At 46.9% G+C, this 140,046-nt stretch overlaps 6 protein-coding genes across 14 annotated transcripts; 2 read left to right on the forward strand and 4 right to left on the reverse strand.

Moving 5' to 3' along the window:
- Positions 1-10,384: 10,384 nt before the first annotated feature.
- Positions 10,385-15,457, forward strand: Ctsf (cathepsin F). Its single transcript, XM_045156292.1, has 14 exons — positions 10,385-10,684; positions 10,899-10,997; positions 11,321-11,405; positions 11,497-11,558; positions 11,666-11,741; positions 12,485-12,598; positions 12,711-12,856; positions 12,945-13,041; positions 13,122-13,202; positions 13,935-14,054; positions 14,136-14,200; positions 14,300-14,390; positions 14,770-14,828; positions 14,918-15,457. Exons 1-14 carry the CDS (start codon positions 10,472-10,474, stop codon positions 14,990-14,992), a joined length of 1,383 nt encoding a protein of 460 aa, XP_045012227.1. The 5' UTR covers positions 10,385-10,471; the 3' UTR covers positions 14,993-15,457.
- Positions 15,458-15,604: 147 nt separating this feature from the next.
- On the reverse strand, positions 15,605-34,621 carry Actn3 (actinin alpha 3). The gene is made up of 21 exons (XM_004656725.3): positions 33,643-34,621; positions 26,026-26,140; positions 25,687-25,806; positions 25,296-25,382; positions 25,122-25,209; positions 24,644-24,722; positions 24,473-24,554; positions 23,447-23,532; positions 22,808-22,900; positions 21,963-22,193; positions 21,691-21,838; positions 19,869-20,019; positions 19,060-19,168; positions 18,833-18,973; positions 18,451-18,633; positions 17,861-17,995; positions 17,587-17,766; positions 17,052-17,198; positions 16,893-16,958; positions 15,945-16,103; positions 15,605-15,861 (listed from the first exon to the last, which is right to left on the reverse strand). The coding sequence occupies exons 1-21, from the start codon at positions 33,784-33,786 to the stop codon at positions 15,703-15,705; spliced, it is 2,703 nt and encodes a 900-aa protein (XP_004656782.1). The 5' UTR covers positions 33,787-34,621; the 3' UTR covers positions 15,605-15,702.
- Positions 34,622-34,694: 73 nt separating this feature from the next.
- On the forward strand, positions 34,695-45,245 carry Zdhhc24 (zinc finger DHHC-type containing 24). The gene is made up of 3 exons (XM_004656474.3): positions 34,695-35,003; positions 37,432-37,709; positions 42,321-45,245. The coding sequence occupies exons 1-3, from the start codon at positions 34,723-34,725 to the stop codon at positions 42,614-42,616; spliced, it is 855 nt and encodes a 284-aa protein (XP_004656531.1). The 5' UTR covers positions 34,695-34,722; the 3' UTR covers positions 42,617-45,245.
- Positions 45,246-45,969: 724 nt separating this feature from the next.
- On the reverse strand, positions 45,970-74,735 carry Bbs1 (Bardet-Biedl syndrome 1). Of its 5 annotated transcripts, none has more exons than XM_045141852.1 (17): positions 74,663-74,735; positions 74,264-74,337; positions 74,117-74,151; positions 72,069-72,341; positions 71,542-71,588; positions 71,403-71,441; positions 71,230-71,302; positions 57,788-57,919; positions 55,400-55,506; positions 53,758-53,878; positions 53,445-53,603; positions 51,883-51,952; positions 51,174-51,332; positions 49,238-49,371; positions 48,105-48,239; positions 47,364-47,450; positions 45,970-47,137 (listed from the first exon to the last, which is right to left on the reverse strand). In XM_045141852.1, the coding sequence occupies exons 1-17, from the start codon at positions 74,707-74,709 to the stop codon at positions 47,051-47,053; spliced, it is 1,779 nt and encodes a 592-aa protein (XP_044997787.1). In that variant the 5' UTR covers positions 74,710-74,735; the 3' UTR covers positions 45,970-47,050. The 5 variants fall into 5 exon arrangements, with proteins under 5 accessions (XP_044997787.1, XP_044997788.1, XP_044997789.1 ...); XM_045141853.1 differs by having other exon boundaries at positions 74,264-74,340; positions 74,624-74,725; XM_045141854.1 differs by having other exon boundaries at positions 74,624-74,724.
- Positions 74,736-76,912: 2,177 nt separating this feature from the next.
- Positions 76,913-103,494, reverse strand: Dpp3 (dipeptidyl peptidase 3). Of its 4 annotated transcripts, none has more exons than XM_004656721.2 (18): positions 103,428-103,494; positions 101,861-102,135; positions 98,916-99,005; positions 97,972-98,109; positions 97,114-97,188; positions 96,447-96,540; positions 90,451-90,581; positions 90,230-90,360; positions 90,067-90,125; positions 88,951-89,145; positions 88,610-88,722; positions 88,173-88,265; positions 86,241-86,303; positions 86,037-86,161; positions 85,808-85,928; positions 84,067-84,246; positions 81,000-81,162; positions 76,913-77,489 (listed from the first exon to the last, which is right to left on the reverse strand). In XM_004656721.2, exons 2-18 carry the CDS (start codon positions 102,128-102,130, stop codon positions 77,317-77,319), a joined length of 2,214 nt encoding a protein of 737 aa, XP_004656778.1. In that variant the 5' UTR covers positions 102,131-102,135; positions 103,428-103,494; the 3' UTR covers positions 76,913-77,316. The 4 variants fall into 4 exon arrangements, with proteins under 4 accessions (XP_004656778.1, XP_044997460.1, XP_044997459.1 ...); XM_045141525.1 differs by lacking the exon at positions 103,428-103,494 and adding an exon at positions 103,112-103,199; XM_045141524.1 differs by lacking the exon at positions 103,428-103,494 and adding an exon at positions 102,995-103,124.
- A 2,622-nt stretch (positions 103,495-106,116) lies between these two features.
- Positions 106,117-117,172, reverse strand: Peli3 (pellino E3 ubiquitin protein ligase family member 3). 2 transcript variants are annotated; one of them, XM_045144598.1, is made up of 8 exons: positions 117,084-117,172; positions 115,761-115,910; positions 115,150-115,221; positions 112,612-112,741; positions 111,933-112,034; positions 110,991-111,185; positions 110,507-110,695; positions 106,117-109,036 (listed from the first exon to the last, which is right to left on the reverse strand). In XM_045144598.1, the coding sequence occupies exons 2-8, from the start codon at positions 115,907-115,909 to the stop codon at positions 108,467-108,469; spliced, it is 1,407 nt and encodes a 468-aa protein (XP_045000533.1). In that variant the 5' UTR covers position 115,910; positions 117,084-117,172; the 3' UTR covers positions 106,117-108,466. The 2 variants fall into 2 exon arrangements, with proteins under 2 accessions (XP_045000533.1, XP_004656776.1); XM_004656719.3 differs by lacking the exon at positions 115,150-115,221.
- Positions 117,173-140,046: the final 22,874 nt, after the last annotated feature.

Consider the following 140,046-nt stretch of genomic DNA (forward strand, 5'->3'; position numbering starts at 1 on the left):
CCAGATGCACAAGGTGGCACATGCATCTGTAGTTCATTTGCAGTGGCTAGAGGCCCTGGCTGACATGGTGGCTTGGGAACTGAACTCAGGCTGGAGGCTTTGCAAACAAGAGCTTTTAACCACTGATTCTTCTTCCCAGCCCCTACATGCATCTTTTGCCCTACTAGAATGGCCAGCAACATACAGAAAGTTTACTCAGTATTGTGGAACTCTGTCTTCTGAACATGACATGAGAGTTGCCATCTTGAAATTGGATGGAACTTATTAGACAATTCACATCACTCCAGAACCAGAATTTTCTTATGTCAGCTTTGAAACAAACTGAAGTCAGACCTCCTATGATGACGTGATCTGGAAAGTTGTGGATGTCTTCAAGCCAGGAAAGTTTGTGACCACCTTGTTTGTTAATCAGAGTTCTAAATGTGCACAGTGCTTTCTTCACCCCAAAAGATTGAAGGTTTTAAATGTCTTGATTGCCAGAGTGCCATGTTCAACGGTTACAGTTTTGTTTTACTAGTTTTGCTAACAAGCAGCAACAGCAGAGCTGATTAAAAGATGAAGAAAAAGCGCAAAAAGAGAAGACACATAGAAGGTGGTGGCTGCTTCCTAGATGTTGATACTGGGGGCCATGCTGTCCATGACCACCACCTTGTAGTTGCAGAAAGCCCTAGGTGTAATGGTAGTGTGATCATTTTGAAGTGTATGCATTATTGTATCAAGGAGTTAGATATCTTGCATGAATGCTGTCTTCTGTGTTGAGGTATTCTATGCCACTTTTGCTGTGAAATTGAAGTACATGTAAAAACAAACTTTTACTATATGAAACTTTACAACTCATGTGGAAACAATTTTTCAATTTGGTTTATGCACAGTATAATATTTTTGCAAGTATTGTCCAAAATTCCCCACAGACAAGGCTTTTGTCCTCATTAGATGTTGGCCTCAGCTGACCACCTGGGACTGTTCTGTTAAATTGCTGCCAGAATTTCACATCCATTTACCTCCACTTTCTAGAAGATACTCTCTACTAATGTTATTTAAAAACCAGTTTCTACTTCATACAGGTGTTTTTTGCAATGGCAATTAAAGTTTTTCTTCCACAGGTTGAGTCCTTAAGAAAATGATTCCAGTTCATTTGTGTATAACTATTTGAATGATTGTTCCTACATTTGAAGTCCTTTGCTTTCTCCCCTCACCATGGTGTCTTGCCTCCCACTCCACCCCTCGATTAAAGGAATACACTGTGCCACTGTGGGTTTGTATATTAATCTTACACCCCAGTTGGGGGAGTGGGGGAAATGGGAAATAGGAAAGTGGCTTAATTTTCCTTTAAGGCCATGGGAACGTGGCCTTTTGAGCTCTTCTGAAAGAAGACAATAATGTCTCAGAAATGAAATTAAATGTCTCCTGGATGATTAGTGGGAGGAACCATAGACGGTAGATCAAGATCTAGCCTATCCCTGTGGAAACCATGTGCTATGGGATACCTTTTCATAGTTAGCTTCTAATGCAGTAGTGTGCTGCCTTTACAAATTTGTTAAGAAGTGATCTGAGGGAATTTTTACCAAGAAGTCTTAAGCGGGGAGATTTAGTGAAGTGGTGTCCTGGACTTAGATCATTCACCTTTGCTTACTTACAACAGCCATTGTCACCAGTTTCCACTAACGGTGTCCTATAAACTTGGGTTTAAAGCTGAATCTATGGCTTTTCCATCGTGACTTCAAGTTGTGTGATTTGTGACGCATGAGGACTGTCTGGCTTTACCTGTTCCTTTAGGTCTTCATTCACATGATCAAATGAATGACTGCCCAAAATGAGAACTGTTGCCTTGAGAGCCATACAGCAGAGTGCATGCATGAATAACAGTCTTCTGAAAATACTCAAGGGGAGCAGACTAGAAATGCCAGCTTTCTAGGGTTACCATCTTTTAGCTAATTTGTAAATACTGTGGGATTTAAGCAACTGAGATAAGAGCAAAGTTGTCTAAATTTTATAGCTATTTTCCTCACGATTTTTTTTTTCCTGGCAATCTATGGATTGATGCAGTGATGTTTTGTTCCTCCTGTATTTATAAATGAAACACCCTTTTTTAGTGTTTCTACACATAGAATCTACTAGGTTTGAAATCAAGTGGTTGGAAGAGTCCTGACTTTAGTGTTACGCATGCTGTTGATGGACTGTTTCACCGAGGAGCTCTCTGTCAGCTTTATCAGTTTGCCTCTGTGGTGAGCCCAGCGCTTAACCTTTTCACTTGCCCTGTTGCAAGGAACAATGCTTAAGATGGATTTTGTTCTTGAACAGTGTCCCAGTGGATTTGAGACATTTGTTGGCCTGAGGTTTGATTTCTTTTTCTCCCCCTCAATAGAATTAAGATTTATTTTTTGGTTTTTCAAGGTAGGGTCTCACTCTAGCTCAGGCTGACCTGGAATTCACCGTGCATTCTCAGGGTGGCCTTGAACTCATGGCGATCCTCCTACCTCTGCCTCCCTAGTGCTGGGATTAAAAGCGTGCACTACCACGCCCGGCTAAAATTTAGAATTTTAATATAGAAAACTTGCACAAGTTTATGTGGAACAAAGCCTAAAAATATGAAAACTGTAGGTCAAATAGTAATCTAAGTGTGATAAAGGAGGGAAAATTTTGGTACCATAATTTCTCTCTTAAATGGTGTTGGACTTTAATCTGTTGAAATGTATTTCTGTACCACAATGTAAGCTTCAATAAAAATTTGCTTAATTAATAAAAAAAATAAATTTAATTAAAACATTTTAAAAAATTGTTTATTTGCATGTGGTATATATGTTTATTAGTATGCCAGTGTCTCTTGCCACTATAAACACCAGATGTGTGTGCCACTTTTTTTTTGTTGTTTGTCTTTTTGTTTTTCAAGGTAGGGTCTCACTCTAGCCTCCGCTGACCTGAAATTCACCATGTAGTCTCTGGGTGGCCTTGAACTCACAGTGATCCTTCTACCTCTGCCACCTGAGTGCTGGGTATTAAAGGCATATGCCACCATGCCTGGCTTGTGTGTGCCACTTTTTGCAACTGGTTTACTTGGGCAGCTTGGAAATTGAATCCAGGCCAGGAGGCTGTTTTTTTTGTTTTGTTTTTTTAAGGTAGGGCCTAGCCAAGACTGACCTGGAAGTCTCAGGGTGACCTGGAACTCATGGCACTCCTCCAACCTCTGCCTCCCGAGTGCTGGGATTAAAAGCGTGCACTATCACACCTGGTCTCAAAGAGGCTTTTTTTTTTTTTTTTAATTGCTTTAGAGAGAGAGAGAATGGCGCACCAGGACCTAATCCACTGCAGTCAAATTCCAGACGCTTATGTCACCTAGTGGGCATGTGCAACCTTGTGCTTGCCTCACCTTTGTGCATCTGACTTACGTGGGACCTGGAGAGTCAAACATGGGTCCTTAGACTTTGCAGGCAAGTGCCTTAACCACTAAGCCATCTCTCCAGCCCACCAGGAGGAAGCACTTTCAACTGCTGAGCCACCTTCCCTCCCTGTGTGTTTGTGTTTTGTTTTTTTGAGGTAGGGTCTCACTGTAGCCCAGGCTGACCTGGAATTCACTCTGTAGTCTCAGTTTGGCCTTGAACTCACAGCAATCATCCTACCTCTGCCTCCCAAGTGCTGGGATTAAAGGCGTGCACCACCACACCTGGTTTCCTAGCTATTTTCATTGCTAGACAGCATTTGCCTCTCCATAAAGGGCAACCTTCTCAGTTCTCTTACCCCGGGATCTGGGAACAAGCAAAAAGCAACTATCATTTCATGTATTGCAAATTTTAGAAACTACATAAGAAGTATTGCAAATTTTACAAACTACACAAGATATCTTTGTTGTGTTTTATATGGGTGCATCAAACAAATGCCAGGCATATGCACCACTTAAAAATTATTATTTATTTATGGGCTGGAGAGATAGCTTAGTGGTTAAGGCACTTGTCTGAAATGCCAAAGGACCTAGGTTAAATTCCCCAGGACCCACATAAGCCAGATGCACAAGGTGTCACATGCATCTGGAGTTCATTTGCAATGGCTGGAGGCCCTGGTATGCCCATTCTCTCTCTCTCTCTCACTCTTTCTCTCTATCTCTGTATCTCTCTCTCTGAAATAAATAAAAATAAAACATAAAAAATTTAAGAAATTATTTATTTATGAAAAAAAAAGGAAAAAGAAAAGAAAAGGTTAATGGCCACCCTGAGACTACATGGTGAACTCCAGGTCAGCCTGGGCTATAGTGAGACCCTACCTCAAAAAAAAAATAATTTATTTAATTGTGAGAGAGAGAGAGAGAGAGAGAGAGAATGGGTGCACAGGGCCTCTAGCCACTGCAAATGAACTCCAGATGCATGCACCCGTTTGTGCATCTGGCTTATGTGGGTATTGAGGAATCCAACCTGGGTCCTTAGGATTTGCAGGAAAATGCTTTAATTGCTAAATCATCTCTCCAGCTCTGCACCACATTTTTTTTTATGTTTGTTTTGTTTTTCAAGGTAAGGGTTTCACTCTAGCCCAGGCTGATCTGTAATTCACTATGTAGTCTCAGGTTGGCCTTGAACTCACAATGATCCTCCTACTTTTGCCTCCTGAGTGCTGGGATTAAAGTGGTGAACCACCATGCCCAGCTTTTGTTTTGTTTTGAAACAAGGTTGATCTCAAAGTTGCTTATGTAGCTGAGGCTGGCCTTGAACTTCCTGATCTTGTAGCCTCCACCTTGAAAGCAAAATTACAGGTGTGTGTTACTATAACCAGCTTACTCTAAATATTTTTTAAGAACTTCTGTTGTTGTTTTGAGGTAGGGCCTCACTCTACCCAGGCTGACCTAGAACTCTCTCTGTAGTAGCAGGCTGGCCTTTAACTCATAGCAATCTTCCTACCTCTGCCTTCCAAGGGCTGAGATTAAAGGCTTGGAGATAGGTTCTAATGGAAAATAAATGAAAAATAAACTTCACCCCCATGTGACGGTTTCATGTCCTCCCAACAGACCTAGCAGGGCATTTGGTCCCTATGTGAACATGGATGTACACACTTTCCAACATGAGTGTTCATAGTGTTCACCAGCATATTCCAAGGTCCACACTTCAGCCAGAAGTTGCACTTGTGCATTATCAGCTGTGCCATCACTCCAACCCCTGGTGAACCTAGTAGTTCATTTACTGTGCTTGAAGAAAGAAGCTTGTTTATCCTCCCACTTTCAGTGGGGATTCTGATCTAGGAAGTCATGTTGGGCTGGAGAGATGGCTTAGCGGTTAAGGGGCTTGCTTTCGAAGCCTAAGGACCTAGGGTCAATTCCCCAGGACTCACATAAACCAGATGAACAAGGTGGCACATGTATCTGGAATTTATTTGCAGTAGCTAGAGGCTCTGATGAACCCATTCTCTATCTGCCTTCCCCCCCCACAAAGTAGGGTCACTAGCTCAGGCTGACCTGGAATTCACTATGTAATCTCAGGGTGGCTCGAACTCTCTGTGGTCTTCATACCTCTTTCTCCTGAGTGCTGGGATTAAAGGCATGTGCCGCCACGCCTGGCTTTATCTGCCTTTTAATATTTTTAATTTTTTAATTTACTTGAGAGAGAGAAAAAGAGGCAAGTAGAGAGAGAAAGAATGGGTGTGCCAGGGCCTCCAGCTGCTGCAAATGAACTCCAGTTGCATATACCACTTTGTACATCTGGCTTATGTGGGTCCTGGGGAATTGAACCTGGGTCCTTTGGCTTTGCAAGCAAGTGCCTTAACCTATAAGCTATCTCTCCAGCCCATATCTACCTCTTTTTTACTTTAAATTTTTTGTTTATTTTTATTTATATATTTGACAGTGACAGACACAGAGAGAAAGAGGCAGAGAGAGAGTGGGCACAACAAGGCCTCCAGCCACTGCAAATGAACTCCAGATGCATGAGCCACCTTGTACATCTGGCTTACGTGGGTCCTGGGGAATGGAGGCTAGAACTGGGGTCCTTAGGCTTCACAGGCAAGCACCTAACTGCTAAGCCATCACTCCAGCCCTCTTTTTTTTTTTTTTTTTTTTAAATAAAAGTCATGTTTCCCTGGAGCCTGATAAACATTTTTTTTTTAACTCATTCCACATCAGACTGTGGAGATGAAGTGTGTGCTAATTTGGATAAGTGGCCTTCTACAACTGTGGCCTGGGTCCTGGTCAAAGAGGATCTTCTAGGGCACTCTTGTCAAGACAGCGAGTATTATACGCACAGCCTTTATATATTGAAGAGCAGTTGGAGATATATATATATCTATCTATCTATCTATATATATATATATATATATATATATACAAAAATATGTGTACTTTAAAGGAAGTCTGTCGTTTGTGATAGATAATATGGATGGAATTGGAAAACATTAAATGAAATCAGCCAGATACAGAAAGACAATACTTGATGATCTGACTCCCATGTAGGATCTAAACTATTGAACTCATAGAAGCAGAAGAGTGCATGGGAGATGAAGATAAAAGGTCACAAAGCCTCAGTTAAGCTTTGAGATTTTTAAAAACATTTTATTTTTCTTTATTTATTTGAGAGAGTGAGTGCCGGGATCCCTCCCGATGGGTAGGTAGTGCTGAGGAGGGACCAGGCCCGCTGGTTCCTCCCAAGGGGTTGAGGAGAAGGATGAGCATCAGACGACTCAGAACTTCTCCTAGCCACGGGAGAAAAACCACACTGAGTAGGGAGTGTTGTGAAGCAGGAACTGCTATATTGTTACAAGTAGCTGCCTATATAATGTTGAGAATGAAGGCGGGGATTTTAGGAGGGGGAGAAGTAAGGACCAATAGTAAACTGCGACCTTTGAGATGATTGGTCCCAAGCAGGGTGGGAATTCCAACTCCTAGGCGGAAGTAGCAGGCCAGAAGCCATTAGGTGTAGGTGGCCTGAGGCAGATCACCAAAGTTTAGCTGGGCTCAGGAAGTTCCACTAGGCCTCACACCTGGGCCTCTTGAGGCCCAACAAGTGAGAAATAGGCAGGGGGAGGGAGAGAGAGAGAATGAGTGTGCCAGGGCCTCTAGCCACTGCTAATGAACTTCAGATATATGTGCTCCCTTGTGCATCTGGCTTATGTGGGTACTGGGGAGTCGGACCTGGGTCCTTTGGCTTTGTAGGCAAGTGCCTTAACCACTAAGCCACTTCTCCAGTCCCAACTTTGAGATTTTTGTCAATTACACAGCATGGTGGATATACTTAATAATCAAGTATTGTATATTTTCACAACAGAAGCATAAATCTCAAATGTTCTCATTACAATGTCAAATATGTGTGGTAATAGGTAAGTGAATAGATTGACAATCATTCTATATCATGTCCAAAAATCATGACTTTGGGTCCAGGTGTGATGGCCCACGGCTTTAATCCCAGCACTCTGGAAGCAGAGATAGGAAGATTGCTGTGAGTTCAAGGTCACCCTCAGACTACATAGTGAATTCTAGGTCAGCTGGGGCTAGAGTGAAACCCTACCTCAAAAATTACAAAAAATCATGGCTTTGTACAAGATGATCTTGACTTTCTGACCCTCCTGTGTTTACCTACCAAATTTTAGGGTTATGGACCCCTGTTTCCCCTGCTAGGTATTTTCAATATATAATTTTCAATATATAATTCTGTTTATTTATGTATTTGTTGGCTTTTTGAGAAAGGGTCTCACTCTAGTCCAGGCTGACCTGAAACTCTGTAGCTCTAGGCTGGCCTTGAACTCATGGTGATCCTCCTACCTCTGCCTCCTAGGTGGTGGGATTAAAGGTGTGCACCACCATGCCTGGTTTATCATTCTGTTTTGAAGTGGGATCTCATTATGTTGCCCAGGATGGCTTCTAATTCCTAGGCAAAATCAACCCCCTTGCCTCAGTCTCTCCAACAGCTAGGACTACAGGCACTTGGTTGCACTGGGCTTTGTCAATATATAATTTTTAGAAAGTTAACTGCATCAGTCGGGCTGAGGGAAAGTGAGAGTGAAGGTCTCAAGGTGTGCAAGAGCTTGAGTTTCAAAGGAGGGACAAATAGATTGAGGCCAGAGTGGGAGCAAGCATTGATTTCACCCAGCTACCTCAAGGGCCTAGCTCCTTTAAGAGATAAGGGGAACCCCAAAGAGTTTATCCTAGGGGAGAACTCAATCAAGGCCAGGATGGGCATCTGCTCAGATTCCTCAGACCCTTCCTTCCCACACCTGAGTTCAGAGCTAGGAGCCCGGAGCTGGCTCGGGCTAGCTCTAGCTCTTATACCCCATCAGCAAGAATGTCAATCTGCCTCTCTAAGTCTTTGCTGCTGTTAGAAATCAGAATTGGGTCAGATAATCTTCAACACCAGTTCTCTGTACCTTCCAAGCCCAGACTAATTCCTCACTCCTGTGTATGACTTCAATTCTCTTTTCCCTATGTCCCCTCTTCCAGCTGGAAACATCTATCGGGAAGGACTAAATGATCTTTTCTCATGTCTCTCCACTAGACTGTGAGCTCTGAGAATGCAGCACCAGCCTAATGCAACTGCATAGCCTCCTGTGAAAACTGCAGAGACCAAAGATGACATCATTCTGTCAGACACAGGCAAAAATCAGAGCTGGGAAAGCATAGAGGATGTGTATGTAGGGGTGAGGAGGGAAGAGCTCCTGCTTTGCCTGTCTATAAGAATTGTCTCAAGGACTTAAGAAAATCCTGAGCAGGAAGTCCTTCACACACGCTTTGCATGATTCCCACGTACACACAGATGTCCATAACAAAGTTTATTTTTAACATCTTGAACTGCAAGGTTTCAGAGAAGATGTTCCCACCAATGACCTGAGGCCAACTCCTGCCTTCCAGCTCCAAGACCACTGGATTTTGTATCCAAACAAGTTTATGGGAATTTCTCTTTTAATAATAAAAGCTTCCTTTTCCCTTCTTTCTTACCTTGCATTAGATTTTTTTTTTTTTTTTTTTTTTTTTTGCTGATTCCTGAATGAATTCTTTACTTGTGCAGATTTTTTTTTATTGTTTTTTTGTTTTTCAAGGTAGCCCAGGCTGACCTGGAATTCACTATGTAGTTTCTGGGTGGCCTGGAACTCACTGGGATCCTCCTACACATGCCTCCCAAGTACTGGTTTAAAGGCATGCACCACCATGCCTAGTTTACCCTTGGAGATTTGTTGTTTTGTTTTGTTTTTCAAGGTAGGGTCTTACTCTATCACAGGCTGACCAGGAATTCACTAGATAGTCTCAGGGTGGCCTTGAACTCACAGCAATGGGATTTAAGGTGTGCACCACCACAGCCTGCTAGCCCGAGATATTTTTTTTTTAATTTTTATTTTTTTATTTATTTGAGAGAGAGTGAAAAAGGCAGATAAATAGAGAGAATGGTTACACCAGGGCCTCCAGGCGCTGCAAATGAACTCTAGACACATGTTCCACCTTGTGTATCTGGCTTAAGTGAGTCCTGAGAAATTGAACCTGGGTCCTTTGGCTTTGCAGGCAAGCACCTTAATTGCTAAGCCATCTCTCCAGACCACTGCCAAGATTGTTTTAAATATTTTATTTATACATGAAAGAGAAAGAGACAGAGAGAAAGAGAGAATGGGCACGCCAGGGCCTCTAGCCACTGCATAGGAACTCCAGACACATGTGCCCCCTTGTGCATCTGGCTTATATGGGTCCTGGGGAACCGAACCCAGGTCCTTAGTCTTTGCAGGCAAATGTCATAACCTCTAAGCCATTTCCTCAGTCCCCTAAATTTAAATTTATTACATATATAGAGAGGAGGGGGGGGAGCGAGCGAGCCCTAGGGCTTCTAGCCACTGCAAACGAACTCCAGATGCATGCGCCACCTTATGCAGCTGGCTTTTCGTGGGTACTGGGGACTCGAACCTGGGTCATCTGGTTTTTACAGGCAAGTGTCTTAACCTCTAAGCCATCTCTCTTGCCCCCAGGATATATATTGTTTAAATCTTGTCTTTTTCAGCTATGGTGTCCCCTTGGTAACCTTGGCACATAGCGCTTGAATGACTGTAGAAATTGTCCCACCGTGTACACACTGCTTTAGTGATTACCAAATGCTCATATGATTGCATCACAACAGCTAGACACACCGCCTGATCAAACCCAGAAACCAGACTCTGGATCCAAAGGGTTCAAGTTCCGCCATCGGTTAAGTATTTTTGCTCATCCGTAGAACGGGAATGTGAGCATTCGCTTCATAGGACTGCCATTATTAAAGGGAGCTGGCATGCAGTGCTCTAAGTATATATAATAAACATGCAATAGACGGTAGGTATTAGTTCTATTCTCAGGCCAGCATCCTTTCCCTGCGCACACCCGGGCGCCCCACGTGCCTCGCGTAAATAAGCGAGCGCGCAGGCGCCGAGGGTTGGTACCCATTGGTCAACCCGCGGGGCTGTGGGGAGGGAGTCAGCCCGCCTGGCCTCGGGATCCGCTCCGGGTCGGTTGGTCGGTGTGTCTGGGCATCCGTGCGTCCCAGCTGCCCTTGCCATGGCGTCCTGGCTGCTGCTCCTGTGGCTGCTGGCTCTGTTCCCGGGCGCGGCTCCGGTCCCCTTCAAACCCCGGGCCGCCGGCGCACGGGCCTGGGAACCATCGTCCCCGGAGCTGCTGGCACCCGCTCGCTTCGCCCTGGACGAGTACAACCGCGGCCGCGCTGCGGGGTCGCGGGCAGTGCTGGGGACCGTCCGCGGGCGCGTCCGCCGGGTGAGGACGCGTGGGAAGCGGGCGCCCGGCCTGGTCCCAGGGCCGGGGGGGGGGGGGGGGGGCGGGAACTTTAGCTTAGACTTGGGGTGAGGGAGGAGGGCCTGTGCGGTGGCCGCGGGACTCAGACCCGGTAGGGTGGTGCAGGTGGGAGGTTGATTCAAAAGATGGGCCAAGAGGGGATGGCTGTGCAGGCCCCCCTTGCTCTTCCATCCAGACGGCCCAGGGCTCGCTGTACTCACTGGAAGCCACTCTAGAGGAGCCACCTTGCAAGGATCCCTTAGTGTGCCTCCTCCCTGTGTCCAAGAAAACCATGGTGAGTAATAGGGCACCTGATGTACCCTGGTCTAGGCTGTCAGGCAGCAATTGGGGTTGCTGGGTCAGGTCAAGCTACCTCTCTCTGAGTCACTCCCCAGAGACCCAGATTCTCTGAAATGGTAGACATATGGGTACTAGCTGCCCCTCTCTCTCCCTCCCTCCCTCTCTCCCTCTCTCTCTCTCTCTCTCTCTTTCTCTCTTCCCCTCTGATGGTGGTGGTGGAGGTGGAGGGGAGTCATCCTAATCTGAGGAGCCTTTAGTTCCTCTTGCCTGCACCTTGTTCCATCCCAGATCCCAGACTGTTTCTTCCTTTCCTTTCAGCTCTGCACCTTCGAAATCCTGAATGAACTAGGAAAACACATTCTGCTGAGGCGGGACTGTGGCCCAGTGGATACCAAGGTTACAGGTGCTGGGATAGCCCAAGGAGTCTGGGTAGCCTAGACCAGATTTCACTTAGAATTAAGCGTTGGTTTCTTCTCTGTTCCAACCCTATCCAGACAACAGAAATGAGAGTGTCAGCTCATTTCTTCCACAGTTGAACAGTGATCCCCTGCAGCAGGTGAGGAACCCACGTCTGCCCCCTTCCTCCTCTTCTCCCATTCACCCTGAATTAATGAGCCCTGAGGTCAGACTGAACTTCTTGTAAAAACCCTTCTGCCTTCTCAGGACTTTTCTATGAAGATAACTTCAGTCTTCAAGGATTTTGTTGCTACCTATAACCGGACTTATGAGTCAGAGGAAGGTGAGGACCCAGTCTTGGCTGCATCTGTCCCACTCAGACCAGGGTCTACCCCCATTATTGCACCTTGATATTGGGGAGAGGAAGGTCATCAGAGGTAATATATTCCTCAAGAACCCCTCAACCCCTGAGTTCTTGTCCAGCCAGGCCTGGATAGCCACCCCAAATACCTATCTCCTTTTTCCATCTTATCTTCCTGGCAAGAAACCATGAGCCTTCATCAGTAAGGGTATGGTAGGGCTTAGGGCTGTTTTCTTTGGTTGGAGTCCCCTGTCACCATAACCTTCCTCACATCCTCTCCTGGGTGATGTCCCAGGGTCTCATCTTGGTTACTGCTTTTACACCTGGAAAGGCACTGCTTGAGTTTGACCCCCCAAAATTGATCACAGATCCTACTTCATCATGCTGAGGTCTGTCCCACCCCAAGTCCTACCTGTCCTACTGTTCTGTTCATAAAAAGAGTTTTAGGTTGGGCGTGGTGGCTCACACCTTGAATCCCAGCACTCAGGAGGCTGAGGTAGGAGTTAGCCATGAGTTCGAGGCCATCCTGAGACTACTTAGTGAATTCCAGGTCAACGTGGGCTAGAATGAGACCCTACCTCGAAAAAGCAAAAAATAAAAAGATTTTTAAAAAGAAGAGTTTCAGGCTCTACCCCCAGAGAAGCCCCTGTCTTTTAGCCCCACTTGCCTCTCCTTTTATGTTCTGTCTGAAGTCTCAGCCCCACCTCTCCTGTTCTTTTCCTTAGAAGCCCAGTGGCGTCTGTCTGTCTTTGCCAGAAACATGGTGCGAGCACAGAAGATTCAGGCCTTGGACCGTGGCACAGCTCAGTATGGGGTCACCAAGTTCAGTGACCTCACAGGTAGGCGTAGTGACCAGAGCCTTCATGGAGCCTAGAAGAGATAAGGCCTTTCTTCCAGAGGTCCTCATGAAGGCTGGCTTAAAATATGCATCCTTCCATGCCCTACCTACAGAGGAGGAATTCCATACTATCTACCTGAATCCCCTCCTACGAGAGGAGCCTAGCAAGAAGATGCGCCTAGCCAAGTCTCTGACTGATCCTGCTCCACCTGAATGGGACTGGAGGAAGAAGGGGGCTGTCACTGAAGTCAAGGATCAGGTTTGGAGCCCTAGAAGTGAGAATGGGGATGCACACTGCACAGAGCCTGGCGAAGGCATCAAGTCCTGACCCAGTCCGTCTATTGCAGGGCATGTGTGGCTCCTGCTGGGCCTTCTCTGTCACAGGCAACGTGGAGGGTCAATGGTTCCTGAATCGGGGGACCCTGCTCTCCCTTTCAGAGCAGGGTGAGCATCTTCACTCCACACCCTTGTTCCCAGTTCGGCCCCTCTGGAGGGCTTCTTGGGATCAGCCTTCTGTCTCCTAGAACTCTTGGATTGTGACAAAGTGGACAAGGCCTGCCTGGGCGGCTTGCCCTCCAACGCGTACACAGCCATAGAGAAACTGGGTATGCATTAATTGAGTCAAGAAGGACATCAAGTGCCACCTGTCTCTGCAGGGAGTAGTGACACGGGTGGGGGAGTCTGACAGCAGGACTGGGTTCTAGTCTTCATGTTGTCCCTTATTGGCTTGAGACCTTGTGCACATCAGCTCTGCCAGAGCTTCAGTTATGTCAACTGTGAAATGGGTCTCACAGCCTCCACATTGGAGGACTGCCATAGATGTAAGGTTCTGATGCATGACAGAGACCCAGTGAACCAGGGGATCTTGTCACTGCCTGGAGGTCTGCACTTATATAATGCTAAACTGTGTAACAGCACACATATTCCCTTAGGGGAATGTTGACTTTGATTGTCAACTCAGTGGTCTATGCTGACAGAAGAATGAAGGGCTGAGGGACTGAGGTGGCTGGAAGGAAACCAGTGCAGGACCTAGCAGGGCTTTGAGCTACAGTGGGCTGTCAGAGCAGGACCAACAAGCCAAGGGCAGGAGTCGCAGGCAGGCTGAGGTGAGCCCTCAGTGAGGAGGCAGAACTGGAAGTCGAGTTATCCATTGGTCACTGCTCCTCCCCAGCCCCAGCTGCTGTGTCTACACTGAGAAAATTTCTCCAGGTGGGGGTGGTGCCCAGACCCTGGAATGGATGAGAGACATGAGGCTTCATGTACATGCGGCTCAGCACTCTTGTGCAAATGAGTGATAAACAGGAGTCTGCTCTTTCTTCACTCTTACGGCTCCCTAGGAGGGCTGGAGACAGAGGATGATTACAGCTACCAGGGCCACGTGCAGGCCTGCAGCTTCTCAGCTCAGATGGCCAAGGTCTACATCAATGACTCAGTGGAGCTGAGCCAGAATGAGCAGAGTGAGTGTGGGGGACGGGGGCTGGGGATGGGCAGGCTCAGGCTGCAGGGCCAAAGTTTCACTAACATTGCCCTCCTTTCAGAGCTGGCAGCCTGGCTGGCCCAGAAAGGCCCAATCTCCGTGGCCATCAATGCCTTTGGCATGCAGGTGAGGCTCTGGCCCCTCCACCCCTGCTCTATCTCCTGCCTGCCTTGCCCAGCAATCTTTGTAACTGGCCCCCTACTCCCTCCTTGTTCTGTTCCCCAGTTCTACCGCCATGGTATTGCCCACCCACTGCGGCCCCTCTGCAGCCCTTGGCTTATCGATCATGCTGTACTGCTGGTGGGCTACGGCAACCGTGAGTTCCACTGGTCAACTGTCTTCCCTCCTTCCACCCAGGCTACAGGCAGGGATAGGACAGCAACTTCTCAGGCCCTCTGCGGAAGATCTTGGGGGCATGCCTAGGAACTCTATCCTTACCCCTAGTCTCAGGGAAATACTCATGACTGCTGCAAAGAGGGGGGTAAGCTAAGGTTGTGGGAGATTGGAGTAAGGTTAAAGCTAGGTGCTCCCTGTGCCTTAGTGCTGCATGACATCTCCATGAGATTGATAAATGGGCTTCCCTTGCCTTCTACTCTTTTCCTAGTATCTATCAAATAGTAGGCCCACTGCAATGTTTGAGTCTCGAGTGGAGAATTGGGGGACCTTGACCCCTTGAACTCCACACTACTTTCCAGGCTCCAACATTCCCTTCTGGGCCATCAAGAACAGCTGGGGCAGTGACTGGGGTGAAGAGGTAAGTCTGGCCTGCTTGTTCCCTGCCCCTTCAGGCCCATTCCATCAAACCACCTTTACCAAGCCTCCTCCCGCTCCCCCCCCCCCCAGGGTTACTACTATTTGCACCGTGGTTCTGGGGCCTGTGGTGTGAACACCATGGCCAGCTCAGCAGTGGTGAACTGAGGAACTCGTTGGTATGGGACCTGGTGCTGACCACAGCGACCCCTTCCTCAGCCAGACTCACATGCCCAGGCCCCTCTACAGGAGGCACGGCTGGTGGAGGGACAGGCACTAGGTACCTCAGGGTGAGGAGGGTCTTTCCCTCTTTCCTTATTTCCTGCTCTCATCTTGAAGTTCCCCAGCTGCAACTTTGTTGAACTGTGGTAGCTAGGAAGATCCTGGGGTTAAGTAGGCTTTCATGGCAGCCAAAGCTGGGCCAGGAACCCTGGGCTCGGGTAAGGAACAGGAAGAAAATAATCTGATTTTAAACCCAGCTCTGTCCTCAGCAGGCTGTAGCTTCTTGCCTTGTCTTTCCTCTGTCTGATGCTGTAAATTTTTCTCCTGGGTTTGGGAACAGTGTTCCTTCCACATCCAGAAAACTTGTAACTACCTTTCTCTAACAGCAATAAAGAGGTGTCCTGGTCTTCAGTGTGGTGTGAGTGCTCAGTCCCTGAGAGCAAAGATGGGCATTGGGGAACCGGGGTGGGTCAAGGTGAGTTAACTGATCCTGCCCAGAAGCCTGAGGACCCAGCTTTCACTTCAGGAACCAAAATGAGATGAGAGGCCCACAGCTGGATCTTTATTTCAGAAACACATGGCCAATCTCTGAGGGCCTCTCTCCAAGGGATGGATGGAATCAGCCACAGGGAGTACCCTCTTTCCTTCCATTGAGGTCAGAGGTCACTCTCCCCATAGAGAGCACTGGAGAATGCCACGTAGTCCAGGGCTCCAGGAGGAGCCCCAGATCCTTTGTAGGGCGCCATCCTGCGGATGCAGTACTCGGCCTGCTCAGCTGGGAGTTCCCGCCGCAGCTCCTCGGGCGTGATGTAGTTCTGGAAGAGAGGAGGCATTGAAGGCCCCATAGGTCTTGGATCCTGCCCCATACTGCTAGCCCCTCCACTGCCTTGAGGTTCACCTTATCTCCTGCTAGGATCTTGAAGGAGGCCACAACTTGTTCAGCTGTGTCTGTCTCAGCTGTCTCTCGGGTCATGAAGTCGATGAAGGCTTGGAAGGTTACAACCCCTGCTGCGTTGGGGTCTACCATGGTCATGATTCGAGCAAATTCCACTTCTCCCTACAGATAGAGAGGTCAAGAACTGTGCCCATGAGTGCTAAAGCCAAGAGGGTTCCAAGTGTCCCTTCATGGACGCTGTCCAGACATGGCTTGTACAACCCCAGTGACAAACTATTCCTCTTTCCTCCCAATACTTTAATCAGCTTGGCTTTTGTGAGTCCATGCTATGCTGATACTTATTCCTGCCTATGGTTATGCCACCTTTTGTTTCTTGGTTCTGATATTTTGTTTGACTTAAGCACTATTTCTGGTTGGAAAAAAAAAATGGTGCAGAGCCGGGCATGGTGATGCATGCCTTTAATCCTTGTACATGGTAGGCAGAGGTAGGAAGATAGCCATGAGTTCAAGGCCAGCCTGAAACCACATAGTGACTGCCAGGTCAGCCTGGGCTAGAGTGAGACCCTACCTCATAATACTCCTACCCCCCCCCCAAAAGGTACAGGTGCCAGGTGTGGTAGCATATGCTTTTAATCCTACTACTTGGGAGGCAGAGGCATGAGGATTGCTGTGATTTTGGGGCCAGCCTTGGAGTAGAGAGTGAGTTCCAGGTCAGTCTAGACTAGAGTGAGACTGTCTTGAAAACAAAACAAGCAAAAAAAAAAAAAAAAAATGGTGCAAGTTCAGGCTTTGAGGCTACACAGAACCAGGTCCAAGTTAATTTATTTCTCTAAGCCTTTGAAAGTCCCTGTGTGGGTATGATGCGGCACAGAGGGGATGGTGCATGCGAAGGGAGTGCCAGGCAGTAGAGAGGTACTGATGACACTCTTGGAGGTGGGCGGGGGCACTCACCAGGTCATACCCCATGGAGATGAGGCAAGCTCGGAAGTCATCAGGCTCCATCATTCCATTCCGCTTCTGTAGATGGTGAGTGGATGTCAGATTTGGCCCATACCTCATCCACTCCCAAGTCCTTTACTTGCCCCCACCCCAGACTGGACCCTTGCTGACCCGGTCAAAGTGATTGAAGGAAGCCCGGAACTCGTTGAGCTGCTCCTGGCTTAGTCCCTTGGCATCGCGGGTCAGTATCTGATTCTCCACCTCATTGATGGTGCGGGCAATGGAGGTGAGCAGTTGCTCCCAGCCCACACGAATGTGCTAGAGAGCAGGACAGGCCAATCAGTGAGCGGCCAGCACGTGACCCTCATTCTAGCTCCACTCCTAACCCACTGTGTGACCCTGGGCAAGTCCTCCCACATTGGAACTCTGTCCCCATTATACGGTTCTCCCATTTGACACCCTGAAGCCCTTTCTACTTTAAAGTGATTTGGTATTTAGCATTAATCAGCCAGCCATGACCAATCCAGACTGGCTTTAGAATGTTGTGTGACTCTGGATCACTTTACATCACCGGGCCTCAGTATTCGCATGGGGTCATTGAGAGACCTTGCTAAGATGAACTGGGAGACCTCATGGGACAGAAATGTTCTGTCAGTTGTGATCATTTCAGACTTCATGTCCCTCTCTCCAGAGGGTGGGACCTCACCTCCATGCTGTAGACAGTGTGCTTGTTGTCGAAGACCAGGCTCTCCTGTAAGAGCTGGTGGTCACCCTCCAGCCGGTCGATGTTGCTCTTGTAGTTGATAATGTTTTGCTCCTGCTGCCTCAGCCCTGCCATCTGCTCCTCCAGAGAGCCAGCCATCCCTGCTGCCAGCCGCCCCACCTCCTGCAGGGGTGCCAGGCAAGATGAGGACTCCCCATTTCCCGTGTCCAGCCCTGGTCCCAGACCCCAAGTTTGGCCCTGCTCCCCAAGCCCTTACCTCCACTTTTCCCTGGATCCAGGGTCCTATGGCATTGGCCTGGGCAGCAAACTGTCGCCGGAGCCTCTCATTCACCTGCTGTCGTGCCAGCTCCTCCTGCAACATCTGGTCACGGTTGGGCACCAGCTTTCGGACCTAGGAAGGAGGATAGTTGTACTAGGGCCAGTTCTGAGGGCCAGGATGTGGCATGTAGGGGAGAAGGACTCCCGCAACCTGTTTCTGTTGACTAAATTAGGCCATGTGGGTAAATGCTGGGGGCAAATAGCTTAACCTTTTAAGGCTCTAGGTAGTTCATCTGTAAAATGGGGCCAATGCCATAACTGGTATAGGTGGCTTTGTGAAATATGTCCTCATGATGTTCTGCACATTAGTTCTGACAGGAAACTATTGTTACAGCTATTATATAGGTAAGGCTACGACAAGCAGTGGCTTATCCAGCACCATGTGGAATCTTTAGCAGATCCCAGATCTGGGGGTGGATCTGCATTGGTGGTATACTGACTGGTGAGCATAATTGCCTTCCAGATCTGGGGATGACAGAGGTTTCTATGGTCTGAATATGCCAGGGTGAGTGAGTGTGTGTCACTGACCATGTCCCACTTGTTGTTGATGTCCTGTGGGCTGAGGGTGATGTAGGGATTGGTGGATTTTGGCCGCAGTCCATACGTTTGGCAGATCTTCTGGATCTCACCCTGGATACCCAGGATGGCACCTCGCTCTCGGTCAGCCTCAGGCAATGTTGCTTTGAACTGTTCATGTGCAGTTATCAAGCTCTGGGGGAGACAGGAAGGATCAGCCATCAATGCCCCACTGGCCACAGGCAGTGGGATGGGCAGCCTCTCCACCCCCTACCCCCCCCTGCACCATCTCTATTCCTTAGGATTCCAAAGGAATGGCTTCTGAGATTTGGTGCCAACTTTCCTGTCATACCACCCAGTGCCTCCAGAACCACCCCAGAATGCCCACACCCACCTGGGTTTCCTCCACAGAGTGCACCAGCCACACATCCTGCAGGTCCTCCACAGCTCCATCCAGCCAGTTGTTGAAGGGTGCTGCCCTTCGAGCAAACTCCAACTGCAGCTGGTCAATGGTTTCCAAGAGCTTCTCCATCCTCTAGGGGCCAAATAGAAAGTGGATCAGTGCCTTCCCAGCTTGCTGGCCTGACCACCTTTACCCCAGCTCCCTGGCCCCATCCCCACCTCTAGTGCATCCCGCCTCTTCTGAGTCAGTGTGCCCAAGCTGTCCCATTGGTCGCAGATGGCTTGGCAGCGGCTATTCACTGAAGCTGCCTCATGGTAGTCCAGCTCACTTGGTGAGAGGTGGGAGGAGGGAGAGAAGTGAGTGTAGAGACAGACTTGGACCTAAATTCATCCCAGGTTTCCCTCCCCAGACTGGAACACAAACGGAGGTGGGCTGAAAAGTATAAAGGCATCAGACAGCCTAGAGCAGGTGAGGGTTAAAGTGGATCTTTCTTCAAGGGGTTCCAGGGTATTCCTGTAGGGAGGTGGGTATCCATGATCCTCAGCTCCAGTCCGTGGAGCTTTTATTTTTTCAAGGTAGGGTCTTACTCAAGCTCAGGCTGACCTATAATTCACTATGTAGTCTTAGGGTGGCCTTTAACTCACAGGGATCCTCCTACCTCTGCCTCCCGAGTGCTGGGATTAAAGGCGTGAGCTACCACGCCCTGCCGGGTTTTGAGAGAAGTCTTATATAACAGGGGGCTACTCTGGTGGTTGGGGAGGTCAAGGCTCATGGAGAGTTTGGGGATGGATAATCAGGCTGTGTCCCTGAAGGGAGCAGCCAGGTTGGGGGTACAGGTCTCCTTGTGGGGGTAGGACAGATGGAGCACCAGTGGGGAAGGGTGTGGGCAGCAGAGTGGAAAAGGAGATGGGGATGATGCCAAGGCGGGGTTACCTAACCCAGGACCAAGGGTTTTGCAGGGAGCAGCCAGCGAAGCAGGGCGGAGTTGGACGCCGGGGGGCGGGGTCAGGCCTCGAGCCGCGCCTACTTGAGCTCCTGGGCCAGCGCGGCGATGTGCTCCACGCGGTCCTGGTGCGCGGCCAGGTCGCTCTCAAAGGCCTCGTGGCGCCGCAGCAGGGCGCGCACCTCTTGTAGCGAAGCCGACTCATAGTCGCGCTGGTTCAGCATCTCCTCCTTCCCTGCTCCGAGAGGGACCCAGCTCGGTCACCCAGCAGTGCTGGGCTTCCGGCCGCTGGCGAAGACACCCGATGACAGTCGCCCAGCCTACCCTAGGGGTTTGCCCTGAGGTGCCAGTAAAGTGTAGTCAAGTTCCTGATCTGGGACCCAGCACCATCCAGGCTGACCTTCGCTACGCTTCTGAAATTACTACTCAGTGCCTCTGCGAGCCTCTGACCTGGCTTCCAATTTTCCTCTTGCCTGGTACTTGGTAGGTGGATGAATAAATAATAGAAATAATAACAGAAAAGTGCACTGTGTGTGCTGGAGAGATGGCTTAGCGGCTTGCCTGTGAACGCTAAGGACCTAGGTTCGATTCCCCAGTACCCATGTAAGCCAGATGCACATGGTGACATACGTGTCTGGAAGTTGGTTTGCAGTGGCCAGAAGCACTGGCGTGCGCATAGTCTCTCTCTCTCCCTCCCTCTCTTTCCCTCACAAATAAGTATTTTTAAAAGCATATTGTGAATGATAATTGCCATAGTTTTGCAAACAACAACCAACATAATCACTGTAATAGCAGTAGGGATCTTTATTTGAGGGCCTCTGCATTTGGCAGAAGAGGTGTAGAGGTTCAGAAGCTTCCTCAGGGTCACACAAAGTTGTAATTTCAGTGGGGGAGGGAGCAGGCATTGGTCTGAGCTCTTCATGATTCTCCTGACAGCCTCCCATTGCTATAATGCCTTGGGATTACAGATGTTGCATTACCTGTGTCTTGATTTTTGTGGGATCTAGGGGTTGGAGCTAGCTGGTCATCAGGCTTACACAGCAAGTGCTTTAGCAACTGAGCAATCTCCCTAACCCCTAATTTCAGGATTTTTGGTACTAACCTTTTTGTTATTCATTATGACATAATCCATAATCAGTGGGTTTAAAACCTAACAATACTTAATGAGTGATGTATTCACCTCATGCAATATTTGAATCAACAGGGTGTCGTGGCACACACCTTTAATTCCAGCCCTCGGGAGGCAGAGGTAAGAGGATTGCCATGTGTTCGAGGCCACCCTGAGTGTACATAGTGAATTCTAGGTCAGCCTTGACTAGAGTGAGTCCCTACCTCAAAAAAAATTTTTTTTAATCAATATACTTTTTTTTTTTTTTGAGGCAAGCCTGACAGACTGGCTTTTTTTTTTTTTTCTTAAGAGAGAGAAAGAGGGAGAGAGAAAATTGGCATGCCAAGGCTTCTAGTCCCTGTAATCAGATTGCAGATGTATGTGCCACCTTATGCATCTGGCTTATGTGATATGTGGCAAGTAGAACATGGGTCCTTAGGCTTCGCAGGTAAGTGCCCTAACTGCTAAGCCATCTCTCCAGCTCTGAACCAATATTCTTTGAGTTTGACATAGGTGCGTTAGGGATAGACTCACTTTTGGTTACCTGCTACATATATAAAAAGCCAAATGACAAATCCATCAAAGAAGACTACAAGAGGGCAAGAGCCTGTAGACAGGAGGAGAGGCCCAGGTTTATGGGGAAACTGTGGCCCAAAGAAAGGCCCAGGCTGCACCACAGCAAGTCAGGCTGAGGTTATAAATGTGGTCTCCAGCTTCCCTGCATAGCACCTACCTGTCCTGTACATTTTGCCAGGACTCTACCCCAGGAGAGAGTCCAGCCTCGTGGAGTACACCTACCCCTGGTCCAGGCTTCATGCAGGGAGGCCTTCTGCTGGAACTTCTCAGCGAGGTGCTGGAGGCGCTGCAGGCGCCGGATCTCTGAGAGCAGCCAGTCCTCGTAGCCCTTTTCCACCTGCTCCAGGCCCCTCCATGCATTGGCGATGTCCTGTGGGGAAGGCGGAGGTGGCTTCTATCACAACCACTGCGTTGTGCAGATGGGGACATAGAGCCCAAGGCTACCCAGGGCATATGGGCAGAGCTGGAGCGCTCCCGTGCCCAGCCCAGCTCACCGAGACCAGCTTGCCCTCGGAGGGCATGAAAGCAGGTCGGTGACTCAGGCGCAGCTTGGTCTGCAGTGTGTTGAAGTTGATCTCCAGCTGGCACTTCTCCTGCACGCGGGGTGGCTTGTGCAGGCGCCTATAGTCCCGGAAGTCCTCCAGCTTGCGCTGCATGGCACTCATGCTGGGTTCGCCCACGCGGTTCTCCAGCCATGGGACAGTGCGGCGGATCCATTCCAGCAGCTGTCAGGGTAAGGGCAAAACAGAGTTCTAAGCTAACCTGCCCACCTCTCCCATCCTACTCCACCCACACCCAGACTGTGGTTAGAGACCAAGCTTTAAATACATGGAGATAACTTTCACAGCTATGGTGGGCAGACCTCACTGGTCAGGTAACCAGAAGGATGTTGAAATTGTACATTTGTGCGTGCACAGTGTGTGTGTGTGTGTGTGTGTGTGTGTGCATGCGTGTATGCGTGTATGCGTGTTTGCTGGGGATTGAATCCATACCCCAACAAGCTAGACAAGCGCTCAATCACTGAGTCACACCATCAGCCCCAAGGTTAGTTTCTGAGTCCTGGGGCCACAATCGGTTGGCATAGAAAGAGAAAAAGGCCATTGTAGCTGCCTTAATATCAGGGAAGGAATCAGTGAATACAGGAATGAATGATAGGTCCGAGATCAGTGAATGACCTAGAACTTGGGTAGGCAGAAGGGCAGGTGATGGTGGGGAGGAAGAACAGAGAAGGCTCAGGTAGGCTCTGTAAGCCTGTGCGGGAGGTTGGGGGACTTGGGAGGGCCAGCAGGGCCTAGGATGAGGAGCATAGTGGGAGGGGACTCTCTAGCCCCAGACTTACCTCACTGGCCAGCTTCTCATACTCTTCCATTAGCTTTTCGTTTTCCTGGTTCACAGCCAGTACCTTGCAGATCCTGTTGGCGGCTGTCTCTGCCTGTGGTTGTGGCAGCAGGAGGGCTGGAGTTTAGACAAGCTTCTCCAGACAACCCAATCTAGTCTCCCTGTATAAAGCTCTTAAAAACCTGGCCCGGGGCTCGAGAGATGGCTTAGAGGTTAAGGCTTTTTTCCTGAGAAGCTAATGACACTGGTTCAATTCCCTAAGACCCATGTAAGGCAGATGCACTAGGGGCTGCATGTGTCTGGAGTTCGTTCGCAGTGGCTGGAGGCCATGGCACGCTCATTCTCTCTTTCTTTGCCTTCTCTCTCTCTCTCAAATAACAAACAAATAAATAAAATAATTTTATAAGCCTGGCCTGTGTACAAATGAGGAAGGATGGGGAAATACGTCTCTAAGGTAGGAAGGAACTTCTAGGACAAAGGCCTCTCTGCTCCTGAGCTCCTCGAGGACTCAGTGTGTAACTGGGACAGTGGTCCTCCCACCCACATGGCCTGGAACCTACCAATGTTGGACGAGTACCACAGTTGGGCTTTTGGACTCTATCCAAACAGCAGTGCCCTAGTGAGGCAGTCCCCCACTTACCTGCTCAGCCCCAGCAAATGCATGGTAGAAGCAAGAAACGTAGGTCATGATGGCTTTCTCATCGGGTTTTGGAGTGTTCACAATATCTGGAGGATGGAGGCAAGGTATGTGCTTTATTTATTTATTTTAGGGTCTCACTCCATCCCAGGCTGACCTGGAACTCATTCTGTAGCTCTAGGCTGGCCTTAAATTCACAGTACTCCCCCTACCCCTGCCTCCCAAGTACTGGGAGTCAAGGCATGTGCCACCACGCCGGGCTTATGGTATGTGTCTTTTTGTGGCACTGCTTGCTCATGCTAATCAAGTGCTCTACCACATCTTCAACCCTTACAAGGTGTATGTTGAACAAAGCCAAGAGTGGAGAATGAACTCAAGACCCACTTTGATAGGCATTCTGAGAATGAGAGGGGTGGAGGCATCTAGACACCAGCTTCTGTCTACCTCAAGCCTAGTATTTTCTCTGAAGTCCTCTCCAAGCACCCCAGGACCCAGCAACCTCCTTTCTGTGAGGTAGGTAAAAATGTGAGGCTACGTCTTAGTTTAAAGATGCCAAGGCCCTCATGAGGGACCAGGCCACATTGCTTGGGGCCCCTAACCATCCTCTGTGTCTCTGTCTTTTCCCAAGTCCAGTAGCTCCTTAGGAGCCAGAGCCAGTTCTTCTCCTTGGTGCCTACACAGCCAAGGCACCATACAGCATGTTCTCAGAAAATGCTTGCTGTTTTCATTGACTGAACACTGCTTAGGCCCAAGGTAGGACATGCCCTGGAGAAGTTGCCAGTCTTGAGAACCAACATTATCCTAGGAGACTAGAATATGAAGCAGAGTGGAGCCATTCCACAGCTGAAAGTCAGGAGATGGAGGGCTTCTGGAGGAGGATGGTAGCAGAATGGATTATGAAAAGGGAGCAGGGTGAGGGTAGGGTAGAGTCACAGGAGGATTGATGAGCAGGGTACAGCATGGAAGTTGGACCAGGCCCAGTGAGTGCTGAGTGAATGGTGTCCTTGCCTGGGCAAGGCTCACTCTCACCTTCTGCATCCAACATCTTGGGGATGTCCAGATACTTCTCTGCCACCTCAAAGGCAGTGTTCAAGTTGCCAATGGGGTCATCCTAGACGGGCATGAGGAGGAGAGGTGAAAGGTCATATGAGAGCAGAGGTCAAGGAGTTGCATGCGGGGTTGGGGGTAGCAGAGGCCTACCTTGCGGAGCTTGGCATAGTCAATGAGATCCGGCCGGTGGCGGTGGATGAGAGCACAGAGGGCCAGGCCATCCTTCCAGCTGGACAGAGAAGAGGGAATGTCAGGCCTGGCATCAAGCTGAAGCTGGGTCCCGCCCTCACTAGGAGCATCCCAGCAGGACCGACTCCTCTGTGAAATAGAGTCAATTGCAAACTCCTTTTCTGGCACATGAGCCACCTCATTTCCAGACTCAAAGCATTGGATTGTCTCCTTCCACTTTCCTTCCCATGCTGTGGACTTAGGCCAGAACAATTTCCACAGGTTTTGGGCCTCCAGGGATGCCACAAATGCTTCCTGCACCAGTTGTTTATAACCTCAACATGTCCTCCTAGTTTCAGACAACTCCTCCCTCCTCAGGGGCTTGGAATGGGACGAGTCTATGCCTGTCCTCACAGATTAGGAACTGCTCACTGAGCCCTACTTTGTTCAGCCAACAGACCTGGTGTGGAAGTTCTGTACGTTGACGTTACGGTACGGTGCTGTCTTCCGTTGGCACCACAGGAGCAAGCCTTCCTTGGCCGAGGTTTCTGGGTGGCAAGGGGATGGAAATGTCAGTTAGGAAGAGGTCTGGACAGGCAGCTCTCCATCTGCCTCCTCCTCCTCCACTGCTCACCCTCTACAGAGATGTCCTGGATGGCGAAGCGGAGGATGATGGTCCAGATCATACCCAGGGTCATCTTCAGGTTCCCATCAACAATCTCTGCCAGGGACAGGGGTGAGGGTTGGACTCCAAGCCTGTGTGTCCAGGCTTCAGCTCACCATCCTTTTACTCAACCTTCTAACCACTGTCTCCCACCTTAGAGATGGCACCTAGTAGGGAAGCTCCTAACAGTCATTCAACAACCATCTGTGCCATTTTAGAACACCTATTTGGTACATTCTAGATAAAATGTTTGATATATTTGCTCCTGCAAGGCAGGAATGATTATCCCGATTGATGTTCTCAGAGGTAGCCTGTTGATGTCTTTGACTCACCATCCAGGTTCCTCACGTCCCCTCCTCACCTTCAGCACCGATGGACACTAGCTTAACCCCTTTGCTGGCGATGAAATCCAGGGCCTTGTTGACATTGGCGATTTTGTGGAAGCGCATTTTGCCTTTGTCTGGCCTGGGAAGCCTCTCTCCTGAGTATAAGCGAGGAGGGCACAGGTTAGAGGTCACAAGGGGTCTGGGGATGTAACTCAGCAGTAGAGTGTCTAGCAAGCCCTGTGCTTGATCCCTAGTGTCTTGGGCAGGGCACTGTCTCCAAGTTCCACTTCCCCCACCCAAATCCCTTCCAGAGCTCTGCTGCCATCATTCCCCCAGCTCTCCAGGTTCCCCCGTCCACAGACGTGCACCCTCACCTGAAATGACCTCCAAGAGCAGCATGAGTTTTAGACCGTTGCGGAAGTCCTCCTCGATGTTCTCGATCTGAGTGCCTGCCTTGCGCAGATGAGAGTTGCACCATGCCGTGAAGGTCTGAGGGCAGAGGGCAGTGCTCAGACCCTAGGGTCTGGGGATAAGGGATGCTGTTCTAGCTCCTCAATCAGGATAGGTCGCAGAGCCTGAGGTCCTGGAGGCAAATTTTGGCTCAGGCCCTGGCATACTATGCATCCCGGGTAGTCTTTGCCCTCTCTGGGCTTCAGTTCTTCTGAGAGAGGAGAAATGGGTATGGGAGCAGGCAGGACCCAGTTTGGATTTGGGGTCCCTTTGTGCCTATCACTGTAGCTCTACTCTGGTCTTAAACACTGGAAGAGGGAGTAGGATACATTAAAACATTCCAAAGTGTGGGACTCCCTGAGGAGCATCTAAACCGAGAAATCTAGAACAAAAGCACATTTGGCCTGAGGGTGGGGATCTGCTGCCAGGGAGACCTTGGATGTGAAATGATTACACAGAATGTAGAGGATCCACCAGGGCTCAGGTCCAGTGTGACTTTGTTTCCAGCACCCAAGGCAACTCCACCCCTACAGTCAGCCTCAGCCTCAGGATTAGGACATGGCTGTGTTGGGGATCAATGACTGTGCATCCACCTGTCAACTTACCAGGTCTTCAGACCCTGAAAACTGCTGCTAACTAAGGGATCTTGGTAGAGTGCCCAGTTAGATTCCAGATCCAGCTGAGCTACTCCTCAATGATCTAGAGTCAGCCTTTGCCCTCTCTGAGGTTTGTTTGTTTTGTTCTGAGGTTTGTTTGTTTTGTTCTGTGTTTAAATTTTTTTTTTTTTTAATTTTAGGGCTGGAGAGATTGCTTAGTGGTTAAGGCACTTGCCTGCAAAACCTAAGGACCCATGTTCGACTCTCCAGATCCTATAAGGCAGACAGGCAAAGGTGAAGTAAGTGCAAGGTTGCACATGCCCACTAGGTGGCAAAAACGTCTGGTGTTCAACTGCAGTGGCTGAGGCACTGGCATGTCAATTCTCTCTCTCAAATTAAAAAAAAAAATTTTAGGGGCTGGGGGGATGGCTTAGCAGTTAAAGCATTTGCCTGCAAAGCCAAAGGACCCAGGTTCGATTCCCCAGGACCCACGGTAGCCAGATGCACAAGGTGGTACATGCATCTAGAGTTCGTTTGCAGTAGCTGGAGGCCCTGGCATGCCCATTCTCTCTCTCTCTTTCTCTCTCCCTCTTTCTCTCTGTCAAATAAATAAATAATAAAATATTTTTAAAATAAAACAATATTTTAGCCAGGTGTGGTGGCACATGCTTCTAATCAGAAGGCAGAGGTAGGAGGATTGCCATGAGTTTGAGGCCACCCTGATACTACACAGTGAATTCCAGGTCAGCCTGGGCTGGTGTGAGACCCTACCTTAAAATTTTTTCATTTAATTATTCCTAGAAAATGTAAGAAATGTAAGCCTGAACTAAACCTTTCTTCCCATAAGCTGCTTCTGGGTGAGTGTTTTGTCACAGCAATAAGAAGGTTAACTCCAAGCCGGGCATGGTGGCGCACACCTTTATTCCCAGCACTCAGGAGGCAGAGGTAGGAGGATCGCCAAGAGTTCAAGGCCACCCTGAGACTACAGAGTGAATTCCAGGGTAGCCTGAACTAGAGTGAGACCCTGCCTCGAAAAAACCAAAAATAAAAAACAAAAAACAGAAGAAGGTTAACTGCTAGACTGGATTCTAAAATAACCAAGGAGCTAGGGTACAGTTCAATGTTACAGCATTGAAGATGGTTTCCCTCTACCATCACCAGCACTGCAAAACCAAGGAAATAAATAATTAACTATTTACTTGAAAAAAAATTATTTATTTACTTGAGAGAAAGAGGGAGAGAGAGAGAGAGAGAGAGAGAGAGGGAGAGAGAGAGAGAGAGAGGGAAAATGAGAGACACAGAGAGACTGAACATGCCAGGGCCTCACTGCAAACAAACTCCAGATGCATGTGCCACCTTGTAAATCTGGTTTACGTGTCAAACCTGGGTACTTAGGCTTTGCAGGCAAGTGCCTTAACCCATTAAGCTATCTTTCCAGGTCTTTTTTTTTCTTTTTTTTTTGTGCTTGTGTGTTTGCTTTTGGGTGTACATGTGTGTGCAGGTACATGTGGAGTCCATAAGTTTATGTCGATGTCTTCCTGGATTGCTACCTATCTTTTTTTTGTTTGCTTGTTTGTTTGTTTTGAGATAGGTCTCATGCTAGCTCAGACTGACCTGGAATTCTCTATGTAGTCTCAGGGTGACCTCGAACTCATAGGGATCCTCCAACCTTTGCCTCCCGGGTGCTGGAATTAAAGGCGTGTGCCACCATGCCTGGCTGCTATCTGTTATTTGTTGAGACAAGGTCTCTCGTTGAACCCAGAAATCTCTAATGCAGCATCTAGCTATCCAGCTTGCCCTAGGAGTCCCCTGCCTCTGCCTCTCAAGTGCTGGGTTTCCATACCTGCTAGGCATTTATATGGGTGCCAAAGATGTGAACCCAAGTCCTCACACTTGCCCAACAAGTACTTTACCCATTGATCCATCTCCCCAGGCCAAGGTTTGGTTTCTGCATTTGAACAAGTAAGGGGACTGATTTCATGATGTCTCAGCTATTTCTTCCTCTGACCAGGCAGGATCCTGGGACTTAAAGCTTTCCCCCACCACAAAACAAAAACTCCTGGGAGGTGGTACTGGAAGCCATTTGGAAATCTTCCTTCAGCCAGCTTTCCACTGGGCTGGAAGATACTGCCTTGAAATGTACTGAATTCAAGTATTGAATATATGAGAGTTGCCATTGCTAAGATAAGGGAGTGAGCTTCCTGTCACTGGAGGTGTCTAACTGGGTCCATAGCACTAGTCCATGGGGACCTAAGTAAGCATCAGAGAATTTATTTGTATTCTCTATAGCTGCTTCTAGGACTTGAGTCTGGATACTCTGGACATGGACAAGGCAGGAGAACAGGCAGAAGATGTGGCCCCAGTCCCACACACAGGTTGGTTTGAGAAGATATGTAGAGGAATGAGCGGGGAGGCTGTTCAAAACAGGGGGCATCTCTTGGTGAATGTCTACATTTGTTTGGAGCTGTGAGGGTAGAGCAGGAACTGTGCAGGCCAGGAAGGGCAGGCAAGGGCATTCCAGACAGGGGCAGCTACAAGGGGAAACAAGTGGTGAGAAACATTTGGTCCATTTGTAGGACTACAGCACTGTAGGGTATGCTGGGGTGTAGCTGGGGGTGTTGCATAATCAGTGGTGAGAAGGCCGGAGGGGTGTCCGGGGCCAGGTCATGCATGATGCTGGGTGCTAAGCCAGGGTCTTTGAATTTGATCCTGAGAGCCATGGGAGTGAGCAAAGCTTCAGGCAAGGGGTGGGGATGTCAGAAATGTATTTTAAAAAACTCATTCTGAAGCTGGGTGTGGTGGCGCACGCCTTTAATCCCAGCACTCGGGAGGCAGAGGTAGGAGGATTGCCATGAGTTCAAGGCCACCCTGAGACTACAGAGTTAATTCCAGGTCAGCCTGGACCAGAGTGAGACCCTACCTCGAAAAACCAAAAAAAAAACCAAAAAAAAAAAAACTCATTCTGGCTGGGCGTGGTGGAGCACGCCTTTAATCCCAGCACTCCGGAGGCAGAGGTAGGAGAATCACCATAAATTCAAGGCCAGCCTGAGATTACATAGTGAATTCCAGGTCAGCTTGGGCTACAGTGAAAAATCTACCTCAAAAAACAACAACAAAAAGCTCACTCTGCTTTTGCAGAATGGAGACAGTGACTCAGCAGAATAGTAGAGAGAAGTGAGGTGGGGATGAGAACAAGGAAAAGAGAGGAGGAAGGAGGGATAGAGGAAAAAACAGACAGACAGGAACAAGAGGATAAAATAGAGACACAGGCTGTATTTTTGTTTCAGGCTGAGTCCAGACATCAGCATGTAGTAAGTCTTCCTTAAGAAATAAATATTTAAATCGGGCGTGGTGGCACCCGCCTTTAATCCCAGCACTCAGGAGGTAGAGGTAGGAGGATTGCCATGAGTTCGAGGCCACCCTGAGACTCCATAGTGAATTTCAGCTCAGCCTGAGCTAGAGTGAGAGCCTACCTCAAAAAAACAAAAACAAACAAATAAATAAATAAATATTTAAGGGGGCTGCAGGATGGTTTAGTAGTTAAGGTACTTGCCTGGAAGCCTAAGGACCCATGTGTGACTCTCCAGATCCCACTTAAACCAGACACACAAAGTCAGGCAAACACACAATGTAGCACATGCGCACAAGGTGGTGCATGTGTCTGGTGTCTCTCTCCCTTTTTCTCTCTCTCATTAAAAATAAGGGGGTGGGGATGGAGAGATGGCTTAGCAGTTAGGGCAGTTGCACTTGGAGACTCAGGACTCATGTTTGATTCTCCATATTCCAGATGCATAAAGGTGAGGCAAGCACAAAGTCACACATGCCTTCTAGGTGGTACAAGCATCTGGAGTTTGATTGCAATGGCTGAGGCCCTGCCTGCCAATTCTCTCTCTCTCTTTCTAAAATAAAAAAAAATTAAAATATTTTTTAAAAGAAATATTTAAGGACTGGAGAGATGATGGTTTAGCTGTTAAGACACTTGCCTGTGAAGCCTAAGGATCCAGGTTTGATTTCCCAGAATGCATGTAAGCCAGATGCACAAGGTGGCGCATGTGTCTGGAATTCATTTGTAGTGGAGGTCATGACATACCCACTCTCTGCTTCTTCCTCTCTCTGTTTCCCTCCTCTCACTCTCAAATAAATAATACACTTTTTTTTCTTAACTTGTTTTTTGTTTGTTTGGTTTTTCGAGGTAGGGTCTCACTCTAGCTCAGGCTGACCTAGAATTCACTATGTAGTCTCGGGGTGGCCTTGAACTCATGGTGATCCTCCCACCACCTTCTGACTCCCAAGTGCTGGGATTAAAGGTGTGGACTACAATGCCCAGGGGGAAAAAAAAATACACACACACACACACATATACATATATGATTCTTTAGAGGTAGGGTCTCACTCTAGCCCTGGCTGAACTGGAATTCACTATGTAATCTCAGGGTGGCCTCAAACTCATGGCTATTTTACTACCTCTGGCTCCTCAGTGCTAGGATTAAAGGCATGTGCCACCACGCCCAGCTTTAAATAAAATGTTTTAAAAAGAAATATATAAACTGGACATGTAGCTCAGTTGCTAGCAAGTATGAAGTCTTGGGTTCAGTCCCCAGCACCAGTCCCCCAGGCATGATGGCACATGTCTGTAAATCCCCAGCACTGGCTGAGACAGGAGGCTGAGGAGTATCAGAAGTTCATAGTCACCCTTGGCTACATAGCAAATTTAAGACCAGCCTAGGCTACATAAGACTCTGTCTTAAAAGAAAGCCAAGAGCTGGGGCATGGTGGCGCACACCCTTAATCCCAGCACTCAGGAGGCAGAGGTAGGAGGATTGCCATGAGTTCAAGGCCACCCTGAGACTACATAGTGAATTTCAGGTCAGCTAGGGCTAAAGTAAGACCCTACCTCGACAAACAAACAAACAAAAAAGAAAGCCAAGAAATATTTGTGGAACAAGTGTTTTGGAATGTGGTTGAATGATGAGGACTCAGGCATCAGGGAGAAGAAGCAGAAGTGCTCCAAGCCTGGAAACCCTAGGTGGAGGAGTCCCAGGTGAGAAAAGGGGAAAAGGGAACACACGGGAGCAGGGATGACCACAAAGAACAATGTTGAAGCTGGGTGTGGTGGCATCTTTAATCCCAGCACTTTGAGAAGGTAAGATAGAATCACCATGAGTTCAAGGCCAGCCTGGAGCTTACAGAGTCAGTTCTGGGTCAGTTTGGGCTAGAGTGAGACCCTGCCTTGAAACAAACAACCAACAATGAATGAGAAATAAGTTACCCAAATATCCACCCACAGGGAATTCTGACTGAGTTGCAGGGTATCTACCCTGTACAGCTGTTGGATGAATGGGTGACACGAGTGACTACAAGTTGGGAATGAAAGTATGCTTTTAATATTTTATTTATTTATTTATTTTGGCTTTTCAAGGTAGGGTCTTGCTCTAGCCCAGGCTGACCTGGAATTCACTATGTAGTCTCTGGGTGGCCTCAAGCTCACGGTGATCCTTCTATCTCTGCCTCCTAAGTGCTGGAATTAAAGGCATGTGCCACCACGCCTGCCTGGCCACTTTTGATATTTTAAATGGCAAAGCCCAGAAAAGACAGACTGTCAGATGTCATAGGAGGGGCTCATGGACCTGGATACGGGAGAAGGCTGGGCTCTGCTGTTGGTAGGGATGAGAGCTATTGCAAGAGCAAGTGGCAGCTGGAGCTGAAGGCAGGGATGACATCACCCGGGGGGTTGCCAAAACCAGGGACCAGAGACATGCCTGGAGACAGGTGCAGGGGAACAAGGAGGGGGAATGAATCACCCCCAAGAACCCTAGCCAAGTCAGCTCAGCCTCCTGAGCCCTGCAGTCAACTCCTGTCAGTTAACCCAGCGGAAGTGCTCTGGTTCTAAATTCTGCGATTCTTGGATCCTTTAAATTCCACCAGGCACGACAGTGCCCTGTCCTTTCCTGGAATCAGACATTGTTGGCAAACAGTAGGTCTAATGGCCTCATGGTGCCCTCCCTTACCCCTGGCCTGCTGCTCTTCAAACTTTTTCTGTCTGGCTGGGATCATTTTTCTCTTTAGGGAACCCAGGTGTCCTATCTGTTCCACTGGGGAGCCTGGGAGTGAAAATAGTTCAGGGAAGGGGGGCAGCGCCCTACAAGGCTGGGCCTGGGCAATAGCTGCCCACGTGTCCCCCTTGAGCTCCTCAAAGGTGCTGCTTCAGCACAAGTGCCCATCTGGCCCGAGGGTCAGGTTACTGGTAAGGGGACCCAGGGCTCCCCTCCTCCCCGACCTTCTGGCCTTTTCAGCAGACTCAGGGCTCCTGAAGCAGAGATGGGTATCTTGGGAAAGAATAGTATGGGGCAAGGAATAAAGACCTTCAGATTGGGCTAGGGGAGAGCCCACTTTTTGACAGCATACAACATGGGGCCCATCTCTGCTCCTTTCTAGGCCCCAGTTTCCTCAACTGTCAAGCCAGATAGAGGGACTATTAGGCTCCACCCTGGACAGAATACAGGAGAGGGTGGGGGTAGGGTCTGACATGGATCCCCTCTAGAGGTCCCCAAATGCACCCATTGTGTGCTTAGCACTCCCCTCCTGCCAGGGTAGAGTCTTACTTAGAGTAAGGTGGCAGGTGAAGGAAGATTACACTTCTGGACTCCCTCAACTTGGCTCTCCTACGGTTTGTCCAAAACCTACTGTTTGAAATGGGACAGTGGGTTCAACGGAGTGGGGGAGGGGGTTTGGAGACCCCAGCCACTCTCCTTGACATTCTAAGCCCCTTACGTGGGCTCCCACTGTTCTCTTCCAGCCCTTGTGGACAGCAGATGGCTGGTGGGCAGAGGGTGGCGGTCCAGATTAAAAGCAGGCTCTACCCCTGATTTGAAAGAGAAGCCCTGGAAGAACCGTTGAGTCTCTCAGGTCTCAGTTTCTGCATTTGGGAAATGGGTGAGCACTCACTTTCCGCTGCTGCTTCTCCCAGGCGGGGTCTAGCAGCAGGTCGCGGTCCCAGTCCTCCTCCTGTTCCATGTACTCGCCGCCCCCGCCGCCGGCGAAGGGCCCCTCCCTGGTGCCCAGACCCTCGGGCTGCATAACCATCATCATCTTGCTCAGGCTTCGGGCTCCCCACTCGCCTCGGCGCGCTCCTGGACACTAGGGCCGCCTTAAGTAGAGCTCAAGCCCAGCCCCAGATCGGATTCGCACTAAATATGGGGAGGTGGGTGGGGCTGGACAGCGAAGAGGGATCTTCTCTCTGGACCAGACCAGGAGTTGCCCTGGAGCCAAGGATTTTGGAATTGGGAGACACTAGGGGTATAGATCTACTGGCGGAGACTCCCGGGTTCGCGGCTCGGCTTGGGGTTTTGGGCGCTGTGTGATCTCTGATCTCGGTTTCCACTTATGTCAAGTGGAGATGAGGACATTAACAGGGGCTGCAGGGCGTCCTACAGGCTGACTTCTGGGCTTGTCCTTGGTGCTCTTGCAGCGCCGCGCGGGTAGGAAAAGGAGCCCTGTTCCCATTTCACAGTCAGAAACACCGAGGCCGTCGAGCTGTTTTGAATGCTTTCTGGAGTGATGGATCAACCGAGGATGCGAAAGGGGCTCGGAGCCAGCTGGATGGACCCAGCCAGCTCTATTAATATCGGGGCGGCTGTAGGGGAGTGCAGAGGGAGAATGTGCTGAGCAGGGAAACCCCGACGCCACGGAGGCTGCAACTCAATCCTCGTGGCCCCCCGCGGCCAGCTACACCGGCGGGCGGGGTTTCCGTGGGGGAGGCGGGGCCTCGGCAATGGGCGGGGAGCTGACTTAGCTGTGTCACTTGGACATCGGAACCAAGAGGTTTGCAGGCGTCTCCTTGGTGCTCCCGGTCAATCAATCACCTCTCCGGGCCTCTGGCCACGCCCTTCGAGCCTGCGGCTCACCGCGATTCCATTGGTCGTGGCGGGTATCCGTCGGCGCTGTGCCCGCCCCGATACGGAAGCAGCGGGTTGCCCCCACCCCCACCCCGCGCGAGATCCGACCGCGGGTGGGCAGGCCGGGGCCATGGGGCATCCTTGGGCTACCCAGAGCACCGACGCGGGGCCCGCGCGGCTGCCGCTCGTGTTCACCGCGTTGTGGGCCGCCGCCGTGGGCCTGGAGCTGGCCTACGTGCTGGTGCTGGGCCCCGGGCCGCCCCCGCTAGGACCTCTGGCCCGGGCCTTGCAGCTGGCGCTGGCTGTCTACCAACTGCTGAACCTGCTGGGCAACGTGGGGCTGTTCCTGCGCTCGGATCCCAGCATCCGGGGCGTGATGCTGGCCGGCCGCGGTGTGGGCCAGGGCTGGGCGTGAGTGGGGGCGTGGGGAGAACTGTGGGGAGGTGGGGCTTTGGACGTGGGAGGTACCCCAGGACCTGAGATGCCAGAACCACGCTAGGTAGAGCCAGAGACTTCTTTTAACACCCGAAATCGGTTATTCATTCAAATACCGTTAAGGAGGCACTGCTCAGGGAGAGGCAGGGGACGTGTATAAAAGATTCCCGCCTTAATGGAGTTGTTGTCAGTGGTGCAACGGGTTGATGATAAATTGAAGGCCTTTGAGGCTGGAGAGATGGCTCAGCGGTTAAGGAGCTTGAGGGTAAAGCCTAACGATCTGAGCTCGATTCCCCTGTACCTAAGTAAAGCCAGATGCACAGTAACGTTTGTGTCTGGAGTATTTTTGCAGCTGCTAGAGGCCCTGGTGCTCCCATTCTCTGAGTTTGAGGCCAGCCTGAGGCTAATGGTGAATTCCAGGTCAGCCTGAGCTGGAGTGAGACCTTACCTCGAAAACAATAACAACAAAAATTAAAGGCCCAGCTGGGTGAGTTGGCACATGCCTTTAATTTCAGCACTAGGGAGGCAGAGATAGGAGGATCGCTGTGAGTTTGAGGCCACCCTGAGACGACATAGTGAAATCCAGGTCAGCCTGGGATAGAGTGAGACCCTACCTCGAAAAAAAAAAAAAAAAAAAACCCAACTAAAAGCCCAGCCATAAACATCTGGTTTATATGAGTACTAGGTCCTTAGGCTTCATGGGCAAGCATGTTAACCACTATGCCATCTCTCCAGCACTTTTTTGTTTTCTTTTGAGGTAGAGTCTTGCTCTACTAGAATTCACTGTGTAGTCTCAGGCTGGCCTTGAACTCACAGCAAACCTGCCTCAGCCACCCAAGTGCTGGTATTAAAGGCATGCACCATCTTGCCCACAAATTTCAGTTTTAAATTGATGGTCACCTTTCATTCCAAGAACTTTAGTTGATAGATTTGTAAATTAGTTTGGTTTAATTATTCCACCTTGTATCTAGAAGTCACAGCATCCTTTTGTACCCTGTAAATATATACTACTATAATTGCCCAAATTAATAAAAACAGCCAATTGTGGTACTCCCAGTACTCGGGAGGCAGAGGTAGGATCACTGTGAGTTTGAGGCCACCCTGAGACTACATTGTGAATTCCAGGTCAGCCTGAGCTAGAGTGAGACCCTACCTTGAAAAAACCAGAAAAATAAAAATGAAAACAAAGGCTGAGTGTGGTGGTGCACTCAGGAAGCTGAGGGAGAAGGATCGCTGTGAGTTTGAGGCCAACCTAGGCTACAGAGTGAGTTCCAGGTCAGGCTGAGCTAGAGTGAGACCTTGTTTCAAAAAGAGAAAAAGAGGGGGCTGGAGAAATGGCTTAGTGGTTAAGGCATTTGCCTGCAAAGCCAAAGAACCTTGGCTTGATTCCCCAGGACCCACATAAGCCAGATGCACAAGGGGCACATGCATCTGGAGCTTGTTTGCAGTGGCTGGAGGCCCTGGCACACCCATTCTCTCTCTCTTTCTGTCTGCCTCTTTCGCTCTCTCAAATAAGTAAATAAAAATATTTAAAAAGAAAAAGAGCTGGAGAGATGGCTTAGCGATTAAGGTGCTTGCCTACAAAGCCTAAAGACCCATGCTCTGTATCTCTCCAGATCCCACATAAATCAGATACACAAAGGTGAGGCAAGTGCAAGGTCACAATGCCCACTATGTGGCGCAAGGGTCTGGTGTTAGATTTCAGTCACTGAGGCCCTGGCTGATGAATTCTCTCTCCCTTTCTCTCTCCTCCACTCTCTCTCTCAAAAAAAAAAAAAAAAAAAAAAAAGGCTGGGCATGCTGGCACATGCCTTTAATTCCAGCACTCAGGAGGCAGAGGTAGGAGGACCACTGTGAGTTCAAGGCCAACCTGGAGATTACATAGTAAATTCCAGAACAGCTTGAGCTACAGCAAGATCCTACCTCAAAAAAAAAAAAATTTTTTTTTCAAAAAATAAGGTGTTCCAGGTGGACCTCATTGAGGCATTTGCACATAGACTTGGAAGAGTTGATGGAATTAGCCATGAGGGAATTTTTGTTGTTTGTCAAGGTAGGGTCTCCTATCTCTGCCTCCTTAGTGCTGGGATTAAAGACATGTGCTGCCATGCCCAGCTCATGTGGGAATTTTTGAACAGTGTTCTGTCTGGAGGCAACTGTATGCCTGGCATGTCCCCTGAACCAACAAAATCAGAGTGGCTGGAGTGGAGTGAGAGATGTTAGTGATGGTAGGACTTCCAGGACACTGAAAGTTTTTGAATCTCACTGGAGCTGTCACAAGTGGAGGCTAGTGCTGGAGGTGCCTGGTGACGCTTGTGAGGTCTGGCAGGTACGGCAGCTGTTCCTGCTTCCCCAAGATGGGCTCTAGGGCACTCAGAGCACTAACTTACGGTTCCTTTTGCCGCAGATACTGCTACCAGTGCCAAAGTCAGGTGCCACCGCGTAGTGGGCACTGCTCCACCTGTCGTGTTTGTATCCTGCGCCGGGACCATCACTGCCGCCTGCTGGGCCGCTGTGTGGGTTACCGCAACTACCGGCCCTTCCTGTGCCTGCTGCTACATGCAGCTGGAGTCCTGCTGCACATCTCGGTGCTGCTGGGCCCTGCCCTGTCAGCCCTGCTGCGGGCCCACTCCTCTCTGCACACCGTGGCGCTCCTGCTGCTGCCCTGGCTCATGCTGCTCACAGGTGGGGAGCTTGCAGGGTTTTATAGGAGCCAGAGCAGAGTCCCTTCCTGTGGGAAGTAGGGTTTCTAGCAGTTTCTCTCGGCTCTGCTGTAGGGACTATAAGAGACTGAAAAGGACTGGTTCGGTACAGTGAAACACATGGATTTATTTCTTTGGGGAAAAAGGTTTATTAGAGGAGCTAGCCACGGAAGAGCATGGCAGGGCCGTGGAAGCCAGAGAGGGGCTTCAGCTTCCTAAGGACAAAGGAAGCTTCATTTTCATGTGTGTGTATGTGGGGAGGAGTGTGGGGGTTACTCCACGTGACTCAGACCCTGAGCCACCAAGTCACTAGATAGGACCCAAGGCCATAACCCAGGTAGACCAGGGTTTCCCTGGCAACAGGGGTTTTGTTCTGTTGAAGCAGAGATGGGAGTTGGGGTGAGGAAGGAAGGCACAGATAAGTGAGTGAGTTATGATTCAAGGTTGCCCCGGGTCAGCTTGGGCAGCAAGTGGCATAAACTCACAGCGATCTTCGTGCCTCTGCCTCCTGAGTGCTGAGCTAGCATGCTCCTCCACGCCTAACATCTTTCTTATTTATCTTTTGACAGGTTCTCTCTATGTAGCCTAGGCTAGCCTCAAACTCATAATCCTTTTCCTCAGCCTCCCATGTGCTGGGATTACAGTGCTACCAACTGGCTGTCGCTGTTTTACTAATCCTACTCCCACATCTACACCCTACTTTTTAGGATCCAGAATGTATCACCTTCATTGATTGTCCCTTTCATGCTTTTTTGTTTGTTTGTTTGTTTTCGAGGTAGGGTCTCACTCTGGTCCAGGCTGACCTGGAATTAACTGTCATCTCAGGGTGGCCATGAACTCAAGGCAATCCTCCTACCTCTGTCTCCCAAGTGCTGGGATTAAAGGCGTGTGCCACCACGCTCGGCTTCGTGCCTTTTTCTCTCTCTCTCATTCTCCCACTCTGTGGCACCTGCTCCAAGAGCTGCTGGGCACTGCAGGCTCCTGGTTATCGCTTTTCTGTTGTTCATCTGCCGAAGTCCCATCTTTATTGCTCCATGTCTAACCTGAGCCATCTACCCGTTTCCACCCTTCTCTCCTGCCAACTTCTTAGGCATCCTTGAACATCTTTCATCCCGTTTGCTGAGAGCTGCCAGAGATCTGCATGGCCATTGGCCTTTAACTCAGCTAACCTTCTTTCTCATAGCTTGCTCCTCCGATGGCTGCAGCTCAAACTTTCCCACTTTGCCATCAGCCTTCCCCCAGAGTCTTTCACAGAGAGAAAAGGACATCGGATAGAATATCCAAAATTATCCTGTGGGTGGGTGGCAGATGCCGGTAGTCCCAGCTGAGGCAGGCTTGAGAGTTTGAGGTCAACCTGGGATAAAAATGGAGTTCAAGGTGAATGTGTTGTCCCCAAAAGAACAAAAACTCAGGGCCTGGAGGAATGGCTTAGCATTTAAGGCACTTTACTGCAAAGCCTAAGGACCTAGGTTCGATTCCCCAGTACCTACATAAGTCAGGTGCACAAGGTGGCACATGCATCTGTAGTTCATTTGCAGTGTCTGGAGACCCTGGCACACCTATTCTCTATCTGCCTCTTTTTCTCTCTGTCAAATCAATGAATAATGACAATGAGACAGAGAGAGAGAGAAAGAGGCAGATAGAGAGAGAATATATAAATACAGTCTGGTGTGGTGACACATGCCTTTGATCCCAGCACTTGAGAGGCAGAGGTAGGAGGATCACTGTGAGTTCAAGGCCAGCCTTAGGCTACATAGTGAATTCCAGGTCAACTTGGGCTAGAATGAGACCCTACCTCGAAAAACCAAAACAAAAAACAAGCAGAAAAAGGTCCTGTGCTCAATTCTCCCAGCCTGGATGACTGTCCCCCCACCTCCTAACCCAGCTCTGGAATCTGGCTTTTTACTCCCTATTTTTATCTGTTCCTCCCTGTGTGCTCCAGGTCCCTCAGCTGGCTTTCTCAGGGTCCTCCTACTTTGTACAGACTTAGCACCACCTTTCATCTTTTCTTCTTCCAAAGGACTTGCCCAGCTTTACGGCCACGTTCCCTCCTGCTCAGTCCTCCACCTGCTCCCACTTGGCCTCTGCCCTGCTGCTCCTCCTAGAGTGCCATGGGCCAGTCTGTGTCTCCAGAAGAGCCATAGGACCTCTAGCTGTCCCAGACTTAAAAGCTGTCAACACTGTGGCCTTGACATGTTTTGACCTTGGCCTCACCAACACTCAGGCTTTGATCACTGCCTCCCTATCTTCTTTTCTGCTTTCCCTTTCATTTGATGCCCAGCGTTTTCTGCATTCAAACTCTGTCATATCCAGCCACCCCTAGATTCCTGGAGCCCCACTCCAGGTCCCCACTACTTGCAGATCTGCTGTGCAGTTTGGCTTCTTCCTGAGCTTCAAGACCATAGACACCATCACACAGGGGCCTCTCCTGGAAGTAGAATGTTCTTGCCTCACTTTTGCATAGTATACCTTCTGCAACAGACTTTCATTTATTTATTTATTTTTAATATTTTATTTATTTATTTGAGAGAGGAAGAGGCAGATGGATAGAGAGAAAGAGAGAATGGGCATGCCAGGGCCCAGCCACTACAAACAAGCTTCAGACACATGCACCACCATGTGCATCTGGCTTACATGGGTCCTGGGGAATCAAGCCTGGGTCCTTAGGCTTTGCAGGCAAGCGCCTTAACCACTAAGCCATTTTCTCATTTACTTACTTATTTTTGTTTTTTGAGGTAGGGTCTCACTCTAGCCCAGGCTGAGCTGGAATTCACTATGTAGTCTGAGGGTGGCCTCGAACTCACAGGTATCCTCCTACCTCTGTCTCCCAAGTGCTGGGATTAAAGGCCTGTGCCATCACGCTCAACTCTCTCTCTCTTTTTTTAATTTTTATTTATTTATTTATTTATTTTGGTTTTTTGAGGTAGGGTCTCACTCTGGTTCAGGCTGACCTGGAATTCACTATGTCGTTTCAGGGTGGCCTTGAACTCTTGGCGATCCTCCCACCTCTGCCTCCCAAGTGCTGGGATTAAAGGCATGCGCCACCACACCCAGCTCTAATTTTGTTTTTTCTTTTGAGGTAGGGTCTCACTCTAGCCCTGGCTGACCTGGAATTTACTCTGTATTCTCAGGGTGGCCTCAAACTCGTGGCAATCCTCCTGCCTCTGCCTCCCAAGTACTGGGAGTAAAGGTGTGTGCCACCACACTCAGTTGGCTCTCTTTTCTAATTAAGATTTAATGAGGGTTGGGGAGATGGCTTAGTGGTTAAGGTGCTTGACTGCAAAGCCAAAGTACCTACGTTCAGTCCCCCAGGACTCATGAAAGCCAGATGCACAAGGTAGCACATGTATCTAGAGTTCATTTTCAGGGACTGGAGGCCCTGGCACACCCATTCTCTATCTGCCTCTCTCTCTCTTTCTGGTTTATCTCCCTCTCAACTTAAAAAATATTTTTAAAAATTTATTTGAGGGAGAGAAAGAGGCAGATAGAGTGTGCCAGGGCCTTCAGCCACTGCAAACAAACTCCAGATGCATGCACAACCTTGTGCATCTGGCTTACATGGGTCCTGAGAAATCAACCCTGGATCCTTTGACTTCGCAGGCAAACACCTTAACTGCTAAGCCATTCCTTCAGCCCTTAAAAATATTAATATTAAAAAAAAAAGATTCAAAAAGAGATTCAATGAAGCTAGGCTTTGTGGTGCACATCTTTAATCCTGGCACTCAAGAGGCAGAGGTAGGAGGATCTCTGAGTTCAAGGCCAGCCTGGGACTACAGAGTAGGTTCCAGGTCAGCCTGGGCTAGAGTGAGACCTTACCTTGGAAAAATAAAAACAACCAAGGTATTATTTTAGCCATTTTGAAATGTATAGTTCAGTAGCTTCTTGTATATTGACAATATAGTGCAACCATTACTGCTGTCCAATTCCAGAACATTTTCTATTTTTTTTTTCAAGGTAGGGTCTCACACTAGCCCAGGCTATAATTCACTATGTAGTCTCAGGGTGGCCTTGCACTCACTTCGATCCTCCTACCTCTGCCTCCCAAGTGCTGGGCGCCTGGCTTCAATTCTAGAACATTTTCATACCAAAGAGAAGTACTATGGCCAATAAGCAGCCCCTACCTCCCACTTTTCCCTAACTCCTCTCAGCCTTGTCAACCACTAATCCACTTTCTTTTAAACTTTTTAATTTTTATTTATTATGGACCACAAATCTGCTTTCTATCCAGGCATTTCCATATTGAGGATATTTTATAGAAAGAGCATCAACTAGGTGCAAAAATAGGTCAGTTGGGAGAGTGATAAGACTGAAAACAGAGCATCACACAACCCAACATTTTGTGTCTGGCTTCTCCCACTTAGCAGTGTTTCATGGCATCTAGTAGGTGATAATTCTGCAGGTACTAGTTGCCTGCTGTGGCCAACATGATATAAGATGCAATTCTTGTCCATTATGACACAGATACCAGGTGTAATTCAGTGAGTTTACAGAATAGAGGGTTGAGTCCTGCTTCTTGGTGGAAGGGTAGAGGAGCTGAGTTGGGTTTGGAAAAACTGGATCCACTAACCCCTGACCCTCTTTGCTCTCCCCACAGGCAGAGTATCTCTAGCCCAGTTTGCCTTGGCTTTTGTGATGGACACGTGTGTGGCAGGTGCGCTGCTGTGCGGGGCTGGGCTGCTTTTCCATGGGATGCTGTTGCTGCGGGGCCAGACCACGTGGGAGTGGGCTCGGGGCCAGCACTTCTATGACCTGGGCCCCCACCGCAACCTACAGGCAGTGCTGGGACCTCGCTGGGCCCTGGTCTGGTTTTGGCCTTTTCTAGCCTCTCCTTTGCCTGGGGATGGAATCACCTTTCACACCACAGCTGATGTAGCACTTGTGGCTTCCTGACTCCAGGGTGGAGTTAGAACTGCACAGGGCAGAGGGTGGGGAAGGAGGAGCTGAGAACTTGTTTTCAGTCTGTCGCAGGAGTGAGACCAGGTTGGCCTTTCATACCTGCAGTGGGCAGCTCTAGGTTCTTCCTTGGCCTTGCCCATGCCCAGTTTGGGTTCCTTTATGTCCAGGGTTCAGGCATCGCAACTCTGTCCTTTTAGTAGAGGAGGGTCTGGCAACATGGCTGGTTAGCCAGCCTGGCTGCCCCTCTGCTAGGCTAATAAAGTGCCTAGGAAAGGGAGGTTTGGGGCTTCCCTTCACCATTGCTGGGATTTACTCCTCACTTTGTTGTCCTGGATGCTGTTTCCATTTTTTTTTTTTTTTAATTACAGATGAAAGAGAGGTGGGGAAAGAATGACAATATAGGCATGCCAGGGCTTCTAGCAAACCAACTCCAGATGCATGCACCATCATGTGCATCTGGCTTATGGGGGTTCTAGGAAGTAGAACCTGGGTCCCTAGGCTTCATAGGCAAGCACCTAACCCTCAAGCCATCTCTCTAGTCTTGTTTCCAATTATTGTGATTGTCAGGCCTGGAATCACAGAATGTGGGGTGGGGGGCTAAAGGGCCAGGATTCTCCCTCCTCTGGCCCTGGTGGGTATGATCTAGAGTGGGGTATGATCTAGGCAGTGAGATTCCAAGCAGGCTTGACAGGGTAGGGTCAGCACTTGATTAAAACATTTCCTTTTTTGTTGTTTTTTTTGAAGTAGGGTCTCACTCTAGCCAAGACCTAGAATTCACTATGTAGTTTCAGGCTGGCCTTGAACTCAGATCCTCCTATTTCTGCCTCCCAAGTGATGGGACTAAAGGTGTGCACCACCAGGCCTGGTGATAGAAACATTTCTGCAGCAGGAGTTTCATAGATCCTCTTGGGTCAACCTGGCATATGGGGGCAGCAGTTAGGCTCCATAGTTTATGGATGAAAAAACAAAAAGCTCTACCCAACTGATGTGACAAGATCGTGGAACAGTAAATTCAAAGAAGCCGGATTGAACCCAGGTCTTTGAGCTCCTGCCTTCAGCTTGCATAGCTGAAGGAAGTGAGGAGAAAAATAAGGGCAAAGCAATGATTTAGCCTGTGAAGAATACTTCTGGGCAGATAGCTGTACCTCTGTGGCTCTTTGGAAGCTGCTTGTTCATTGTTTTATTGCTGTTTTTGTTTGAATTTTTTGTTGTTGTTTTGAGAAAGGGTCTCAGTAGCCCAGGCTAGTCTGGAATCTACTATGAGTTCAGGCTATCCTGGAACTCACAACAGTCCTCCTGCTGTGCTGGGATTACAGATGGAGTGAGCCCACATACCCAGCTTTTAACATTTTATGTAAATATAAATAGCCAATAATGACAGGCTTCATTCAGCACACCAGTTTAACTTTAGTTTCTCTTAGACTCACTAAAATGAAAGTAAAAAAAGTAAAAAAAGATGATATAATGTGTTAGAGGAAAGAAGCAAAGGAGGCTAAGTGACAGCAGTAATATCAACAGCCTGACAATGTTTTGAAAGATGGAAAGACAGGGGAAGCTTTCTCACTCCCTTAGTAGAGAATTAGAAATCAAAATTACCTGTTTCCAAAGGGAGGCACTGACAGGAAAGGAGAATTGCCCTCAGACTGGGGAGATTCAGGGACTCTCCCAGTGATGTAAAGGATGAGGTGGGGCTTTAGTCCAATCTTGGGGGCAGATGTAAATTCTTAGGAGGCACTAGGCCCCCTCCCTGGGCTCCAGCCAAAGCAGCTGCCCATGTCTGATTAAAGGACAAACTGGACCAGCAAAAACTCTGGGCCTCAAGGGGACCAGGAGAGTTGGGGATGAGGGGCTGGACCAAAAGTGGGGCTAAGTAGGATTCCACAGAAAATGTTGGGGGCCCTCTACAGGTGACAGGCTCCTCCATAGTCACTGGGAGCCCAACCTTCTGACAGGCTCTGCTCATGCCCCAGAAGCCATTGTTTTTTTTTGTTGTTTTTTTTTTTTTTCATTCAGCATGCTCTATTGCTTGACTGTGGCGTTGGCAAATACCCTGCCTCCTCTTGTACATTGCTGTTTCCCCTGCAGAATATCTAACTTTCCTGTGTTTTCACATAGTGAGGAGATGTATAAGAGTATTTATAGTCCTCACTACCACCTGTTTGACAAAATCACTATTTCTTTAAGTTCATACTGTGCCCTCCCTGGTGGGGGGGCACACTGTCTTAATTGTTCTCTTGCTTTGTTTTATAGTTGCTACATATGTTTGTACTGAATCAATATGTTTTTGAATTTATATGAATGGAATCATACCAAATTTATTCTTCTGTGGTTTGCCTTTTCGCTTAATGTTCTATTTCTGAGATGTGTCCAGAATTATTGCATGTAGCAGCGGAACATTCCTTTTCCCTGCTGTGTAGTGATCTATTGATCATACAACTAACTTTTTCTATCTTGTTTCACTGGTCATTTTATCTACCCCCATGTTCTTTGGGAATCATGCCCCAATAACACTAATCAAGTTTGTAGAACAGTGGCATCTTTATGAAACTGAACTTTCCAGTTCATGAACGTGGTATATTCATTGAATGTTTTCAATAAAGTCATACTTTTTTTCTGATAAAAATCATGCTTTAAAAATATTTTTATTTTATTTATTTGCAAGCAGACAGAGTAGAGAGAGAATGGGTGTGCCAGGGCCTCTAGCCGCTGCAAACCAACTCCAGATGCATGTGCCACTTTAAAAAAAAAAAAAGGGAAAGAGGCAGATAAAGAGGGGGGGGAATGGGCATGCCATTATCTGCAAATGAACTCCAGATGCATGCACCAGCTTGTACATCTGGTTTTATGTGGGTACTGGGGAATCCAGCCCAGGTCATTAGGCTTTGCAGGCAAGTGCCTTAACTGCTGAGCCATTTCTCCAGCCAGCCTCCCCCCGCCTTCTCTCCCCCCCCCCCCAGGTAGGATTTCACTCTAGCTCAGGCTGACCTAGCAGGCACTATGTAGTCTCAGGGTGGCCTCTAACTCAGTGATCTTCCTACCTCTGCCTCCCAAGTACTGGAATTAAAGGCATGTATCACCACACCTGACCTAATCAGGTTTGTAAAATAAGGAACCCCTGGATCTATTTTATCAAACAGAAGTGAACTAAAGAAGAAGACAGAACCCAGGAATCAGGATCTAGCCCATTCTCTTGTAGAGTACAATCTACCCAGAAGCAAGGGATGCAGGGAGATGTCCAGGGAAAACTCAGACTGGGGTGGACAGAGATTTAGCAACCTGTATATTAGAAAACTAAAAAAATAAAAAAAATTTAAAAAACTAAGGCAATTATCAACTCCATGAAAAAGTAAAAGTTCACAAAGGATAATTTATTTATAGCCTATATCTTCACTTTACTGTGAATAACTGGCATGTAACAATACAAATAGTACTTCAAACATGATTTACCTAAAAACAGGAGAGGAAGTGCTATCTCAAGAGAGCTAAAACCTCATCTACTACAGTAGGGAGTCAATAAATAATGTTTAGGAATGATAAGCAAGAGTAGTAAAAACACATTTTAAAAATAAATAGCTGAGAAAGCTGGAGGAAATAAATGGTGGTATAGGGGAGTGGTCATAGGGAATGAAGAGAGGTTGCTTTCTTGTTTTATATAATTCTAGATTACAATATAGATGTATATTTCAAAATAAATATGAATTTTATTGATCTTTGGGAGTTTTGATGGGTGCTAGGGCCTCTAGCTCCCCACATGAGCTCCTTCTGTTTTGTGCAACATGTCCTCCTTTGGTAACCTTCGTGATCTTTGGAGGCCTGAGGTAGTAGCTGAGCCCAAGTCTTGGGAAAAGTGCCCTGTGACATCCCTGGACCACGAGGTGGAAAGCCGAGTCTCTAGTACAGCTCAGAAGAGAGATCAGCACACATGCTTTTGCCTATAAGTTGAGCTGGCAGTAGCTAGATCTCTGGAACCCAGAGGCAACAGTGGGTTCAGTCTTACTGGAGAAAAGCCTATGATTTCCAGGCTAGCCCCTTGCCTAATTCTAGTCTTGATTTGAAGCAGATGAATTAAAGTAGAGGAGACAGGCCAGGCCTCTACTTATTTCCTCTTGGCTACTTCAAAGCTCTTCTTAGAGTCTGGTGAGGTTTCTGGAAAGAGCTGGGGAAGCTATGGAAAGCAGGAGTTGAAGGATAAGGCCTGGGTGGGTCCTGGGGAAGAGCTGAGCTTGGGTACTTACTGTCGTGCTGCTTGGGCCCAGAAGCAGGAGCAGCTAGAAGGGGATGCTTCAGAAAAGAGCAGAAAGCTGGCACCCAAGCAGATGGCTCTGTGGGAGAGTGTCCTGGGCCTGCTGGACTTGCCCAGCTCAGTGGCAAAGACTAGATCTGCTTGGCTAACTCCGTTCTGCAGGGACTTGAGTGTCAGCCTGGGGCTCAGGCAGCTGCCAGCCCCTCACTCACAGGCATGTTGATGTGGGCGCTCAGCAGAGGTATGCTCTGGCCTTCCCGGAGCACCAGCACCTAGGAAGGAGGGGTCACACACTTTGATCCATCTGCTGTGATCCTTGCTAAGGCCTGTCTATGCTGGCTGTAATGACAGGCCACCAGCACTGTCCAAGGGATGGGGAGGCTGGAAGGCCTTGACTGTGCAGACAACCCACTTCCATCCCAGAAGGCCTTGTCCAAGCTCACCCTACTGTTTTTAGGGTCCTGCTCACCTTCTGTGGAATATCGACAGGTGACCTACCTTGATCATGTCTGAGATGCCCTTGGTACTGAGACTTTCCACAAAAGTCTCCAGAGGGTAACTGAGTCCTGGTACTAGTAAAGGGACCTAGGTTTAAGGATAAAGAAGTAAAATCAGCCCTAAGACCTCTTATGCCCAAATAGTGTTCTGAGATTCCAAAGTATGCTTGTGTATGTCAAGTCAGGACCCCACAGATTGGGCAAGGATCCAGAGGGATAGGTGCAGTGTGTGAAAGTGAATGCTCCAGATATGTGTCTGTAGTTAGCCCTAGACCCCTTACTACTACTCCTACTACATTTCAGTCTTGGTTATTGCCTCTCCCAACTTAGGGACAAATCTGGGCCTTAGGGGGAACTAGACCCTTTGTTCAGTGGTGATTTAGGGGAGACAGAGTGATTCATTTCATGTAGTCAGAGTAGCTGAGAAGTAGCATGGGTTCTGAAGCTCCTGTCCCCCAGCAGCACTGGAGGGGTGAAGGTAGGATCCAAGTTCTGCTGTTTTCTAGTTCCTGTGTGCCTCTCTAAGTTCTCTCAGGCTGGAAAAAAGGCAGTAGATGAGGGCCTGATGCTCCCTCCAGATGCCCTGATGGGCCTGGGCCTGGTCTCTGGCTGGAGTCAGCCCATTGCCACTTGCTAACCACTGCTCACTTCCTGATCTCAATCTGGCAGGGGCTCAGAGCTTCTCATCAGGGGTTGGCCCTGACCTCTACACCATGTCTCTCTCAGTGAGGGAATATAGTACCTTGAAGAAAGCCCGAGGCAGGGCATAGAGCGCCTCGTTGTACAGGAAGCAGACCTGCAGCCCCAGCACAGGTCGGGCTGTTGAGGTGTTCTGCAGGTGAAGGGTAAGCTTAAAGGTGGGCCCCAGGCCCTGAACCTGTGGAGGGGTAGATAGAGAGGCCCTTAGAACCCAGTGCTTCTCCATCAATACCCTCAAGCCACCCCCTTCCAACTTTGCCCACCATTCCCAAAATGCACAGAAGTCCAGAGCCCATACAGGGATGGCAAAAGCCAAGAGGCAGCAAGGACCCCAATGAAGGCCACTCAGCCAGTTGAAGCTGGCCTGGGGCTGCATCCCTGCTTAGTACTTCCCACAGAATTAACTGTCTCCCTCATACCCTTTTCCTCTCTCTGTATCTATCCATTCTTTTTAGTAAAAAACAAACAATTGTGGGGCTGGAGAGATGGCTCAGAGGTTAAAGGCACTTGCTTGCAAAGCCTGACATCTAGGTCTGATTCTCTAGGACCCCTGTAAAGCCAGAGGCACAAAGTGGTGCATACATCTTGAATTTTATTACAGCAGCAGGTCCTGGTGGGCCCATGCCCTCTGCTCCTGACAACACACTTGGACCTGGCTGGAGCCCTATGGACCTTGAGGTCATTCCTGTGTGGGTGTGGGGGAGCCTTCCTCCTCTGTCATGCCTGTGCACATCTCAGAACACCTGCAGTCAGGTCAAGGTGGCCCTTCTCTGTAACAGGCAATCCTAATGTCTTTGGCTGCCTATGACTAAGGAAGTGAAGAACTTCTTGCTTATACTGTAGCTAGGAGGATCCTTCCAGGCTCCTAGGAAGAAATGTCCCGAGGTGATTACTCTGTATAGTATGTTTGCAGCCCCCCCCCCCAAAGTAGGGCCTTATCTAAAGTGTAATATGGGACAAGAGAGCTGGACAGTGTATCCCCTGAGCCAGCCATAGAAAAGAATAACACAAATACAGAGGTGCTCCCCCAGGAACACACAGAACTCAGTCTGTGGGTCTGTGGGGAGGTGAGAAGGGACACAGGGCTTAGGTGGCCCTGGCTCAGGACGCTTACCTATGTGGCAGGAGGGTTCCCACCCACCCTGTCCCCTGGCATCCCCACACCTGGGTACTTACCACAGCATGTAGCTTGAGTGGCTCACGAGCTGTGGTTGACATGGGGCTCAGGCTAGATTCAAGGGCTTGTACATAGGCTCGGGCAGCCCGCAGGCGCAGTAGGTAGAGATCTGTCTGGAAGGTCCGGTGCATGGCTGAGGAGGGAAACACAAAGGCTGAAGCTGGGGGACGGGTAGGAACTCCTGTTCAGGCTGTTGTGGTAAGAATGGAGACAAAGGTAAGGTAGGCAGGGATCTGCCCTGGGAATGTAGACATAGGGAGAACCATCCTGGTCCTGTGGACCATGCCCCACTTTCTCCTTTCTGGTTGTCCCACCACCTCACCACCCAATCTGTCTCCTTCCTTGGCACCTTCTGTTTGGCCCTCAAGGCTGGTGCTTTTCAGAGTCTTGGCCTTGGGCCCCTTCTCTTCCTCCATCTTGTTTCCTGAAGAATCCAGGGAGCAGACCCACCCTAAATGTGAGTAGGCTAGGGTCCCCAAATGAATCAAAAGGAGTTAAGTGTTCTGAATACCAGAAATCATCTCTGATTCCTGGCTGCAGATGTAATGTGACCAGCCACCTCATACTCCTGCCTCCATGCCTTCCTTACCATGATGGACTGGACACTCAAACAGTGAGCCAATCTAAACCCTTCCTCCTTTAAGTTGTTTGTCACAGCAATGAGAAAGTAACTGCTTTGGCCAGCCTCACTGTCCTCCCTCAATTACTGCATTCCTTGATCAAGTTACCCTCAGTCATCTATCATCTCTAATTATTGCCCATTAAATGACCTTTCTTCAAATCTACCTCCAGAGTCCAACTTGTCTCCATTTCATTCCTATCCTTACTCCTTTGCAGAATCAACACTTTGGTCTATTCTCTCTCTCATCTCATTATGCAGTCAAGGCTGACCTTGAACTCAACATCCTCCTGTCTCCATTTCCCAAGTACTAGGATTACAATAATGTTCTATCATACCTACCATGAAGATAGTTTTTATTTCCCTTACCAGGCTCTGTACATTTTCTTGTTATATTTATTTCCAAGTATTTCTTTACCATGATGAGTGGAACATTTTTCCATCATATTTGCCAACTGGATGACATTTTACATCTGGTCACCTTACAGAACTTTACTCTGCTTATTTTTCTGATACTTTACCCATTGTTTCACTTATAGTTTTTAGGCTTTTAAAGCCTTTAAACATTTTCTCTACCCTTTAAATTGTCTTTCAATCTAAGACCAATATCCCCTTTTAAAATAGCTGGCTCAGTTACTGTATTTTTCTGTGTAATATTCTGTTAGCTCCCCACCCTCTATGAAATACATATGAACTAAGCCTTGCATCCCCAGCCCTTGGGGAGCTGGCTCCAACCCACCTTTCCTCCTCATCCCAACTCAGGGTCACTCAGCCTTCCAGCATGGTAGATGCTTACCTGAATCCAGGTTAAGGCTCTATGCCTCTACCCCAGTCTCTGCCTAAATGCCCTTCCTTCTCTGTACTGTCTGGTGGACTTATTATCATCTCTTGACAGGAAGTCAATGTGGCCTTTTTCTGAAGCCTTTTTTATTTCTCAGGCAACATTCTTTGCTCCCTTTGTGTTACAGTCCTTGGCAGAAACCCCCTCTACATACAATAGTAAGTTGGTTCTGAAGGTAGGGACTGGCCATCAAGGCATAAGGTATGGCCTCATCATAGGGAACAAATGAACTAATAATGAATGCATACGCAAGAAAACTTGACCAGCATCTCAAGGTGAGTACTGCCTCTCTAAATTCTTTGAGTTCTCTGCAATATCCTTAGTCTTGAGGATCATTAATTATTTGCAGATGTAACTCTGAGTCTGTCCATGAACTTCAAGAAGCAGGAGACTGGCCTACATGGCCAAGATGTCTCCAAGGGCTCAAGATAACAAGTGACATTCACCATGTTCTTGCTACGGGGGTCAATCTTACCTGTGCCAGCTTCCCGCTCACGAAGGGTCTGATCCACATAGAGTCGGGTCTTTCGGGGTACATTGAGTTTCATGGCCTGAGCCTGTGGGGGGCCCATCTCACCTGTCCCCTCCACAAACACTGCTGTGCGCTTCAGAATCTTGATGATCAGCCCACCTCCTGGGAAGTAGACAAATGGTAACAGATCTATTGTCCCTGCTCTATCCCACATCACATTCCCATTCTTCAAAAAAGAAAAAAAAAACCAAAAACTATCAATCAGCCTTCTATAGAGCTGTTTTCTTTTTATGCTTTTCAAGGTAGGGCCTTGGTCAGGTTGACCTCAAACTCATGGCAATCCTCCTACCTCTGCCTCCCGAGTGCTGGGATTAAAGGTATGCGCTACCATACCCAGCTAGAGCTGTTTTTCTACATGTCTGTCTTTGTGACAAGATTCAGTTTCTAAAAGAATGAAGCTTGTCTCAACAGTCTCTTTCTTTTGGTTTTTCTGAGACAGGGAGGGTCTCATGTAGCTCAGGCTGGCCTTGAACTGGCCTCTGGGCAGAGAAATCATACCACTGATGGGCTGTGTCCATGGCAGCTCAACCCTAGAAAAGACATGTCTGGAGGCCTCCATTTCCACACCCAGGTCTACTCATGCTCCTCTTCCTCCTTTCCCCAGAACCTCATCCCCTTCAACTCCAACACCCTTCCAGACCTGGGTCCTTACCTCGAGTCGTCATGATGAGGGTGTTGTCCTCCCGCCCGTAGCGGCCAAAGCAAAGGCTGGTCACTGCATCCTGTGTGGAGACACTAGAGTTTAGTTGGAGAAGCATCTTGGGGAAGAAGGAAAACCCCAGAAGTATAATGGGTGAGGTATGAGGAGAGGTAAGAGGTAATGCTGCCTTAGAAATATTTCTTTTGGGATGGAGAGATGGCTTGGCAATTAAGGTGCTTGCCTCCAAAGCCAAAGGACCCAGGTTTCATTCCCCAGGGCCCATGAAAACCAGCTGCACAAGGTGGGACATGTGTCTGGAGTTTGTTGGCAGCAGCTGGAGACCCTGGCATGCCCATTCTCTCTCTGGCTTGCTCTCTCTCTCTCTCAAATAAATATTTCTTGTATTTTCCATCTCTCCTCCAAAGTCACTGCCCATGTCAGAGTTCCAGATTAAAACATTCCTGAACTTCTGGGATAGACTCCTAAGCAATCTCTTGCCCTATCTACTCTCTCCCTTTTGAATATTTTATTTATTTGTTTTGTTTTGTTTTCAAGGTAGGGATGCAGACAAATGCCTTAACCACTGAACCATCTCTTCTGTCCTCTATCTCCATTTTGAAAGGCTGCCTTTCAAAAACAAACTTCCAGTGAATAGTCTTTCCTGCATCAGGGCATTTAGAATTGCTTTTATTATTATTTTTTTAATCTGCTTGCTGGGATCAAACTCAGACCCTCATGCTTGCACAGCAAGCACTCTTATCCACTGGGTTATATCCCCAACCTACCTCACCAGAGCACTTAAGGCCTTCCACACCAGACTCATCTGCCTTCTCTTTACTTCTCCCAAGTCACCTGCCTCCCAGGACTTTACAACTCAAACCTGCTGCTTTCAGATTTTACAGTGACTCATCAAACCATCAGATTTTCCACCAAGAACCTTCATACCTCTCAGCTTTAGTTCATGCTGCTCTATGTTTAGAATATTCTTCTGCTCTTGGGCTGGAGAGATGGCTTAGTGGTTAAGCACTTGCCTGTGAAGCCTAAGGACCCCGGTTCGAGGCTCTATTCTCCAGGACCCACGTTAGCCAGATGCACAAGGGGGCGCACGTGTCTGGAGTTCGTTTGCAATGGCTGGAAGCCCTAGCGTGCCCATCTCTCTCTCTCTCTTTATCTGCCTCTTTCTCTCTCTCTGTCACTCTCAAATAAATAAATAAAAATGAACAACAACAACAACAAAAGAATATTCTTCTGCTCTTAACCCACTTGGCAAATGGATTTTCCAGGTGAATGTTTACCTGTTCTGTGAAACATCCCCTGACTTCCATCCCTATTTTCCTCTCCCACTCCTTGCAGGCACTCGCCCCCTCTGCTTTTCCAGTGTTTGCTCTGCTTCCATCTGCCTTGTTGGCCTCTGTGTCTCTGGCTGGCTGTTACCTTAGATTGTAAGCTCCCTGCAAATAACGGCTTAGCTCAATAGTTGACTCTGAGATGCAACCATGTGAGGTGAAGAGGCTGTGAACAAGTAGGATGGGGGCAGGGAGGAGCCGATGGCAGATGCCAAAGGCAGGGCTCACCGGGGCACGGATTATGTTGAGCAGGGCCTTGTCACGGTAAATACGGACTTCTCCGTTGGCAAGCCCAGCCATGACAGCCTGCAAACCCCGGGAGCGCTGCTCCAAGAGATTCATGGTCAGGATGGCTGCAGGCATCTGCACCGTCCACAGCTTCTTGCCCTGGCAAAGAACAGTAAGTGTCTACAGGTGATGCAGAGCTTTGAGTGGAAAGAGGGAAACTGGAGTTGTAGGGAAGGAAAATCTGGAAGGGCTGTTCTGCCAGAGGGATGGGGCAGAGTGTGTGGTGGGGTAGAGGGCTTGTCCAAGACCATACCTTGTGGGTGAAGCCGTGCAAGCTCTCTTGGGTGCTGCCCACCACCAGGATCTTGTGTACCCGGACAAGCCCCACAGGCTGGGCACTTAGCTCGATGCAGTACTTGGGGTGCTTAGAGTCTCTGGAATAAAGACGTAACCACTCTATCCAGAGAAACCTTGTCTCCACTGCTATAGCTGATCTTTCTCTTTCTAAGCTCTGCAGACTAACCTAGGAGGACCCTTGACTGTGAGAAGGTGACACAAGAATTGTTTCTACAGCCACCACTTAGTAGATGTGTAATCTTAAGAAGTTCAAGTGTGTTTTCCTTCTTACTCTAGCCCAGGTTGACCTAGAATTCACTATGTAGTCTCAGGGTGGCCTCAAACTCATGACAATCCTTCTACCTCTGCCTCCCAGGTGCTGGGATTAAAGGTGTGTGTCACCAAGCCCAGACTAAAGCACACTTTTCTTGAGGCCAACGTCATGGCAGACTAATGATAGACTTCCACTGGCTCTGGATTTCCTTTCATAATCTCAACCCAGCAGTCACTTTATTTGAGAAGGGGTTTTACTTTGATGCCCAGGTTAGTATCAAACTCCTAAGCTCAAGTGATCCTCTCAGCCTCCCAAAAGCTGAGACTACAGGTGTATGCCACAGTATATGGCACTGTTGATTTGCTGTGTCTTTGGCTGTCACCTTAGATTGTAAACTCCCTACAGACAATGGCTTAGTCACCCCTCCACTTGGCAACAGTACACACGAGGTGCTCAACCAGTGATTCTGAGATGAAAATTTGAAGGGGTTCCTTTTTTTTTTTAGGTAGTATTTCACTCTAGCCCAGGCTGACTTGGAATTTACTATGTAGTCTCAGGGTGGCCTCAAACTCACAGCAATCCTCCTACCTCTGCCTCCCAGAGTGCTGGGATTAAAGGTGTGTGCCACCACACCCAACCTAAACTGGTTCCTTTATGATCTTCAGACAGGTGCTCCTGATCATCCCTACAATGTTACTTTCCCCACAAAACTTATTTAAGTTGCAATAGCTTTAATACTTGTCTTTTGCATATGGACAAAGCCCATATTTGCAGAATTTGTTCGTCAATGTGCCCCCACTACCTTACACAGTGCTAATGGGGTAAATGCATACTAGGTACTCAATACATTTCTTAAAAAATTTTTCTTTGGTTCTTCGAAGTAGGGTCTTGCTCTAGCCCAAGCTGACCTGGAATTAGTCTCAGGTTGGCCTCAAACTGACGGCAATCCTCTTACCTCTCCATCCCGAGTGCTGGGATTAAAGGCATGCACTACCACACCAGGCTAAATTTCTTAAATTTAAGAAGTGTTTTATCAAACCAATGTACATGTCACATATACTAGAAGGTGATATAACAGAGACAGGAGATTGTTTCTATTTGTTCCATCCTCCAACTGCACTGCTCATGGATTATAGCCATACTATAAGACTCACTTTGCCAGCCTCTTCACAAGCATCCAGGCATCATCCCCTCTATGCTCATTGCCTCAGCCTCTTTTATAAAATTTTCATCTCTTTTTAATTCCCAAATCCCAGACCCAATGGCCCCTGCTTATCTTGAAAGCCTCTGAAATCACCAAGTCTCCTAAGTATTCTATTGAGCCAAAGGTCCTAGCAGTGACTACCTTCTCAGGATATAGATGTTCCCATTGCGACAGGCAGCTGTAAGCCGAAACTCAACATCAAACTGGCCAGAAACCTCCAGAAAGGCAGGGACACTGGGAAGGCTCATCTGCAAAGAAGAGTCAAACACAACGATTTCTCATTGAGAGCCATGGTTTCTCCCTATTGGAAGTCATTCCTGTGAGTTAGTCTCTTGTCTAAAGTCTCAGGCTCCTCATTCACTCCTTATTAGTTACAGCTTCAATTTCTACTGTAGTTAGTCTGTGTCATTTGGCTGAATTCTAGCACTGCACCAGGAAGTACTTAAATAGGCATGCCAAGATGTTTGGACAAGGAAGACTACTGAAGTGGTATCAATAATAGTGATAAACATGATTTAAGTGGGCAATAGGTAAATACATCTATATATGGCACATCTATATAACGGATATGGGAGGGGGGACTTTGAAAAAGCTCATGCAAGGGGCTGGGGAAAAGGCTCAGTAGTTAAAGGTACTTGCTTGCAAAGCTTGCTAGCCTGGTTTCAATTCCCCAGTATCCATGTAAAACCACATACACAAAGTGAGGCATGCTTCTGCAGTTCAATTGCAGAAGCAAGAGGCCCTGGCACCTGGCTTCTCTCTCTAATAAATTAAAAAAAAAAAAACTTTAGAGGAAAGGGCTGGGGAGATAGCTCAGTGCTTAAAGGTACTTGTTTGCAAAGCTTGCCAGCATGGGTTTGATTCCTCAGTACCTCATGTATAGCCAGCCACATGCAAAATGTGGTACATAATTCAGGAGTTTGTCTGTAGTGGCAAGAGGCTCTGGTGTACTCATTCTCTCTCTCTCTCAAATTATATATATGGGGCTGGTGGGATGGCTTAGCAGTTAAAGTGTTTGCCTGCAAAGCCAAAGGACCCCGGTTCAACTCTCCAGGACCCACATAAGCCAGATGCACAAGGGGGCATGTGCATATGGAGTTCATTTGCAGTAGCTGGAGGCCCTGACACACCCATTCTCCAATAAATAAATTGTGTGTGTGTATAATTTTTTTTTTCAAGGTAGGCCCTCACTCTAGCCCAGGCTGACTTGGAATTCATATGTAATTTCAGGCTGGCCTGAGATTGAACTCATGGTGATCCTCCTACCTCAGCCTCCCAAGTTCTGGGATTAAAGGCGTGTGCCACCATGCCCAGCTATCTCTCTCTCTCTCTCTCTCTCTCTCTCTCTCTCTCTCTCTCTCTCTCTCTCTCTATATATATATATATATATATATATATATATATATATATACACATATATATAAACAAAGGCTGATGTGAGCCAGGCCTGGTGGTGCATGCCATAATCCCTGCACTCAGGAGGTGGGAGCAGGGTGATAAATTCAAGGCCAGCACGGGCTACACAGCAATGAAGTGTCTAAAAAAAAAAAAAAGATGGGGCTGGAGAGATAGATAGTTCAGCAGTTAAGGCACTTACCTGTAAAGCCTAACAACCTGGGTTCAATTCCTCAGTACCTATGTAAGCTGTTTCTCTCTATCTATATCTTTCTGCTTGCAAATAAATAAATAACACAAAAACGTTGATGTGGTTTTATAGGCTAGTAAAACATTAATGATATGCTGTGATATGAAAAGTTATATGACTGTCCCACAATCCTCTTTTTCTTTCCACATGATCATGTGTACAGTGTGATGTGGAGTGTGTGTGCAGATGCAGTACCCAGTGCACACATGGAGGCCAGAGGAGAAACATCGGGTGGCCCCCACCAATGCTCATCCACTTGTTTCCTTGAGATGGAGCTTCTTCACTGATTCTTGAGCTTTCTGGCTGTTTCATGAGCCCATTTCTGCTCCCCTCAGGATTGGCCTTGCAGATATGCATGGCCATGCCCAACTATTTACATGAGTTCTGGGGAATTGAGCTCAGCAGTCTCAGGCTCCCTCCAGCTCTAATCACTGCACAGAAAGTGCTCTTAACTACTAGACCATCTTTCTAGTCAATCTTGTGTTAATAAGGGTATATATAAAGTTATAATAATTGAATAAAGTTATAACACTATGTCCACATATGAAAAATGTCTAGAAGGATGTATGCAAAAACTTTAATACTAATGGTGAGATTTTGGGATATATCTTTATCTATGATTTCTGATTTTTTGTTTTGCTTTTCAAGGTAGGGTCTCATTCTAGTCCTGGCTGACCTGGAATTCACTATGAGTTTCAGGCTGGTCTCAAGCCCACAGTGCTCCCCTACCTTGGCCTCTCAAGTGCTGGGATTAAAGGAGTGCACCACCATGCTTGGCAATTTCTGATTTTTCTACTATGAATATATACTACCCAGAATAGAGAGAACAGAAAAGTACTACAACTTGGACCCTGGATATGCCCAGGGCCAGACATGATACTGACCTTGGCCAAAATGGTGAAGGCCTCAGGGTCAAGCACTAGGAGCTCCTTGTTCTCAGTGCCTAACACCAGGCAGGACACAGCATCCTCATCAGCCAAGTTCTTCTTCAAGGTACTCATGGTGGTGATGACAGTCTGCAGAAGGGAGTCCACAAGTCACCCAAGGATCTCCCCAAACATTCCCATTAGTGAGAGGAAAGGAAGAGGCCAAAGGAGGAGGATCAAACATCAGAAATGTATAAAATGTTTATGTACAAAGATGTTTACTGCAACAAGCATAATTTAAATTTTTAAAAAATATTTTATTTATTTGAGAGAGAAAGAGGCAGAGAGAGAGAAAGAATGGGTGCTCCAGGGCTTCCAGCCACTGCAAACGAACTCCAGATACATGCATCACCTTGTGCATCTGGCTTACATGGGTCCTGGGGAACTGAACTTCAGTCCTTTGGCTCTGCAGTCAAGCACCTTAACCACTAAGTGATCTCTCCAGCCCGCAAACTTAATTAAAAAAATATTTTATTTTTATTTATTTATTTGACAGAAAGAGGCACAGAAGAGAGAGAGAATGGGCATACCAGGGCCTCTGGCCATTGTAAATGAACTCCAGCTGCCTGAGCTACCTTGCGCATCTGGCTTACGTAAATACTGGGGAATCAAACCTGGGTCCTTTGGCTTTGTAGGCAAGTGCCTTAATTGCTGAGCCAACCCTCCAGCCCCTAACTTTATTCTTTCTTTATTTGTAAGCAGAGAGGACAGAGAGAAAGAGATAGAGTATGGGCACACCAGGGCCTCTTGCCACTGCAAACAAACTCCAGATACATACACCACTCTGTGCATCTAGCTTTATGTGGGTAGTAGGGAATTGAACACACATCATCAGGCTTTGCAAACAAGTACATTTAACCACTGAGCAACATCTCCAGCTCCAAATCTAACTTCATGACAAATAAGTATTGTCCAAATTGCTTATGAACTATCCATATGATCAAAATCAATATGGCAGGCTGTAGAGGTGGCTCAGTGGTTAAGAGCACTTCCTGTGCAAGCATGAGGGCCTGAGGAGGCCTAAGAGACCATTACAATTTGATCCCCATATAAGCACGTGGGTGTGGTCGATTCCCCAGGACCCACATTAGCCAGATGCACAAGGAGGCACACGCATCTGGAGTTTGTTTGCAGTGACTGGAAGCCCTGGCGTGTCCATTCTCTCTCTTGCTCTCTGCCTCTTTCTCTCTCTCTCTCTGTGTTGCTCTCAAATAAATAAATGAAAATAAACAACAACAACAACAAAAAAATAAAGGTGTGTGCCACCAGGCCTGGCCAATTAAAAAAAAACATGCATATAATACACACACACTCAAGAACAACAACAATGACCTTTTAAAACAAAATTAGGGGCTGGAGAGATGGCTTAGTGGTTAAGGTACTTGCCTGCAAATCCTAAGGACTCAGGTTTGAGTCCCCAGTACCCACATAGACCAGATGCACAAGGTGGTACATGCATTTGGAGTTCATTTGCAGTGGCCTGGAGGCACTGGCATGCCCACTTTATCTCTCTCTCTCTCTTTCTCAAATAAATACATAAATTCAGGAGGGTACTTAATAGGTTGATATTGTATATATTGGGGAGGTAATATGATGGAGAATGGAATTTCAAAGGGGAAAGTGTGCGGGGGAGGGAGGGAATTACCATGGGATATTTTTTTATAATCATGGAAAATGCTAATAAAAATTTAAACAAAAAAAAAATAGAAGAAACCCCCCCCAAAAAATTTTTAAAAATTTATTGGGCATGGTGGCACATGCCTTTAATCCCAGCACTTGGGAGTCATAGATAGGAGGATAGCTGTGAGGTTGAGACCATACTGGAACTACAGGGTGAATTCCAGGTCAGCCTGGGCTACAGTGAGATTCTACCTTGTAAAAACAAAAAACAGGACTTCCAGTTAAGATGGAGGCATAGGAACCACACACCAAAGCAGCCTAGGGGAGAAAAAGCCAAAACAAAAAGCAACCCAGCAAAATACACTCTTCTACAAAAAAGTGAGGTGTTTAAGAAATTATCAATTCTAGCAGAGAAGTAGGAGAGATTCAGAGTGCCTAGAGCCCACAGAAGCAGGCAGAAGCGGCTCCAACAGTGGTGGAACCAGGTCGGCATACCCACAGCTGCAAGGCTTGGCCTGAGCCACAGAAAAAGCCAGGTGAGGGGATTCTCCACTCACACTGACCTCCTTGCAAACTCAAGAAACCTGAAGGGAGGATGGCAGGGACCAACGGAGGAGCTCCTTGTGAGGTAGAGGATCACACGGACCAGCAGGAGAATTGGAACCACGATCCACAGCCTCCCCTCCCTCACTGCCAGCCAGGGTGCAAGCACCAGAGACCTGGGGAAGGAAGCGCACCTACGCAGCACCCAGCACCCGCAACCAGAGCAGCGACCCCACCAGCCTACCTGAGCCCACAGTGCAGTAAAGAGGGACCCAAGCAGGAACTCAGCATAACTGAGACCAGAAAAATCCCAAAAGGTAGCTGGGATTACACCAGGTCAGTATCTGCCAAATAAGCCTGGTATATAGGCTTGAATCAGAAATGCTAAATGTACCTTCCATATCAGGATAAATTAAATGTCAAATCTGATGGATGGTCAAATCTGCCATTCTTTTTTTTTAATTTTTTTTGTTATTTTATTTTTATTTACTTATTTGAGAGATACAGGCAGAAAGAGAAAGAGTCAGAGAGAGAGAAAGAGAGAGAATGGGCGTGCCAGGGCTTCCAGTCACTGCAAACAAACTCCAGATGCATGAGCCCCTTGTGCATCTGGCTAACGTGGGTCCTGGGGAATCGAGCCTCGAACCGGGGTCCTTAGGCTTCACAGGCAAGCGCTTAACTGCTAAGCCATCTCTCCAGCCCAGATCTGCCATTCTTAAATAAGCTATATTTTGGGCTTGTTATTTGTTGCTTCCTGATTTACAGTGCCTTTGTTTCCTCTTCTGTTCTTCATTAGGGAAGGGTCTCACTTGGTCACAAGTTGACTTGGAACCCTAATAGACCAGAAATCTTAGCCTCCTATTTGACAGGATTAAGGGTGTGGGACAAACACACATCCTAAGGGACTATGACTTTGCTAAAGAATTAGGTTGTCAAAATACCTACTCTTGCATAAATACTCTGTGCTGCTTTTCATTGAATGTGTATATTGTTTAGTTAGATTTTAGAATCTGCCTGTAGTTTGCCCCACTCAGCCTACTTGAATAGTCTCATAGTAGGCAAACCCAAAAACTAGGGTCACTTTTGCAGATACTCTGAGAGTCTTAAGAGCCACACCTAGCACCTTAAGCTACTACCCTGAAGATATATAACATCTGACTGATTGATACATCTAATAATACTGCAGCTAATTAGAAAATCCAAGCATTAAATTAATCTAAGATGCAAAAATATGTACATTATAACACAAGAAACACAAAAAAATCAAGATAATATAAATCCACCAAAAAGCATTAAGGTATCAGAAATGTCCTCCAGTAAAACTGATTTAGAGGAAATGCCTGAGAAAGATTTCAAAAGAATGATTACAAATATGTTTGAAGAAATCAAAGAGGAAATCAAAGAAATGAAAGAAGACACAAGAAACCAATTTAATGAAATAAGGAGGTCAAAATACAAGGCATAAATAAGGAAATAGAAATAATGAAGAAAACCCAATCAGAATTACTAGCAATGAAGAACACAGTTAATGAAATAAAAAACTGCAGAAAATCTCATCAATAGAATGGATGAAGGAGAGGACAGAATATCTAAACTAGAAGACCAGGTGGCAGATCTAATACAGTCCAATAAAGAGAAAGACAAGCTAATAGGAAAGTATGAATGGGAATTTCAAGATATCTGGGACACTATGAAAAGATCAAACATAAGAATTCAGGGTATAGTAGAAGGAGAAGAAGTTCACTCCAAAGGCATAGTAGGCATTTTCAATAAAAATCATAGAAGAAAACTTCCCCCAGACTGGGAAAGAGGTGCCAGTGCAGATACAGGGAGCCTTGAGAACACCAACCAGACAAAACCTGGAAAGAACCTCTCCTCCCCATATTATAACTAAACTACCAAACATACAAACCAAAGAAAATATACTGAAAGCAGTTAGAGAGAAAAATCAAGTTAAATACAAAGGTAAGCCCATCAGGATCACAGCAGATTACTCAACACAAACTTTAAAAGCCAAAAGGGCTTGGAGTGATGTATTCCAAGTTCTGAAAGATAACAACTGTCAACCAAGGTTACTTTATCCTGCAAAGCTATCTGTTCAAATAGACAGAGAAATAAGACATTCCACAACAAAAACAGGCTAAAGGAATATTTGAAGACAAAACCAGCTCTACAGAAAATACTTGAAAGACTCCTCCATGCTGAAGAAAAAGAAAAGCACACAGATAAGAAACCAGGAAAAAACAAACAATACTCAAATACCAGTTAACACAAGAGAGCAAAGGTGGGCTGGAGAGATGGCTTAGTGGTTAAGCGCTTGCCTGTGAAGCCTAAGGACCCCGGTTCGAGGCTCAGTTCCCCAGGTCCCACATTAGCCAGATGCACAAGGGGGCGCACACATGTCTGGAGTTCTTTTGCAGATTCTGGAAGCCCTGGTGCGCCCATTCTCTCTCTCTCCCTCTATCTGTCTTTCTCTCTGTGTCTGTCGCTCTCAAATAAATAAATAAAGAATTTTTTTAAAAAAGAGAGCAAAGGTAAAACCGGAAGAACTATAAAAAAAATGGCAAAAATGAATACACACCTTTCAATCTTATCTCTTAATATCAACAGCCCAACCAAAAGACATAGGTTTTCAGACTGGGTTAAAAGCAGGATCCTTCAATTTGTTGCCTCCAAGAAACTCATCTTTCTACAAAGGATGGACACTATCTTAGGGTAAAAGGTTGGAAAATGGTGTTTCAAGCAAATGGGCCTACAAAACAAGCAGGGGTTGCTATTCTAATATCTGACAAGGTAGACTTCAGTCCAATATTAATTAAGAAAGATAAAGAAGGTCATTTTAGGGCTGGAGAGATGGCTTAGCGGTTAAGCGCTTGCCTGTGAAGCCTAAGGACCCTGGTTCGAGGCTCGGTTCCCCAGGTCCCACGTTAGCCAGATGCATAAGGGGGCGCACGTGTCTGGAGTTCGTTTGCAGAGGCTGGAAGCCCTGGCGTGCCCATTCTCTCTCTCTCCCTCTATCTGTCTTTCTCTCTGTGTCTGTTGCTCTCAAATAAATAAATTTTAAAAAATTTAAAAAAAAGAAGGTCATTTTATATTGATTAAAGGCACACTCAAACAAGAGGACATTAAATCCTTAAACATACATGCACCTAACATGGGGGCTCCCAAATTCATCAAAGAAACACTATTAGAACTAAGGTCACAGATAACAAACACAGTAGTAGTGGGGGACTTCAACACTCCACTCTCATCAATTGACAGGTCATCCTGGGGAAAAAAATAAACAAAGAGGCATCTGAATTAAATGAGGTCATAGAACAAATAGACCTAACACATACATACAGGACATTTCATCCAAATGCTGCAGAATACACATTCTTTTCAGCAGCACATGGAACATTTCTCTAAAATAAACCATATATTAGGACACAAAGCAAATCTTAACAAATACAGGAAAATTGAAATAATTCCTAGCATTCTATCTGATCACAATGGGATCAAACTACAAATCAATAGTAAGAAAGGCTATAGAGCATACACAAAATCATGGAAACTAAACAATACACTATTAAATGATGAATGGGTCAATGAAGAAATCAAGAAGGAAATAAAAAAATTCATAGAGTCAAATAATAATGAGAACACAACATACCAAAACCTCTGGGACACAATGAAGGCAGTCCTAAGAGGTAAATTTATAGCTTTAAGTGCCTATATTAAGAAATTAGAAAGGTCTCAAGTAAATAAATGCTTCACCTTAAAGCCTTGGAAAAAGAAGAACAAAGCAAACTGAAAATCAGTAGATGGGAAGAAATAATAGAGATTAGAGCAGAAATTAATGAAATAGAAACAAACAAAAAAAAAATCCAAAGAATTAAGACACCAAGAGTTGGTTCTTTGAAAGGATAAACAAGATTGATATACCCTTAGCAAATCTGACCAAATGAAAGAGAGAAGATACACAAACTAATAAAATTAGAGATGAAAAAGTCACCATCACAACAGATTCCAGAGAAATTAAAAAAATCATAGGGACATACTACAAGAACATATATTCCACTAAGTTTGAAAATCTGAAAGAAATAGATGATTTCCTTGATTTATATGACCTATCTAAATTAAATCAAGATGAGATTAACCACTTAGATAGACCTATAACAAGTATGGAAATCCAAGTGGTTATCAAAAATCTCCCAACTAAAAAAAGTCTAGGCCCAGATGGATTCACTGGTTAATTTTACCAGACCTTCAGGAAAGAATACCAATGTTCCTTAAACTTTTCCAAAATATAGAAAAAGAAGAAATCCTACCAAACTTCTTCTATGAAGCTAGCATCACCCTAATATTGAAACCAGGCAAAGATAGACAAGAAAAGAAAAATTACAGACCAATCTTCCTCATGAACATAGATGCAAAAATTCTCAAAATATTGGCAAACAGAATGCAAGAATCTATCAGAAAGATCATTCACCCCTACCAAGTAGACTTCATCCCAGAGATACAGGGATGGTTCAATATACACAAATTGATAAATATAATACATTATATAAATGGACTGAATGACAAAAATCTCATGATCATCTCATTAGATCCAGAAAAAGCATTTAACAAAATCCAACATCCCTTCATGATAAAAGTCCTACAGATGCCAGGCGTGGTGGCACATGCCTTTAATCCCAGCACTCACGAGGCAGAGGCAGAAGGATTTCTGTGAGTTTGAGGCCATCCTGAGGCTCCACAGTGAACTCCAGGTCAGCCTGGGATAGAATGAGACCCTACCTCAAAACCCCCTTCCAAAAACAAAAGTCCTACAGAGACTAGGAATAGAAGGATCATATCTCTCAATATAATAAAGGCTATCTATGACAAGCCTACAGCCAACATATTACTAAATGGAGAAAAAGTTGAAGCTTTTCCACTAAAACCAGGAGCAAGACAAGGGTGTCCATTGTCGTCACTTTTATTTAATATATTGGAAGTTTTAGCCATAGCAATAAGGCAAGAAACACACATAAAAGGGATACAAATTGGAAAGGAAGAGATCAAGTTATCATTATTTGAAGAAGACATGATTCTGTGCAAAAAGGACCATAAAGACTCTACCAGCAAACAGTCAGAGATGATAAATACCTATAGCCATGTAGAAGAATACAAAATAAACACAGAAATCAGTAGCCTTCCTATATGCTAACAACAAACACACAGAGAATGAAATCAGAGAATCACTTCCATTCACAATTGCATCAAAAAAAAAATTATAAAGGGGCTAGAAAGGAAAGATGGCTTAGCAGTGAAGCACTTGTCTGTGACCCTGGTTCAAGGCTTGATTCCCCAGGACCCACGTTAGCCAGATGCACAAGGGGGCGCACGCGTTTGGAGTTCGTTTGCAGTGGCTAGAGGCCCTGGTGTGCCCATATTTTCTCTCTCTCTCTCTTCCTCTCTCTCTCTCTCTCTCACTGCCTTTCTCTCTGTGACTGTCACTCTCAAATAAATAAAATAAACAAAAAAATTTGAAAAAGTAATAAAGTACCTGGAGTAAACCTAAGTAAGGAAGTGAAGGATCTCTAGGAAATGGAAAGACATCCCTTGTTCTTGGATGGGAAGAATCAATATTGTGAAAATGGCAATCTTATCAAAAGCAATCTACACATTTAATGCAATCCCCATCAAAATTCCAATGGCATTCTTCATGGAAATAGAAAAAAATACAATCCAAAAATTCATTTGGAAGCACAAAAAATCTCAAGTATCTAAAACAATTTTGAGCAACAAAAAAAAAGCTGGTGGTATCACCATAACTGATTTTAACCTACACTACAGAGTCATAGTAACAAAAACAGCATGGTACTGGCACAAAAGCAGACATGTAGATCAATGGAACAGAACAGAGGACCCAGATATAAGCCCAGGTAGCTACAGCTATCTGATATTTGACAAAAATGCCAAAAGTACTCATTGGAGAAAAGACAGCCTCTTGAGCAAATGGTGCTGGGAAAACGGGATATGTATCTGTAGAAGGATGAAAATAGATCCTTATCTTCCTCCATGCACAAGAATTAAGTCCAAATAGATCAAAGACTTTAATATCAGACCTGAAACTTGTAGTAGAAAAAGTAGGAGAAACCCTTCAACATATTGGTCTTGGCAAAGACTTTCTGAATATAACACCAATTGCTCAGGAAAAAAAAAAAAAAAATCACACATTAACTGCTGGGACCTCATGAAATTATATAGCTTTTGTACAGCAAAGGACACTGTGACTAGAGCAAAGAGGCAACCTACAGAACGGGAGAAAATAAGAAATCAAACAACCCAATTAAAAAATGGGCTATGGAACGAAATAAAGAGATCACAAAAGAAATACAGATGGCATATAAATATCTAAAAAAATGTTTCACATCCCTAGTCATCAAGGAAATGCAGACTAAAACTACATTGAGATTCCATCTCACTCATGTCAGATTGGCCAACATCATGAGAACAAATGATCATAAATACTGGCGGGGATGTAGAAAAAGAGGAACCCTTCTACATAGTTGGTTGTTGGGAGCTATGAATCAAACCTTGGCCATGTTAACAGAAACCACCATATAGCAAGTTAAGTTTCTACTTCCTCACCTAATATTCAACTACCAGGGGATTGTACGCTTGGCTGAATACTCTCCCATGCTGTTGGTAGCTGATGAAGAAACAAAGGCATTGCAGCCCACCGCTGAATAGCGGGCCTCCCCCTCTTTTGTATATAAAAGGGAGATGTCGGGAGCCATAGAGCAAGCCTGAGCCTGCTCATAAGCTGACTCATTACTCAGAAAGTTGGTCCATCCAGCTTTCTGTTAGGTACTTCTGAAACGTCAGTCAGCAGGCTGCTTACAGAATCTTATCTTTTGCAAAAGGCCAGTTTATGGTCAGGATGTGAAGCCTGGTGCAGTCAGGATGTTAAGTCAGTGAGGCAAGATTAGATGAACACCTAATTACATCCCCTCTAGGTTTCCTGACAACTTGCCCTGGCCACGTCCCCTTCCCCCTACAACTCCTTGCCCTGGCCACGTCCCCTTCCCCCTACAACTCCTTGCCCTGGCCACGTCCCCTTCCCCCTACAACTCCTTGCCCGACCACGTCCCCTTCCCCCTACAGCCCTATATAAACCTACATGTAAGAATAAACTCTCGAGGCCGTGACAAACATCTAGCATGGTCTCCTTCTTATGTCTGTTTGCCTTTTTTCATTCAGGTTAATTTTCCCCTCGTTTCCTTGTTCAACTCCCCGCTGGCAGGGGCAGTTGGTAGGAATGCAATCTGGTCCAGCCATTGTGGAAATCAGTGTGGAGGTTCCTAAAACAGCTAAAGATTGATCTACCATATGACCCAGCTATAGCACTCCTAGGCATATATCCTAAGGACTCGACTCACTACCTCAGAGATACTTGCTCAACCATGTTTATTGTTGCTGTATTCACAATAGCTGGGAAATGGAACCAGCCTAGATGTCCCTCAACTGATGAGTGGATAATGAAGATATGGCACACTTACACAATGGAGTTCTACTCAGCAGTAAATAAAAATGAAGTTATGAAATTTCCAGTAAAGTGGATGGATCTGGAAAGGATTACACTAAGTGAGGTAACCTAGCCCCAGAAAGCCAAATGTCGTATGTTCTCTCTCATATGTGGATCCTAGCTACATATGATTGGACTTCTGTGTGAGTAGGAAGAAAACTCAGTAGCAGAAGCCAGCAAGCTAGAAAGAAGATATAAAGGGAATAGAAAGGAAAGGAGGGGAAACTTAATAAGGATGATACTGTATATATGTAAGGGGAAGAACAGATTAATAGGGATGAAAAGGCCTATGTGAGGTCAGGGGAAGAGATTGAGTAAAGGAAAGATGGAGGGTGAGCTAATTATAATCTAAGAGCATATAAATAAATCAGAGAGAAACCTACTTTTTTGGACAATGGAACACTCAGGAGTCATAGTTACTAGAAAATTTTCAGTGCCAGGGATTGGATACCTTCCAGTGAGTTTTTGGCCAGAGAGGTCCCTGACGCCCCCAAAACATTACAGGCCATTGCTGAGGCCCTTGGTTTCCCACCAGGAATAGATGGTAAGACCCTATTGCTAAAGACTCCATATACTTGAGCTGCAAGATCACTGAGAAATCCTGCTGGAACTGAGCTGAAAACCTCTCTATGTAGACCAGCTGACAGAAAGCTGGAAGAAGGCATTCTGCATGCAGCACAATGGGAAAGAGAGAAATCACCAGTGAAGATAGTCAGCAGTGGACACTGCAAGCCTTATAATTGGCCAGCCAGACCAAATGAGCCAACAGGTGCAATAGTGGCATGTCTGTTATGGGGGAAACCAACTGCTCTCTAATTTGACTGGAGGCCCGCTCCATGGGAAGGAATACATCCCTGATACTGCAATCCTACAACGGGTAGTCATGAGCCCTAGGGGTGTAACTTCTGCTGCTGTCTGGCTAAATGTATATACTATGCTCATCAAACTGCCCAGTAAACCCTTTTCTTAATGTTCATACCCATATATTAATGCTATTCTCACTTTTTCATTAGAGAACTTTCGCAATGACCTTGGGATGACTCAGAAGACATCATGGTGCTGAGAAAAAGTGACAGAGGAGTGCTCATCACTGCCATATCTCTATCACACCTTCCAAGGCTCTGGGTCCATTGCAGAAGAGTTGGCGGAAAGAACGTAAGAGCCAAAGGAAGGGTAGGACTCCTTGCAATGTACTCCTCCATACACAAAATGGATATCCATGGATATCCATGACCAAAACAAAAAAAGCAATGAAAATGAAAATAAAATAGAAACAAAATTATATACTTATATATATATAAATACACATACATACATACATATATATATTTGTTGTTTTTTGAGGTAGGGTCTTTCTCTAGCTCAGGCTGAACTGGAATTAGTCTCAGAGTAGCTGTGAATTCATGGCAATCCTCCTACCTCTGTCTCCTGAGTGCTGGCATTAAAGGCATGTGCCACCATACACAGCTCCAAAATTATATATACGTGTGTGTGTGTGTGTGTGTGTGTGTGTGTGTGTGTGTGTGTGTATTGTTGTTTTTGTTTGTTTTTTCAAGGTAGGGTTTCACATTAGCCCAGGCTGGCCTGGAGCTCACTATGTAGTCTCAGAATGGTCTAGAACTCACAGAGATCCTCCTACCTCAGCCTCCCAAGTGCTGGGATTAAAGGTGTGTACTACCACGCCCAGCCATCAAAATTATATTTTTAAGGCTAAAGGTTATAATCCACTGGGCACGGTGGCACATGCCTTTAATCCTAGCACTCTGGAGGCAGAGGTAGGAGAGGAGAATCACTGTGAGTTCCAGATCACCCTGATACTAGTGAATGGTCAGCCTGAGCTAAAGTGAGACTCTACCTCACCACCACCCCCATAAAAAAGAGAGCTGGAGAGATGATTTAGTGGTTAAGGCATTTGCCTAAAAGCCAATGTTCGATTCTTCATGACCCATGTAAGCCAGATGCACAAGGTAGTATGTGTGTCTGGAGTTCATTTGCTGTGATTGGAGGCCCTGGCATGCCCATTCTCTCTATCTGCCTCTTTCTGTCTCTCTCAAAGAAATAAAAATTAAATTAAATTTTTTAAAAAGGCTGTATAAGGCAAGCCATTCTCAGAGTATAGCAGAAGGAGAAACGTCTCAGAAGTGTGGACAGATAGATGTCAATGGTCCCAGGCATGCAACCATGACACAAGCCTAGAAGATTGTTCCTTTCTCCTCAGCTGAGTAATTAATTCACTTCCCTGTTTGAAAAGTCCTCAGTCAGCAGGAGAAAACAGTGCTTCTTGTAAAATCAATGTAGTGCATGACAGCAGCTGAGGCACCAGGAGGGCAGTGTGTTCCGCTAGGATGGTCCCTACAGTGTGGAAGGCTCCCATGACATTTTAAAAATTTCAACGCAGCTGTGGAAGCTGAAGCTGGACTAAGGGTCAGTGTCACATGGCCAGGAATCACTAGAGTATGCATTGGTTTACCAGTAAAGCAAAGAAATTATAACTGAAAAGAACACAGAGAGATTAAAAGGGAGATACTTCTTGTCCAATGACCTGGGCATGAATGATTCTATACAAAATATAAATGAAATCATGAAGTAACTACTGGGTAGGGTGGTACATGCCTAATCTCAGAACTTGAGAGGTAATAGCAGGAGGATCAGGAGTTCAAAGCAAGCTTTGGTTATGGAAGACCAAACACAACAACAACAACAACAAATCATGAATAACCAATGGGCCACTAAAAATGGATTTTTTTTTTCTTTTGGTTTATTGAGGTAGAGTCTCCCTTTAGCCCAGGCTGACCTGGAATTCACTATGTAGTATCAGGCTAGTCTCAAACTCACAGCAATCCTCCTACCTCAGCTTCCCATGCTGGGATTGAAGGCATGTGCCACAATGCCTAGCTAAAAATGGAATTCTTAAGACTCTTTAAGGCTTAAAATACAATGTTCTCCTCAGGTGTGGTAATACACCTTTAATTCTAGTACTCCGGAAGCAGAGATAAAAGGATCACTGTGAGCTTGAAGCCAGCCTGAGACTACAGTGAAACACTACCTCAGAAAAAAAAAAAAAAAGTTTTATAACATCATTTTCAAAGCTGTTCCTGTTAACTGGAAACGTAGTAGAATACTACTTTGCCACTGTATACATGTGATGTGGCTGGAAGGGAAACTTCCAAGTGCTACTGGTCAGGTTTGGTGGTAAAATTTACTGCTGATGTTATATGGCCTTGAAAAAAATGTATGCATTCTTTTGTTTGTTTTAAACATTATTTAGTTTTAATTATTATTTATTTGATAGAGAAAGAAAATTTTTTTTCGAGGTAGGGTCTCATTTTAGCTCAGGCTGACCTGGAATTCTCTATGTAGTCTTAGGGTGGCCTTGAACTAACAGCGATCCTCCTACTTCTTCCTCCCAAGTGGTGGGATTAAAGGTGTGCGCCACCACGCCTGGCTCCAGAGAATTTTTTTTTTTTTTTTTTGGCTTGTTTTTTGAAGTAGGGTCTCACTCTGGTCCAGGCTGATCTGGAATTCACTATGTAATTTCAGGGTGGCCTTGAACTCACAGGGATCCTTCTACATCTGCCTCCCAAGTGCTGGGATTAAGGCACGCACCACCACACCCACACCACCACACCCGGCTAAAAATGTATGCATTTTTATAGGCCAATAAAAAAAGAAAGGACATTACCTGCCGCTTGATGGCCTTGGACTTGTGCTGGTTTACAAATGCCTCCATTTCACTCAGCTCCAACTGTAGAAACCTGCATACAAAGAGAACTGGTATTTGCATGCCACAGCCTGGCTATTTTTATGGCCAATTTTCAGCCATTCTCTTTCTCCCATCCTCCAGGGAACTCTTACCTGAGTGACTGAACAGACAAAGGCACCTCTGCCTTCTCTCTGCAAGGAATGACCAGAATAGCGTGTTTAGTGATGGGATCAGACAAGGCTTTGGAATGGAGGAGGAGTGGAGGGAAGAGGGGAAGGTGTGGGCTCTCACCGAATGCCCTCCAGCATTTCCTTCAGGGTTAAGTGGTCTATTCGGTCCTGTGAAGGCAAGGGGAGAAGGGAAAACCTATGAGCTCCAATAGCCATGTTCTCTGACAGCACCATACTTGGGGAGAGGGTTTCCTCTTCCTACCTCTGCGCTGTACCCCAAGTCTAAGGCCCTGATTTGAACCCAGTCTCAGGGTCATGCCATGCCCATCATACCCTTATCAGTGGCCCTCTCTACTCTGGCAAGACTACCTTCTTTGGTTTCCTCTCCCTCACAGATAGGCAGGAATGTGACTAGTGTAGAGGGACTCTGGTTTTTTTTTTTTTTTTTTTTTTTTGTGTTTGTTTGTTTTGTTTTGTTTTGTTTCTCCAAAGGCCATGACTCAGCTGCTGCTTAGGGATGAGCATAATCCCTCACTCAGAGCCGGGCTACCTTATATCACTGGCCTCCTTGGGAGTCTATTCTTCTTGATGGTTCTCATCCAACAGCTGCTATCTTTACCTTCTGTTTCTATATCCTGTGTCACTTACCTCCTTGGCTTGGTTCCAAAGATCTTGTTCCAGAGGATTTGGAGGCAACTGGGGCAGGCTAAACTTGAAGTAGGGTCTAAGATTCTTATACACATAGACACATGGGCCTGAGGCAAGTGCTATAGCTGGAGTCCTGGGCTCATGTTGCTCCATGAGGAAGCAGGCAGCAGCAGCTGGCAGGGCAGGCAGTGGGTTTTCTCTCAACACTGTTGGTCCTTTGAGCACCTTCAGAAGGGGCTGCTGTCCACCTGGCCCAAGGTCTCCCACCACCAGCTATAGGGATAATTCAGTTCAGGATAACAGTCTATAAATATTTTTATTATTTGTTTGCAAAGAGAGAGAGAGACTATGGGCGTACCAGGGCCTCCTGCCATTGCAACCAAACTCCACACTCATGGGCCACCCTGTGATTCTGGCTTTACTGGGGCATTGAATCCAGGCTATCAGGCTTTATAAGTAAGCACCTTTAACCACCAAGCCATCTCCTTAGCCTGCATTCCATATATGTATATATTAAATCTTTTCATCTTATTTATATGAGAGAGAGAGAGAGAGAGAAAATATGGCACACCAGGGCCTCTAACCACTGAAAATGAACTTCAGACACGTGCACCACCTTGTGCATCTGGCTTATGTGGGTACTGGGGAATCAAACCTGGGTTAGACTTTGCATGCAAACACCTTAACTACTAAATCATCTCTCCAGCCCAGCATTCCATATTTTAAAACCCTGCCAGCCGGCATTCAATTCCACAGTTCCCATGTAAAGCTGGACACAAAGTGGAACATGCACCTGGCATTATTTGCAGCAGTTACTCTGGTGGGATCATCCACACACAAGCATGTGCAAATAAATAAATACACACATCATACATACTTTTTTTTTTTTTGAGGTAGGGTCTCGCTTTAGCCCAGGCTGACCTGGAATTCACTACATAGTCTCAGGGTGGCCTTGAACACATGGCAATCCTACCTCTACCTCCCAAGTGCTGGGATTAAAGGCATGTGCCACCAAGCCCAGCTTAAATATTTTTATTTATTTATTTATTTTTGTTTTTTTGAGGTAGGGTCTCACTCTAGCTCAGGCTGACCTGGAATTCACTATGTAGTCTCAGGGTGGCCTTTAACTCATGGTGATCCTCCTATCTCTGCCTCCCAAATGCTGGGACTAAAGGAAAACACCACCATGCTTGGCTCAAGTGTTTTTTTTTTTTAAATTTTTTATTTATTAATTTGAGAGCGATAGACACAGAGAGAAAGACAGGTAGAGGGAGAGAGAGAGAATGGGTGCGCCAGGGCTTCCAGCCTCTGCAAACGAACTCCAGACGCGTGCGCCCCCTTGTGCATCTGGCTAACGTGGGACCTGGGGAACCAAGCCTCGAACCGGGGTCCTTAGGCTTCACAGACAAGCGCTTAACCGCTAAGCCATCTCTCCAGCCCGGCTCAAGTGTTTTTTAAAAGGCAATGAAGCCAGGTGCAGTGGTGCATGAGAGGTTGGAGGATCGCTGTGAGTTAGTTTGAGACTTGAAAAGCAAAAAAAAAAAAAAAAAAAGGTAGTAAAAAAATAAACATTTTTTAACCAGGTGTGGTGGTGCATCCCTTTAATTCTAGCACTCAGGATGCTAAGGTAGGAGTTCCATGAGTTCACAGTAGGAGGATCCCCGTGGTTTACACACCAGTCTGGTCTGGAGTGAACCCTACTTGGAAACAAACAAAAATAATAAAATAGCCTGCCCATGGTGGCATGCGCCTCTAATTCCAGCACTTGGGAGGCAGGGGTAGGATCACTATGAGTTCAAGGCCAGCCTGAGACTACATAGTGACTTCTAAGTCAGCCTGGGCTACAGCAAGACCCTACCTCGAACTCCCCCCCCCCAAAAAAAAACCCCAATAATAAAATAAAATTACAACTAAATGTGTTTTTTCAGTACTTGGATTAAAGGCGTGCACCACCATGCCTGGCTTTTCGGGGGGGGGGCATCATGAGGAAATATCACTTTTGGATTAGTCTGCCTAAGCCCCAACTCTCCCCTGGGGTGACTGCTTACCTTATACTCCCCGTCCCCATGCAAATCTGCCAGTGCTAGAAAACACAAGAGGGTTCAGTCTCAGAATTTTAAAGGCTTCACCATGGAGCTATTTTAACCTGACTCTCCCAAACTCCTAAAACCAGGTTCTTGACGCCAGAGACTCACCCAGGCAGGAGGAGAAGGTGTGGATGTTGGCCATAGGGTCATAGTGCGCGTCCAGCCATTTCGAATTGGCCTCACTGCTGGGAGAGGGAGGAGAGAAAGTTGGAGACTGAGTCCTACGGGAAGGGCAGAAAACTTGGTAGGAACCGCTGTGTGAGACTGCGGAGGGCAGAGAGCTCTGGACTAGGAACACGTAGTGTCAGAGTCCGGGTCCCGGCTCCCCAGCGGGCGCCCGAATCCGACACACACACTCCGTAAGACACCGGGTCCCTCGTCTGATCTCCGACGAGCCCTTCAAGGACTTCCAGCGCTGCCGGAGAACCGCTACAGCCCGAGACCCCGGCACCAAGGCATCAGCTGTACATCTTTGCGAAAGGAAGCCTTGAGGACCTGGGACTTCACCTCTCAGCTCGGCCGCCGTCGGAATCCGATGAAGATGCAGCAGCCATCTTCCCAGGCGTCGCCTTGGCAACCCGTCCAGCCGCCGCTCAACACCCAATTGTGTCCGGGCTTGCACCGGGAGCAGGCATACGAACGTTCCGGAGCGAAACTTTCCTGCCTAGGGACGATTTTGATTTATGGCTTCTGGACCCAATAATATGCATCAGTGACAGGGCCAACTGACTGCAAGACCTGGGGGAGAGCCCTTGCTTGGTGTTATGCCACCAAAGTGAATAACCTCCATCTTCCCTGTCAACCCAGTTGAAAAGGGCCATGATCTTGCTGGCTGCCTGCAAGCCATGAAACCAAACAGCAGGGTTAAGGGGCAGGATTACTAAAATTGACAGTTTCTAGTTTTTATAGTCCTTGAATATTTTAAGTTTATTTTTAATTTTTTAAAAAAATTTTATTAACAACTTCCATGATTATAAAACAATACCCCATGGTAATACCCCCCCACCTTTCCCCTTTGAAACTCCATTCACCCCATCTCAGTCAGTCTTTTATTTTGATGTCATGATCTTTTCCTCCTATTATGATGGTCTTGTGTACATAGTGTCAGGCAATGTGAGGTCATGGATATGCAAGCCATTTTGCGTTTGAGGGGAGCACGTTGTAAGGAGTCCTACCCTTCCTTTGGCTCTTACATTCTTTCCACTACCTCTTCCACAATAGACCCTGAGCCTTGGAAGATAAGATAGATATTGCAGTACTGGACACTCTATCACTTCTTTCCAGCACCAAGATGCTTTCTGAGTCATCCCAAGTTCACTGCCATCTGAAAAGAGAAGATTCTCTGCCAACTTTGGATATTTTAAGATACAAGAAATGGGGCTGAAGAGAGTTAAGCGGTTAAAGGCACCTGCTTCAAAGCCTAACCATCAGGGTTCAATTGCCCAGTACCCATGTAAAGCCAGCTGCACAAAGTAGCACATGCGACTGGAGTTTGTAGTGGAAGGAGACCCTGGCATGCCCATTCTCTCTCAACTAACTAAATAAATAATCCTGTTGAAACTGGACATGGTGGCTGTTGCAGTCAGGTTTGTATTGCTGGCAGAAATCACAAAACAAGAGCAGCTTGTGAGACAAAAGGGTTTATTTTGGCTTACAGACTCGAGGGGAAGCTCCATCATTGCAGGGGGAAATGATGGCATTAGCAGAGGGTGGACATCACTTCCTGGACATCAAGGGGACAATAGCAACAGCCGAGTGTGCCAAACACTGGCAAGGGGAAACTGGCTCTAAAACCCATAAGCCCGCCCCCAACAATACACTGCCTCCAAGAGGTGTTAATTCCCAAATCTCTATCAGCTGGGAACCTAGCATTCAGAACAGCTAAGTTTATGGGGGACACCTGAATCAAACCACCACATTGGTGCACGCCTTTAATCCCAGCACTAGGGAGGCTAAGGTAGAGGAGGATTGCTGTGAGTTCAAGGTCAGCCTGAGACTACACAGTGAATTCAAAGTCAGCCTGGGCTAGAGTGAGACCCTACCTTAAAAAAAATTTAAAAAAAAAAAAAAAAACAACAGAAAAAAGCTGGGTGTGGTGGTGCACACCTTTAATTCCAGCACTCCAGATGCAGAGGTAGGTGGATTGCCATGAGCTCAAGGCCACCCTAAGACTACATAGTGAATTCCAGGTCAGTGTGGGCTAGAGCAAGACCTTACCTTGAAAAACAAAAATAACAACAGGGCTGGAGAGATGGCATAGTAGTTATGGTGCTTGCCTTCAAAGCCAAAGGACCTGGGTTAGATTCCCCAGTACCCACATAAGCCAGATGCACTGGGTGGCGCATGCATCTGGAGTTCGTTTGAAGTGGATGGAAGCCCTGGCGTGCCTATTCTCTCTCTCTCTCTCTGTCTCTTTCCCTCTCTCAAATAAATAAATAAATAAAAATAAAAATATAAGCCAGGCGTGGTGGTGCACGCCTTTAATCCCAGCACTCGGGAGGCAGAGGTAGGAGGATCGCCATGAGTTCGAGGCCACGCTGAGAATGCAGAGTGAATTCCAGGTCAGCCTGAGCTAGAGTGAGACCCTACCTTGAAACACCAAAAAAATAAAAATAAAAATAAATTAAATATATATAAAAACAACAAAAACCTCTGTTGAAGATGGAAGACCAAAACTGACCTCCTGCCTTCTCCCCTCAATCAGACTTTAAACCCACAGCCATTCCAGTAACAAAGAAGAGGACTAATACACAAAGATGATTGTTTCTGGTATTTATTTTTATGGTTATAAAAGTAATACACACGAAGAGCATTGGATTTGGTGAGAATGTTTTGAGCCCTGGCTCTGTCACATGCCACCTGTAGGATTTTATCAGAACTGCCACTACTGTCACATCCAAGATATCACACTAGGAGTCCTGTGGAGCTCACTCCATAGATGGCAGCAAAGATCAAGTAACAGAGGGGAAGCACTTGGTAAACTGTAAAGTGCTGACAAAAGAAAGGGGTTACTGTCACCACCCTCAGCTGAGGTAGCACCAAAGTCTGTGCTCCTGCCCCTCCCCTAACCCATTACACACACACACACACACACACACACACACGCACGCACACACACACGCACACACACACGCACACAATGCAGGGCCGCACAAATCTTCTCAAGCTTGACTGGACGGGGCCTTGATAGTGTCCCTCCAGAATCGGGCATCAGCTGTGGCCAGCTGGATAAGGATCTGCTCCAACTCGGGCCCATCTTCTGGGAAGCGCTCACGGAAGGACTGTATGAGACCAGAGGCCGAGGCCTCATACTCAACAAGCTGTACTTCTGAGTCTGAGAGGAAGAGATGGAAAGAAAACAGCCGCAGAAAATACATGAATAGGGAAACAGAATCCTAACAATAGAATCACAGTGGCAACAAATTCTGACTGAGCTGGCATTGAAAATGGTACTTTCACATTGAGGCTTACTTATCTGATTTAGTCCTGAGTGGAAGGCATTATTACAAGGGAAGTACTGAATAAATGCTACATGTCCTTTACCATTCCTTAAGTAAAGATTTTTGTGGGCATAGTGCTGCACATCTTTAATCCCAGCATTAGGGAGGCAGGGGTAGGAGGAATGCTGTGAGTTTGAGTCCAGCTTGAGGCTACATAGTGAATTTTGGGTCAGTTTGGGCTACAGACTCTGCCTGGGGGGGGGGGGGTGGCTGGAGAGATGGCTTAGTGGTTAAGATGTCTGCCTGCAAAGCCAAAGGATCCCAGTTTGATTCTCCAGAACCCATGTAAGTCAGATGCACAAAGTGGTGCATGTGTCTGGAGTTTGTTTGCAGTGGCTGGAGGCCCTGGTGCACCCATTCTCTCTCTATCTCTCTCTCAAATACAGAAAATATATTTAAATTTTTTTCTGTTAGCCAGATGTTATGGTGCACGCCTTTAATCCCAGTACTTGGGAAGGCAAAGGTACGAGGACTGTCGTGAATTCAAAGCCACCCCTAAGACTACATAGTGAAGTGAACTCAAGATCAGCCCAGCCTGTGCTAGAGTAAGATATCCTACCTCGAAATACCAAAAAAAAAAAGCGGCGGGGGGGGGGAGTGGGATGGAGAGATGGCTTAGCGGTTAAGTCAGTACTTGCCTAATGACCCAGGTTCAATTCCCAAAATCTACATAGGCCAGATACACATGGTAGTACGTGCATCTCGAGTTCATCTGCAATGGCTAGAGGTCCAGGCAGCCACACCCATTCTCTCTCTAATAAATAATTAGAAGCAAAGTATTTAAAAATATTGAAGGTGGGACATAGTGGCACATGCCTTGAATCCCAGCACTTGGGAGGCAGAGGTAGGAGGACTGCTATCAGTTCGAGGCCACCCTAAGACTACACAGCTAATTCCAGGTCAGCCTGGGCTAGAGTGAGACCCTACCTTGGGAAATATATATATATATAAAATCAAGCAAGCAGGTGTGGTGGTGGTACACACCTAGAATCCCAATACTTAAAGAGTCTGAAAAAAGAGGATCCAGAATTTAAGGTCATCTTAGGCTACATAAGGAATCCTAATGTAAAAAAAAAAAAAAAACAAAAAATCTAACAAAGCAAAAAATAACCAACACACACCAAAGTTTTTTTCTTTTTTTAAATCTATATCAGGCGTTATGTTAAATGAAATAGATAATAGCTTTTGGCCTCCTGGAACTTCCGGTCCAGCAACTGCTTTATCTCTATCTGGAAACTATGGACAAGTTTCCCAACCTCTCTGAACTGGTTTACTCCTCCGTAAAGTGGGGCAAGGGCAAGGGCACAGTACCTCTTCTCTCGAGGAGGTGTGATCACATCCAATAATGAATGCACTGGCAAGGGGCTCAGTGAGTGTTAGCCAACTAATAGAAGCAGCCTCTTAGCCTCCGTAAGTGGGCTTGTTCTAAGGGTCCTTGAGCACTCAAGGGAAGCACTCCCCTCTCACAGTACACCTGCTCTACCTGCTAAAAAACGAGGTGTGTTCTGTGACACTAAGAGGTACAAGAGCTGAGAGAGCAGGCTCCAGGCTCACATGGCACAAGTTCAAGTTTGGACTCTTCCCTCCCTAGCTGTATGACCTCAGGCCTTAACTGCTAAGCCATGTCTCCAGCCTCATGAAAAGTTTTTTGTTCTTTTTCAGTACTGAAGTTGGAACCTAGGGCCCTGTACACATGTTAGGCAAAGAACACTACTACTGAGCCACACCTATAGCCCACAATGTGAGCGATTCACCTGATATCTGGCACCTGGAAGTCTTTTTATCCTTTTTTATTTTGTTTTATATATTTATTTGTGAGCAGAGAGAGTGTGAGTGTGGGTGTGCCAGGGCTTCTTGTCACTGCAAATGAATTCCAGATGTGTGTGCCACTTTGTGCATCTGGCTTTACATGGATATTGGGGAATCAAAACTGGGCTGGCAAGCTTTTCAAACAGGGCCTTTTTTTTTTTCTTTTTTTCTTTTCTTTTTTTGGGGGGCGGTGGTGGTGATGGTTTCAAGGTAGGGTCTTGCTCTAGCCCAGGCTGACCTGGAACTTACTATGTAGTCTGCCAGGCTGGCCTTGAACTCACAGTGATCCTACTAGCTCTGCCTCCTGAGTCCTGGGATTAAAGGCATGTGCCACCATGCCTGGCTTCTGGCAAGTGCCTTTAACTGCAGAGCTATGTTATCTCCCTAGCCCAAGAAATCTTCTACCAGCATCAACACCAGTACCTCCTGAGGTGCTGGGGGTAGACTCCAGGGCCTCTCACACACTAAGAAGTGCTCTACCATGGAGTCACACCCCCCGCTCATGACTACCTTAGAAAAATCAAATCTGATCCAGGCACGGTAGCACACATCTTTAATCCCAGCACTTGGGATTAAGACAAGAGGTAAGAGGATCACTGTGAATTTGAGGCCAGCCTAGAACTAGAAAGTAAGTTCCAGGTCAGTCTGGGCTAGAGTGAGATTCTACTTTGAAAAAAAACAAAACAAACAAACAACAACAAAAAAAAAATCAAACATATTCTTCAGATCTAACTTAAGCATCACTTCCTCTGTAGAGCCTTCTTGGATTCTCGGAAAGTAGATGGGATATTCAATTGTCTAAGTGTTCAGGGCCCTGGGAGTATCTATCTCTCAAGTATTTACTGATGCTTCCCTTCTGGGATTTCGATCTCCACATCTTTTCATTCCTGCCCAGTGCATAAAGAAAATGAAGCTGAGAGAGAGACTGAAGGGGTTGTGTCGAGGGGGCAGAGTCAGCATGTCACAGGGAGGTGCCACTTAACAGGGACTTGTACAAGAAGGACCAGACCAGCACAAATCTGGGGTACACTGTGCCAAGCAGAGGGAACATCGTGTATAAAGTTGATAGAGAACAGTGAAGTCAGTGCATGGGAGAGATGAAGGGCACATGAGGTACCAGCACCATGCTGGCAGAGTCAGGGTTTCTGGAAATGGAATTGTTACTTGAGAAGAAAGAATAACCGAGCACATCTCCATCTTGGGTCCCACTAGGGTGTGCAGTCCCAGCTTGTTGCCTGACCTGACCTTGTGCTGGGGGCCTCAAAAGCCAGAATCCTCCAGGACCTGGTCTAGCCTCCATCTTTTCTCAGACCTGCTGCTGTTATCTGCCCAGTGTCCCTGTGTGTGTGTGTGTGTGTGTGTGTGTGTGTGTGTGAGAGAGAGAGAGAGAGAGAGAAAGAGAGAGAGAGAGAAAACCACCGAGGTTTTGGTCTGAGGTCTGACAGGAGGATCAGGGTAGGAAGAGCGCCTGTCCTCGGCCTTTGTTTTCACGAAAGCACCTGGTGGACCCATCTAAGGGGCTAAGAATCCATTACCTTCAAGGCGAGTGTTGGGTTGGACGATAAGCTTCCGGCATTCCTTGCGTAGTAGCACTGTGTCCCTGAGGGTGAGGAAGCACTCGGGGGGTGTGTCCGTGACTGCTGCATACCCCTCATACAGGGCCCGACCTGCAACCACGTCCCCTGTGGACTTCAGCACCTGTTAGAAGGAGGAAGTGTCTAAGACAGGACTCTCTACCAGGCTCATTGCCAGTTGAGCCCAGCCCAAAATGGCCTGTCTCCTCCAAAGTTCCAGTGCTAAAATAATGAGGAACTTGGGAGATGGCTCAGTGCTTAAAAGCACTCTTGCTGCTGGTCCAGGTTCAATTTCTCAGTACCCATGTAAAGATGGACACAAAGTGGCACATGTGTCTGGCGTTCAGTTGCAGTGGCAAGAGGCCCTGGTGCATGTGCGCATCACACACACACACACACACACACACACACACACACACACACAAATAAAATTTAAAAGACAAGCTTATCTTCCTAGCACTTGAGAGGTAGAGGCAAGAGAATCAGTAATTCGAGGTCAACATCAGGAGTTTAACACCGGCCTGGGCTACATGAGACCTTGTAGAAGGTACCATACAGTAAATAGTAGCTACTTAGCTAGGCAGGATGGTGTACTCCTATAATCCCAGCTCTTAGAAGATAAGAGATTAGAGGATCAGGAGTTTAAGGCCTTAGCTACATAGCAAGTTCAAGGCTAACCTGGGCTGCATGAGACCCTGTCTCAAAAAAACAAGGGCTAGAGAGATGGCTTAGTATTTAAGGTGCTTGCCTGCAAAACCACAGGGCCCAGGTTTGAATCCCCAGGACCCACTTAAGCCAGATTCACAAGGTGGCACATTTGTCTGGAGTACATGTGCAATGGCTGGAGGCCCTGACATGCCCAATCTCTCTTTCTGCCTGTTTCTCCCTCTCTCATATAAATAAAAATCAAATAGTAAAAAAATAAAAATAGGGGCTAGAGAGATGGCTTAGCAGTTAAGGTGCTTGTCTGCGAAGCCCAAGAACTCATGTTTGAATCTCCAGGTCCCATGTAAGTCAGATACACAGTGACACAAACATGCAATGTTGTACACATGCACAAGGGGGTGCGAATGTCTGGAATTTGTTTGCAGTGACTGAAGGTCCTGGCATGCCCATTCTCTCTCCCCCTCCTTCTGCAAAGCCAAAGGACCCAGGGTTGATTCCCCAGGACCCATGTAAGCTAGGTGCACAAGATGGTGCATGCATCTGGAGTTCATTTGCAGTGGCTGGAGGCTCTGGCATCTCTCTCTCTGTGTCAAATAAATAACAACATAATCTGAAAGCATCTTGTTCCATTTACTGCTTACATGTTTGTTACCTGCATTCCCTCACAACCATGTGAGAAACTGCTCATGGTTTATTTTCAGTGCCTAGCAAAGCTAAGTGTGTAATCATTATAAAGACTTGCTAAATGGCCAAGGTAGAAGGGTCGCTGTGAGTATGAGGCCAGCCTGAGACTACATAGTGAATTCCAGGTCAGCCTAGGCTAGAGCAAGCCCCTACCTCAAAAAACAACAGCTGGGCATGGTGGCACACACCTTTAATACCAGCACTTGGGAGGAGAATCGCTGTGAGTTCAAGACCATCCTGAGACTACTTAGTGAATTCCAGGTCACCCTGGCCTACAGAAAGGCCCTACCTCAAAAAACCAAAATAAGGGCTGGAGAGATGGCTTAGCGGTTAAGTGCTTGCCTATGAAGCCTAAGGACCCTGGTTCGAGGCTCAGCTCCCCAGGTCCCACGTTAGCCAGATGCACAAGGGGGCGCACACGTCTGGAGTTCGTTTGCAGAGGCTGGAAGCCCTGGCGCGCCCATTCTCTCTCTCTCCCTCTATCTGCCTTTCTCTCTGTGTCTGTCGCTCTCAAATAAATAAATAATTAAAAAAACAACAACAAAATAAATAATTAATAATAGTAATAATAATAGGGTTGGAGATAGGGCTTAGTGGTAAGGTGCTTGCCAGCAAAGCCAAAGGACCCAGGTTCAATTTTTTTTTTTTAATTTTGTTTATTTATTTGAGAGTGGCAGACAGAGAGAAAGAGGCGGGGGGGGGGGAGAATAGGCATGTCAGGGCCTCCAGCCACTGCAAACGAACTCCAGACGCGTGCGCCCCCTTGTTCATCTGGCTAACGTGGGTCCTGGGGAACTGAGCTTCGAACCGGGGTCCTTAGGCTTCACAAGCAAGTGCTTAACCACTAAGTCATCTCTCCAGCCCCTAGGTTCAATTTTTATTTGCAAGCAGAGAGAGAGAGAGAGAATATGAGAATGGGTGTGCTAGAGTCACCAGCCACTGTAAACAGATTCCCCAGGACCCATGCAAGCCAGATGCACAAGGTGGCACATGTGTCTGGAGTTTGTTTGCAGTGGCTAGAAGCCCTGGCGAGCCCATTCTCTCTCTCTCTCCTTGCAAATAAATAAATAGAAGTATTAAAAATAATAAATAACTAGTTAAAAGGGAGGGCTGGGGCTGGAGAGATGGCTTAGCGGTTAAGCGCTTGCCTGTGAAGCCTAAGGACCCCGGTTCAAGGCTCGGTTCCCCAGGTCCCACGTTAGCCAGATGCACAAGGGGGCGCACGCATCTGGAGTTCGTTTGCAGTGGCTGGAAGCCCTGGCGCGCCCATTCTCTCTCTCCCTCTATCTGTCTTTCTCTCTATGTCTGTCGCTCTCAAATAAATAAATAAAAAATGAACAAAAAAAAAATTTAAAAAAAAAGGGAGGGCTGGAGAGATGGATCAGCAGTTAAGGTGCTCGCTTGCAAAGCCTAACAGCCCAGGTTCGAATCCCCAGTACCTGCCAGATACCCAAAGTAGCGCATGTGTCTGGAGTTCTGTTTGCAGTGACTAGATGCCCTGGCACACCCATTCTCAAATTCTCTCTCTCTGCTTGCAAATGAATAAATAAAAGTTAAAAATTAAAAAAATAAAAAGACTTGCTAAATGAACCAAGGAACTAACCACGAGAGACTGAGGTGTTAACAGGGTGGAGGTGGGGTAGAGAGGAGGCTGGGATATCAAAAGGCTTTCACTTACCTGCAGTTTCTGCAGGAACCGCTCTAGGGCAGGTTTGCCCACTGACCGGATCTTGCTGCGGTCTAGATGGACCCGGGCATCTGGGCGCCCATCGGAGCCTGTGGTGGGTATGACGGTAACAAGTCCTTCGCCAGCTTCCAGCAAAACCTTCAGGATCACAAACCGGGCCTGCATGTGGGCCTGCCAGGGTCAGGGAAAAGAGAACATTTGCAGCTTTAAGTGCTCAGTGCTCAGTCTAAGGCCTGGTGATGTTTTATGGTCTCATCAACTGTATTCTCCTCCACCCTCAGGGTCTTTTTCCTTTCTCTCCTGTTCCCTATGTGTGTGTGTGTGGGGGTGGGGGGCAGAGCACCTATTTCCTGTGCTTTGTGCTCCTCTTTATCACCCACCACAACCCTCTATGCTCCACACAGCAGCTACCCCTGAGGTCCTCTCACAATCAAGACCCTGAGGTTTTTCTCTTTTCCACTCTTGTCTGTGCTCATTAGTAGGCAACATTATCCCCATTTCACATAATTACATGTGACAAAACACAGAGGCCCAGAGAGATGTGAAGTGACTGGCCCAGAGTCACAAAGCTGGTCAAGAAAGAACTACGACTCAGACCTAAGACCAGACTCTGAAAGGTTGTATTCTTGAACTGGGGTGGTAGCTCTACCCGAAGTGCTGGCTTTGCAAGCACAAGGACCCGAGTTCCATCCTCAGAACCTATGTAAAAAAGGCAGGCATGGTGGTACGAGCTTGTAATCCCAGCTCTGGGGTGGGGAGGTATAGACAAGCAGATTCCTGGGGCTCACTAGCAAGCTATCTTAGCCTAATTTCAAACTCTAGGCCAATAAAGGACCCTGTCTCAAAAAAGATGGACAGTATTCCTGAGGAGAAACACCCAAAGTTGTCCTCTGACCTACATGTGCATGCACACTCATGCATACACACATCTACACAAATAAATGAGTGTGTTTTCTTTTGTGTGTGTGTGTGCTTGTGTATACATACTTGTTTTTTCTTTTTATTTTCAGAAAAAGAGGCAGAGACAGACAGACAGAGAATGGGTGCACCAGGGCCTTCATCCACTGCAAAGGAACTCAAGACACATGCATCCCCTTGTGCACATGTGCAACATTGCATGCTTGCGTCACTGTGTGTCTGGGATTACATGGGACCTGGAGCTTGAACGTGAGTTCTTAGGCTTTACAGGCAAGCGCCTTACCTGCTAAGCTCTCTCTCCAGCCCTGTTTTGGTTTTTTTCTTTTCTTTTGAGATGGGGTTTTACTATGCTGTCCAGGCTAGTTGTGAACTCCTGAGATTGAATCATACTGATCTGAATCCTGGTGCTGTCAAGCCAGTTTATCTGATTTCTTTATGTCTCAGTTTCCTTATCTGAAATGAGGATGATCTGTTCACCTGCCCCTGTGGATAGGACTGGGAGCCTCAGCTAGTTCATTTGAGGCACTGAGCATGGCGCCCGGCACACCGTGAGTCAGTTTTTTGTGTGGGCATTCTCACCCAACTCTCCCTGAATGGTGCTGTGTGTGTGGTATGCATGCACCAACGTCTTTTTGTCACCACAAAAAGAACACCAGATGCACAAACTACTTTGTGTCCACTTTACATGGGGGCTGGGTCAGCAAGCTTTGCAAGCAAGTGCCTTTAAATGCTGAGCCATCTCCCTAGCCCCAGAATCCTGATCTTGACCACAAGGTAAGTTCCCTCCTCATCCTGAGGGCTCTACCAGTCCCACCTGTCGCCAGCTGGCTGCCTCTGGAGTATAGAACTCCAGAGCCAGCAGCCCAGCTCGAACCATGTTGAGCCAGTTCACGTAGATCACATCTTCTGCATCAGTCCCCTCAAAGCCAAAGATCCTGGAGATGAAGGAAACAGGAATGATTAGGGTGGCTCTGGCCTTCAACACACCCAGAGCAACCCTCTGTGTGGGGATACAGCCCGCCCCTCCAGCCCGCTGCTCCTACTCCAGCACTTGGGGGTGGAGGCAGAGGTAGAGGCCCACGCTCTCTGCCCGGCACTCTTCGTAGCTCGAGGCGATAGTGCTGAACTTGCTGTCCCACGTCTCCCCACTTCTGTACCAGCTCTGAATCTAGAAGGGAGACCCAGGAGTTAGGCCCTGCCTGTGCTTACCCTCCCAGCAGCCCGGGTTCCACAGAGGCCATCCTCACCTGCTCTCCAGTCTCTGGGTTGATCACTGTCTCCTGGTCAAAATTGAATGCTCCTTTCTCATCCTACGAAAGGGTCATGAACATGGAGTGAACAAGGGGAAGGAAGCCAGGAATCCCAGCCAGGTGCAGGCATTAAGACCCAGATTTCCTAGGCAGAATCTGAGTAGTTCAGAAAGGCAAGCAGAGGAACATCCAGGCAAGATCATCATTACACCAGGGCCTAAAAACCTCAGTTCTGCAGATGCCTGCCACCTCCTCAGAGCCCCCAGCAGCGCAGGAACCAGCCACCCACCCCACTGCACAGACAGTACAACTTGCGGCCAAATAAGACTCAAAAGTTATATGCTGACCCACAGCAGGATCCTTGTAGGATACACTCCAATGGGGGGGGGGGGGCAAAGAAATGGGTGGGGCTGCACTGCACCAACATGACCCTCACCATCTTGCCACATACCAAGTCTTTTATGCATCATTCACTTAATCCTCATAACCACCCTCTTGGGAAGGTTCCATTATCACTCCCACTGTACAGATGAGGAAACTGAGGCTCAGTAAACCAACAGCCCCAACATGGAATCAGGGTGCCTCTTAACAATAACATGCATTCTTTTTCTTTTTTTAAAAGACATATTTTAGGACTGGAGAGATGGCTTAGCGGTAAAGACATTTGCCTATAAAGCCAAAGGACTCAGGTTCGATTCCCCAGGACCAGATGCACAAAGTGATACATGCATCTGGAGTTCATTTGCAGAGGCTAAAGGCCCTGGCCCATCCATTCTCTCTGCCTCTTTCTCTCTCTCTCTCTCTGCAAATAAATAAATAAAATACTTTTTTTTTAATTTAAATTTATTTATTTGAGAGAGAGAAAAAAAGAGGTAGGGGGGGAGACAGAGAGAGACAGAGAGAGAGAGAATGGGTACACCAGGGCCTCCAGCCTTTGCAAACAAACTCCAGATGCATGTGCCACCTTGTGCATTTGGCTTATGTGGGTACTGGGGAGTCAAACTTGGGTCCTTAGGCTTCACAAGCATGGCCTTAACCGTTAAGCCATCTCTCCAGACCCTAACATGCATTTTTTTAAGGTCTTATAATCCATCTTCACGTTTATTCCTCACAGCAGTCCATGTGATAGAGTGAGGAACCCCATTGTACAGATGGGCCCACTGAAGCTCAGGCAGAGGAAGAGGCTTATCTAAGGTGGTGGCCTAAGTAAAGCCTGAACAAGACACCATGCTGAGTTGCTACCTTATCAGCTGTCCCCTGCATCCTCCTGACTTACCAAGTCCAGCTCTAGCCTTCCCTCATCCAGGGAGACAACCTCACCTATGGGAGCAGGCCTACCCCAGAACCCTACTCCCTCTAACGGTCCTCTCTCCCCACTGCTCAGCTCAGCTCCGTGGTGTGGCTCTATACTGGGGGCTCAGGAGCTTCCGCAGCCTGCTGAGAAGGCTGTCAGGTCAGCCTTTCCCACATTCACTAAGTGCATGTTCAGCCACTGTACAAGTGGCAATGCTTAGCTCTAGAGAGAAGCAGCTGCCTATAGTACATGGAAAGGCACAAGCCCCAGGGAGCAGAGTTACAAAGACAGACAGTGCTGCATCCCTGACTCAGGCAGCAGCAAAGACTACCATCCTAGCCTCTGTCCACCGGCAGCTTGAGTCATACCTTGAAGGTGGGCTTCTCTAGCCTGGGCCCAGCAATTTCTCCTATTCCACGGCTACTAGCTGACCTGTCCTGGAGATTTCTCTACACCCATTTGGTTCTCTGGGCTCCTGGGGCATGTTGGGGGGAGAGTAAGCCATGGTCTTTCCTGCTCAAGGAGATGCATTCCCTTAAGCAGAGATGAATAGCCTCATCGCCTGGGCAGAACAGGTCATGGGGGAGGGGAGCCCCAGGTAGGCCCCGGTTGGCTCTAGACTGGCACCTTCTCACCTGCACAAAGAGCTTGCCACTGCCATGGCCCAGCAGCTCATGCAATCCAACCTGCACATCAAAGGAGGGCCCCTTCCAACGGATATACAGGTCCTGCGAAGACAAGCAGGGGCCCCAGTGACCATCTCATCATGCTACTGCCTCCCCTATCCAGGCAGAAGGCCCCATGTGAGGTACATCCTTACTGGAGCCCAAAAAGGCTCCAACCCACATGGTCCACCTCATCTTTGCAATGACCTGCAAGGAGGGACCGCCTCTACTACATGCCAAGGAGGACATGGAGGCTCCGCAGTGGCACACGGTCACACAGCAGGAAAATGGCCAGATCCAGATCAAAGCTAGGCTCAGTCCTGACCAGGATACTGGGCTATCTGCCTTCCAAGACCCACCAAAGCCGGGCACATCTCAGGCCTGATCCTCTCACTGCCAGCACCCACCTTGTCCTCCTCCTCCAAGAATGTGAGCTTCTCCCGCTTTGTGGCATAGGCCACAGCCAGCACGTTCCCTAGAGAAACATTCTTAAAGCCTTCTGTCTGTCTCAGATCATCATCTGGAAGATAAAACCAAAAGATATCAGAGAGAAAGGTGAAGGTCAAGAGCTACAAGCGAGAGACGATGGGAGGGTGAGTCTCAAAAGGCCGTGTGTGTGTGTGTGTGTGTGTGTGTGTGTGTGCTTGCGTGTGTGTGTGTGTGTGTGTGCGTGTGTGTGTGTGTGAAGGTGAAAGGGGGCTGTCTATGGGGGCTCCAAGAGGTAGGGGAGGATATGAAGGGAGCTCACAGTTGGGGATGTTGATCCCTGCAGGGATGCCAGAGCCAGCAAAGGTGAGGACATCCAGGGAGGTGAAGTCGGGGGTGAGGAACTTGTCCTTCTCGAAGGTGGGAGGCCAGGGCAACTCCTTCAATAGCTGCTCAGCACTTGCCACCAGCCGCTCGAACTTGGCACTCATGGCTTTGTTCACCATGGCCACAAAGCCTACAGGGAAGTGGGGCAATGGCTTGGTAGGGTCCTGGGATCTCACTCTACCTTACCCAGCCTCTCCATCCATCACAGGTTTATGAAGTGCTGCTGTGTCCAATGGCCCTGTGCTGGTTGTTACGGACAGCAGGGACCCAGGCTCCATGGAGGAAAGCTATAAATTTTCCCATGCTTGTGACCTTAGAGTTGAGACCCCTCTTCCCCCTCCCGGGGGGGGGGGGGTGCTGCTGGCTATCTTCCTTCCTCAGGATAATCTCTGGTTTTAGCAGCTACATGCTCAGTCTCTCTGTCCAGGGCTGGGAGGTTGAGAGTAGGCAGAGGCAAATGTGAATCCTTAGACAAATACCCAGCCTGGTACAGTTGGGTCTTACGTAATGGGGGTGTGAGATGGGGTCTAAGGTAGCCTGCCATCAGCAGGGGATGACAGCCAGCACATCAGGCTCACAAGCATGCTGGCCCTGCCCCCAGATGCTGAACACAGCACTGTACACATGATCTTGCCAATGCTCAGAGGTCAGGTTACTTGACCCATGGTCACAGAGCTGATATCAGAGCTGGGCTCACAATGTATGTCTGCATGTCTGTCTGCCTGCCTAAAGCCTTACCCTTACCCAGGCACCAAAGGCAACACAGTTAAGTGGCTAAGAGCCAAGATGCCTCAGCTCAGCCAACCAACAGTAAAAGCCTCATAGGATGATTATGTCTAAATGAGTAAACTTACATGAGCTTTGTGCCCAGTGCCTAGGATGTGGAAAGTGATACTTTTCGGGGCTGTTGGTAGAATTATCATGGCAGTGGAGTAGGAACCCTCAGGGGACCCTGGGCACATCACTTGGGCCTGGGTGCTTGAGCTTGGGTGCATGAACTTCGACTTGGGTGAAAGTGATTCCAATCCAACCACCCGCCATGAGAAGTTACCTTCAAATTCTCCTCGGGAGCCAAAGGGGTCACGGTAGCTCTCAATAAAGCCAATGTAACTGGGAGAGAGAAAGGCAAAGATGGAGCAGGACTAGGTAGGAGGCGGTTCAGGGGCGGGTGGGGGAGGGGTGGGGGGAAGGTGCGTGAAGGCTGGGGATCTCACCTCTCCACAATGGGGCCTTTGTCCTGAATCCAGAAGCGGGAGCCCCTCTTGTGGGCCTCGATGGAGCCTTGGGTGAAGCTCTTCATGTACTGGACCAGCATCTGCTCCTGGTGGCTGTTGGCTGCATATGCCTGGGGGTAAATAGAGCTCAGGTAAACCTTGGCCCAACTTTGCTACATAAAGGGATCCTGATCAGCCTCTCAGTGCCCACCCAGCCCTACCTTGGCTTTCTCCAGTTGCTCCACAACCTTCTGAAGGATGGGGGCATAGTCCCCCCTGGTGACCTGGAAATGACACCCCTGGAACTCATAGCTCCTCAGCTTGGAAGTCACTTCAGAGTCTAGAGCAGGATCTGAAGAAAGAGAAATCATCCAGGGAAACAGCCTGAGTAAGATACCTCACTCAAACATCTTCACTGGCTCCCCACTGCCAAAAGAAATTAGGATGAAATTTCATCTTCAAAAACATACATATCGCTGGCGTATGGTGGCACACACCTTTACTCCCAGCACTTGGGAGGCAGAGGTAGGAGGATTGCCATGAGTTCAAGGCCACCCTGAGACTACGTAATGAATTTCAGGTCAACATGGGCTACAGTGAGACCCTATCTTGAAAAACAAAAACAAACAAACAAAAAGGCAACAACAACAACAAAAAACCCACATATATTAAGACAGGCATGGTGATTTACACCTGTAATCCCGGCACTCAGAAGACAGTGGCAGGAGGATCACTGTGAGTTTGAGACTAGCCTGAGACTATATAGTGAATTCCAGGTTAGCCTGGGCTAGAGTGAGACCCTACCTTAAAAAACCAAAACCAAACCAAAACAAACATGTACTAGGAGCTGGGTGAAGCTGGATATGACTCAGTTGATATGTGCTTGCCTACATGTATGAAACCCTGGGTTTGATCCAAACACTGAACACACTAGGAATGTGATGGTGACACCTGTAATCCTAGCACTTGGAAGATGGAGGAAGGAGGGTAGTCATGGGCGTGAGGCCAGCCTGGGCTCCACAGTGGGGCCCTATATATAAAAAAAAAAAAAAATAGGGGGCTGGAGAGATGGCTTATTGGTTAAGGTACTTGCCTGCGAAGCCTGAGGACTCATGTTCTACCCTCTTTCTGTTTTGTTTTGTTTTTTTTTTTAAATTTTGTTTATTTATTTATTTTGAGGTACTAGCCCAGGCTGACCTGGAACTCACTATGTAGTCTCAGGGTGGCCTCAAACTCATGGCGATCCTCCTACTTCTGCCTCCTGAGGGCTGTGATTAGAGGTGTGCACCACCACACCAAGCTGATGTTCTACTCTCTAGGTCCCACATAAGCCAGATGCACAGTGATGCAAGCATGCAAGATAGCACATGTGCACAGGAGGCGTACACATCTGGAATCAATTCCAGTGGTGGAAGGCCCTGGTATACCAATTCTCATTCTCTCTCTCATCTCTCTCATAAAAGAATAAAGAGCAGTCTGTTGGGCTTGCCCCAAAGGAAAAAAAAAAAAGGTTCTGGAAACACAGCTTAGTAGTCAAGACACTTGCCTGCAAAACCTAAGGACACAGGTTCAATTCCCCAGGACCCACGTAAAGCCAGATGCACAAGGTAGCACATGTGTCTGGAGTTCATTTGCAGTGGCTGGAGGCTCTGGCACACTCATTCTCTCTATCTGCTTCTTTCTATGTCTCCCTCCCTCCCTCTCTCGATGGTCATACTCTTGCCCAGGCTGACCTAGAACTCACTATGTAATGGGTAACCTTGAACTCATGGCAATCCTCCTACCTCTGTCTCCTGGGATTAAAGGTGTATGCCACTACTCCCGACCGATGTTTTCTTTTCTTTCTTTCTTTTGGCTTAAAATTAAAAAAAAAAAAAAATAGGGCTGGAGAGATGGCTTAGTGATTAAGCGCTTGCCTGTGAAGCCTAAGGACCCTGGTTCGAGGCTCGATTCCCCAGGATCTATGTTAGCCAGATGCACAAGGGGGCACATGCGTCTAGAGTTCGTCTGCAGTGGCTGAAAGCCCTAACACACACACACACTCTCTCTCTCTCTCTCTCTTTCTGCCTCTTTCTCTCTCTCTGTCACTCTCAAATAGATAAATAAATAAATAATAAAAATGAACAACAAAAACAAAAAAAAAATGCAATGCATGGTGATGTGTGCCTTTGATCCCAGCACCCAGAAGGCTAAGGTAGGAGAACTGCAGTGAGTTGAACCTGGACTAGAGTGAGAACCTACCTCAAAAAGGAAAAAAAAAAAAAAGGAGGGTCTGGCAAGATGGCTTAGTGGTTAAAGCGCTTGCCTGTGAAGCCTAAGACTCAGGTTTGATTTCCCAGTATCCACATGTGATACTTAAGGTGCTGTCAACTTGACCTGTTTAGTAATCTACAGAAATCCCTTTTGGGTAAGTCTCGGAGGTTGCTTCCAGGAAGGGTCAACTAAAGGAGGAAGTCCTTCCCCCAGAGTGGGCAGACCTGCTCAGAAGGGGACTTGATATAAGGAAGCTCTGGGTAAAAAGAGGCCCCCTTCCTTCCTTCCTCCCTCCCTCCCTCCCTCCCTTCCTTCCTTCCACTTGGCTGCCGGAGCTGCTTGCTACCTTCCAGCAAGGACTGAAGACCAGTGCGGACTAAAGACCAGCATCAACTGAAGACCTGCATGGATCAAAACCCAGCGGCTCTTCAGGAAGCCTCCAGGCTTTCTGGCACCATCTGCAGTGCCTGGTCGGGACTGCTGAGGCATCTGGCCACGTGGACTGAGCAGCTACCAGGTTCAGTGATTCTCGGGCCTGCAAATGCTACTGGACTACCGTAAGCTGATCCAATAAACCCCCCTTTTAACATAATTCATTCTAGCAGTTCTGTTCCTCTAGAGAACCCTGACTAATACACCACATAAGCCAGATGCATAAGGTGGCGGCATGTGTCAAGAGTTTGTTTGCAGTGGCTGGAGGCCCTGGTACACCTGTTCTTTCTATTTAATCTATCTATCTGTCTGTCTGTCTATCTATCTCCCTCCCTCTTTAGCTCTCTCAAATAAATAAACAAACAAGAAACAACAACAAAGCCAGGTGTCATTGCCCATGCCTGCAATTCCAGCATTGGGGAGGTGGGTCAGGAGTTCAAGGCCAGGGTGGGCTATGTGAGATCCCGTTTCAAAAAAAAAAAAAAAAAAAGAGGGATGTGAGGAGATGGTTCAGTGGGTAAAGCACATGCTCAGCAAGCATGAGGACCAGAGTTTAAATCCTCAGAACCATCATAAAGCAGAATACAGTTGCACGTGTCAATAATCCCAGCATGAGAGAGAGGAGATGGAGACAGGAGAATCCCCAGAGACTCATGCGTCAGCTCTCCAGTATACACAGCAGCAAACAAGAAGAGATTCTGTCTCAAACAAGGTGGAAGGAGAGGACTGAAACCCAAGGTTTTCCTCTGGCCTCCACTTAGGAGTTGTGACCCCTGTACTGTGACACACACATGCCCACCCTCATAAACTTACATCTACATACATCATAGACATGTGCACACATGCACACACACACACACAAAGATAAAACAAACAATAACAACAATGAGCCATACTGGGCATGGCAGTGCATAACTGTACTTGGAAAGTTGAGGCAGGAGGATCAGTAGGTCAGCCTGGCTACAAAGTATGACCCTGCACCCACCCCCTCAAAAAATAAAACTAATAAATTTGTTTTAAAAAGTCAGTGGTGGGCTGGAGAGATGGCTTAGCGGTTAAGCGCTTGCCTGTGAAGCCTAAGGACCCTGGTTCGAGGGTCGGTTCCCCAGGTCCCACGTTAGCCAGATGCACAAGGGGGCGCATGCGTCTGGAGTTCATTTGCAGAGGCTGGAAGCCCTGGCGCGCCCATCCTCTCTCTCTCCCTCTATCTGTCTTTCTCTCTGTGTCTGTCGCTTTCAAATAAATAAATTAATTAATTAAAAAAAAAAAACCAAAAACAATAATGTCACATCTGAGCTGGAGAGATGGTTAAGGCACTTGCCTGCAAAGCCTTAGGACCCAGGTTTGATTCCTCAGTAACCATGCAAAGCTAGATGCACAAGGTGGCTGTGTATCTGGGGTTGTTTGTAGTGGCTAGCAGCCCTGGTGCACTCATTCTCTATATATCTGCCTCGTGCTCGTTCATAAATAAATTATATATATATATAAAATATATGTACATATATATATGTATGTATGTATGTGTGTATATATATATATATATATATATATATATTTGTTGTTGTTTTGTTTTGTTTTGTTTTTTGAGGTTGGGTCTCACTCTGGCCCAAGATGACCTGGAATTTACTATGTAGTCGCAGGGTGGCCTTGAACTCACAGCAATCCTCCTACCTCTGCCTCCCAAGTGCTGGGATTAAAGGCATGGGCCACCACGCTCAGCCAAACTACATATTTTTTAAAGTCACATCTAGCCAGGAATGGTGGAGTATGCCTTTAATCCCAGCACCAGGGAGGCAGAGGTAAGGAGGATCACTGTGAGTTAGAGGCCACTCTGAGACTACATAGCCCAGGCTATCCTGGACTACAGTGAGATACTGCCTCAAAAAAAAAAAAAAAAAAGCCAAACCTATGCTGGTCATGGTGGCACATGCTTTTAATCCCAGCACTTGAGAGACAGAGGTAGGAGGATCGCCCTGAGCTTGAGGTCAGCCTGGGGCTACAAAGTGAGTTCCAGACCAGCCTGAGCTAGAGTGAAATACAATATACAGTTGTGTTCCCTTATTCTGGAGGGATATAAGACCTCCAGTGGATGCCTGGAACTGAGTATAATACTGAACCCCATATAGGCTTTGCTTTCTCTTTGGCATACCCACAATAAAGTTTAGTTTATAGATTAGGTATAGTAAGAGATTAATAACAGCAAATAATAAAATAGAGCTGGAGGACCTGGATAGATTGCTCAGTGGTTAAAGGTGCTTGCTTGCAAAGCCCTGAAGGCTTGGGTTTGATTCCCTAGTACCCCCATAAAGCCAGATGCACAAAGTGGTACATGTGTCAAGAGTTCATCTGCAGTGGCACTTGGCTGTACCCATTCTCATTCTCTCTTTACTTACAAATAAATAAATTATTTTTTAAAAATAGAAACATGGAGCCGGGCGTGGTGGCACACACCTTTAATCCCAGCACTTGGGAGGCAGAGGTAGGATTGCTGTGAGTTCAAAGTCACCCTGAGACTACATAGTGAATTCCAGGTCAGCCTGGGCTAGAATGAGACCCTACCTTGGGGAAAAAAAAAAAAAAAATCTCTTAAAGAGAAGTCCCAGACTTCCCTTGCCAATATATTTCAAACCTTTCCTATCACTTTTTTCTTTTCTCTTTTTTTTTTTTTAGGTAGGGTTTTGCTGTAGCCTAGGCTGACCTAGAATTCACTATGTAGTCGTAGGGTGGTCTTGAACTCATGGCAAGCCTCCTAATTCTGCCTCCTGAGTGCTGAGATTAAAGGCATGCGCTACCATGCCTGGTTTATCACTTTGTTCTTAATAAAGTTTCTTGCTATTTCTCTATTTGTGTGTACCTTTCTTCAATTTATTTTATTTATTTATTTATTTATTTATTTATTTATTTATTTTTTGCATAAAACCCAAGAACCTGGAAACACCCAGAGGGGGAACTCTGGTAACATACTACTACCAAGCGCTAGGCAACAAATCCCTCCTCCCTCTGGGCTTGTAGTGAAGTGGGACAAACAGAAAACTAACTAGGAAACTAATGAGTATGCTGGAAAAGGCCCGTACTTAGTGGGGTAATGAGGAGTACTTGGCATAGTGAAAACAGTGTGACTGACTACTGGCTGTTTTGGATAGGAAGTGGACAAAAAAAAGTGTGCCAAGGGGAAAAATAATGTGTAAATGCCTGAGGAGAGGCATGGACAGGAACTAGCTAGGGATGCAGAAAAAAGTCCTCTTAGGAACCTAGATGTGTCCTTTGCCCTCAGAACGGAATCCTCTCCACTGCTACCATTCTGAGTCTAAATGGCTTAGGAAGGGCTAACCTTGTCTGATGCTGTTGTGGGCTTGAGACCAGAGAGAGCTGAACAGAGACCTGTGACTTGCTCACCCTCAAGTGTTATTGGTTTACAGCAGTAAAGGACCCCAGAAAGAGACTCCTTGGCTGTATGCAGAAACAACTGTAGGAATAGCTGGACTGGTGGCTTGAGCCACCCAAGTCTGGAAACATTAGGGTCTGAGCTTACCTGTGCCGAGCACGGATGCCAGCCGCACCTCATAACGGGGTTTCCCGTCCTGGTCAACCTCTTTGAAGAGCCGTGTGTTGTATGCACTGAGGTTCTGAGGGTGGGGGGGGGAAGCAGGGTTTGGGGGACAGTGAGTCCAGACAGGCCAGAGAGTTGGGGGGAGTGGCCACCCTACGGAGGAATAGTAGGGAAGCAAAGCAGGCTAGGGCTTCTCTAATGCACCCTCCAGAGCCCTCTGGGAGGGGGCAGCTAGACCAGGGGTGACTGTTCTGCTCTGCTCCTGTACATTGAACATTGACTTTTACTAAGTATTGACTTGACTCTGAGGCACAGCATGACCTAAGCTACCCATTGGACACAGAAATCGGTTACACAGGTAGTAACAACACAGGCTTCAAAGCCCCAGTTTGGAAGGACAGCTCTAATGCTGCTTGGTCCTGGTGGGCAAGGGTCTACCTCCTGACACATCTGTGACATCCAAGTGATGTCATCCTGGTTGGAGCAAGCTAACCTCATATACAAAGAGTCTTTGAGTCTTTTCCACCTCAAGGACCCAAGATACTCATGTCTCCGAGTTCAAACTGGGACCCAAAAGAGGTACAAATGATGAGGGAGCTAGGACAAGGAACTGCAAGAAACCACATCCCGGAGCCCCCAAGCTCCACACCTGGGAGTCCAGAAAGTCCTGGGCCAGTTTGGCATCTTCCATGGTACAATCTCCAGAAAAATAGGTGGTGACTCCCTGTAGAGAAAGATGAAAGCGATGAGAAAGAGGAGTTGCAGAGAACAGGGATAGAGGCAGGAGAGTCACGTAATGCTGGTAGCTCCCTTCCCAGGATCCTTGTGCCTCCTGCCCAGCACCTCTACCCTGTCCTGCCTGTTTCCAAAGGAAGTAATTGTAAAACAAACAGATTCTCTTGGGCATCTTTTTTAAAATTTTTTTTATTCTTCGAGGTAGGGTCTCAGTCTAGCCCAGGCTGACCTGGAATTTACTATGTAGTCTCAGGGTGGCCTGAAACTCACAGTGATCCTCCTACCTTTGCCTCCCGAAGGCTGGGATTAAAGACGTGCCCCACTATGCCCTGCTTTTTTTGTTTGTTTGTTTGAGACAGGGTCTCAGAATGTAGCCTACAATGGCCTCAAACTCCACCTAACTATCTCTGGAGTGCTGAGATTGTAAGAATGCACCACCATACCTGTCTTGGGCCTTCCTCCAGCTCTGCCCCAACCTATCCCTCCTAACTGATTCACCCCTCAGGCTTGTCAAACCCTCCCCTCCATGCAATCAAGCAGCCTCCAGAGGCAGAAGGTCTGGGTGCCCTCCTACATCATCTCCTGCTTCCCGCTCTTCCCTCTTGGTGTACCCAGCATTGAGCATTAAGAAAGCATTCCATCCAGTCTGCTTCCGACTTTACAGATGACAAAGTAGGCCTGCAGTGGAATAGCTTAGGAATACTGCCCTTCCATCCACACCGAGAGGCCTCAAAGTATGCCCTCAACTCTCCCAAACTCTTAAGGGTCTCACCTCCTTCCCCAGCCCAAGGTGTCGAAGCCTTGGCTCCAGAGAGAACATAAGCTCCCCGCAGGTCTGCCAGAGGCTCCTGACTTCTTCTGGATGCTGCTGGGCAGCCTTACTCCCCAGGATCACACGTTCCAGCTTCTCCTGTAAGGGGAAGGGTGGTTGGCCTGGCCATGTGACCCCTAAACCTGTCCTGTCCTCCAGAGCTTCCCTCTGCTCCCGAGGGCTTTTTCCTGAGTCTAAGATCTCAGTGTGTAGCCCAGAGACCAGAAGTACTGACAGGACCTGAGAAGGGGTTGAACCTCAGGACTCCACAGACTTGTCGAATCAGATGTTTCATTTTGCCATTCCCAGGCAGCTTGGGAAGGCACCAATGTCTGAGAAGCCATACTGTATGGGCTACATCCCTGTTGTAGAGGGTTTGAGCCCTGTAGTCCTTGGGAGGGATGTCCTAGGCCCAGAGTTACCCTTGTTCTCAGCGATAACCAGTGGGCTCCATTCTTAGAAGCCTCTAAGAATTCACACTTCTCCACAACCTGCCCTTGCTTGACCTTCATATCAGCAGTCTAGAAGGGCTGTGCTCTTTATTTTTATCTATTTATTTATTTAATAATAATTATTATTATTTAAGGTAGGCTCTCACTGCAGCTCAGGCTAACCTAGAACTCACTCTGTAGCTCCAGGCAGGCCTCAGACTCACAGCGATCCTCCTACCTTGGCCTCCGAGTGCTGGAATTAAAGGTGTGTGCCAACATGCTCCGCTGTGCTTTCCTTTTAAATGTAAGTCTGTAGCATCTGATGACACCCACGGTCACAGTGTAGTAGGGACAGTGCCAAGGCTCTGCTTGGCACCTCTGACTCCAGCTAAGGTCCTTTTTGCTACACATTCCTCCCATCTCCACTCCACCAGTTCACCTCCTCTCTACTTCTCCAACATTCCCTCAGCTTACCTTGGGCAAGTTGGGCACAAACTTGGTGTCACCAAAGGACTTGTAGTTGCCCATGTTGGAATAGACCCCCGCAGCATACACCAGAAACGCCTGAGGAGGAGAGGCAGCAGTACATCAGTGACCTGGGAAGAAAGTCCCACACTTCCACCCCAGGGAAGTATCTGCCTGAGACCTGAATAGCTAGGCAGAACTAGTATGGGAAAGCTGAGAAATCCAGGAGCAGAACCCAGATTCTGGAAGGCCCCAGTCTGGCTCAACTTAGTACTGTCACAGATCAATGTTCACACCCTCACTGTGTAGCTAAACTGGTCTCAGCAGTTGGCAAACATACCTGAGATGGTAGTGGGAGGAATCTGCCTCCTACAACTCTAAGGATAGGCATGTAAGCCCGCTCAGCCAGTCTGAGAAATGGCCTTCTCTTGCTTCCTTCCTTCCTTCCTTTTTAATATTTTACTTATGGGGGGGGCATATGAAGAGAGAAAATGGGTGAACCAGGGCCTCTATCCACTACAAACAAACTCTAGACATATGTGCCACATTGTGCTACTGGGGAATCGAACCTGGGTCTTTTGGCTTCGCCAGCAAGTGCCTTAACCACTAAACCATCTCCCCAGCCCTCTTTTTTTCATTTTATTTGCAAGGAGAGAGAGAGAGAGAGGGAGGGGGAGAGAATGGGTACACCAGGGCCTCTCGCTACAGCAAACAAAGTCCAGATAGATGCATGTACCACTTTGTGCATCTGGCTTTATGTAGGTACGGGGAAATCGACCCCAGGTTAGGCTTTGCAAACAAATTCCTTAACTGCTGAACCGTCTCCAGCCCCAATAATACTCTTTCATTTAAGCCACTTTGAACTGGGTTTCTGCTACTTCCAAACAAAAGAATCCTAACAATTGAGTATCACTTCCCACTTAAAAGCATTTCTACAGATAATTAGCTCTTTCGATTAGTACACCAAGGTCTAGGGATCGGAAGTAATTACCCCAAGTTCAAAAAGAGTGCACACCTTTAATCCCAGAACGTGGGAAGCAGAGGTAGGAGGATCACTGTGAGTTTGAGCCCACCCTGAGATTACACAGTAAATTTCAGGTCAGCCTGAGCTAGAGTGAAACCTTACCTTGGGGGGGAAAAAAAGAAAAGAAGAGCATGGTGGTGCACACTTTTAATCCCAGCACTCAGGAGGCAGAGGTAGGACGACTGCTGTGAGTTCAAGGCCAGCCTGGGGGTACAGAGTGTGTTCCAGGTCAGCATGGGCTACAGTGAGACCTTACCTTGAAAAATCCAAATAGGAAAAAAAAAAAAAAAGAATGAAGTGGATCAATATGTGCCCCATGGAAGTTCTCTAATTCTCCAAGATAGTATGTTCATCCATGAAAGCAGGGCACAAAAGAACACAGAGAACATGAGCACATTTATGTAAAAGGGAAAATACAAGGCTCGGGGATGCAGTTCCTTGGTACAGTGCTTGCCTTACAAGCATGAAGTCCTAGATTGGATCCCCAACTGCATAAACTAGGGGTGGCAGTACATATCTATAACTGTGGTATTCTTTTTAATTTTTTTGTTTTGTTCATTTTTATTTATTTGAGAGCAACAGAGAGATAAAGACTGATAGAGAGAGGATGGGCGTGCCAGGGCCTTCAGCCACTGCAAACGAACTCCAGACGCATGCACCCCCTTGTGCATCTGGCTAACGTGGGTCCTGGGGAATTGAGTCTTGAACCAGGGTCCTTAGGCTTCATAGGCAAGCGCTTAACCGCTAAACCATCTCTCCAGCCCAATTGTGGTATTCTTTAAGTGGAGGCAGGAAAATCAAAAGTTCAAGTTAGCCTCAGCTACATAGCAAATTAAGAGGAGTGTTGGAGGCAACATGAGACCCTGTCTCAAAAGAAAAAGGCTGGGCATTGGAGAGATGGCTTAGCAGTTAAGATGCTTGCCAGGAAAGCTCATGTTCAAATCTCTAGGTCCTATGTGGCCAGACACATGGTGACACAAGCATGCCATGGTGCACATGCGCCACAGGGGCCGTACAAGTTTGGAGCTCATTCTTCATTCACAGCAGGCTGAAGGTCCTGGCATGCCCATTCTCTCTCTCAATCTCTCTGTCTCTTTCTCTCAAAAAAAAAAAAAAAAAAAAAAGGAGCTTAATGTACTGTGCATGGCCAAGTATAGGTACAGTACACTGATAGAGAAGGGAAAGGGTGTCAATCATCCTAGCCACAGTGGCCACCTCTGGAGACACACTGAGCATATGTAACCTTTGTGATTTGTATTTTTCTGACTGCAGTAAGAATTCATGTGTCAACAGGGCAACTGACCCACAAATAGAACCAGCAGACAGGCAGAACATTCTACCCAGGAGCCCACAATGCAGCATCAGAACCTCGTCTAGAACTCAGACCTCCTGGTTTCTGTTCCACACTTCTTCGTCTGCCTATGTTGAAAACTGGCTACTGCTTTCTATGTAGTCTAGGCTGCCCTCAAACTCCTGACATTCCTTCTGTCTTAGCCTCCCTGAGTGCTGGGAATACAGGCATGAGCCACCACACCTAACTTGCCACCCTGTATTTTAAGGTAGGTACTATTCTAAATAGATTACTACAATGCTCTAAGAGGCAGCCCACATGCATATTCTACAAATGAAAGACCTGATGCAGTAGGAGGGGAGGCTCTTGAGCTAGAACTTTTTTTGTTCATTTTTTTTTTTTCCCAGGAAGGTTTGCACTCTAGCCCAGGCTGACCTGGAATTTACTACGTAGTCTCAGGGTGGCCTTGAGCTATCTCTGCCTCTCATGTGCTGGAATTAAAGGCATGTGCCATCACGCCCAGCTTAAAACCTTTGATCTAATCCTCCACCTTACTTGAAGAAAGACCTAGGTCCCTGGATCCCAGTACCTCACACCGAGAAGTCCCTCAGAAAATTAAGTTAGCCTTTGAGAACTGACCTGATACTCCTCTTTGGTAAGACCCTCAGCCAGGGCATGCTGGAGCAGTTGGTCAGGGTCTTGGGCACGGAAGAGGCGGCTGAGCAGAGCATAGATGTAGGGAGCCTCAGGGGAGGTCTGCAGCAGCACAGCCAGGCCTCCATACCAGGCAGCCCGTGACAGATGGTGGGCATAGAGGCGTTCTGTGGGTGACAGCAGGCGGAAGGCCTCACGGCAGTCCAGGCTAGACACACCGATGTCATTAGGTAGGATGTACTGGGTATCTGCCATGGGCTCTGCAGAGAAGCATCACTGTCATTAGTACCATCACATAGAACACATTACTTGCATACCTGCTCTGAACTTTCACGAGCTCACCTCATCCTCTTAAAAGCCCAGCAAAGAAAGGAATGGCCCTGGAGAGATGGCTTAGCAGTCAAGGCGCTTGCCTGCAAAGCCAAAGGACTTCAGTTCGATTCCCCAGGACCCATGTAAGCCAGATGCACAAGGTGGTGCATGCATGTGGAGTTTGTCTGCAGTGGCTGGAAGCCCTGGCACACCTATTCATTCTCTCAAATAAATAAGTAAAAATATTTTTTAAAAAAGAAAGGAATAATACTGTAATGCGTATTCATCCGATCTGTTGAGATTCAGAGAACCAAATTTATCAGTGGGCCATACTTGGCTTTTGGCCTCTCAACCTCAGTTTGAATCCAGCTACCTACTTAACTGTAACAGATGAGGAAAGCGAAGCCCTAAGTGTTACCAAGTCACGCAAAGTTCAGCAGCACACGCTCATTTCTAGACTCTTAACCCGGGCCACTGTGTCTTCTACCTTCTGTGACCGCCTAGCCTCCTTGTTCAGATTCTGCCATACGTATCCTTACCCGTGCTCACACTGACAGATGCCACGCTTCCAGCTGGATGCCCAACCCTCCTCCATCCCACATCCCTAAAAATCATCAAGTCAAATACTTCACTTTTCTGCACCTCTCTTTCCTCCTTCGTAAAAACCAGTACAACAATGACACCAAGCTTAACAGGTGAGCATGAACATTAAAAGAGATCACCCTGGACAGGATGGACCTACAGTGGTCGTGACAATCTTTTCCTCTCTCATGGCTCCCAACATCTGTCCCATTCTCATCCCTCTACCTTTTCTTCCGTCCTCCATCCTCTCCTTTCTTTGGGCGCCGGCTTAGAAAGCCGCCGAAATTCACAGCTCGTTTTAAAGGTTAAGACCCCGAGACTCCGGGAGGTCAAGCCCCTTACCAAAGGTCGGGCAACCTCATGGGCTCCGGGGGCATTCCCAGCCCACCACATTTTTCCGGCACGCTCCGGGAGAATGTCCAATCTTCCCTCCCCCCCCCCCTTCCCCGTCCCCGAGGCTCCGCCCCAACAAGGGGTTCGGAAAGGGGAGTTAACTCTTTACTGTCCGGAAATGCTCCTTGGCCTTGGAGCCGAGAGAGATTGGAAAGGGACACTGGAGGGTGGGCAGAAAAGGACTGACCCTACGCACGGCCCAACCTCGCTCTGGTCCCCTGAACATGACACACCGTGACCCCAAGACCAAGGCACCCCGCCTCACCTGCACCAGCTGCTCAGCTCCCAAACTCACTTCCTGCTTCCGGCTCCCCCCCATTCATTGGGGTTCCCCCAAGCTCCGCCCTCACCGTCCAATTGTCTGGGCCCCGGGGCCCAGATAGGCGGCGGCTCCAGCCAATGAGGAGTACCGAGGCCAGCACCTCCCACACCCACTGCCCGCCTCTGGGTGGCGCGTGGCTTGTGCCCCTGCGGCCTTGGCCTTTTGTCCTGCCCGGAAAGGCCACGCTTGTGCGGGGCCTGGGAACCGCGGCACCCCACGTGGCTGTTGCCTTGGTGCAGGTAGATGGGGCTGACAAGGTCCCCAAGCACGAGGGTGTGTATGTACCAGTGTCCTCACGCCTTTCTCTGTGGGGCTTTACTTCAAGTCCTCGCTTCAGTCCAGCAGTAATGGGAGTAATTTTAGCAAAGTGATATTTTCTGTCTCAGTGGTTTTGGAGACTTGGAGTGTTGACTGTTGAGGGCACTGCAAAAAAAAAGCTCTTGGTGTGGTCCCACCGCAGCCCTCACCCTCCCGGCTCCAAGAGCCTGAGGGCAGCCATTAGGCACAAGGCGAGATAATCGAAGCGCTGCGATTTCTTGGTGTTCGTCTGATGCTGGCTAGAATGAGGGAGCTTCTTGGGACTGAGGGCCCAGGTGAGCCTTCCGGGGGCAGATGCAGGGGACCTAAAGTCAAATCAGGTTTGGCATCTATTGGCTGTGTGATTTTAGGTGGGTCAATTTACTTCTTTGAGTTTTAGGTAGCAATGCTACCCCCTAGGGTTGTATTTGGGGACCGAAATCCATCGTACTTCGTTGTCATGCCTATGTCTAAGCCCAGATCAGCCACTGATACCAGTTTCTCATTCACAAAGGAGCCCACGGCTCTACTAGTCAGGATAGTGCTACTAGCCATCAGCTCTGATTGGCAGTTGTGATTATAAAGAGGAATCTCTTTACATGGATTTGTAAAGGGGTTCATGTCCTCAGGAAAGTCGTCCTTCTTTCCTGTGCTTGTAAAAAAGTTGACTGGGACTGGAGAGATGGATTAGTGGTTAAGGCACTTGCCTGTGAAGCCTAAGGACCCAGGTTCGATTCCCCAATACCCGCATAAGCCAGATGCACAAGGTGGTGTATGCATCTGGAGTTCGTTTGCAGTGGTTAGAGGCCTTGGCACACCCATTCTTTCTTTCTTGCTAATAAATAAAAAATTAAATTTAAAAAGTTGAAAACCAGCACTTGGGAGGCAGTGGTAGGAGGATTGCCATGAGTTTGAGGCCACCCTGAGACTACATCATGAAGTCCAGGTCAGCCTGAGCTATAGTGAGAGCCTACCTCCAAAAAAAGCAAAACAAAAACAAACCAAAAAAAAAAGGGCTGGAGAGTGGTTAAGGCTCTTGCCTGCAAAGTCAAAGGATGCAAGTTCGATTCCCCAGAACCTGCATAAGCAAGGTGCTCAAGGTGGCACATGCATCTAAAGTTTGCTTGCAGTGGCTAGAGGCCTTGGAGTGCCCTTTTTCTCTCTCTGCTTCTCTTAAATAAATAAAATGTTAAACAAAATTTTTTTTTAAAGTTGACTGCACTGACTCAGGTGAAGTTGAAATGGACACAGGTTGAGGTGGTAGAGCTGTTCAAATCCACCAGAGGCAGCTCAAGCAGGCAGAGAAACCCAGGACTCCCAACTAAGCTGCATGATTTAATACTGAATAAGTTCCATTACCAGCAGCTTGTCATTTCTTTTTTTTTTTTTTAAATATATATATTTGGTTTTCGAGGTAGGGCTCTAGCGGTTAAGTGCTTGCCGTGGAATTCACTATGTAGTCTCAGGGTGGCCTCGAACTCACGGCGATCCTCCTACCTCTGCCTCCCAAGTGCTGGGATTAAAGGCGTGCGCCACCACGCCCGGCTTTTTTTTTTTTAATATATATATTTGACAGTGAGAGAGAAAAAGGTAGACAGAAGGAGAGAATAGGCATGCTAGGGTCTCCAGCTCTGAACAAACTCCAGATGCATGTGCCATCTGGTGCATTTGGCTTTATGTGGGTACTGGGAATTGAACCTGGGTCCTTTGGCCTGGCAGGCAAGCGCCTTAACTGCTGAACCATTTCTCCACCCATTGTTTGGGTTTTGTAGGCAGGGTCTCACTCATTCTAGTCCAGGCTGACCTGGAATTCATTCTGTGTCCCTGGGCTGGCCTAGAACTCACATTGATGAGTGCTGGGATTAAAGGCATGCACCACCACACCAGGTTTTTGTCATTTAAATCCAGCCCCCTCCCCAAGTAGAGTCTCTCTCTAGCCCAGGCTGACCTGGCAGTCTTTAGTCCCAGGCTGGCCTTGAACTCACAGCAATCCTCCTACTTCCACCTCTGAGTGCTAGGATTAAAGGCATGTACCACCATGCCTGGCTCATGTTTTTTATACATCTTACAACCATCTCTAGAGAGGTAGGAACTGTCTTTTATTGGGCTGGAGAGCTGGCTTAGTGGTTAAGGTGCTTGCCTGCAAAGCCAAAGGATCCAGGTTCAATTCCCTAGTTAGTTTACAGTGGCTGGAGGCCCTGGCACACCCATTCTGTCTCTCCCTCAAATAAATAAAAAATTAAATTAAAAAAATATTTTATTGTGAGTGTGTACCACAATGCACATGTGGAAGTCAGAGGACAACCTTTGAGTCAGTCCTCACCTTCCACCTCTTGATAGGTTCTTTCATTGTTGTTCATTCACAGCTCATACGCTTCCAGGAAATTCTTGTATCCTCTTGGCTTCTTGCTGTAGATGCACTGAGATTATAGGAATAAACCACACTTTTGATTTTTACATGGAGCCTGGGGATCTGAACTTAGGTGCTCAGAGTTGTACGGCAAGCACTTTATCCACAAAGCTATCTCCCACTGTCCTGCTTTTGTTGTTTTGAGATAGGGTCTTGCGATTCAGCCCAGGCTGGTTTGGAATTCGCAATCCTCCTGCCCCAGCCACCCAAGTGCTGGGATTACAAGCATGTGCCACCATGCGTGGCCTTAGAGACTATCATTCCATTTAACAATTGTGAAAACTGAGTCTCCAAGATCTACTCAGTGCCCATGGAAGTGTCTTTTGCCTGTCTCTCCTCCCAAAGTCTAAGACTAACCTAGAAATGGCATTGGAATGTTCCCCTAGCAGGCCCCCTAACAGGATCAGAAGAGAATACCAGGGAGAGTTCCATTTCTCCCTGGCTAAGGGTTGAGGTGTTCCCACACACTCTGGCATCCATCCCACTGTAGCAGTGTAATGCTCAATCACATTTCCCTTTCCCCTGACAGGGTGCCCTCTGTCTGCTCAATAGCCCAGGTCTGCTCTCAACCTCTACCAGTTGTATGGCTTTGGGAAGGAATCCAGTTCACACTTGAATTGCATGACCACCAAGGCCTACCTGGCCTCAGCCCACCCTAAGCCCAGACCTCTTTTCTGCTCCCCTGGATATTGGTTGCCATGTTGTTGCCCTTGCCTGGGCTGCCCTTCCAACTCTACCCTGCCTCTGCAGTCTGCTATTCCAGATATGTCTCAGAATACAGGTTATCCTGGTGCATATGAAACCTGCTTTTCTCAGAACACCTTAGACAGGCTACTGACTCACTGCATCTAGCTGGGGTGCAGGTGACCAGCAAGGTGTGGTGGTCATCTTCTGGCACTAACCCAGATGAGTCCTCTTCCTTTTAGGAGACTTGCTCATTGCTGGAGCCCTGAGTAAAGCTGGGTAAGTGTCCTTTTTTTTTTTTTTTTTTTTTTTCTTCAGCCTTTTCATGAAGCAAACTCTGTATTTCCCAACCTCATTTCAGCCCTGCCTATTGAAGGAAATCCACAATGTGATGGAGAAGGACAGCTGTGGCTGCCAATCTTGGCTTGTCAACTTGTTATCTGTGACTTAAAACCATGTGCCTTCATCTTTCTATAAACACAAGTAGGGATACCTCCCTCACTGCCTGGTCACTGTGAGGATTAAACAACAAAACCTCTGAGAAACTGAGCCTTGGACCTGGTGAGTGCTCAATGAATGCACCTGTCATTACCGTCAGCATAGGACAGGGCACATGGTTGGCATTCAACAATGTTAGCTCTTGGATCAGAGCCAGCACTGCAAAGCAGTGAGTCCTCCCCTGCCTTTGACTCCTGAGTGTCCACAAATAAAAATTTGAGTCCTCTATCTAGCATTTTCCCATCAACACCTCTGGTTCAGTTGTATCTGCCTCCTGCAGTAAGTATGCTCCAGCACCCCTGAATTTGTCACTCTACCCCTGCTTCCTCACCCCCAGCCTGCATCGAGTATGCAAAGCCCATCTGTTGTGGGCGTGGAGGATTCAGAGCCATGATGGAGGCATGAAGTTTCTTACTTTCCCACAGCCAGCAAGGACCATTCTCTAGCCCAAGAATTCTCTGATCCTAGCAATATGGAACTCTCTGCCTTCCACTAGAATGTGAACTCCATATGGGAAACCTGATTTCTCTTTGGGCCCTACTTGGTTCCATCCTGCCTGTGTTAGGCACCAGCAAGTGCCAGTTCCAGCCTGCCACCCACCCATCACTTGCTCAGGGGCGGGGGATACTGCACACATGCGGGACACATGGATTTATGATTGGCAGCTGAGCAGCAAGGTTTATAGAAGAACCTAGGGCAGCAGCGGGTGGGATGGATATCTGTTACTGGGTTGGCAGGCTCAGGGTGCAGCCAGCCTAAGCTGGGAATCAAGGGCCATGGCCCCTTCACTCCCCCAGGGACACAGTGTAGGTGGCATGATGTGGGAGACCCCAGAAAGAACAGGGTCATGGGGCTCTCTCCATCAACCTGGGGCATAGTTGGTGCTAAAGGCTCCATCAGTATGTTCAAGGTCGAGATCTTGGGGACCCTCTTAGAGGCTAGAGTTGAGGGGAGGTCCATAGCCCATCCAATGTGTCCAACTGGTGTGGCAATTGCCAGCAGGTAGAATCCCACATGCAGAGCTCCCACTGAACTGTAGGAGGTGGGGGACCTGGGTGGGCAGGCGGGCACAGCAGCAGGGGTCCTGGAGGACCTAGTCTAGTGGCCCCTGAAAGATGAGGCGGACACATCCATGCTCGCCAGTGAGCCAGGCCCCACAAAAGGGGCAGGCAGCATGGAACGCGTGGGTGCCATGTGGCAGTGGTGTCTGGGCCCAGTAGCGGGCAGTCTTCTCAGAGCAGACATGGCCACAGGGTGCAAAAGCATGGCTGGGTGGCCCAGGGTCCAGGCAGAGACCAGCCTCTTGGCCGAGCCACAGGGGAACATAAGGCCCCACTAGGCGACAGAGAGGACACTCGCGCTCCTGGGGGCCCCGCTCCCGCCGGCAGCCCCAGCCATGGTAGCCGTGGACATGTCCACAACGGACGTAGACCCAGGGCTGTTGCTTGTCAGGTGCTGTGCGGCCACGGGCCGGACTGGGGAAGGCCAGGGTGCTGAGACCCACAGGACACTGGGGCCGTGCCGCATTGGCCTCCTGCCGCTGGGCCTCCAGCTGCTTCAGTGTAGGTGCCCTCAGCAGCCCCGCTGGAGTGCGCCATAATAGTGTGGCCCCACATAGGTCAATGAGCGAGCCATCTTGCAGGACGTTGGACTCATTCTCCACCTGCCAGAGCCAATGAAAGGACCTTAATCCAAGCGTTTCCTGGCCCCACCATCAGGCAACCTCACCTCAGAGCATCCCACTGATGCTCCCTGGAGAGGGCCAGCAGGCCATCTAGAGACCATGTGGGAGGACAGACAGGTGTTTTCCAAGGACATGCTGTCCCTCACACTCTGAAGGATCTGGTCTAGATTTAATCAGGGTTTTCCTTCCTTCCCTCCCTTCCTCTTTTCCTCCCGCCTTCCTTCCTTCCTTCCCTTCCTCTCTTCCTCCTTCCTTTCTTCTCTCTCTCTCTCTTTTTGGTTTTTCCAAGGTAGGGTCTCATTGTAGCTCAGGCTGACCTGGAACTCACTCTGTAGTTTCAGGCTGCCCTCAAACTCACAGCAATCCTATTAACTCTGCCTCTGGAGTGCTGGAATTAAAGGTGTGTGCCACCACACCTGGCATAATCAGGGTATTTCTAAAAATTCTTTCTAAAATGGCCAGGCGTGGTGGCACACACTTTTAATCCCAGCACTCAAAAGGCCAAGGTAGGAGGATCGTCATGAGTTCAAGGCCACACTAAGACTACATAGTGAATTCCAGGTCAGCCTGGGCTAGGATGAGACCCTATTGCAAAAAAAAAAAAAAAAAAGGCTCCCATAACTGCAGAAGTAGGATGTGGCAGAGGTAGGAAATGTCTTGAATGGGAGCTATTGGCTGTTTGACGCAAAGCAGCTGTCCTAGGGGTCATGTAAAACAGCAAGGACTCTGGAGCCAGATAGTTTGGCTTTGAATTCTGACCTTCACTTACTCTGTGTCTCTGAGAGAATAACTTAACCTCTGCTATCTTCAAAATAGATTCCATGTCCTACTATCTCAGATGGTAGACTCAATCAATCAATCAATACAAACACTTTGAACAGTGGGTGCTTAACACGATATACTCATATGCATAGGTTTTCAGTTTGGGGTTTTTTTTTTTTTTCAGTTTTTGAGACATGGTCTTACTATATAGCCCAGGAAGGCCTGAAACTCATGATCTCATGTTTTCACACCCAGGGAGAGCTTTGCATGGCTCTGTTGAGAACATGGCCATATATCCCTACTTCTTTCTAGAACTCCCAGTTTCCAACCAAGTGTTCCAATCTATACCATAGAGTACTTCCATGCTGGCACTTTCAGAATTACGTGGAGGGCCCTTTTCTGTTGGGAGAGGATAATGCAGCTGAACCTGCCTAAATGTGACAGACATGCTACAAGCTGTCAATCCTGTAGGCTATAAACCACTCACACACAGGCCAAATGTCACCCTCATAAGAGGGTGTGATTTTTTTTTTTTTAAGCTGCAGGCAGCCTCAAAGCCTTTTTGTTCTACATATTGCATCTGTGTGGCTCTCCTGATTACTGACTGAGGTTATCTCCAAACTTGAGGAGGAATTAACAGATTGTGAGGGCATAGGAGTATTGGGGGAAATGGAGTAGGCCACCTACCAGCTTCCCCCGCTGCTGGGCTGAGCGGCTGTCCCGTAGGGTGTACACGTTCCCACAGACTGAGATCTCCCGCCAGACACCTGGGGCTGAGTCCTCAGAGAAGCCGCCTGCTGGGTGCATCACCAGGACACCATTGGTGGTCAAGCCATCCATCAGACCGTCAGGGGTCCTCCATTTGGCCGCTCGCTCCTGGGACCACATGAAGGACGAGCTCATAACCCCAAGAGCTCCTAGAAGACTGCCCTTCTACCCTCAGATTCTGAGGTTGCTCAGAGAACACTAAGCACTTGGGTACCATTTGACCTCCCTATACCTCACTTTAGGAAGTGGGCGGCTAAACCCTGCATGGATCATACTGAGGATGGCTGTGGGCTGGTTCATCACTGTAGACTGCTACATCTCCCTAGCCTCCCCCTCAGCTCACTCTTTGATGAAGATGGAAGATGTAGAGCTGCTGTACAGCCCTGCCTGAAGGCTCACTCACTCCAAGGAAGATGTTGCTAGAAGCATCAAAGCCAGCTGCATAAAGGCGGGCAGTATAAGGTGGCCGGCGGTCGCAGAGGATGCGGCAGGCATAGCGGGAGATGGTGCTCTGGGTGGAAGGGCCCTCTGTGGTACCCCCTCCAGGGGATGTATCTGTTACCACAAAGTCGATCATATTCTCAGTGGAGCGGCCAATCTGCATGGGAGGAAAAGGCAAGCCCAGGGATTACATGTGCATGGATGAATTTCATGGGTTTCTTACCCCAATGTCTCAACAGTTACTCTACACAAATGGTCACCAATGAGACAGTTGAATCCAGGGAGGGGCAGCACATCTCCCTGACACTTTGGTCTCCTAGGAGAGGTTTCCACATCCCACCAGATGTGGTGCAGACCTCTTCCTGTTCTGTGGGCCCATAGCTCTGAGCATTCTACTCAGTAAAACAAGTGGTTTGCTAAGAGACCCATGAAAAAGTGACACCCTTGAAATCTTAGTGGCAAATACTGACTTTTTCATAAAAGTGTATTGTAAACCACGCAATACTTCAGTTAATCTTTCCATGGGTTGGGTGTAATTATGGGCCTCATTTTATAGCTGAAGGAACCAAGGCCCAGAGAAGTTAAGTGACTCTTACCCAAAGCCACCCTGTGGTAAATGACAGAGCTGGCATGTGAACTAGGGCCTGACAAGGTTTATACCCACACCCTGAACTCTGAAGCTATATGACTTCCTTCCTCCTGGGTGTCTTGATTCTTGGTCACACTTAGTTGTGTGACTGCAAAGTCAACCACCCATGCTAAGACATGCTACTTCCTCTTGTTAAGGGCAGTCCATTGCACTAAATTCCTCAAAACACCTTTCCTGAGACTTTCAGGCCCTTATCCTAACCCCAAACACCTGCAAAACTTAGAGGCTGGAAGGCTGGAGGACAGCTGGGCATACCTGGAACATGTCTGTGTCACTGTCATGTGTGTACTCCACGATGACCGAGTGGCTCCGAGACAGTGTGTATGAGATGCTGTGCTGGCCTCGGTTACTCAGGGCCTGGGTGGAGAGAAAGCAGTTACTATCCACAGCAATGAGAAAGGTTTCTGATCTAGATACCAGCTCAAGGGCCAGCAGCCACACTTAAGAAGGGGCAGCTCCATTCTGTGCAGAAAGGACTGTACAGCAGCTCTACATCTTCCAGCCACCCCAGGAATATGCTTATTGCTTCTATTATACAGTTGGAAACAGCAGGTGAGAGATAAGAACTGGCCTATGGCACATGGCTAAAAACAGCAGAGGCTGACTTCTACTCTAACCCACTAAAGCCAAAGTTTCACCTTGGCACTGGTGTGTAACTGTCACATCTTGCTCTTGGAGCCTTTGGCTGCCTCTAAAATGATGCTGATCATTTCCAACCAGTGAATGGGGTCTAAAGGTTAAGAAAACATGGTGCAAACTGTTAAGGGCTATATATACTGCAAAGGATTTCCATCATCACTTAATAGGCAGTGACAATACAGCAGGCTCCTCTGATCCAGGACAGCCATGGGGTGGTAGATCTTGGAAAGTCAAAGACCTGGGCCTGGGGCACAGAGGGCAGAATGGTACTCAACCTATTGGGATAAATGCTTACCTTGGAGACGAGTGGTGTGGAGATGTGGTGCATAACGTCTGGCTTCACTCCATTGGCATGTGGCCGGCGGCTCAGTGCCAGGCGGCTTCGCCGGCGGCCCTTGTCTCCACTTGCCAGACACCCATTGTAGCTGTGGATATAGGAGTTGAGAAGACAAGGTTATGGGAAGAAAAAAGAAAGAAATTGAGCCCCTAAAGAGATTCTGGGCAGATCCTACCTTGATAAACAAGTGCTGGACATACTCTAAGCTAAAGAAGCCCACAATAGCAAGCTGCTGCATTGAGGAGGGGGGGCGGCTCTCTTATTTATCCAAGTAGTCCTTGGATGCCAGGGCTATGACTAAGCAAGTGCTGGGGTGGCAAAAAGCAATGTTTTCAGTGAAGGGAGGGATTCCCAGCTTCTCCAGGAACCCAGACACCACCTGCCATGACTCAGGCACAAATGTACTCTAGGTCCAGAGGCAGGAGGAGGGAACAGTGACCCTAGAAACATGGTTCCAGGGAGGAAACACCTATATTGGGCCTTGCAGAACTGGAAAGGCTTCAACTGTAGCAAATGATCACTTATTGCACCACTACTAGAAATAACAAGGAAGGAGACCCACGATTCCACCCCTTCCATTATCTCTACACACATCAAATTTACAACTTCCTTTCCAGCTCTTCTTCAGAGGGAAATGACCCTGTGAGAGACAAGGTTGGAGTGAGTCATAGCTTTGACTCCTGCCATGTACTGCTGCCTCTGTTTCTGGTCCTTCATGTTATTAATTACCTAATGGAATCCGCACAATGTCCTGCCAAGCAAGTGTCTTTCTTCCCATTTTACAAATGAGACAAATTGAGGTTCAGAAGATAAAAGTGACTTGCCTCAGGCTAGTAAGTTAAACAAAAGTACAGATTGGAGCTTAAGTTTGTCTGACTCCAGATCTGCAGAAGCCTTTGTGAAACGGAAGGTTCATACTGAGCCTAGGCCCCAAGATTAGCAGGGTTTGGTGTCTTGGGTGATAAAGTACATACATAGTAGAGGAAGACGAACAACAGGCTAAGAATGCTATTCTGGGGCTAGAGAGGTGGCTCAGCAGTTAAGGTGTTTGCCTGAAAATCTTAACAACCTGGGTTTGATTCCCCAGTACCCACATAAAGACAGATGTACAAACTGGCGCATGTATTTGTGTTGGGTAAAGGCCCTGGTATGTCCATTCTCAGTCTCTCTCTCTTCTCTCTCTCTTTTCTTGTAAATAAATAAATAAGTTTTAAAAGGAATATTATTCTGTAAGCAGTGAGGAGTCATGGGTTTTAGAGCAGGAAACAAATAGCTTATATAAATGTTGCCAAATACAGACATGGGACACTTGAATTAGACTCTTCTGGTATGTTTGTTAAAATCCTCATGTAGAGCATGGGAGCCCTACTCTGGGTGAGCACACTGAAATCACACATTGAACTGACACTATGGTAGCATATGCCTGTAATGCTAGCACTCAGGAAGTAAGGTGAGAAAATTAGGAGTTCAAGGCCTGCCTTAGCTACATCATAAGATAGTAAGTTAAAGGACAGTCTGGGTTACATGAGACCATGACTCAAAAAAGCTAAAAACAAAAACAAACAAACAAAAAGCCCAGAGAGCCCTTCTGAGCTCTTCTGTATGGGCAGAGCAGGCCTCAGGAAGATGGCTCAGGACTCACAGGTGCCTAGGGCATAAATCCTGGCTTTTCTAACCCTCAAGCAATCTTTGTAAAATCAGCTCATTTTTTAGGACCTACTTGGCAGGTTGATTTTGTGAGCTAAACAAGATAAGACATTTTTAAATGCTTACCAGAGTTAAAGCAAGCTCTTGATAAGAGTTAGCATTTTTTTAAAGCATGGTGCCAATACACAACAACAAATGGTAACCTGGGACTGGAGAGATGGCGTAGAAGTAAAGGCACTTGTTTGTGAAGCTTAAGGATCCAGATTAGCTTTCCCAGTACCCACATAAGCCATATGCACAAGGTGGTACAAGTGTCTGGAGTTCATGTGCAGTGGCTAGAAACCCTGGTGTGCCAATTCCCTCTCTCTGCTTCTCTCTCAAATAGATAAAATATTTTTTGTGTGGTTTTTTGAGGTAGGGTCTTGCTCTAACCCAGGCTGACCTGGAATTCACTATGTAGTCTCAGAGTGCCCTCTAACTCATAGCGATCCTCCTACCTCTGCCTCCTGAGCACTGGGATTAAAGGTGTGCACCACCATGCTGTAATGCCTTAATAATCACTATCAGAACACTATAGTTTGTCAAGGAGTTTCTTCAGGACTGATGGCAGAGAAGAGGCCAAAAAGGAGACACAGAGGGGGCGGAAGAAGGAGAGTCTGTGTCCAGGGAGTGCTTCATTGAGAGATACAGGGATACAGGTCAGGCAAAGACCAGGAGAGATGTGGTCTGCCCATCCACCAAATCCCATTACTTTTTCTTTCATCAGCTTAGTTTTCCCATCTGTGGGTGACAGTACTCTAGATCTACAGTAAGAAAGACCTGGGTCCAAATCCCAGCCCTGCCACTTACCAGCTGTGTGCCCTTGGGCCAGTCACTTCCCCTCTCTGAGCCTCGGTTTCCTCACCTCCTTCCTCACAGCATCTTTGTGAAGATTGAAATGAAATAATGTCCATGAAAGGGCTTGGCACAGGCCTGCCTCCCAGAACACTTGGTATGTGCCAGGCACTGTTCTTCATACTTTATATAAATCCTTTCCTTCCTTCCAGCAACCCTCTGATGTAAGAGTATTATCATCTCTGTTTGCAAAATGGGGAAACGGAGGCACAAGAAAGTTTGGCAACTTGCAGAAGCAGGATTGGAACCAAGCAGTTTTGTGCAGAACTAGAGTTTCTCATCCCACACTCCACACACTAGGTGATCTACAGATGGCAGCTGGTGTTATTCTTTTCTCATCTGATCAGAAATTTCAGTTGGCAGTTAGAGTTGTCTTAGAAAGTTATGAAACAGAATCACATAATTAATGAATTTAAGTGAGTTTGGTCAGTTTTGTCTTTCATCTGGGAAGGTGATAAGAGACAAATAGCAAAGGGTCCTACATTTGGGAGAGAGGGAGTCTTTCCTTGACCTGGCTGCTCTGGGAGGTACCTGGAACCCACCCCTCCTGGACTAAGGAGGCTCACCCCAGGACGATGAGTTCTCCATACTTGATGGGTTCCTCGCCTGGCTGTACATCTTCACCAGAAGAGAGGACACAAGAACCACTGTTCCCAGGGTGCTGGAGGTCTGAGGTTCTCGGGCACCCTACTTCAGGGTTTCCTTCTAGCACCATTCTGGGCAGTAGGAGAGGAAAAAAGAGCTTTGTAGCTTCCCATCCCAGCCTCTCAATCCCATCTCTGGTTGGTTGCAAGGCCACTTAAGACTAAGGCAAGAGTGACCTTCCAACACCTCTGTTGTTATGACAACCTCTGCCTCCTTTGAACTGTCCCAGGTTGTTGGGATTCCAGGAAAGGAAGATGGGTGGGATGGAGCCAAACAGGGGAAGGGTGGCAGAAACAGAGAGAGGGTCAGGATATTTAGTGGGGCAGGTGTGATGGACCAACTTGGAGTGGCTAGAAGCTGCTTTGTGGCCAGAGCCTCAGTCTGGGATGTGCTTGGAAGTGAGGTAACCAGGGAGTTGGGAGCTCTTATCTCTGGACCCAGACGAGGTCCCAGGCTGGAGCTCTCAGCCCTAATACCTCTAAGTTAGCATCTGTCAGGTTCTTGGAATCCAAGTGTCCAAGGTAATCTTTCCACCCCTTTGCAGATCTAGGCCTCTGTCCCTCTGTCTGTTTCTCAATGACTCCCTGTCCTCCCAGCACTGTCCTTTTCGCCTTCTTTCTTCCCACCCTGCACCTCCTCTCCGCCTGTCTGCCAGCCTTCCCTCCCCATCCACCTGACTCAGTCTTCCCATCTTGGCCTGGCACTGCAGGCAGACGTCTGGATCCCTTGGAGACGTGCTCCCTCCCCTCTTTTCTCCCTCCCTCAGGTGGCAGTCTGCGGTCCCCAGGCCGCCCAGGGCGCAGGAGGCCCTTAGGGCCCGCAGGATCGCCGCCGCCAGGGGACTCAGGCTGCAGCAGAGCTGGTCTCTCGCAGGCAGTTTGGAAAACATGCCCCACTGTGGAGGGTCCTGCGCGAGGCAGGCCCGCGCCTCGGACAGGCACAATGACAGCCCAGCGCATACGCAGATACACACCCGGCGGCCCCCTCGCACAGACACGCTCGCGCGCGCGCTCACGCGCACACCCTGCACACCCCCGACCCACCCGGCGGGCAAAGGTGCTCAGACGGGCGCAAGCACACCAGGGACCTGCTATGGCACCGCAGGGACGCGCACACGCGCCAACGTCCAGGGGCGCCAGCCCTCCGACCCACTTCCCCCCATCCCACGCTACCCTCAGACACGCAAACACGCCCCCCGAGCCCGCCCGGCGCAGCCCCCGCCCCCTCCGCCTCGGCGGCCTCACCTGGCGGCGCTCCGGGGCTCGCTGGCCGCTGCTGCTTCTTCCCCCGCCTCGCCCCTGCTCGGCCCCGGGGCCGCTGCGGCGGCGGCGGGATGGGCTCGGCCCGCGGCGACTCAGTGCTGCCTTGTCACAGGGACACCCTGGACCACGGAGAAGGCGGGGAGGATGGGTACGAACCCTACGCTCCGCCCCCTGCCCCCAGGCCACGCCCCCAGGGAGCCCCGCCTCACACTAGGCCCCGCCTCTTGCGGCTTAGCCCAGCTTTAGTCAGCTGAGGAAAAAGCGCTTTCCGGGAGACCACGCCCCCTTCCTAGGCTCCGCCCCTGGGACCAAGGAAAGTCCCGCCCACCGCCCTGTCAGAGAGGCTCGGTCTTTCGGCTGTCTGAGGGACTCCTTAGTTTACAACTCTCCTCCCCCCCACACCCCTATTCTGGGCTCTCATACATTCTCGTTTCCGCGACCCCGGGGTCCTCCTGGAGACAGGGACCTCCTCCTCTCCCCCGTAACCCCCACTGCCCATATGGCGGAGACCACGAATAGAGAAGAGAAGTGAAGACCCAAGAGAAGGGAGGTGGAGGACGGGGTGTGCGTCTGCGGCCCAAGCTCAGGAAAGCCTCCCCACGTGTCCTGGGTTCAGGCTTGTCTTCCAGCCCAACCCGGCCACTTTCTCAGTGGGTGACGGGCTGCCTCTGTACTGAATTTGAGCAAATTAAACCCGTTAATCCCTGAGAGACAGGCACAAGAATTGTCTTTTTAAATTTTTCTCACTGAGAAACAGATTTGCATAAATGGCTTGCTCGTGGTTATTTTTGGAATCAAGAGGGGATCTAAGCCCAGGGCTGTATACAGATAGGCAAACTGCCACTGACCTCCATCCCCAGCTATTGAGCCCCTGACTTCTAATATTGTTATAGGCTAGAGATAGCAGGGAGGGACTCAGAAGGGAACCTTTTCTTTTAATTTAAAAATATTTTATTTATTTGATAAAGAGAAAGAGAGAGAGAGGAAGAATGGGCCTGCCAGGGCATCCAGCTACTGCAGACGAACTCCAGATGCATGCACCACCTTGTGCATGGATGCTGGGGAATCGAACCTGGGTTCTTTGGCTTTGCAGGCAAGCGCCTTAACTGCTAAGCCAATATTTTTTAGTTTTTTGAGGTAGGGTCTTCTTCTAGCCCAGACTGACCTGGAATTCACACTGTAGTCTCAGGGTGGCCTCGAACTCATGGCGAACCTCCTACCTCTGCCTCCTAAATGCTGGGATTAAAGGCGTGCACCACCACAGTTGGTGAGGAGAAACTTTTATCTGCATCAGTATTAAGTATCTCTTGGTCTGGAACAATACACAAATGGCCCAAGAACCCTTGAGCTTTATAAGGAAATTAAAGAGCCATGCGCAGAGGAGGCTCTTGATTTCTATGGTGAAGGATGCCTGGGAATTTGCCCACAATTCCTGTAAGGGAACATTTGCCAAACCGTCCTCCCCCATACTTGTTGAATGTGAAGCTTCCAATCTCCCAGACTCCTAGGGCTCCACCACATCCACTCAACTAACTTCTCACAGGTTAAGAGGGCTGGAGAGATGGCTTAGCCATTAAGGTGCTTGCCTGTGAAGCCTAAGGACCCCATGTTTGATTCCTCAGTATCCACATAAGCCAGATGCACATGGTGCATGGTGGTGCATGCATCCAGACCATTTGCAGTGACTAGAGTCCCTGGTGCATCCATTCATCACATCCATCCATATTCTCTCTCTCAAATAAATAAATTAAAAAAAACAAACAAACACCTGAGCATAGTGGTGCATGCTTTAATCCCAGCACTTGGGAAACAGGTAGGATTGCTGAGAGTTTGAGGCCACCCTGAGACTACATAGTAAATTCTAGGTCAGTCTGAGCTAGAGAGAGACCCTACCTTAAAAAACAAACAAAAAAACAGGTGAAAATACCAACTGCTTTACCAACTGTCCCAGAGGCCCTGGCTGCTTGATGAAACAAGAAAGCAACCATTAGCACATCCTTTAGGAGACTAAGGCACTCACTGGTCACATAGGAGCTCCCTAGGAAGCCACCACCGCTCAGCAGGTCATACAAGTCCTTCGCTGGATAGTTTCTATTCTGAAGGCCTACAATATGAGGGCAGTCTCTTATTCCCTTTCAGAACTCCAGCTTCCGGCACATTGTCTGTCAAAGCAGGCCCTCAGGGACTGTGCAGTGAGTTATTATCATAGTTCTCATTTACAGATGAAAACATTGAGAGCCATGATGGGGTGGGAGGGGGAGCTTGCTTCAAGTCACATAGTCACACAAGTGTGGAGCTGACAACCAGAGCCCCCGTTGCTTCCATCTGACTGCAGTGGGGAAGGACTGAGAGACTGCCAAGACTCAGAGGAGACAGGAATTTTTTCTGGGGAACAATGCTGGGTTTAACTGATTTCAGCATTGTCAAGTAGGGAAGAAAAAGGAAAAGTTTCTTTATTTGTAAATTGGGAATATAATGTCACCTACCTGTGATGGGATATGGTTTTATAGTATTATCCTATTCATTTCATCCTTTCCTTGTCCATCTTCAATTTATTTATTTATTTTAAAAAATTTATTTTTATTTATTTATTTGATAGAGAAAGAGGGGGAGAGAGAGACAGAGGGAGAATGGGCAAGCCAGGGCCTCCAGCCACTGCAAAGGAACTCCAGACACATGCACCCCATTTTGCATCTGGCTAACGTGGGTCCTGGGGAATCAAACCTGGGTTCTTTGGCTTTGCAGGCAAATGCCTTAATTGTTAAGCTATCCTCCAGCCCCAGTTTATTTATTTTTAATATTTGCTGGGCGTGCATTTAATCCCAGCACTTGGGAGGCAGAGATAGGAAGATTTCAGTGAGTTATTCAAGGCCACCCTGAGACTACATAGTAAATTCCAAGTCAGCCTGGGCTAGAGTGATACCCTACCTTGAAAAAAACAAACATTTTTTTTGTTTTGTTTAGCTTCTTCATTTGTAAGTAGAGAGAGAGATTGAGAAAATGGGTACACCAGGACCTTTTGTCACTGCAAAGGGATTCCAGATGCATGTGCATCTGGATTTATGTGGGTACTGGGTAATCAAACCCAGACTGTCAGGCTTTGTAAGCAAGCACCTTTAACCACTGCACCATCTCTCCAACCCCTCCATCTTCAATTTATAACTCGATTTCATTGCTGGATAAGGTGGTTCACGCCTTTCATCCCAGCACTCAGAAGGCTGAGGTAGGAGACTGTGGGTGAGTTTGAGGCTAGAGTAAGTTCCAGGTCGGTTGGCTACTGTGAGATCCTTCCTTGAAAACAAAAATGAAAAGAGATCTAAGTGGATATAGCCTACTGGAGGAGCACTTGCTTGGAGTGTGTCAAGTCCTAGGTCCAATCCTCTAGAGCTGTAAGTAAATTAATTAAAATATTTAATTATGCCGGGTGTGGTGGCACATGCCTTTAATCCCAGCACTCAGAAGGCAGAGGTAGGAGGATCACTGTGAATTCAAGGCCACCCTGAGACTACATAGTGAATTCTAGGTCAGCCTGCGCCAGTGTGTGTGTGTGTGTGTGTGTGTGTGTGTGTGTGTGTGTGTATACATATATACATATATACATATATATATATATATATATATATATATATTTATATATATATATATTCTTTTCTTGTTTTTTGTTTTTGTTTTTTTCGAGGTAAGGTCTTGCTGTAGGCCAGGCTGACCTAGAATTCACTATGTAATCTCAGGGTGGCCTTGAACTCATGGCTATCCACTTAGCTCTGCCTCCAGAGTGTTGGGATTAAAGGCATGCATCACCACACCCAGCCTTGGTTTCTTTTCTTTTGGCATTATGTGGGTGCTTATTGATTCAGGCTCTAATATGGCCTGGGTTGGCTTTAAACTTGATATTTTGCAGAGGATGACTTTAATTCCTGACCCTCCTGCCTCTACCCTCCAAGTGCTGAGATTACAGACATATGCTACTACACTTATGAGCTCTTAGTTTTATCCTTGAGTCATTCTTCCTTTGGGGGCAGGAGAAGAATTAGGGATGAAACCTAGGATTTTACTTCTTACTCCTTGCAAATGTTCTACTACTGAGCTATATCTCCAGCCCACTTTCCACATGAATGTGCGTGTGCCTGCAGTCTCTGCTTACAAATATGTGTGTGTGTGTGTGTGCTAGTTTTTAAAATATTTTATTTATTTACTTGAGAGAAGGAAAGAGGAAGACACATGTGCGCACACACACACACACACACACACAGAGAGAGAGAGAGAGAGAGAGAGAGAGAGAAAGGGAGGGAGAAGAAGCACATATAGCTTTGTGCATCTGGCTTTACATGGGTACTGGGGATTTGAATCTGAGCTATCAGGCTTTGCAAGCAAGTGCATTTAAGTGCTGAGCTATCTCTCCAGCTCTCAAAAAAAAAATTCTTTTTTTGAAATAGCATCTTGATCTAGCCCAGGCTGACCTGGAATTCACTATGTAGTCTCCAAATGAACTTCAGACACATGTGTCACCTTGTGCATCTGGCTCATGTGGGTACTGGGGAATTGAACCTGGGTCCTTAGGCTTCACAGGCAAATTACTTAATGGCTAAGCAAAACACACACACACACACACACACACACACACACACACACACACACACACATGAATTTTTTATTTATTTGAGCGAAAAAGGCAGAAAGAGAGATAGAGAGGTGGGCATGCCAGGGCTTCCAGCCACTGCAAGCAAACTCCAGATGCATGCGCCCCCTTGTGCATATATTGTTTAAAAAGCCAAGTGTGGTGGGGGGGAGCCAAGCCTGAGTATGGTGGTGCATACCTTTAATCTTAGCACTCAGCAGGCTGAGGTAGGAGGATCACTGGGTTCAAGGCCAACCTGAGACTACATAGTCGACCGAGCTAACTTTGAACTTACTCTGGAGCCCAGGAAGGTCTAGAACTGCAACCCTCCTGCCTCAGTCTCCTGAGTAGCTGGGATCACAGTCCTAACTGCACCACAAGGCCAGGCTCTCACCCTTTACCTTCCATAACAGATAGCTAGTGTTTGCAGCAGGGTAACTTCCTCAGTATGTTATCTCTAGAGGTTTGGAGATCTAAATGCCTCTTCTCCACTTACACAATCCTTTCCCTTCTCAGTCCAATTTTTCAATTATTCTGCCAACACAATTTGCTTAAAACCTTAGTAGATTTATATGAGTCTTAATGGGCTCACTCCATTAAACTGCACTCACAAATATCTTTTAGGATAATACCCTTACTGCTTTGAGTGTATGCTGATGGATAGCACCCTTAAGGTGTCTGAAGCCTTGTTGTTTGAATAGTCATACTGCCTTAGATCTGCAGTCTTTTTTCCTGAGTGAGTTTCACGTGTGTAAGTACCAGTACACATGTCATGGTGTGCATGTGGAAGTCAGAGAACAACTTGAGGTGTTGGTCCTTGCCTTCTACCTTGTTTGAGGCAGGGTTTCTCATTGCTCACAGCCGCATTCACCAGGTTGGCTGACCTGTTAGCTTCCAGAGAATTCTCCTCTCTTTACCCCCCTCCTTACTAGAGGCCCACTGTGGTAGTTTGAATGTATGTCCCCCAGTAGACTCAGGTGTTTTATTAAAGTGGATCCTGGGGGTCCAGCCCTAAGGTGTCACTGAGGGGTGGGTCTGAATACCAGCTTAAAGGCATGCAGGGCAGTCTGAGCTCTGCCTGGGTCCCTGCTGTTTTGCTGTCCCTTTGTGCTTGCTTGTGGGGCTGGCTGCTTTGTTGTCTCTCTCTTTTTGGATCTGTAAGTGGGAGCCAGCTTCTTCTGCCATTGATGGACTTTCCCCTTGGATCTGTAAGTCAGGAATAAACCCTTCCTCAGAAGTTCAACCCAGCAACGTGAAACCGACCATAACACCCACAGAGATAATAGACATTCACTCTTCATCATCTGGCTTTACATGGGTTCTGAACCCCGGTCCTTACTTGCATGGCAAATGTTTTGTCCACTGAGCCATCTTCCCAGTCCAGATCTCACTTCTTTTTTTTTATTAGTTTAATTTAATTTAAGTTTTTCAGTTTTGCGATCCTTTGGCTTTGCAGGCAAATGCCTTAACCACTAAGCCATCCCCCCAGACCCTACTTCCCCGCCCCCTCGCCTGACCTTTCTGATGAGAAAAAGCTCAAAACAGAATGAAAAAGAGAAAAAGAGGTGAGTGGCAACCTAGAGGCTGCTTGGAGTAATTTGCTTCCAGACAGGGAACAGACAAAGGTTGATCCTCACAGTGGGAGTGTGTGCATTGCCCAACCAGGAGGAGGAAGCCCTGGGTTTATCTGCAGTTCTCTCTCTTTTTTTTAATTTTTAATTTTTGGTTTTCCGAGGCAGGGTCTCACTGTAGCTCAGGCTGACTTGGAATTCACTATGTAGTCTCAGGGTGGCCTTGAGCTCACAGGGATCCTCCTATCTCTGCCTCCCAAGTGCTGGCATTGAAAGCATGCGCCACCACACCTGGCTTCAGATCTCCCTTCTTAATGAAGTCTTATAGCCATAGGCATACTTTTGTGTATATGTTTGTGTGGGAAGGGGTGGGTACATGTTTGTAGGTCACAGAACAGGTATCATCCTCAGGAATGCCACCCATCTATTTTTTAAAAATATTTTTCATTTTTATTTATTTATTTGACAGAGAAAGAGGGAGAGAGACAGAGAGAGAAGGGGAGTGCCAGGGACTCCAGCCATGGCAAACGAACTCCAGACGTGTGTGCCCCCCTTCTCCATCTGGCTTACATGGGTCCTGGGGGAGCGAACCTGGGTCCTTTGGCTTTGCAGGCAAACACCTTAACCATCCCTTCAGCCCCCACCCACTTATTTTTGAGACAGCGTCTCTCATTGGCCTGGTGCTCACTAATTAGGCTAGACTGGCTAACCAGCAAGCTCCAGGGATACTCCTAGCTCCTGGTATTACTAAGTGGGTACTAGAGACTGAACTCAGATCCTTATGGTTGCCAAGGCAAGCGCTTTGCATACTGAGCTATCAGGCCCCCATACCAAACTTTCTTGAAAGAGTCCTGTACTTTATCTTTTTAGCAAAAATTCTTTCTATTTTAAAAAATATATATTAGGGGCTGGAAATATGGCTTAGCAGTTAAGGCACTTGCCTGTGAAGCCTAAGGACTTGGATTTGATTCCCCAGTACCCACATAAACCAGATGCACAAGGTAGCACATGCATCTGGAGTTCCCTTGCATTGGCTAGAGGCCTTGACACACCCATTCTCTCTCTCTCAAGTAACATAAAGTATTAAAAAGAGCCCAGATAGTATCTATTTATTTATTTATTTTGGATTTTCAAGGTAGAGTCTACTCTAGTTCAGGCTGACCTGGAATTCACTATGTAGTATCAGGGTGGTCTTGAATTCATGGTGATCCTCCTACCTCTGCCTCCCAAATGCTGGGATTAAAGGCATGCACCACCACGCCTGGCTAAAAAACACATTTTATTTATGTATTTCTCTTTGTGTGTATGTGTGAAAAAGAGACAGACACAAAGAGAGAGGAAGGGAGGGAAAGAGAGAGAAAGAAAGAAAGGAAGAAGGAAAGAAAGAGAGCGAGAGAGGAGGGAGGGAGGGAGGGAGGGAGGGAGGGAAGGAAGGAAGGAAGGAAGGAAGGAAGGAAGGAAGGAAGGAAGGAAGGAAGAAAGAAAGAAAGAAAGAAAGAAAGAAAGAAAGAAAGAAAGAAAGAGAGGGGATAGGTGTCCAGGGCCTCTTGACATTTCAACCAAACTCCAGATGTGTGTGCCACTTTGTGTATCTGCCTTTATGTGGGTACTGGGGAATTGAACCCAGCCATCAAGCTTTGTAAGCAAGTACTTTTGACTGCTGTGACATCTCTACAGTCCCCAGAAGCCATTTTTTTTAAATATTTTATTCATTTTTTTTTATTTGAGAGCAACAGACAGAGATAGAAAGAGGCAGAGAGAGAGAGAGAGAGAGAGAGGGAGGGAGGGAGAGAGAGAGAATGGGCATGCCAGGGCTTCCAGCCACTGCAAACGAACTCCAGACGCATGCACCACCTTATGCATCTGGCTAACGTGGGTGCTGGGGAATTGAGCCTTGAACGGGGTCCTTAGGCTTCACAGGCAAGCGCTTAACTGCTAAGCCATCTCTCCAGCCCGCCATTTTTGTTTTTGAGTAGGGTCTCGCTCTAGCCCAGGATGACTTGGAATTCACTGTGTAGTCTCAGGGTGGTCTTGAACTCATGACAATCCTCCTACCTCTGCCTTCTGAGTGCTGGGATTAAAGGCATGCACCACAGTGCCGAGCTCTTCTTCTTCTTTTTTTAGGTAGTTCTATTTCTATTTATTTATTTGAGAGTGAGAGAGAGAATGGGAACACCAGGGCCTCTAACCACTGCAAACAAACTCCAGCTGTGTGCACCCTCTTGTGCATCTGGTTTATTTGGGTCTTGGGGGAATAAAACCAAGGTCCTTTAGCTTTGCAGACAAGTGACTTAACTGCTAAGCCATTTCTCCAAACCCCTAGACATTTTCAAAACTGTCAAATACTAATTCTTTTTGGTTATACATTGACTCTATCAGTTTACATATTACCTCTCACATTTTAGTCTAAGCAAGAATTATGAGATGGTATTTTCAACATTTTGTCAAGAAATCTCCTGTGCTGTGTCACACAGTTCATTAGGCACATTTTCTACTTTGCACATTACCACAGGCGATAATGCTGCTACATTTCCTGCCACTATATACCAAGGATCTACGTGTCTTGAGATCCAATGACATGTTCCTCACTTTCCTTTCACCCTTGACTGCCAGCCTTACCAAACAAACACCATCAGACATTTACTACAGTATCCTTAAGGCGATGGCAGACATCCTCTTAAGGTAGCCCCCAGGAACTTTGCTTTCTTCCATGATCTACACCCTGTGTAATCCCTTTCCCTTGAGTATATTTGAAGCCTGTGGCTTGCTTCTGACCAAAAGTATATAGCAAAGGTGATGGAGTGAACATGATTTCACCTACATAATGAGATTACGTTCATAAATTAGTAGCATTTGCCTTGTTGGAGTGTCTTTTCCTCCTTCAAGAAAGGTGTGGTGTGCCCACAGCAGGAGGCCCACGTGTTAAGGAACTGAGGTTGATTTCTAAGAGCTGAGAATGGCTTTCAGCTAGTAGCCAGCAAGAAACAAAAGTTCGGTGGGCTTTACTCCCTCAGGGAGGGAGCTCCCTGTGCTCCCTCCTCCTTCCTTCTCTTAATCTAATAAAGCCACTCTAAACCCTATCCTCTGGGTCTATGGATTTTCATGTGTTTTTTGTTTTGTTTTGTTTTTCAAGGTAGGGCCTTACTCTGGCTCAGGCTGACCTGACATTAACTATGTAATCTCAGGGTGGCCTCAAACTCATGGTGATCCTCCTACCTCTGCCTTCCAAGTGCTGGGATTAAAGGCGTGTGCCACCATGTCTGGCTGATTTTCTGTTTTTACATGTATGTATGTATGTATGCATATATATATGATTTGAGAGCAACAGACTGAGAGAAAGAGGCAGACAGAAATGGACACACCAGGGCCTCCAGCCACTGTAAACGAACTCCAGACGTGTGCACCTCTTGTGCATCTGGCTAACATGGGTCCTGGGGAATCGAGCCTTGAACTGGGGTCCTTAGGCTTCACAGGCAAGCGCTTAAACATTAAGCCACCTATCTAGCCCTGATTTTCATGTTTTAAATTCATAAGACAAAGGGGCTGGAGTGATGAATTAGCAGTTAAGACACTTGCCTGCAAAGCCTAAGGACCCAAGTTCAATTGCCCAGAACCCATATAAACCATATGCAGATGTTGAATGCATCTGGAGTTCATTTGCAATGGCTAGAGGCCTTGGTATGGCCATTCTCTCTCTGTCTGCTTCTCTCTCTCTCAAATAACTAAATAAAATATTTTTTTAAAACCATAAGACAATAATCTGGAATACCCTAAATCTGTTGGTTTGTTGGCATATTATTGTATTGACAAGGAACTCCCAAATTCCCATTACATATTGGTGAGATTGGCCAGGAAACCCAGAAGGAGAAGGTATCTTGTCTACAACTTTCATCCTCTTGGGAACTGGGCACTTTTGCTTTCTCTTTCTTCCTGCCATATATATATACCAGGAGAGAAAGAGAAAGAGGTGGGGGTGTGCACAGATAGAATGGGTACACCAGGGCCTCCAGCAGCTGCAAACGAACTCCAGACGCTTGTGCCACCTTGTGCATCTGGCTTATCTTGGTCCTGGGAAATCAAACCTGAGTCCTTAGGCTTCACAGGCAAGTACCTTAACCGCTACACCATTTCTCCAGCCCTTTTTAGTTTTTAGTTGTTTTGGTTTTTCTAGGTAGAGTCTTGCTGTAGCCCAGGCTGACCTGGAATTCACTATAGAGTCTCAGGCTGACCTCGAGCTCATAGTGATCCTCCTACTTTTGCCTCCCAAGGGCTGGGATTAAAGGAGTGTGCCACCATGCCCGGCTTTCTGCCCTCTTTCTAGATGCTAATTCCAATTGCTAGCCTAAGAGAAATTCACATTCTGCCTGGAACTGCTGTTCCAGCTTTTGGGGCTCTTTTTGGATCTGCGACCATTGCTATGGACTCAGAGATTCTCTGCCTATATAAGGAGACTCGGCCTTAAGTGAAATAAAGCTGAAATACTGTTCCTCCACTTTCTTAAGTTATCTAAAGATAGCCTGAGGCTGAAGAGATGTCTTGGCGGTTAAGGCACTTGCCTGCAAAGCCTAACGACCCATGTTCAACTCTCTAGATCCCATGTGAGCCAAAAACACAATGTGACCCAAATGTGCAAAGTTGTACATGTGCACAAGGTGGCACATGCATGTAGAGTTCTATTGCAGTGGCTGGAGGCCCTGACATGCCGGTTTTCTTTTCTCATAAAAAAACAAAACAAAACAACAAAAAATAAAGATAGCCTGACCTATGAAAAGTATATGTCATGGCCTGTTCTTCGCAGTGTTTTATATAATTGCAAAAATACTCTGCCTTATCAGGACATGTTGAGGAAGGTACTAATTCTGAAGAAGAGTGTACTGATGATAAGGAAGACCTTGAAAGTCTCAGTCATAGAACTGGCGCTAAGATCTAAGACTTGGCAGCAATTCCGCTGGTGTGGTGACACAAACCTGTAATCCCAGCACTTGGGCAGCTGAGACTGGAGGAACAGTGGAAGTAAAAGCTAGAATAACTCTGCCAACTCCTCACAGTTAAATGTCAAACCCTAGAAGAAAATTTAAAGCTCTCTGCGGATATGCAGACCTTCCTCAAGATGACTGCAGAATCGTCCCAGCAAATCCCACCACAGTAACTAACCTCGGGCCTTGCTTGGTAACTAATATTGGAGCTCTCCATCTGGGCTCAGGAGGTCCTCTTTTTCTGTTGTATAATGACAAGGAACCTCAAGAAGAAAAGCAACAAACAGGAAATAACATCTTCTGGATATCAGCCTAACTCCTCAGTGATGGTATGAGAATGCCACACTTGGAAGGGAAGGCACGGTGTCAGGATAGAAGGTCTTCTCTTAAGCAGAGAGCGCTGGCCTCACAAATCACTCAGGGGCTCATTCAGATGAAGCCCACAGTAGGATGAATGACCAATGATGGTCAGGCAGGAGAAAACACTTCTACTCCCTGTTTCACTACTTGGTCAGCACTGGTGGGCTCAAAGATCTGTACCAACCAGATATGGGATGAAAGAGTGCTGGGAGAAAACAAGAAAGTTCACACAGAATCATATCATTCTGTGAAACAGCCTACCCCCAGTGTGCAAACACAATGTGAAGTCAACATTAAAATAAATGCTTACAAGGACTACAAGGAAGGCGGGAAGGGTAGCCCTAGAGCCACATGGAAATATATCATAGTGTGTGTGTGTGTGTGTGCGCGCGCGCGTGCGTGCGCGCGCTCGCTCATGCATGTAATCTCTCTCATTTTTAGTTTTTTAAAAATTATTTATTTATTTGCAAGAAGACAGAAAGAGAGGGAGGGAGGAAGGGAGAGAGAATGGGCATGTCAGGGCCTTTAGCCACTGCAAACGAACTCCAGACACATGCCCCTTGTGCATCTGGCTTATGTGGATCCTGGGGAATTGAACCTGGGTCCTTTGGCTTCATAGGCAAATGCCTTAACTGCTAAGCCATCTCTCCGGCCCCTCATTTTTAATTTTTAAAAATAGGGCTGGAGGAATGACTTAGCAGTTGAGACTATTGCCTGCAAAGCCAAAGGATCCAGGTTTGATTCCCCAGGACCCAGGTTAGCCAGATGCACAAGGTGGCGCATGCGTCTGGAGTACATTTGCAGTGGCTGGAAGCCCGGGCGTGCCCATTCTCTCTCTTTCTCTGTCAAATAAATAAATAAATAAAAATAAAATATTTTAAAATATTTTATATTTATTTGAGAGAGAAATTTTAAATTTTCAACTATTTACTATTGTAAACATTGCAGAGTTGTGTTATGAGATCTAACTACTCTTTTGTTTTTCTTTTTTGATGTAGGGTCTCACTCTAGCTCAGGTTGACCTGGAAATCCCTGTGTAGTCTCAGGGTGGCCTCAAATTCATGGTGATCCTCCTATCTCTGCCTCCTCAGTGCTGGGATTAAAGGTGTGCACCACCACATCTGGCTGAGATCTAACTACTCTTGACAACTATGACAGAGTAAGTGGTACATGAGAAAAGATAATGAGGATTTTTGGTAATTTATACATGATAGACAAGCTCGCATCAGCTGTTTCTTTACTGGCTCTGGTAATGCAACTGGACAGAGGAAGTTTTCCTCTTTTAAACCAACATGATGTGACTATGACAACCTGAGTTAGGAACGATGGTGAGGAAAAGCACCTTCCAACCATGGAAAAACTCCACACAGAGCAGAGATATTAAAACATATTTATCAGATTTTTTTTTTTTTACTTATTTGAGAGCGACAGACACAGAGAGAGAAGGACAGATAGAGGGAGAGAGAGAGAATGGGCGCGCCAGGGCTTCCAGCCTCTGCAAACAAACTCCAGACGTGTGCACCCCCTTGTGCATCTAGCTAACGTGGGACCTGGGGAACCGAGCCTCGAACCGGGGTCCTTAGGCTTCACAGGCAAGTGTTTAATGGCTAAGCCATCTCTCCAGCCCCTTAAAACATATTTAAAAAAAATAACCACAAGTACTTTCTCTCAAAGCTCTGGGAGAAGGAGGGATCAGGGACGTTGCAGAAGCAGTAGCAGGGAGGGGAGCTTGCAGCAAAGGTGTCATGTGAAGACTGCTTAGGAGGGTCTCTTCGTCCCTTTCCTGCCACAACCACAGGGGATACACATGTTACAATCTTCTAGATTGCCAGGGACTTCAGGGTCTTCACAACTACCCACTGCTTTCACTGGGGACACACGGTTCTTGAGTAGGTGGAAGTTCTGGGAAGGCCTGTGCTGAAAACAACCTCCTCAGGCAGTTTTGGCCTTCCAGCAAGTGGGCCACCCCTGGTGAGAGGTTTCAGTGTCCTCTTCTGAGATGCTCTTCAGGGTGGCCATCTTCTCAGGGGGCTTGGGACTGCTCCATTGGCCATGGGAAGCCCAGGTAGATGAGAGCTGTTCTTCTTTCATTTGAGGACTTAACCTTCTCTGGAAGATGTGGACCAGGGATGGGGCAAAGGAAGCCTGGAGTAATAATGAGGTGACAGTGGGCCAATCTTCAGGCAGGACGGATGTGGGTTAGGTAAAGTGGCACACCAGAAGGTCTCGTGCTCTGCCTGCTGGCCATCCTCAGGCTGCTCCTGTGCTTTTAAGCATGAAGACAAGATGTAAACGGCAGGTACATAATGTTTCCTCTTTTGGAGGCAGAGGGAAGGCAGTAAGATCAGTGGGGGTGGAGAAAGACGCTGTCCCTGGATGTACAGGCTTATCTTCAGCCTTGCCCCCAATCCTACTCTATGCCTGGTATTGCAGTAGGAGGTATATTTCCATGACTCTGTTATATTTACCTTGCTGCATGGACTCAACTGTGTTGCCTAGGTCAAAGCACATAAACTCCATCGCTGACAGGATGTCAGTGTCCAGCTGTCTGGAGAGCAGCTCATGATGACCTGAATCCTCTTGGCCTTGCTGGAGCCAAGGGAGCTCCATAATGTCCATCGCTGTGGGCCTCCGTTTCAGGTCCACAGTTAATAACTGTCTGATTAGTGTCCTTAAGTATGTAGATAGGTGTTCTGGTACTGTGTAATTCTGGTACCAACCTTCCGTCTGAGTTTCCAAATTGCTCTTGATTTAAAAGGGCAGCTACTGGTGACCGTACAGGACACCCAGAAACCACATGTTCCTTTTTGAGGTCATCTTATGGTTGGAGCCTCATAACTTCTGGAGACATATATGTATAAACCCCACAGTACTTGGTCAACTTTTGTCCAGGCAAAAATATGGTGGCCAGACCCAAGTCTATGATGACAGCCTTGTCCCTGACTTCGAGCATGAAGTTATCTGGCTTGATGTCTACATGTGTTATCCCTTGGTTGTGGCAGTTACACATGCCATCCAAAATTTCTGCTGGCCTCTTCCTCCTGCAAGCAGCCCTTCCTGTGGATGTGCTGCAGCCTCTCTGTCTGGCACAATTCCAGATGTGGATATTCTCTTCTGTTTCAACAATTTGAAACAGTGACACAATGCTTGGGTGTGTGGTCTTCTACAAAATTTCCACCTCCACTGCAACTGTAAGAAATCTTGCCTCTTGCCTCTCTGATACCTTGATAGCCACATTGACACCTCGTAGGCGGTGATGAGCTCTTTGGATTTTCAAACAGGAGCCATGGCCTATGAGGCCAAAGACCTCATACTGAGCCTGCAGGGTCTCGTCACTCCAAGACATCGTAGCAAGGTTATAAATGCCAAATATAAATGAAATATGTAACTATCAAAAGAAAGTAAAAGGGCTGGAGATATCGCTTAGTGGTTAAGGCATTTGCCTGCAAAGCCAAAGGACCCAGGTTCGATTTCTCAGGACCCACATTAGCCAGATGCACAAGGGGTGCATGTGTCTGGAGTTCATCTGCAGTGGCTGGAGGCCCTGGCTCATCCATTCTCTCTCTCCCTCTTTGTCAAATAAATAAACAAATAAAAATAGAATATTTTTTAAAAAGAAAGTGAAATTAAAAAATAAAAATAAAAAACTCGGGCTGGAGAGATGGCTTAGCGGTTAAGCGCTTGCCTGTGAAGCCTAAGGACCCCGGTTCGAGGCTCGGTTCCCCAGGTCCCACGTTAGCCAGATGCACAAGGAGGCGCACGCATCTGGAGTTCGTTTGCAGAGGCTGGAAGCCCTGGCGCACCCATTCTCTCTCTCTCCCTCTATCTGTCTTTCTCTCTGTGTCTGTCACTCTCAAATAAATAAATACATAATTAAAAAAAAATAAAAAAATAAAAATAAAAAACTTAAACCAAGCTGGAAAAAAAATACTATACCAGGGCTGGAGAGATGGCTTAGCAGTTAGGTGCTTGCCTGTGAAGCCTAAGGATCCCAGTTTGAGGATCGATTCCCCAGGACCCACGTTAACCAGATGCACAAGGGGGCACATGCGTCTAGAGTTCGTTTGCAGTGGCTGGAGGCCCTGGTGCACCCATTCTCTCTTTCTCTCTATCTGCCTCTTTCTCTCTCTGTCTGTTGCTCTCAAATAAATAAAAATAACTGAAAAAAATTTTAAAAAATACTATACCAAAGACTACCCAAAGAAAACAGTGAGTTCAAGGCTATCCTGAGACTACATAGTGAATTCCAGGGCAGCCTGGGCTATAGTGGGACCCTCAAAAATAAAAAATAAAAAAAATAAATTTCAAAGGCAAAAAGCCAAAAGCAAAATAAATAAATAAGTAAATAAATAAATAAAATAAAGATAAAATAAAAAAGGAAATGAACTATGTAGTTAACAAAATAAAATCAAATGAAAATAAAAACTATAAAAATCAAACCAGAAATCCCATACCAAAGACTACCCAAAGACCCAAAGGGGGAAAAAAAAACCCAGAAAATAAATTTCAAAGAGCTAAAAAATTAAAGTTAAAAGGCAAAAGCCAAAATATTCTCTCCTCTCCTCTCATGTTTCTACTCTTTCCCTCCTCCCCTCTTCTCTTCCTTCCTTTCTTCTCTCCTCTCCCCTTTCTCCTCCCTCCTCTCCTCTCAATAATTCGCAAAAATCTCCACACCAACTATCCTCACTCTTGGTCCACTTCTCCTTCTCTCTCTCTCTCCTCTATATTGGCCAGGACAAATCGTGGGCCCTGCAGGCCCCATTATATCTGCTGAGGGGGCGGGGATGGGAACTTGCTCACAATGGTCCCACCCATCTGAGGTCATAAAGAACATGGACCAATCACAGCTGGCTTTGACCAACAGTCACAGAAGGAACTATGACAGTGTCTGGCTCAGGTGGGCCACAGTGGTTCACATTTAGGCTTTTGGAAATTAAAGCCCAGGGCGGGAGGGATGACTTAGTAACAAAGGCACTTGCCTGCAAAGCCAAAGGATTCAGGGTCAATTCTCCAAGAACCACATAAGCCAGATGCACAAGATGGCGCATGCTTATGGAGTACATTTGCAGCAGCTGAAGGCCCTGGCACAACCATTTTTTCTCTCTCTCCTTCCATCTGCCTCTCTCTCTCTCTCTCTCTCTCTCTCAAATGAAAGAGAGAGAGAGAGAGAGAGAGAGAGAGAGAAACAAAGAAAGCAAGAAAGGAAGGAAGGGAGGGAGGGAGGGAGGAAGGAAAGGAAATTAAAGCCCGGAGGATGCTTCATGTTCTTTGGGTTCCTCTTTGACAGTCTGTAATACCTTCTGTTTCAAAGACCTCTTGGTTTCTCCACTCGCTATGTTACTTTCCCTCTCATCCTCAGTGATGGTCTCAAGCACATGCTGACCCTTCACTGACACTGTAAGACTTGTTCTGCTCATAAAATGTAACCCAGTGTCTATTAACATCTAAGAAGTTGATTTGAAGATCTCTTTCCTGGTTTTGATTTTCACTTTTGTTTGTTTGTTTTTGGAGGTAGGGTCTCACTCTAGCCCTGACTGACCTGGAATTCATTATGTAGTCTCAGGGTGGCCTCAAACTCCCAGAGATCCTCCTACATCTGCCTCCCAAGTGCTGGGATTAAAGGCTGTGCCACCATCCCTGGCTGATTTCAGGATATATTTTTTTTCTCAATTTTTAAAAAATTTTTATTAACATTTTCCATGATTATAAAATATATCCCATGGTAATTCCCTCCCTCCCCACCCCCACACTTTCCCATTTGAAATTCCATTCTCCATCATATTACCTCCCCATTACAATCATTGTAATTACATATATACAATATCAACCTATTAAGTATCCTCCTCCCTTCCTTTCTCTACCCTTTATGTCTCCTTTTTACCTTACTGGCCTCTGCTACTAAGTATTTTCATTCTCACACAGAAGCCCAATCATCTGTAGCTAGGATCCACATATGAGAGAGAACATGTGGAGCTTGGCTTTCTGGGCCTGGGTTACCTCACTTAGTATAATACTTTCCAGGTCCATCCATTTTTCTGCAAATTTCATAACTTCATTTTTCTTTACCACTGAGTAGAACTCCATTGTATAAAGTGCCACATCTTCATTATCCACTCATCTGTTGAGGGACATCTAGGCTGGTTACATTTCCCAGCTATTATAAATTGAGCAGCAATAAACATGGTTGAACATGTACTTCAAAGGAAATGAGATGAGTCCTTTGGATATATGCCTAGGAGTGCTATAGCTGGGTCATATGGTATATCAATCTTTAGCTGTTTTAGGAACCACCACACTGTTTTCCACAATGGCTGGACCAGATTGCATTCCCACCAGCAGTGTAGAAGGCTTCCTTTTTTTCCACATCCCCGCCAACATTTATGATCATTTGTTTTCATGATGGTGGCCAATCTGACAGGAGTGAGATGGAATCTCAATGTAGTTTTAGTCTGCATTTCCCTGATGACTAGTGACGTAGAACATTTTTTTTAGATGCTTATATTCCATTCGTATTTCTTCCTTTGAGAACTCTCTATTTAGCTCCATAGCCCATTTTTTTTTTAAATTTTTATTAACATTTTCCATGATTATAAAATATATCCCATGGTAATTCCCTCCCTCCCCACCCCCACATTTTCCCGTTTGAAATTCCATTCTCAATCATATTACCTCCCATTACAATCATTGTAATTACATATATACAATATCAACCATTTAAGTATCCTCTTCCCTTCCTTTCTCCACCCTTTATGTCTCCTTTTCAACTTACTGGCCTCTGCTACTAAGTATTTTCATTCTCACACAGAAGCCCAGTCATCTGTAGCTAGGATCCCCATATGAGGGAGAACATGTGGCGCTTGGCTTTCTGGGCCTGGGTTACCTGACTTAGTATAATACTTTCCAGGTCCATCCATTTTTCTGCAAATTTCATAACTTCATTTTTCTTTACCGCTGAGTAGAACTCCATTGTATAAATGTACCACATCTTCATTATCCACTCATCTGTTGAGGGACATCTAGGCTGGTTCCATTTCCCAGCTATTATAAATTGAGCAGCAATAAACATGGTTGAGCATGTACTTCTAAGGAAATGAGATGAGTCCTTTGGATATATGCCTAGGAGTGCTATAGCTGGGTCATATGGTAGATCAATCTCTAGCTGCTTTAGGAACCTCCACACTGTTTTCCACAATGGCTGGACCAGATTGCATTCCCACCAGCAGTGCAGAAGGGTTCCTTTTTTTCCACATCCCCGCCAACATTTATGATCATTTGTTTTCATGATGGTGGCCAATCTGACAGGAGTGAGATGGAATCTCAATGTAGTTTTAATCTGCATTTCCCTGATGACTAGTGACGTAGAACATTTTTTTAGGTGCTTATATGCCATTCGTATTTCTTCCTTTGAGAACTCTCTATTTAGCTCCTTAGCCCATTTTTTGATTGGCCTGTTTGATTCCTTATTAGTTAACTTTTTGAGTTCTTTGTATATCCTAGATATTAATCCTTTATCAGATATATAGCTGGCGAAGATTTTTTCCCATTCTGTAGGTTGCCTCTTTGCTTTTTTCACTGTGTCCTTTGCGGTGCAAAATCTTTGTAATTTCATTAGGTCCCAGTGGTTAATCTGTGGTTTTATTGCCTGAGCAATTGGGGTTGTATTTAGAAAGTCTTTGCCAAGACCAATATGTTGGAGGGTTTCCCCTACTTTTTCCTCTAGCAGTTTCAAAGTTTCCGGTCTGATGTTAAGGTCTTTAATCCATTTGGACTTAATTCTTGTGCATGGCGAGAGAGAAGAATCTATTTTCATCCTTCTGCAGATATATATCCAGTTTTCCCAACACCATTTGCTGAAGAGGCTGTCTCTTCTCCAGTGAGTATTTTTGGCATTTTTATTGAATATCAGGTGGCTATAGCTACTTGGGCTTACATCTGGATCCTCTATTCTGTTCCACTGATCTACATGTCTGTTTTTGTGCCAGTACCATGCTGGTTTTGTTACTATGGCTCTGTAGTACAGGTTAAAATCAGGTATGGTGATACCACAAGCCTCATTTTTGTTGCTCAGTATTATTTTAGATATTCGAGGTTTTTTGTGATTCCAAATGAATTTTTGGATTGTTTTTTCTATTTCCATGAAGAAAGCCTTTGGAATTTTGATAGGGATTGCATTAAATGTGTAGATTGCTTTAGGTAAGATTGCCATTTTCACAATATTGATTCTTCCAATCCAGGAACAAGGGATGTTTCTCCACTTTCTAGTGTCTTCTGCAATTTCTCACTTGAGTGTTTTAAAGTTCTCATGTAGAGATTCTTTACTTCCTTGGTTAGGTTTATTCCAAGGTACTTGATTTTCTTTGATGCAATTGTGAACGGGAGTGATTCTCTGATTTCATCCTCTGTGTGTTTGTTGTTAGCATATATGAAGGCTACTGATTTCTGTGTATTTATTTTGTATCCTGCTACATTGCTGTAGGTTTTGATCAGCTCTAACAGTTTGCTAGTAGAGTCTTTAGGGTCCTTTATGTATAGAATCATGTCATCTGCAAATAATGATAACTTGATCTCTTCCTTTCCAATTTGTATCCCTTTTATGTGTGTCTCTTGCCTTATTGCTATGGCTAAGACTTCCAAAACTATATTAAATAGAAGTGGGGACAGTGGACACCCTTGTCTTGTTCCTGATTTTAGTGGAAAAGCTTCCAGTTTTTCCCCATTTAGTAGTATGTTGGCTGTAGGCTTGTCATAAATAGCCTTTATTATATTGAGATATGTTCCTTCTATTCCCAGTCTCTGTAGGACTTTTATCATGAAGGGATGTTGGATTTTTTCAAATGCTTTCTCTGCATCTAATGAGATGATCATGTGATTTTTGTCCTTCAACCCGTTTATGTAATGTATTACATTTATAGATTTGCATATGTTGAACCATCCCTGCATCTCTGAGATAAAGCCTACTTGGTCAGGGTGAATGATCTTTTTGATATATTCTTGTATTCTGTTTGCCAATATTTTGTTGAGAATTTTTGCATCTATGTTCACGAGGGAGATTGGTCTATAATTTTCTTTTTTTGTTTTATCTTTGCCTGGTTTTGGTATCAGGGTGATGCTGGCCTCATAGAAGGAGTTTGGTAGAATTCCTTCTTTTCTTATTTCCTGGAAAAGCTTAAGAAGCAATGGTGTTAGCTCTTCCTTAAAAGTCTGGCAAAATTCAGCAGTGAATCCATCTGGGCCTGGGCTTTTTTTAGTTGGGAGATTATTGATAACTGTTCGGATCTCCATGTTTATTGCAGGTCTATTTAAGTGATTAATCTCCTTTTGATTTAATTTAGGTAGGTCATATAGATCAAGGAAATCATCCATTTCTTTCAGATTTTCATACTTTGTGGAGTATATGCTTTTATAGTATGTCCCTATGATTTTTTTAATTTCTCTGGAATCTGTTGTGATTTTACCTTGTTCATCCCTGATTTTATTAATTTGTGTCTCTTCTCTCTTTCTTTTGGTCAGATTTGCTAAGGGTTTATCAATCTTGTTTACCCTTTCAAAGAACCAACTCTTTGTTTCATTAATTCTTTGGATTGTTCTTTTTGTTTCTATTTCATTAATTTCTGCCCTAATCTTTATTATTTCTTCCCGTCTACTGATTTTTGGTTTGCCTTGTTCTTCTTTTTCCAAGGCTTTAAGGTGAAGCATTAGGTCGTTTACTTGTGACCTTTCTAATTTCTTAATATAGGCACTCAAGGCTATAAATTTACCTCTTAGAACTGCCTTCATTGTGTCCCAGAGATTTTGGTATGTTGTGTTCTCATTATCATTTGACTCTATAAAGTTTTTGATTTCCTTTTTGATTTCTTCATTGACCCATTCATCATTTAGTAGTGTATTGTTTAGTTTCCATGATTTTGTGTATGCTCTATAACCTTTCTTGCTACTGATTTGTAGTTTAATTCCATTGTGGTCAGATAGAATGCAAGGAATTATTTCAATTTTCCTGAATTTGTTAAGGTTTTCTTTGTGTCCTAATATATGTTCTATTTTAGAGAATGTTCCATGTGCTGCTGAAAAGAATGTATATTCTGCAGCCTTTGGATGAAATGTCCTGTATATATCTGTTAAGTCCATTCCTTCTATGACCTCATTTAGTCCAGATGCCTCTCTGTTTATTTTTTCCCAGGATGACCTGTCAATTGATGAGAGTGGGGTGTTAAAGTCACCCACCACCACTGTGTTTGGTGTTATCTGTGACCTTAGTTCTAATAGTGTTTGTTTGACGAATTTGGGAGCCCCCATGTTAGGTACATATATGTTTAGGATTGTAATGTCCTCCTGTTGGAGTGTGCCCTTAATCAATATAAAGTGACCTTCCTTATCTTTCTTGACTAACATTGGACTAAAGTCTACCCTGTCTGATATTAGGATAGCAACCCCTGCTTGTTTTCTAGGCCTATTTGCCTGAAACACCGTCTTCCAACCTTTCACCCTAAGATAATGTCTATCCTTTGTAGAAAGGTGAGTTTCTTGGAGACAACAAATTGTAGGATCCTGCTTTTTAACGCAGTCTGCGAATCTATGTCTTTTGGTTGGGGCATTGAGGCTGTTGATATTAAGAGATATTATTGAAAGGTGTGTATTTATGTTTGCCATTTTTTTTTTTTTTTTGGTTCTGGTTCTACCTGTGCTCTCTTCTGTTAACTAGTATTTGAGTATTGCTTGTTTTTTTCTAGGTTCCTTATATGAGTGCTTTTCCTTTTCTTCAGCATGGAGGATTCTATCAAGTATTTTCTGTAGAGCTGGTTTTGTCTTCAAATACTCCTTTAACCTGCTTTTGTCATGGAATATCCTTATTTCTCCGTCTATTTGAATGGATAACTTTGCAGGATAAAGTAACCTTGGTTGACAGTTGTTATCTTTCAGAACTTGGAATATATCACTCCAAGCCCTTCTGGCTTTAAAAGTTTGTGTTGAATAATCTGCTGTAATCCTGATGGGTTTACTTTTGTAGGTAACTTGATTTTTCTCTCTAACTGCTTTCAATATTTTTTCTTTGGTGTGTGTGTTTGGAAGTTTGATTATAATATGGCGAGGAGAGGTTCTTTCCAGGTTTTGTCTGGCTGGGGTTCTAAAGGCTTCCTGTATCTGTATTGGCACCTCTTTCCCAATTTGGGGGAAATTTTCTTCTATGATTTTGTTGAAGACACCTACTATGCCTTTTGAGTGAAATTCTTCTCCTTCTACTATGCCCTGAATTCTAATATTTGATCTTTTCATAGTGTCCTGAATATCTTGAAATTCCCACTCATACTTTTCTATAAGTTTGTCTTTCTCTTTGTTGGCCTGTATTAGATCTGCCACCTGGTCTTCTAGCTTAGATATTCTGTCCTCTCCTTCATCCATTCTACTGGTGAGATTTTCTACAG

Source organism: Jaculus jaculus, chromosome 1 (genome assembly GCF_020740685.1).
Source record: "Jaculus jaculus isolate mJacJac1 chromosome 1, mJacJac1.mat.Y.cur, whole genome shotgun sequence".
NCBI classification, from domain to species: Eukaryota; Metazoa; Chordata; class Mammalia; order Rodentia; family Dipodidae; genus Jaculus; species Jaculus jaculus.

Bases quoted from the DNA above. Each gene is read 5' to 3' on its own strand.
- Ctsf (XM_045156292.1), top strand. From the start codon at position 10,472: ATGGCGTCCTGGCTGCTGCTCCTGTGGCTGCTGGCTCTGTTCCCGGGC. The intron at 11,406-11,496 runs GTGCTGGGATAG...AACCCTATCCAG, and splicing joins AGTGGATACCAAGGTTACAG to ACAACAGAAATGAGAGTGTC. The intron at 11,742-12,484 runs GTGAGGACCCAG...TCTTTTCCTTAG, and splicing joins GACTTATGAGTCAGAGGAAG to AAGCCCAGTGGCGTCTGTCT.
- Actn3 (XM_004656725.3), bottom strand. From the start codon at position 33,786: ATGATGATGGTTATGCAGCCCGAGGGTCTGGGCACCAGGGAGGGGCCC. The intron at 19,169-19,868 runs GTAGGCGCGGCT...CCTCTCACCAAG, and splicing joins GCGCTGGCCCAGGAGCTCAA to TGAGCTGGACTACCATGAGG. The intron at 17,199-17,586 runs GTGAGGTCCCAC...CCTGCTCTCTAG, and splicing joins ACACTGTCTACAGCATGGAG to CACATTCGTGTGGGCTGGGA.
- Zdhhc24 (XM_004656474.3), top strand. From the start codon at position 34,723: ATGGGGCATCCTTGGGCTACCCAGAGCACCGACGCGGGGCCCGCGCGG. The intron at 35,004-37,431 runs GTGAGTGGGGGC...CTTTTGCCGCAG, and splicing joins GGTGTGGGCCAGGGCTGGGC to ATACTGCTACCAGTGCCAAA. The intron at 37,710-42,320 runs GTGGGGAGCTTG...CTCTCCCCACAG, and splicing joins CTGGCTCATGCTGCTCACAG to GCAGAGTATCTCTAGCCCAG.
- Bbs1 (XM_004656723.2), bottom strand. From the start codon at position 74,709: ATGGCTGCTGCATCTTCATCGGATTCCGACGGCGGCCGAGCTGAGAG. The intron at 71,589-72,068 runs GTAAGTGACACA...TTGCCTTCACAG, and splicing joins TTTGGAACCAAGCCAAGGAG to GACCGAATAGACCACTTAAC. The intron at 51,953-53,444 runs GTGAGCCCTGCC...GTCTCCACACAG, and splicing joins TCAACATAATCCGTGCCCCG to GATGCAGTGACCAGCCTTTG.
- Dpp3 (XM_045141524.1), bottom strand. The intron at 89,146-90,066 runs GTAACTTCTCAT...ACTTCCCTGTAG, and splicing joins CTCCCGAGGAGAATTTGAAG to GCTTTGTGGCCATGGTGAAC. The intron at 81,163-84,066 runs GTAAGTGAAAGC...TCCTTCTAACAG, and splicing joins GGTTCCTGCAGAAACTGCAG to GTGCTGAAGTCCACAGGGGA.
- Peli3 (XM_045144598.1), bottom strand. From the start codon at position 115,909: ATGGTGCTAGAAGGAAACCCTGAAGTAGGGTGCCCGAGAACCTCAGAC. The intron at 115,222-115,760 runs GTGAGCCTCCTT...ATCTTCACAAAG, and splicing joins GGAGAACTCATCGTCCTGGG to ATGCTGTGAGGAAGGAGGTG. The intron at 110,696-110,990 runs GTGAGTGAGCCT...ATGTGGTCCCAG, and splicing joins CTAGCAACATCTTCCTTGGA to GAGCGAGCGGCCAAATGGAG.